This window comes from Polypterus senegalus, chromosome 5, assembly GCF_016835505.1.
Source record: "Polypterus senegalus isolate Bchr_013 chromosome 5, ASM1683550v1, whole genome shotgun sequence".
NCBI lineage: Eukaryota > Metazoa > Chordata > Cladistia > Polypteriformes > Polypteridae > Polypterus > Polypterus senegalus.
Genome location: NC_053158.1, coordinates 208,417,182 through 208,561,360, shown reverse-complemented (window position 1 = coordinate 208,561,360; position 144,179 = coordinate 208,417,182). Strand labels below are relative to the sequence as shown.

The 144,179-nt window shown below is 46.3% G+C and overlaps 2 protein-coding genes across 9 annotated transcripts; both read right to left on the bottom strand.

Annotated features, from left to right (window-relative positions):
- Nucleotides 1-5,426: 5,426 nt before the first annotated feature.
- Nucleotides 5,427-35,252, bottom strand: rheb (Ras homolog, mTORC1 binding). Its single transcript, XM_039754079.1, has 8 exons — nt 34,507-35,252; nt 24,455-24,526; nt 11,744-11,811; nt 10,201-10,283; nt 9,677-9,733; nt 9,552-9,599; nt 8,496-8,577; nt 5,427-5,659 (listed from the first exon to the last, which is right to left on the bottom strand). The coding sequence occupies exons 1-8, from the start codon at nt 34,556-34,558 to the stop codon at nt 5,576-5,578; spliced, it is 546 nt and encodes a 181-aa protein (XP_039610013.1). The 5' UTR covers nt 34,559-35,252; the 3' UTR covers nt 5,427-5,575.
- An 11,292-nt stretch (nt 35,253-46,544) lies between these two features.
- On the bottom strand, nt 46,545-136,797 carry prkag2a (protein kinase, AMP-activated, gamma 2 non-catalytic subunit a). 8 transcript variants are annotated; one of them, XM_039754072.1, is made up of 16 exons: nt 136,275-136,797; nt 109,486-109,557; nt 103,157-103,436; nt 96,562-96,785; nt 92,584-92,635; nt 72,443-72,552; nt 71,920-72,001; nt 59,502-59,560; nt 56,210-56,255; nt 56,016-56,070; nt 55,589-55,715; nt 51,481-51,646; nt 50,971-51,008; nt 49,941-50,087; nt 47,954-48,047; nt 46,545-47,626 (listed from the first exon to the last, which is right to left on the bottom strand). In XM_039754072.1, the coding sequence occupies exons 1-16, from the start codon at nt 136,365-136,367 to the stop codon at nt 47,595-47,597; spliced, it is 1,677 nt and encodes a 558-aa protein (XP_039610006.1). In that variant the 5' UTR covers nt 136,368-136,797; the 3' UTR covers nt 46,545-47,594. The 8 variants fall into 8 exon arrangements, with proteins under 8 accessions (XP_039610006.1, XP_039610004.1, XP_039610007.1 ...); XM_039754070.1 differs by lacking the exon at nt 136,275-136,797 and having other exon boundaries at nt 47,888-48,047; XM_039754073.1 differs by lacking the exons at nt 47,954-48,047; nt 136,275-136,797.
- Nucleotides 136,798-144,179: the final 7,382 nt, after the last annotated feature.

The window sequence follows — 144,179 nt, the reverse complement described above, 5'->3', positions numbered from 1 at the left end:
AGACAAACAGTTACAACTTAAACAATGTATTTTTGGTAATATTCATAAATAATAACAATATGCAAAGTACATTTGAATATTGACAACCATACAACCTAATAAATGGTGATGTGTAGTTTCAGGCGGCACATAGACTTGTTAGTTACTAAAAATGTCTCCAGTTAAGTCCTCATTTGTGGTCAGCTTTCTTCAGAACAGGCCGCATGCCTGTTTCAATATGGCTGTGCCCTCCATTGTGTTGTCCTTTTTAGTTCATGCATCAGTTTGGTAAAACAGAGAGAGTGAGGTTAAGGAAGCAAATTTATAGACCCTCTGTCCAACCCCTAGAGCCAATAGGACGTCAAGGTACTTAAAGGCTTCTGATACAAGCCAATCCCAAACAGCCATACTTCAGACCAATGGAGGAACAGAACATCTTCACACCTGCCAACCAAAACCATAGGTTAGGCAGTCTGGCTTTCCAGCGGAGGTTGACTGAGAGACTTTAGCAAAGAAACATTTGCAAACTGGTTTGAGGCACTTCCCCCCAACCCTATCATAAAATTTACTTTCCTGACTTTGTTCTGGGGGGTCGGCGGTTGTAAACATGAATGCTTCTCACTAAGTGTAACACTAATATTACTTTGCTTTGCCTAAGTTACAAATAAAGGCATACAAAATATTTATCAACTTGTATGCAAAATTTCACATCACAGCACCTCCACACCTCTCTGATTTCTCTTTTTCTTTGTTATTGTCTTTCATCTCTGGATGCATTTGTGTCATCTGTAGAATTATAACATTCAGCTCTTATCAAGTCGTCATATTAATGGGGTCGGTTTTAAGGTCCTTGCTGACTGATACCGTCTTGCTCCACATTTCCTCTAACCATAAAATAATAATAGAAAAATTGTGGGTTATGATGTTTTATAGTTATCATGTAATTTTAGATTAATTTTAGTTTTCAAAGTTGTATGTCATAACAAAGGACTGAAAGTGTTTTTCCCTTGGTGTATATATATATATATATATATATAAATATATATATATATATGTGTGTGTGTGTCTGTGTGTTTTATATATACTGTATACAGTATCTATATATTGTCACACACGTGTGCATGGGAGGCAGCTAAAGGGCATGAGTAAGGGAAATTCTGACTCCGACCAGGATGTGGCAGAGTGCAGGCATTAATGATTTACACTAATTTCAGTTAATCCCCAAGTTTAGCTAGCCAGGGACCTTATACTTCCTTTTAGGCCCAAAGGTGAAATTTATTTAGTATACACACATGTTCTGTACAGATCAGAAACAGTTAAACTAGGAGATAGACCTTACATTTTTTATGGGGGAAGGGAGAAAATATACAGAATGTTAATCAAATATTTTTAACCAATACATGGTAATTTTTAATGAAGTCATATCAATGGATTATTAAAAACATAAGAAAAAGGAATTATACTTCATGCTCAGAACGTGTACAGGCACACATCATGGCTACCAGGCGTTCCTAGCATTGATTTGATGTGTGCCCCCGAGGACGTCCTCAGAAATGAATGTGACGCGTGCACGAGTTGCAGTACCAGCTAAAAGTTGGGGGGCGGAGTGTGATAAAGTCGGATCATGACGTTAGAGTCTCTGTTTACTATCTACGTGTGACAAAAGCCACTTTGTGGATCCTATAGGATCGATGTGCTGCTTCGATGTTTGATGAATGGTTCAATATGTTGAAGTGGTGAATCAATATACCGACATACAAATGCATTCCGTTTTATATTCAAGCATCACATATTCCCCATCTTCTGTGCCATCCTTATTTTCATTTTTTTGCACCTTGACAGCAGCATCAGAATGTACAGCGGTGGAGCCATCGCCGAAAAAAAGTTAGGGACCCAGTGGAAAGGTGTATTTTGTGATTAAAGTGGAAATTTTGGCTTTAATCTCGAAATTTTCACTTTAATCTCATAGTTTATCATTGAAGCAGACCGTTGTAAACATCTTCTTAAAACTGACCCAGTTGTTAGCCCCAGAAGCACATATCGCTTTTCTACTGCATTGACAGCAGCAGCAAGCAGCAATTGCCACACAGAACTCATTAAATGTCTGATATTCCAGCTCTCTGCAAATTTAGAATCCTTAGATTTATACTTGATATCACTTTCATAATGAAATGCATTAAAGTATGTACAGTATATTACATTTTACAGATAAATAGTTTATTCAAATAATGAATGCAGTAAATAATTACACACATGGGGCAGCATGGTGGCAGAGCCATCACCATGATGATATCTCACACTGCTAACTCATGCAGTCTTCCAGAATTACGTAAATTATGTGCACAAGTATAAACATTTCAATCCTTTTTTAGTAGTAGTGTCCGCTGGAGCACAAGTCACGTGAAATATAAGCCTGGCCTAAAGGTAATTAAAAGGTTAACTAAATGTGGCTTAAATCTTGAGCATGTGAGGGTTGCCTCATCTTAAGAGGAACCATGAAGGTAAATAATAAGGTTAAAATCAAGCAAATGAGTAATAAACACCTCCTTAAAGTGAGAACAAACAGTGAGAAAGTTCAAACACCCCTATTATGAAGAAGTGACAAGATCAACGGATAAACCCGTAGGATACCCCTATTATCGAAGGAGTGTTTAGAGAGGGCCCACCACCTGGCAAACCATCCGGATTGGGGTCCAGGTACTTAGCTTGAGCACAGAATCAACACAAACGGTATACTAGGTTGCTGGTGGCTCTAGACGATTGGCTAAATTCTACATATTAAGAGCCTGATGTCATGATGTATTAGATAAGATATTAGTAATAAACAAGTATAAAAGGGAACAAATTGTTTGATTGATTTCTCACTCCATGGACTGAGACATTTGTGCATATCTGTGTGCTAATAAAGAATTATTCTGTATTTCCATCTGGTCTCCAGGCAGGCCCACCACCAGAAATATTTGGGCCCCTCTGCCTTCCCCCCAGGTCCCCAAATGCCAAAACCTTCAAATACGTATACAAATAAAATCAAGCGCGAAGGGGCCCACCGGAGTCCCATTTGTCCCCCCGGGCGGTGGGCCTGCTCCAGGAATGATTTATTTGAAAATAGAGGAAAGTTTTCTTCAACAACACAAGTACTTCACACATGCATATGGAGACATCAAATTGTATTACCTGGTGCTCTAATGGCTCCCCTGAAAGAAATGCAGAGAAAATTAAATCCAGTTTTATTCTAGCTGTAAAATGACACACGAGTCACCATATTCAATAAAGGAGCTGCTGAACATTTAGGTGTCTGGGCAGGCTATCAACTGATGAGCCGTTCTGACCGTGAACTGGACAGGTTCTGAACAGAAACACGCAATGGCTTCAGCACAATCTGCTGCACGTCCTGCGTGTGGCACATTCTGCCCTTCCGTCCAATTTGTGTATTGGAAAACTGCAGCTCACAATTAAAACGGCAAACTAAGCAACACAGAACTGTGAAGCGATAGGAAGACCACAACCTAAAAAACTTTGTCTCATGCCGGTGAATAAATTGACTGAAATGTCAAATGAAAAGAACAAGATGATGCGAGAGAGACCTCTGGCAATTCACGATGGACGTGGAGCTCAAATGAAGCATTGATGGATTAGAGAGAATCATTTTTCACAAAGACTTGATTTATTTGTGCTTTACTCTTCTGGTTACTCGTTATTTTGGCTTTGTTCTTCTCCATTTTGGTACCAGGCTAGCAAACCACAGCCTTTTTGTTGATATCCCAAACGGACTGACAGGCTCTGATGCAGTCTCCTTATCAGCCAGAGGGCCACAAAGACGACTCCATTGTGCAATTCTCTTCATCTCCATTTTCGCCTTTTTTGGTTATCATTGTCTTGCACGTGGCACCCAAATCATCCATGTCAGAATGTCTGTAGAACTTGGTCTAAGGAAGCACATTTCTGCTTTAGATGTCTCAAGTTATGTTGAGAGGCCTTAGGCAGGCTGCATTTAGAAAGGAAATGATTTGACCCTTCCAGTCACCATGTGTCCCTGTTTCCCAGTGCATTTACACCTTTATACATTAAGCCTTTACCCTCAACCTTCACCCCAGGCCTAGCAGGCTGTTCATAAATGATGGGCCCTGACTACACCAGTGCTGTTGTCCTTGATAACCTTGAATAACTCAAATATTCATTGTCCCCTTCATCTTAAAGTATGCCACCAAGTCTTTGCTCGTCCTCCCCGAGATGGCAGTAGCAGGAATTGAACTTGGGGCCTTTCAGATTTCAGCATGGCCCTTTCTGCCACTGATCTCCTTTAAAGGAGCTGGCAAGCAAAGCTGAGCTCATGTCCAGCTACTACTGTCTCAGGGAAGATGACCAAAGTAGAGGAAATTTCTCAGCACTGACAGTCTATCTGGTGACAGCTGTGACATTGCAAGTTAAAGTGGAACCGGCAGCAAGCACAGGTTGCAACCCCTCAGGCCCCAATACAGCCTTAAAAAAAATAAAATGAAAATATAATTGTAGCAAACGTATGCTTGAACCAAACAAGGAATAGAAGTTTAACAAAAAGAGAAACGTGTGCTCAAAAACAACAAGCTCAAGGGAAAAACACAGAAAGTAACCATCTCTACACAGCAAACAAAATATCATGAAGATGATCTGCAGCTAACCCGGGCCTCAAAGTAAAAAGAAAAACACCTCCTCGAAGTCTGCCAAGTCACTTACCCACTCATGCACGCGGCACACAGCCAGGCAAGGTGATGTCAAGGCATTTAAGAATCTCGAAAACCCAGCAGATGGCAGGAAACTGAAAAAATGTTGGCAAAAAGCAGCAAGTAAAAGGAATGGGATTTGATGCAAATGGACCGTCGGGGTCCTCTTCCATTCTGGTCAACATCTACCCGCTGCACTGGGATGCCAGAGCAAATGTTCTGTATTGTGGTAGAGAAGTTGGTCTCCAAGCCTCAAAGAAAGCAAAAGTTAAGTATGGGAATTAAGAAAAGATGGCAAAATGACTGCCCTAGAATGAGAAGAGCAAAGAATGGCTCAAGAGAACGTCTGCAGGAACGAGGAAAAGGAATGAAACAAGTGAAAGTCTGAAGCAGAAGTCAAAGACACAAATGTGGAGGCTTTGAGATATAAAGAATGGTTTAACAATTTGCTGCTTTAATGTATACAACCCAAAAGGAGTGAAACAACATTCCGCTACAGAAAAAATGAATGCTGGCAATTGTATTGTCCATAATTTATTGAATTTTATGTCTGTAATATATATGCATATATATATATATATAAATATATAATGTATATTATATATATATATATATATAAATTATATTTATATATTTATACTTATATTGAGAGAATTTTCAGAAAATACAATATACAAATTGGAAAAATAACCTGGGAAAAATAAATTAATAAAACCATAAAGCATTTCATCTTTAAAAAAAAAATAATAAAGTGATGCTCTTGCAAAAAGTAGGATGGGGAAGCTCTGATCATCTCTCCAAGTTAAAAAGGAAAGCAGGCGCTTATCTATCTGGGAAGAAAAGAGGCAATTAGGCTCTTCAAGTAGAGGGGTCGAGCAGTGGCAGGCAGCAGTGCTCTACATGAGGAAGCACGATGGCCTCCCTGGTGGTGCTCCTCCGTCCATCTCCAGAATGATCCTCTTGAACACCTCAACTGCTGTCTGAAAAACACAAGAGGTGAGAGTGTCGGAGTCATACTTACAGGAACCGAGTCCACAAACGGTCCACACAATTCTGCACTGCTGTGGGCTCAAAAACAAAAAGAGATTAGCCAACATATTCAGCTTGGGGAATCAGTCCACTGCCATACTCTCCTGGATGTAACAAATTCAAAAACTGACATCAAGCATTAGCAGGCTAGATAAACTAAAAAGCTACAGGCTTCAGATGCTCTCTTATTTTTAAAAAGTTTATTAGCATCATTTCTACCTTCTGTAGTCAAGTGACAGGTGAGAATGCCTGCATAAAGCACTTTGTGTGGAAAATATGGAAGCTTCCCACCTCAAAAAAACAACAAATCTTTAAAATGTGAACAATGTAAGCCAATTTCCCTTCTAAATGCTGATGTTAAACTTGAGAAAGTCACTATCCAGTTTACCACGTTCAAGTATACTGTATATATATACTGTATATAATACACAGTGTGGACTGCAGAGGGCACTCATGAGCCACCCCCAAACCCAATTAGGACCAGAAAGACCAAATTAATAAAACAAAAAAGGGATTTAATTCACAAAACACGGAAACAAAGTGAGCTTGCGCAGAATAATACAAGAAGGGGATGAAAATAGCAAAGCCAAAGCCTTCTGGCCTCCCTAAACGCACAGGACAATGGACTACCTGTGGTGTTCGCCACAGATTCACTCTTCTCTCTCCACACCGCTGGCCTACTGAGCTCTTGTCGTTGGCTTCATTCCAATTGTAAGCTCCCCGTGTACTGGAATGAAAGGTGCTTTCAAGCCAGGGGTTCAACAACATTTCCAGGCAACATTTGGAAAGTATTTCTGGGTTACCAGGTCACCTTTCAAAGGCCTATTGGTGTCTTTGTTGAACTCCCCACTGCAACACCAGGGACCTCATGTATAAACAGTGCGTATGCACAAAAATCCTGTGTATGCTTGTTGCTACTCTTACGTCAAGATGTACAAAAACTAAATTTGGTGTAATGCTACACACATTTTCATGGCAGCCTCAGACCATGCGTACACGTTTGTCCTTAGTTTTGTAAATGTCCGGCAACCAGCATCAAAGCAGTACTACCGTTGCTATGTGGCTTCCCTTTCTTTTTTAGATTTGCATCCATGATGTGGGCTTTACCCAATACACCAAAAATAATTGCATATTGTTTATAAATTTAAGGCACTTGATTGTAATCATTCTGTAACAATATAATGGTTCATGGAATGGCTAAACTATTCCAGCAAGCATGGCTGCTTCAGTGTTGTTAGAAGACATCGCAAATGGAAGAACTAGTAAGATTGGTAAACACGCACGCTCTTCTGATTTCTTGTCCCGTGATGACGACTGGCTTCTAAGTCGAATTTGATTTCCAAAAATTGACGCTGTGTGCTGAAGTGGCGCCAGCTTTACAAAGGCAATTTTGATGGAATTGTGTTCTACCTGTTCCTTTAAAAATTCTGTCCACCCTTGGGTTTTTAGCCACAGGAACTTTTCAACATGAACTGGCTGACCGACTGGATATTTTACAAACATCACTGAGTCACGCCATATCAGCTGCATGGCATGGTATTACCTGCTTGCTATCCTGATGGGAAGTCTTTCTTGTCTGACTTAAGTGCATAAAATTATCTCAGCTCTTTCAAACTTGCCTGGGACTTGGAGCAGAGACAGTAGAAGGTGCTAACAATGGATATGGGGTTTCAAGCCCACTGCTGTGTGAAACCCTGTTCTGGGTATAAATCATTTATCAGTAAAGTATTAAAATATCTTGTAGGTGTAGATTTGTCACGTGTAATATGAAAAAATGACGCTTAATTAGCACAATGTATCGGTAAACGTCTTCCTAGAAATGTTAGTTATGCATCAACTCTTTGCAAAGTCAATGGATCACTAAACAGTTTGCTCAAATAACTGATTGTAGTCAAAGTTAGTAGAAGACAGATAGTGATGAGTTCTCTATGACTCCCGATTCCTTCTCATTTTCAGATTTCCCAACTTTTTTTTTACCTCACTTACGCTAGTTTTAGATTCAAGTACAAGTACATTTTCCTGATGTTTCACCATAGACTCAGTTATCTTTAATCCTGTGTGGGTGAAAAAGAAAAAAAATCAACATTTTGTAAAGAGAAAAAAGCCTTAAAAATTCCCACATGGCTCCTTAGCAGCAACCAAAAAACAAAGTTTTAAGGAGCAAACCTCAAATTTGCTTTTCACAGCAGTAACACAAAACACTCTGCAATTCTTCTTCCAGTTCCACTCATAAGGTGACGTCTTGGTCTCCAACAGTCTCCTAAATGAAATGTCATCCTCAGTCAATGGGGAGTGCAGAATGGCTCTGAATCTCCCTCTATATCAGCTTACTGCGCCTACATGTACTTTTAAACGTATCTGCATTGCTTACAGGTTTGTACAGAGATGTAGTACGTAGCACTGCCATTTGACAGATTTAGTGCCCCAAGTTTGAATGCTGGGGACAGTCGTGTGTGTGTCGTCTGCACTTTTAACCCGTGTCTGCCTGGATATTCCTTTCGGTACAACAGCTGTCCTCCCACGTACCCCAAGCCCTGCTGGTTGTTAATAGGCAATTACAAGTATGCATTCAGGGCTGTTTTCTGCCTTGCACCCGGACCACCTCAGCAGCCTTGGACTGGATTAAGAGGGTTGAGGAATGTTATGTTCAAAGCCGGCTCTTCACATCTTTTCAGTTTCCCACATGACAAACCATCAATAAAGGGCCGAAGCAGCACTTCCATGCTTAGGATCACGCCGTCTTTGTATTTCTTTGAAGCACCCCGACATCGAGACACAGAAACATACCTGATTCTCCTTCGCTGAAGACTCCATGAATGCTGCATTCCAAGATTCTGCTAAAGCTTTGCCTTCTTCGCAGCTAATGACTCTGAAGAAAACAGAAAACCAAGAAGAGCATGAAGATGGCAAGTGACTGAGGCCTGACCTCCCTTCAAACACTATATGCACATACACTGAAATGCAGCACAGTGATGACTCTCTCCTCCAACAGTCTTCTCTTTTAACAGGGTCAGTCACCACAGCCTGCTGCTGTGAGGTCAGGCTGGCATGCAGGGTGTGCCAACTGGCCATGTAAAGAATGCGTGCTTTCAATTTTACCAGATCTGTGCATGCAGTCAGATGTCGTTTAAATTCTTTTTTGTATATGCAGACCATACATGATTTACTTTACTTTGATTTACTTTTTTATATACACAAAAAAGCACCACATGCTCATCCACAGGGAATCATAACCACACAGAAGAAAGACTGCGATTCGATGAATTACCAACTTCCCTTAAATGTGATGCAGTCCTTGGCTACATTTAATCTGGAGTAACACTGAGGACATCGCAGTCCCAGAGCACATTTGTGTGTCCAAGCAAGGGGAGCTCAATCCGCATGAACCAACACCAGCTACCAGCTTCATATGGCAAAGTTACTCCGAACTCTTCCTGAAGCATCTGGGTACTCAAATACATGTGTGGTTTGAATCACCCTTGCCCAATGTTCAAGGTGGGTCTATCAGGCAGAATAAGATGAATGTGAGTCTCCCAGGAAATGCACAGCCAAACAAAATTTAACTGCTCATCTCCTTGTCTGCTCCACAGGCTTTAATGAAAATGGTGTGGCAAGAGCAGTATAGATGGACAGCATCCATATAGAAGACTTGTCCATTGGCGTGTTACTGTCTGCACAACATGAGGGATGGGTGGCATTCAGGCTAAATCTCTTTGGATGAACACCATAGCTAGAATACGCAGCTACTCGGGTTTATGCATTCCACTGCAGTGAAAAGGTGTCGGCCCTATTGATCACCCCCAAAAGTCAGTAGGCATCCATTGTGTTTTGTTTTTGACTCACCTTTCCATATGCAGGTCCTTTTTGTTTCCTACCAGCATAATGGGCACCCTACAGATAGAGACAAATAGCCGCTAAGACTCCAGGGTCACATTCATGTGCCACACAGCAAATCAAAGCCAACTTACTGAACTTTCCCCACCATGTCCAGCAGCTTCTCATGGATGACTTTGACAACTTCAAAACTGCAGAGAGATAAAGAAGTAGGATTAGATGAAGATTCTTAGGAGCTTCCAGCGAAACAACACCCTGCCTGTTCTCTTTACTTTATAGGCACTCCTCTGCCTTTGCTATTTTATGCAGTTTGCCAAGTGGACACTCAAACAGCTAAACACGACACAAAATGAAGATGAGGTATACACACTTTGACCTGATGTGGTCCTGGACTTGCACGCTGCATATAAGTTGAGCACTTCTTAATTTAGGGGAGCTGGCACAGTCACTCCCGCTCTTTGCAACCAGGCAGGCCCAGCAGATTGTAATATTGCAACAGTATGCAGCAGAGTACATGGCAGTGAACACAACAAGCTTCAAGCCTTTTTGGATTTCTTAGCTTTGTCACAGGTGTCCCAGGAATTCTCTGTATGAAATTCCAGAAAGATCCTGAAAATACAGTGAGATCCTGCAGCTTGCCCAAGCCAAGGTTCATTACCTTTTGTTAGATGTGACAGAATAGACCAGGATGTAGCCATTGATGTCTATTGAGTATGTCTGAGGAAAAATGGAGTATTCATCCTGCAAAACAAAGCAGAGTTTTGTGCATGCTGAACAGGTTCTGAGGCCATCATGTAAGCCAAGCAATACCCCATGGTACCCTCTGCCCATCTTATGAAGCACCGAGAGAACCAGATGGACATTATGGCCAATTCTCATGGACCACAGCAACGGACCCAGACCTGCAATTTTCTGGGTATATTAAAATGAAAAATTGTAAACTGCATTTCTGTACTTGACATAATCTATGAAGGATCAGCATGCAGATTTGTAGCCACTGGCCACCAGCATGGAATTACTGTGCTCAACTAATCGACTTGCTTTCTATGCAGTGTGCACCCAAACACAAGAAGGAAAGCAAATGCTGTAGGAATCCTAATAGGCCATTATGTTCAGCTGGTACAAAGGAAAAGGAAGCCAACAAAATGAACCTCTTAAGAGAAGCGTCATTTGAGTACTCCGTCATGCGTTTATATTGTAAAGATTTTGAATTGGACAGTTTGCGTGCACAGCTGCGGCAATAATGTCATCAGAAGAAACACTAAATGTGACAATTCCAGGCCCAACAGCTATCGTAGAGCATGCGTTTTGGGACATCAAAATGCACCTTAGTTCAACGACAACTAGAGAACAATTTGATTTTTACCCATATATTATATTATGAGTATATAATACATTGTTATATTGTGTATGTGTATATAGAGTGAGATGAATTCCTTGAATAGGATTATTGCTGCCAAGAAATTTATTCAGTGAATTAATGGTCGGTTTTCAAAACATTTATGGTATACTAAGGAATGAGAGCACTGATCCCGATTTTCTCATTATTATTGTTCTGGTGCTCCTTTGTGATGCCATTATTGGGCTAACATGTGCCCCTCCACCTCTGCAAATATTTTCCACAGTACATGACAAGACAAACCAGTGCAGTGCTGGTTTTCAGAAGACGTAATTGAAAAATTAAGTTCTCACAGTGCCCTCTGTGACGGCAGGATGTAAATGCAGCAGAGTGTAAATGTAGGCTGCAGTATTTCTCTTATGCTTACAAACATCAATCATTACGCAGCCAGTCATTTCAGTCTCACTTGACGTGGTACCTTGTATGATGTTCTGATAAAATATCCTTATGCTACGCCTGCAATACGGATGCAATCATGTAATTGTGTATGCGGTTATTCCATCATGTGGACCTTTCTTTCATCAACAGATTTACCAGAATTAATGTTTGTGTTTTGATAATGATGACAATGGGCATGTCATTAAGACCTCAGCGGGCTTATCCCAACTGACAGCAACAGGAGATTCTAACCCACCTATTCTAATGCCACTTTCTTTCAGATGTGGAAAAAGCAGGACACAAGTGACACAGACCAGAGGATTTACGAAGGGGAAATGTGCATCTGGAGACTGACCAGTATCACAGAAGAAGTCCACTAAGTAGAGAGATTTAAAGAAACAGAGAAAAAAGTAAACAGGCTTACCTGACCAGCCGTATCAACAAGCTGAAGATGGTACTCCTGACCATTTACTGTGATCATTTTCGTAAATGCTGTGAGAGAAAGAGAAGGGGGCAGGTCAATATAATTAGAATCATTCATCACCCTCCACTTTATAAATTTTCATTGGAAAAAAAAAAGTGTTGCCGGATCTGTCCCAGGGTCAACTCCAAGCTTATCTTAACAAATATGTGCCATCAAACAGCCAGAAAGGCCACCAATTCAGATTTCCACTCTTTGAGATCCTGGAAAGTTGACAGCGCCACAAAATACAGTACCCACTGTGTCCATACTGCCTGTGCTCCTTTCTATTAGGACAGTAGAAAAACTTTAACAAGAGACAGTCAGCCCTACAAGCCTAAGAGGTCTATCCACCTAATTCCATCAAAGTAACATCAAGTCAAGTTTTAAGGTCCTTAAAGTTCTACTGTACAGTTTGCCACACTACTTGGTCACTTACTCCATGCGCCTGTAGTTCTCTGCTTGAACTCATTTTAAAATCACAGTTTCAATCCACTGGACTAATCCCCTTCATCACTTTAAATACTTCAATCATGTCACCTCTTAATCTCCTCTTCCTTAAACTGTTAAGGCTCAGCTCTTTTAATCTTTCCTCATAACTCATCCCCTGAAGTCCAGGAATCAGCCTCGTTGCTCTTCTCTGGACTTTTTCTAGTGCTGCTATGTCCTTTTTGTAGTCTGGAGACCAAAACTACACACATAACCTCCTTGGACTTGTACTCTACACATCAGGGCGCTATATAACCTCACATTCTGTTGTCCTTGTTAAAGGGTTCTGAACACTGTCTGGCAGTTGACTGTGTCAAGTCAACTATGACACCTACATTCTTCTCCTAAGGTGGACTTTTGATTGTCAGACCTTACATTGTGTACTCAAACCTCACATTTTTACTTCCTACATGTCACACTTTACATTTACTGACATTAAATTTCATCAGCCACAAATCTGCCCAAGCCAGTCTGCTGTCCAAGATTCTCAATTATCTGCCAATCCACCAATCTTGGTATCATCTGCAAACTCAAATCAGCTGGTTACTTATATCCATATCCAAATCATTTATCGTTGTTAAAAACAGCAGCAGCCCCAGCTCCAACACCTGCTGCACCCCAACATCAACCAGTTCTGATAAGGTACCACACGCCATCAGCCTCTGCTTCCTGAGTCTAAGCCAATTATCTACATGCTCCTCTTTCAAAAGGAGTCCCAATGCCCCTTAAAACTCTACCCTTCTACCCTAATCTATTTGAGCCATGAGTTAAGCTTTCTAATCTCCTCATTGTCACCTGGACTGGCACACGGCACAGGCAGAACTTTGGTGAAGACTACCCTGTCAGTTCTGCTCCTCAGCCTGGTGCCACAATCATCAACTGGGGCCCCAAATCACACCCCCCACTGAAAGATCGCATCTTCGTGTGACATTAGAAGACCATGTGTCTATACACTCCTGCAGGGTTTCTGGGCTTTCCCTTAAAGATAGGGTGAGAAGCTCAGAGCCGCTGCTCCTCCTCATTGAGAGGAGTCACATGAGGTGGCTCGGGCATCTGATCAGGATGCCTCCCTGGTGAGGTGTTCCGGGCACGTCCAACTGGGAGGAGGCCCCGGGGAAGACCCAGGACACGCTGGAGGGACTGTGTCTCCCGGCTGGCCTGGGAATGCCTTGGGATTCTCCCGGAAGAGCTGGAAGAAGTGGCCGGGGAGAGGGAAGTCTGGGCCTCTCTGCTTAAGCTGCTGCCCCCACGACCCGACCTCGGATAAGCGGAAGAGGATGGATGGATGGATGGATGGTGTCTGTACACTGAAGTGTTAACATTATGACCAACTTTCAGTTGAGGAGCTATATTCATATTGTCACCCAGGTGCCTGTGGAGTTCTTAATCTGGACTTGTGTGCACTCCACATGTGAAAACTTCAGTAGAAGGCAACTTTAGAGCAGTTGCCGTTTCCCTCCCTGTCTGTATATTTTAGTTCTCCTTAAGTCTTCCTAATACTCTCCTGCTCTGGCTTGACTGTTCTTTTACTACTAAAATGCTGACAGAATCTCTTTTGGTTTTCTTTTAACTTCTCTGTAATATTTCTCTCTAATTACCTTTTATCTTCCCTAATATCCCTCTTAACGGCTGCTCTCATACACCATGGACTTATTAGTCTTGTAAGCTTTACTTGTCTGTCTTATTCTTTGCAGCTTCTTTTTATCTTCTTATTTACCCACTGTGTGGTTTTTCAGTTTCCTACAAATTCCAAATTTTGGGATGAACTTGTCCCGAATTGTATGTAGAATGTTTTTAAACCTGTTCCAAAGCGCCTTGACTGTTTCTACACTTACAGCGTTCTGTCAGACACACAAATCATCAGCAAGCAGTGTCCTTGGATGTTGCGCCACACAGCACAGCTAAATCGATGCTCACTTCAAAACACCAGGGGCCTCATGCATAACGCCATGCGTAGAATTCACACTCTAACATGACATGCGGACAAAAGCGGAAATGTGCTTATGCACAAAAAAAATCCAGATGCATAAATCTAAGAAAACGCCAACTTTCTTCTGCTACATAAATCCCGGTCGCATAAAAAGAAAAGCACGTGCACACGCCTGCTGTCCCGCCCCATCTCCTCCCAGAATTACGCCTCTTTGAATATGAAAATCAATATAAATAGTCCTTAAGCTCAGCCTTCTGTGAAAAAACAATGGCAAAAGCACGAGGGGAAATAGAAGAATTTCAGCGAATACCAAGTGGAGGCAAAGAAAAACGTACTATTAGTTGGTTGAAACAGTGGGATAAACAACAAAAGGAAGCTGATTGAGTGACACAGCGTGTTGAAGAAACTCGAAAGCTCAAGTTCACAAAGTTGCACAGTGCCCGAAATAAAAAAATAAGTTGTCAGATATCAAAGTTGCCGTGAAAAGGGAGTCGTAGCCCACTGTCTGAGTGTCATATGAAAGCTTATTTGAGCACAGAGAAAAAAAAATAGGGACACTGTGGGGAAAAAGCACAAAATATCAACTTTAATCTCGAAATTCCCACTTTAATCACGTAGTTTATTTTGTCATTAAAGTAGAACATCATAAACTTCATCTTAAGATTGTTTAATTCACTAATTTCTCAAATCCCATCGTAACTAAAGTAGCACATTAAATGCTGTGTTTTGTATTTGATCTTCTATGTGCTCTGTGCGTGTGAATCACTACTTGCTTCTTAAACCGGCTCTCTTCCTCCGACTGGACACAGAATCCATGACATTCGTGATATTACAGCTCTCTGAATAACTAAAATACTGAGATGTATACATGATATCATTTTCATGATGAGAGGAGTTAAAGCACGTTATTAAACATGGGCACACGATGGTGCAGTGATTGTTCACGTCTCACACAAGATGCTGCTTCACCGTGCGTGGCCTTCAATGAAATACTTTATTGTAGCAGTCCTGTCTCTCTCAAATGTACTAACCTCCAATTCCTGTCCTTACTTTTCTTTCTCTAAATACCCAATCGCCACACAATCAGCTCTGTAATGGACGTTAAGCCTTCTGTAAGCTGAGAACGGCAATTCTTCAAAACCTTTAATGAACATTGAAATATCTTCGTAGTACGTGTTTAATTATTTTGTCCATCTATCCTTCCAGTGTCGTGCCAGTCACAGCAAGAATACAGTGTGAGGCAGGAACAATCCGTGAACAGAGTGCCAGATCCTCGCTAGCGCTGCGGCACCGTGTCCTCACATGTTTAATTATTAACAATACAGATTATTTAAATGTTAAAGTTAAAGTTTTATCTGTATAATATAATAAACATATTTTGCTGCATGTCATCTTAAAATGTCATCAAATGTAAATACGCGCTTTATAAAGTGGCTCAGGTTGTGTAATATTATAACTGTAGTGCCAGTTCACAGTGAGGTGATTGGACTTATAAGTCCTAACATTTCTACTTGATGGACTGACTGAGTGTGTTTAGAGTTCTTGGGATGAAACTGTTTGTGAACCGCGAGGTCCGTACAGGAAAGGCTCTGAAGTGTTTGCCGTATGACAGCAGTTCAATATACAGCACGGCTGATTCTGTATTCCAATAATTCTCTTTCCGATCAGCTGCTGTGCAGCTGTGATTCCCACTCAGATATAGCAGTTTTTGGAATTTGCATTTGGAATAGTTTGGCCATTCTGTGGACCATTATATTGTTACAGGTTAATTACAATCAGATGCATTAAACTAATAAACAATATGCGGTTAATTTCAGTGTATTTATAAATCCCGTCAGGCATGTGGATCTAAAAAAGAAAGGGTAACCACACAGGAACTGTAGCACTGCTTTGACGCTGGGTGCCGCCAGTCTGCAAAACCAAGCACAGAACTTGCATACAACAGGGTGGGAGCTACCGTGCAAATGTGTGCAGCTTTACGGCAAGTTTAGGTTTTATACATCGCGATTTGAACGTGGAAACGTTTGTACGTAACATTTTTGTGCGTACGCACCGTTTATACATGAGGCCCCTGGCATCAACTCTCTGAGGTCGAAACTCTTTTAAATAATAAATACATTCAATCTTTTGTTTAAACACTGAAAAAAACAAATGTCACTGAGGTAAGAGCAACGCCATCAGCATTTGTTGGAAGCAGAAGAACATGAACATCTCATACAGCATTTAGCTAGAGCAGAGGAGATTCCCTGCTAATTTACCAGGAGTAGAAAACTAAGCTAAGGCAAGAGAAAAACGTGCTGGACACTCGACTGGGCCAGAAACCAACAGCAGAGTTAGTCATCAAGTTGGTGACAGAAGTCTGAACTCAAGTGCCTCACAGCCAACAAGCACAAGTCCCCAGCTTTGAAGTTACCAGGACCACAAACAGATGACAATGAACTCACCGTTACTCTTTAAGTTCCATCGGTTCACTGCCTGCCGAGGGGACATTTGTATGTCACGTGTCATCCTTGATGAGTCAGCAGACTGCTTCACTTGCTGAAAATGTACAGTTTAACTTAAATATGGGTGGAAAAACTGCAAGCTTTGGAGTAAAACGTTAGGACCCTGATAGCATAACCCAAAAGCTGGATTGACAACATTAAGAGAATTCCGCCATTTCTGACAGGGTCTCAGCTCCAGCAGACCCCCCTGTGCTCACTGCATGGCCAAATGGTTTGGTGCTGATGCCTTGCAGCTATGATTTTAGTGCTTCAAGCCATAGCATTCAGGCGACTAGGAGATTATGAAGACTCCATTTCTGCATACAATTTTGACACCCTTGCGTTTTCTAACCATTTTAGCTCACAGGGAGTGTGGTGTTTGCATAAACAGCTACAGACGTGTGCTCAACTCCTCCAGCGCTTCCGACATGCACTTTCTTTACATTGACTGCTGTTCACATGGTACTTCCAACCAAGTAAGTTGCCTTCAATGCAGAAAACACAGCCTTCCCCCAGGAACAACCAAGCCAAATATCTGCGAATAACCGTCAACTTTTTTTTAACCCTAAATTGATCTCCAAAATGTAGACGGCCTGCTTTGTTAAATCTAACAGCATGTGCTTTAAAGTGGATATATTCAATACATTTCAGGGCTTTTCTTCAACGCTTCCTCTGATGCCACACTGATCTCCACTTTAAGCTACTGGGACAGACACCCTATTCATACCATGGATTCAGAAAATCTTCAGATGCCTTCAGTGTCTGCCATTTTTGCCCATCAACCTACACTCAATAACCCATAATGACAAAGTAAAACACGTTGTCAGAAAAGGCTTGCAAATGTAGTAAAAATCCAAAACTGAAGTCTCTCGTTCCTAGATGTGTCCATACCCTTTGCTGTGGCACTCCAAATTGTGCTCAGGTGCCTCCTGCAGGGTTTATTTCTCCTAAAACTTGACTGGAGTCCAGTACTCTTAACTGACTGGACATCTTTTAGAAAGACACACCTGTGTATAGAAGGTCCACAGTTCTCACTGCCTGTCAGGACAAAAATGATTAATGAAGTCCAAGCAGCTCTCTGTAGATGTGGAGATCATTGTGGAGATAAGAAGATCAGGGCAAGCAGATACAACAGTTTCTAAAGCTTTGCATGTTTCTAGAAGCACAGCAACTGCAATAATTGTAAAATGAAAGAAGGTGGAAATACCAGAACTCTTCCTACAGCTGGCCGTTCGTTTAAACTGAGTAATCGGGCAAGAAGGGCCATGGTCAGGGAGGTGACCAAGAACACAATGGTCACTCTAACAGAGCTTCAGAAGTCGTCTGCTTCTGTCATCTCAGCGGCACTCCATCAATCAGAGTTAAAGGCATAGGACAGCACACTTGGAGTCTGCCAACCTGCATTTAAAGGACTTCAACAGCACAAAGTAAAAGATCTTCTGGCCCAATGAGAAACACATTGAACTCTATGGACAGAACTCCAAGCAATATGTCTGGTGAAGGCGCCGGCCCATCACAAGGGAACATACGGGGGTGCTGGAGAAGCCTGGGCACAGCAGTACTACAAACTGCGAATTGGGTCCCATACCCACCAGGGTGGCAGGAGGCACAAGTTTGGAGTTTATTTTGTGTGGGGTATTAGACTAATGTGGTTTGCTGGGGGTTTCTTTTACGGTTGCACTTACTTTGTTTGCTTTTGTATTTTCGTTATCCACTAAGCATTTTGAATCTCTTAACCAACCTGTGCTTGTCCTGTGGTGGGCTGCCTGGATTGAGTAACCCTGGCTGTTGAGCCTCCTCAGCTGTTATTCAAATTTATAATCACCTTTAAAGATTATTAAGATTATTCATTTTCTTTTCCATGTCTGGTGCCATTTAAATCAAAGTACCTTCATTGAACTTGTTTATCTGAGAAGGACATATCTGGAGAAAGTGAAGTGGAGAGCCCACCGATAAAGTAGGGCTAGTGTAGTCTTGTTTAAATGGCACCGAGGCATTACTTGTCTGTTGGTCAGGTTTATACACAACTTCTCCTTGTCGCCTGCGTATAAGGTGGTGGGGTGGTGAAAGAGGGTTAGCTTCAGGGTGAGGACGCGATTTAGCAGCCCAGTGTGGTCTGCTTTAACACATTTTAGCAGCCTACTAAACACACATCATGCAGTGAGAAGAACGAGTTCATCAGCTTGCTCTGGCCTGGACACCTGACGCCCATGCATCCCCGACAACCCTAATTTTACTCTCGCTTTCTTTACTATCTCTGGGATATTCTGAATTTAATGTCTGTGATGAGGAATCCTATGGTCCACAGCAAATAGCTTGAAGGAACAAAGAAATCTTCTGCACCTATCATAGCCCCAGACAATGACACGTTAGAGAACCTGCCATGAGCAGAGGCTGAGACTGAGCAAGTGGATGAAGAACACAAGGTATGACAGAGCCCAGGAGTGAAGAAGGTCCCTCTGCTACGCCTACGGCTGGTTAGCTGGCCAGTCTGGTGACCACGGGGTTCGCCTTTGTTAATGAAAGCCATTCCTCCCTTCAAGTGGCCCCAGCTCACTTCCTTAGCAGTATGAATGTGGCAGAGTGGACGATGTCTTAGACTTGAAGGACCAGAGGGACACAATAAACAGACCAGGAGCAGAGAAGAGAGCCAAAGTCTACACGCTTAGTGCCGAATGACCAAAGCAAAGTGTAAAGTCGATTCTAAAATGACCACAAGAGAATCTAAACTCAAAACGCACCAACGCACAGCTTGACTTCTAATTCTGAACATCTGGTGACTGTTACAATTAAAAAGGTTGCTGCTCTAGAAAACCAAAGCTATGAAAATTCGAGACTAACTTAATGAAGCACAGCATCGGGCAAAGTGTAAAACTTTAGTGAGGGCCACAAGGAATGGATACAAGCAATCACAATAAATTCACACTAAAATAAATGTCAGATACCATAATGGAAAACCCCAAGAATGAAAGAGTTATCAGCTACCTGGTGAACACTTCGCTAGGGCCTTCATCTGTGCATCTGGAAAGGTTCAGGACCAAGAAAATATAAGACACATGAACAATCGTGTCTATCTCCCCTGCTGATTACGGTTCAGTAGACAGCCACAAACAGCATTTACCAATGGCTCTGCTCGCAGTCTGCTTCATCCGATTACTCGAGAACTCAAGCACGACACACCTGAAGAGGTGAGAACTCCATATAAACGCTGCTTTATATCACCTGAACATGACAGATGAGCAGAGGACAAGTAGATTAAAAAAAACACACAAAATGAGAGGCTAAGCACAAAAACGGAGAGGAATTGGGGGATGCAGAAGGAGATACGTCACAATTGCTGCTCAAATGCCGCAGGTTGTGAGCTTCGCCATCAACATTTACATGGCGTCAAGTCACAGGTGGCCTACGGCTTACTGTCACTCTCACTTTGCACAACGTCATTCTGCTTTCCTTCTCTTTCATTTATATGTCGCTTTTGTATTTGTTCTTTGTATTTCAATTGTTTATTCCTTGTTTAGTATCCTTATAAATCTCTTAATCATAATTTGAAGTTAAATGACTTGAATATTGTGGTATGCTTAGAGCTAATAATCTTAGAATGAAGATAGTCATTTATGGCACTAATGTATCATTTTTAAGTGAGATGAATAATCTTATTTTATTTGTGCCTTCATCAATTAAGAGTGTCAAACCAACTGCTAACTTCTAGTGGTAATTAGTACAGTATGATTAATATTTTTAATGATTTCGGTTATGTCAGGCTTCCTTATCCAATGGGAACATTTCATTGAATGATCCAAATATTGGCAACAGAAGATTACGGAGGAGGACTTGGGGGCTTCTGATGTGCCCTGCTTGATGGTGTGGCAGAGGTTGGTGATTTTGAAGGATTGCTGCTGCAAATTTGGGAAGCAAACGGGCTGAGGAAAGGGAAAAACATCGCAGTCCTCACTAATTTTATTTAATAGCCCGACATTTGCTTTAATGCGTCGGCTACAGGGATCAGCATCTGAGACGTCGCATTCCTTTAAACAACTTCAAAAAAGGCTTTACCAAGGAACAGGAGGTCTAAAATACAGAAGCCCAGCGGCATAAACACATCATTTCTTTTTCCGGTTTCTTTGTGGTGGCGGCCTGCGCCACCACCACCTACTCAAAGCATCATGATGCTTCAACAATGATGGACTGAAAGCCAGAAGTCTACGTGACCATCATCATCAGGTCCTTCCATGAAAATATGATGATTTATGTTAGGTAGATTGCCCAGAGGGGACTGGGCGGTCTCTTGGTCTGGAACCCCTACAGATTTTATTTTTTTCTCCAGCTTTTGGAGTTTTTTTTTGTTTTTTCTGTCCACCCTGGCCATCGGACCTTACTCTTATTCTATGTTAATTAATGTTGACTTATGTTTATTTTTTATTGTGTCTTCTATTTTTCTATTCATTTTGTAAAGCACTTTGAGCTACATTTTTTTGTATGAATATGTGCTATATAAATAAATGTTGATTGATTGATTGATTGATTGATCATTACATTTTGTAATGTTAAAGGAATCTTAATGAACTGAAAGGGACAAAAATGTGGCACCACACTGACCCGTTCAAGGGGAGCTCGAGGCTGAAACGAGATGGCATCTGCCAGATATGCAACTCTATAGCAAGAAGATGGAGAGGTCAGTGTGGGCCAACATGCCGTGTCCCACGGTTGCTTTCCACCGTGTGTGGTGGCGGCTTTGACGAATAATGCCTAAAACAATGAGGCATAATTCAGGCCACCTTTCCTAAAATACCAAAGCCCAATGGAGAATAAAAAGGAGTCCGAGTGACTTGATACTGCAACAATCCCACTTTCCAAGTGAATCCACGGGTGCCAACTGGCACTTTATTTTGCAAGCCTTAACATAGATGACACTCTGCCACTGTCCAATGGACACATCCACATTAAGAAAACAAGCTGCCCGTCTCCCAGCCTGTGGGGGTCTTACTGACTGCCCCGTATTCCTCTTCGCCCTCGTCAGGACGGTGGGCCATAAAGGCAGCCAGCCACACGTGCTGGCACAGAGCTTCTCTACACTATTACTGATATTTTTATATCTGGGTGCTCATGGCCAGGTGGTTGCGGGCGTTTCATTTGTTGCACTCGGCTGGTGCCCTGCCACTCCAAGGTCAGCCGTGAGGAATGGGAGGCAGGGCTGGGGTGGAGCCCAGGGGAGGTACGGGACAGTTGGATGAGGGGGTGACTGAGACAGACGGTGATCTCGTGCCCAGCAGGTGGGGCGGTTTAAGACTGGGTGATCCAGCCATGAGTAACAGACTGAAAACAAGATGGCGGTGCGGATGTCTCCCTTTTACAGGGTGCAGTTACTCAGGATTTTGACGGCTTTTATATTTAAAGATCAGTTGCCCGAGTACCGCAAGGATTTACTTTTTATTGCTATTGGCATTTGTGCTTGCTGCGGGCACCACTGCTGGCGTTACTATAACAATAAAGTTTAAAAAAGCACATACTGTACAAATGTTCATGTATCAGCTAGTATCGTTAACCTAAGATCAAATATATTCAAAGAGTTACTTACTGTATTCTTAATTTAATAGCTTGAACTTTATTTTTGGCTAATTTGACAGCCCTATTCAGATATCAGCCAGAATGCTTTGAGGAGACTTTCTGAAGGATGCTAATAATGCCGTATGCTTCACACAAAAATAAATTATAAGCCTGAAGGGCGTGCGAATGAATTGATAATGAATATGCAAAATCTCTTAGCACTGAGCTTTTAGAACACAATACAAGTGTCAAACAGAAGACAATAAACCCGAAGTCACACCACTTGTGCGTGAAGGGCACAAGGAGAAGGCCGATGAGGTTCTGGCACAAGAGCTACAGAGACGGCAATCACAGAAACGACAGGCAATGCAGAAGGAGGCTAGATGATGAAACTGGATAAATGCAGGAGCTTGCACGGTCGAAATGAATACCAACCAAAAGTTTTCAGGCTACTCCATCCAATTTGGTTTACTTCACTGAGTTCAGGCGCAGAGTGCGGGGACAACTAAACAGATCAGACACAATTGTAACAAGTTTGTGTCAGTTTGGGATGTAAGGAGGCATCCATCGCACTAAGATCTGAAGTTGAGGGCAGCCTGCTGCTCACTGACTTCCAGCTCTGCCACTAGGCTGCAAATGCACTTTCATTTACTGTGTCAGGGATGCCAGGGGCAACGACCCAGCCAGGACGCCTGGAGGGACCGGAAGTGGGCGTGCACCCATCTGGGATCACGTGGGGGCCGCCACCCTGGTTGCTTTGGGGGCCACGGGTAGAGGGCTTGGAAGCCCAACCCTGTAGGGGCCCGTGGTCACCGCCAGGGGGCGCCCCGATGCCTTGGGGACCCTGGACCTCAGCACTTCCGCCACACCAGGAAGTGCTGGGGGGAAGAGAAGCAGGGACACCCGGAGAGCTTCCGGGAGAACAGCCGGCACTTCCGCCACACTGGGGCGTGTCAGCGGGAGATTGCCGGGGAGCACCTGGAGCTCATCCGGGTACGGATAAAAGGGGCCGTCTCTCTTCATTCAGGGCGAGAGTCGGGAGCGGAGAGGACTGAGCTGGAGAAGGCAAGGAGGCGGCCTGAAGAAAGGAAGGCATTGTGTGGCCAGGACTTTGGGGGTTTGTGGTGCACTTATTATTGTAGATATTGTAAATAAACGTGTTCGTGGGGGACATGAACGTGTCTGCCTGTCTGTGTCCGGGTCAACTTCCACAACTGATTTATGTATTGATGGATTGTCCTTGGAGGGAAGCTCGGCTTTATGTTCTCTCACCATGAGTAACTACTGTCAGCTAAGCAGGAATTTAGTGAATCCACACTCTCTCACAAAATGTCTCCAACTAGATAAATCTTCAAAACCTTCAAATGCAAGAAGGTTCTTGGCTGTGGACCTCTTAAACAATTCTACATTGACTCAAACGTCTCACACTTGAGCTTTCTGGACCCCTTACTTCTATTATGTGCAAGTCAGACGCTTTTCTAAAAGACACTTGCAAGGCTTTCCTAATCTTCCTTTAATATCAATGGCTGTTATGATGGCTTGCTTGTCAACAAATGCTATTCAACTGTGAGAACTGCACAGTGGGCTACCGCTGGCTTGGCAGTGGTGAGAAGGCCGGGTTTGAATTTGATAATGGACGCTCAATCGCTCTTTATCAGGCTTACTGTAACATACTCATACAAGACTAACACAAAAGGCTCAAGTGCGTGATGTAAACAGACAGCTGGAATATCAAGGAAACATGTGTGCCTCAAATGTGCCATACACACAAAGGACATGCCTCAGACTGTCCTGTTCTGTGTCCCGAGGATGGGAACACAAGCAAACTGCAGGGCACTGGGCAGCAACGCTGATGTCCCTGCTGCGAGGTTTTCAGATGTACTCTGTAGCCGTGTTGGGTTTTCTTGTTCACTTTGATATCTGCTGTGTAAAATCTGCCCGGTGTACCTGCAGTGCTCTGCCCGTTTCGCTGGTTAGTTCTGCTCTGCTGATTTCACTGTCCTAGTGGCTCAGTGTATCAGATACCACACTACAGCCATGTCTGCTAAGTAAGGAACCTTCTGCTGGGGTCTGCTTTTAAGGACTGCCTGATTGAAAGAAGCAGTGAATTAGAAAGGCCCGCTGCGTCAGATGATGGGGACTTCCTTGGGTTTCAGTGTCTGAAGGCTGCAGGTGGCCAACACAAAAAGTGACCTCATCAGGCCAGTACAGAGCTGGGGTCATACTTACTGTTTTCAATGGTGGGGTCATAGGAGTCAACAAACTGGCCTTCAACAAACTGAATTGTCAGCGAAGACTTCCCTGCAAAAGAGACAGAAATGGCGTAAGCACACGATTCCTGAAAAGCAGCAGCAAAAAGAAAATTGTATGACTCCGCTTTTTCTGCAAAGCGATCACAGCAGCAGCAGACAGCAAGACTGCAAATCTCTAAAGACGCTGGAGCAGCCCCCTGAAATCAGACCCCAGGCAGGCCATCCGACCACACACTGCAGCCGATAACCAAGGAACTGCAGGCATCAGATACTTTGGCTCTACGTGTGAGGTGATTACGTTTGATTAATTCAGCTTTGGGATTTGGTTTTTAAAGCTGTGAAGGGAGACAGTTGCTTTTTACTTGTCTCATGTCACAGTCAGGCAGCTCAGCTACTTTAAATACCGCAAAGGAAAATGGGAATAAAAAATGAAATCAGCATCGACCACTAGATGGCTCCACTACACTCCTCTGTTGGAGCCTCTTACTGTAATAGAAATGAGCGCCCAGCGCCCAGCGCCCAGCGCCCAGAGCTGGCAGTCTGTTGGGAGAAACCGTCGGTGAGGCCTTTGGTATGTTCTCGATTCCATAATGGATGACCCTAAAATATTACGCAATTTTCTAGATTGTTTTTATTGACCTCTATATTGGTATCTACACTAGACACTCCGCCTCAAGGACAAGAAAACGGAGAGTTCATATCTGAAACCTGCTTTAGTGGCAAACACCTGGTTTGCTTTTGCAAATCGACTTGAATAAAACTGTTTGTGTAATGAAGAAGAAGAAAAATAACAAAAAACAACCACTTGAGCTGATGATCAGACACGTGCAGCACTGCAGGTTTGATGCACAAACTTAAGACGGAAGTTGTGTGTCTTGAGGTGCCCCTTACGACCTTGGTGCTGCTCAGGACACACGCAGTGCCACCTGACCCTGACACTGCGAGTTCAAGGATACCTGGGTCTGCTTGCTCGTCTTAATAGATATTTCGGATTATGTTCCACAATGGTACAAGATGGCCTCTGTAGTCCCAGTTTCAAAAACTTCCAGTCAGTGCTGCCTTGAGAACTACGCACCTTTCACTTTACTGTAAATCTGTCACAATGGAGGTGTTGGGACAGCTCAAAGCCACGTCCCTAAGCTCCGAGAGCTCACAGATCAGTGCAGGACATTCTTCACAATTTGCTAACAGTTTTAGCCTTTGCATCCACACTCTGCCAGAACACAGAGGAATCTCTTATGCTAAGGTTACTGGTCCTAATGGTTCAGCCATCTTAATCCGTTCAGTCCTATGCTGGTTACTACATGACACGGGCCGCCCTCTCATCGGTGTATTTAAAAACAGCCAAACATTGCGTCAAAAAACTTCTGTTCTTGTACTCCGCTATTTGTTGCAAGCTTAGTCCAGTGAATATTTTGCTAATATAAGCCCCATCAAGACTATAATAGCTCTCCCTACACATCCCTTTTTCATGGATTTAAAGATGCACACTGAAATTACCATTTGCATTGGAGAACAATTTCTAGTCGAATCCAGACGTCCTCACTAAGCTGTGGTAGAAGCCTTGCTCTTATATAACATAAACTGCGACTCCCTCACCTTTCGTACATCATGTGTACCCATCTCTGTCCTACTTCTGCTCACCATGAATATTCTGGAAGGGTTTCTGTTGTTCCTATCATAGCAAAGTCACATGCAACTACATATAAATCAAGAGTCCTTCATGATATCCTTAGTACTCCTGGTATTCAGTTTTAATGTCTGACTTACCTGACCTTCAAAGTCCTCTTGTTGGTTTGTATTTATACTACTGCTTGTCCCTTTATGTGAAACTTGCTGCCCACTCATATACCACCCATATACGCGGGTGCCCCTCCAGTTTAAACAAAACCCGTCACAGCAGAGCAGGTCTCATCTGTTGACCCATAAAGCTACATCGAGATATGAGCCACGCAACAGACCTTCTGAGCTCTTCGATCTTAGTGGGACTGGCATGTGGCACCAGTAGAACTACAGGGACAAGTATGTGGTCAGTACTGATCCTCAGCTTGACACCTAACCTTTAACATTTGGACCAGAGAAGTGATCATTCAGAAGTGAAATATTCATCTTTCCTGTGCTGAAGATGGATTTGGAAAATCACTTCCGAAAAAACAGTCCACCGCACGCCTGAGCTACGCAACTCCCGCTGAGAACACAGTAGGTCAGGAATGGCCTTCAATGTTGGTTTGTAAATCCCACGGCAGTCGAACAGAGTTTCTAGAAAGGTCCTCTCACGGCTGTAGGCCTGGTATGTTAACCCACAGATTGTGACGACACTACCCATCAGCCCCTCTGCTGCCCTACAAGCCCCGCTTCAAAAGGCAGCTGTGCGGTCAGTCACTCACCAACACAGACTTAACACTAAACAGGTCGTGTCGATATGCCATTGCCCAGGCCGACTGAATTTCACATGCAGACTACGTAAGAGCGACCAAGTCTGAGGTGTCAACACAAACCACGAGGAGTCAGGAAAGAGGAAACACGGATCTGGAATTAAATGAGAAAAAAAAGAGAACAAGCCAAAAAATGAGGCAAAAGATTGCTTTGTATTGACATACTGAAGAAATTGTGGTGCTCAAATAAATTAAATGATGAGGAAATGAAAAAGTTTTAGAAATAAGCATCTCAGTTACAAAACCCCAAAGAAAGAAACTCCTCCTCAATGGCACCCATTTTCACAATTAGAAAGGCAAGTGGAAAAAGAAGCCATGTGAAGGAGAGCGTCACCAAAGCCACATGTGATGGCCTCCCAGCTTCAACGAGCTGCACAGAATCCTGACAAGGCTGACACCGGAAATCACGCCAGTCCTTGGCATGGTGATAGCAAAGGACAGCAATAGGGAGACGTGGAAAGGCCAGGAGCGGGCAAATGCAAAAATATAAAAAGATCACAGAAACGGGCATGGAAGGACAATCGGAGAAGAAGGTGCAGGAGGAAGTGGCAGCCGTTTAGTTCTAAAACTCGTGGAGAAAAGTCCCAGAAAATACGCACAGCAGCAGGGGGCGAGCGCCAGAGTGTCAGCAGAGTACATGCCAAGTGCAACGTAGAAATATGTTTAAATTGGATCTGTGGGCGACATTCAGGACTTCATTAGCCTGGACTCACTTGTCTTCCTTGATTCTGGCTTGTGCCTCGGCTTCACTGCAGATGCTAATGCTATTAAGGGTCCTGAATCCCCCACCTTCCCTCATAACCCCCATTTCCCATCTACTCTGGCACATCCCTAAGGTTGTTGGCCAGCTGAAATCAGGTCCACCTCTGTGCAAGACCATCCCATGGGTCACTTGCAAAGTGATGTCACTCTGACTTCATGTGAGTCGTCTCGTCCCACCCTGAGATCATCAGTGTGGCTGCTTGAGCTTCTGGCCCTCCAGGGGACCTTCTGTTGGATGACAAGCCGTACTGTGAGCAGCTCCCGCTCGGGCTCTGACAACGGGGAACTTCTCGGCTTGTTAAGGCTCCAGTCTGACATTTGTCAACAGCATTCACAAGCCACCTGCCTCACTCCAGAAATCAACTGAAACAAACTAAGTGACAGAGCAGGAGCTAAACGGCCAAACCCCAGACACGTCAGACTTTTACACGGCTTCAAAGCACAAAGTGTTACAGAGAGCCTGGACATATTTAATATCGCAGACTGAGTTTCTAGTCCACCCATCGGGTGTCGGAGTTCGAGGAGAAACAAACTGTTTGGCTTCTGAATCCCAACTTTCTGCTCCTCACCACATATCCGTGGGCTAAGAGGCTGCTTGGCATGATGCCTCATTAACAAGCGTGGAACTGAAAGAAGCCGGAGCAGATATGACGTCTCGATGGGCTTCTGCCTGAATTCTGCTGGGCCTTCTGGGATCCTTCATTTGAGGCCTACCGGATGCTCCTTCTTCAAACGGCGACATAAAGAGAATAAACCCTTTACTTCTCAATTGCCTGAAAGGGCGATCAATGCATGGCATGTCCAAGTCGTGGGTTGTTGTCATGGATGGACACAGATGTTAACACAATTTACTAAAATGTTTGCTCGTCTTTCACAAACCATCCTTGCTAAGTTAGCTGGACACGGCCATAGCAGTTTTCTTAACTCTCACTCAATTCAATTCATTTTATTACTTCACTGAGAGCACTTGGGTCTCCAGTCACAAACTTAACATCATTGGTGCCCCCCACTCCATTGGCCCTTTCATTTTTCACACATTTTTGATCAGTGAACACCACCTTTCAATGAAAAGCCAGAGATTCACACCACTGTCCGGACTCAACAGCCCACAAGTATGGCACTTAGAGAGACTAGAGGTCATCACCCAGATCTGACCGAGGACCCAACACTCCTAGGGCCGGTCCTGCCACCCGACTCTTTCACTCCTGGACACTCTTGTCCAATCGCACACTCGTTCACATATCACATGATCAAACCGAGTCCTACTCAGTCTCTTACATTCTGATTTTTAACTCAGGACAGTCCGCAGTAGTTGTGACCAATGGGGTGTACCGCTTAGCCAGGAGGGAACACTCAAAATTCAAGTTGCCAGTCAGCAATCAACACAAAAACTTGTGGTGGTCCGGAGTAAAACACTCAAAAACAGCCAAGCCTCACCTGCTAGACTGGACCTAGCAATCCAGCTGCTGCCCCCAGTTCCATGGCTATTGCCGAGTGACCTCAAAGCTGCCACACAATCCAGCTTTCCCGGAGGAAGCCGGGGTCCAAAGGGTTGCAGAGCATTGTAGATTCAACATCAAACACCACATTCATGTCTCAAAGCTACAAAACTCTGTGAGAAATGTACAGCTTTGCTTTGATTCCGGACCCTCACAGGACAATCGTTTATCTCTTTGAAGTTCTGCAGGATGGAGGCCCCTTTGCTGAATGTTCAGTTTAACGTTTAGGGCAGCAGCACTTTTATTCTCTGGCTGCTCCAGTTCGGGGTCCTGTGGAGTTGCATGGGAACTGCAGCTATGGTGGGCACACCTATCAGAGACAGCTTTAGGGGCTGACCATTCCCAACTGTCATGGTCTCTGGCGGATCAGGAAGGGTTTCCAGGATATGCTGCAGGGAGCCCAAAATACTCCCAGGTTGCGCTTTAAAACAAAGCCCCCTTAACTCAGCCATGGGGTCTTTGGAGTCTGGAAGACAGTAGTGGCAAGAACACACCTGCCATGAGAAGAAGAAGAAGAACTCCCGCCTCTTTAACCTGGGATCTACTTAAAGTATCACACATGCCCGTCCGAGGGTCATCTTCTGGGCTCATCAGGGAGAAGCCCTACCTTGTTGGGATACAATAGCACTGATAGTATTGCCTCCTTTTTCCCAGCCACAGTTTTAAGAAGATGCCCAATGAGGGTAACAGACTGGTCCAAGGACGATAATACCAAGACACTCCCGAAAGGTGGCGTCTTCTTTGGGAAAGAGCAAACCGTGGGCTGGAGCTCCTACCTAAGCACTGACCCACCCTTCAGAGCTACCTCCGTCTCTGTTTGAGACCCTACAGCCTAATAACTGTTCTTTGTTCTTGTTTGTGTCATCATGCATTTGTTTGATTTGCCCTGCTGGCACCGTTATTAAAAGGGGTGGCCCAGTTGGCACTCCAATATTTCCTCTGGCCTTGTGTGTTCACTCACTTTACCACAAAAGTCATAATGGAATGACAAATCACCTGCCATTAAACGGGGGTCTCAAACACATGGGAGCAAAGTGAAAAAAGAGAACGCCCTGTAGGCATCACATCAAGGATCAAAGAATCAACGGAAAGTTTTAATAAGGCACAAGGTGATCCCACCTGGTTTACCTATGTCAACTGTCGCGTGTCACAGCACACTCACATTTATATGGGTTGTCACCTCCCTGTCGCTCACTGTGACGTGCAAATGACAGACAACACAGATGACGACTGTCCTCCTCCTGTGATGTGGGCTTTTGACCAGGAGGCACAAATGGTTGAGGTTCACAGACAGTGGCTTGGCTTGGAAGACAGAACGCCCAATCCAGTTCCACACGTGTTCCATGGAGGGGAGGTCCTGTGCCTGTGCCGACCGGGGCATTGGCACACAGGACATTGAGATGCACAGGCTGAAGAGAGTTGAATGTTGTCGTTCTAGAAGAACACATCTGCCATTTCATGTAGGAGGGTCCCAGCGTAGGTAGTTTTGGTCAGCGTTCCACCATCATCAGATGTGAGTGAGCAAAGCAGCTGAAGACACGCTAAACAAATGACTCCCAGCGTGGTCCCTTAGTCTCACAGGTTTATCGAGTAGATGATGAACACTGGCACCATCAATGGGGTGATGGGTCAACTGTACCCAAAAACCGAAAGTTGCCCCAATCCTGGAATGATGCAAAAAGAAAGTTGTGAAGGTAAACATTAAGCTGAAAAGACCCCACCACACCCGTCTGAGTCGATATCTTGCTACAGGCTACTAAGGCTACAATCGCACTGCCACTAAAAGCCTGACGTCTGACTTACCGAATATTGGAGTTGAATGGGCCTCTCGTGTGCACAATAAATAAAACAAACCGACAGAGGCAACCTAATAGACCACCAGGTACGCCAATAAGCTGCACCACTAAAATGGATGTCAGTGCGGACTTGATGGCAAAGAAGTAAACAGGAACAGAAAAATCACGGCCGTTACTTTGAGCTCAAATCTCACTGCTGTATCTTACGTACAGAAAGTCACAGACGGGACCCAGAAAGATATGGAGGGGCCTGGTGGAAAACAGCGTCGAGGGGATGTCCGATTACTGACGTCAACACCTCTCTGCACAACTCTTTCTGAACGACATAAACGTCTAGTGCGCCATTTTAATCAGAAGCCTTCAAAACAAAACCAAAAATATGAATGTGACCAAATAAAGCAGTCGCTAGTGGAGCGAGCATTCAAAGCCTGAAGTCGCACTCCTCTTACCGTGCTGATCATTTCATTCTGCTTTTCCACGTCTCCCATGCTTCTCCAGCAGGAATATTAATATTATTATTGCAGTTGTTATTGTGGTGATTCTCATGAAAAATGAAGGTCTACAAATAGAAGTTGTTTCAAGCAAAGAATTTCCAGTCATTATTCCAATTTTCAAAATCAACCTTTAAATTGGGAAAAAAACAAACCAAATCCCAACGATAAAACCCCAAGTAACCCCCACAGCCTTTCAGCAGAGCCTGGGTTGCGAATCGCAGAGCAGGCTCACCTCGGACGCCAGAGTCTCGGATTTTAACACGCGCTTCACTTAAACAAAGGACCCCGGCGTTCCTCTGTGGCCAATGAGAAATCTCTAAACTTGAACCACTAACTGCGGCCAAACTGAATTTCTATAAATGTGATCACCTATGACCCCCCTAGTAGTCACGCCAAGGCAGGACCTTATCAGACTCGTACACGACCTTCAGGCACTGCCAGGTGGAAACTGCCTTCATCCTTCAGGGCTCAAGCCATCTTACCGATAACCACAGCTCTGCTTCGAGAGGATCACTGCACGGGGTCCAAATGGCCACTTCTGGTGCAGCAAGTGGCTCTGATGTTCCCCCAAATGTCTGACTGTCCAGAACCGCATTTCTAGCTTTGGCTACCCAATGCCACCAAAACTGATGCACTGTGGACACCTCTCGTCCAATTCATGGCACAACTGGACAGAAGGACCACCCCGTTTTGGGAAGGCCCTCGACATAATCCAAATGAAACTCGTAACACATCTTCCACCAGGCATGAAGAACACCACACTGGCTACTGAGGAGCAGCACATGGAGAACCACCTAATAATGGGAGTGGTGTGACCTTCAGTATACTTGGAAAGCTAACCTTGGGATTTTGATGACACGATTGTTGCCTGCCTGCCTGCCTGCCTGCTGCACTGACCATACTGGGGTCCTTCTTGTTCTGTTTTTGCACACACACAGATCCCTACAAGGTATTTTGAATACGAAATGCTCCAATTTGATCTTGTGTATCGTCTGACAGCCTGATGCTTTGGTCATGCGCCGTACCCGAGGATCCCTCATCTTACAAACTGAAAATAAATGGTGGCAGATTTACCAAAAGGTTTTTTTCTAAATAGCATATCTTTGCTAAAAAGGAGCTGGCCAGTATTTAACACACTGCACGGAATAATGCGAACGTCTCACGGCTCCCTGGCCATCGCCACCACTACAACTGCCATTACTTCAGGTGATCCATTCTCCCTTCCAAAGACGTGTGCCCACACAGCGGCATCGAGCACACAAGACGGACCTGCCAGTCGCCTCACGCTTAGACACACCGACTGCAGCGTCACGTCACTCCCACTTATTTATTAACACACAAAGCCAGCAAAGTAAACGAATGCAACTGGCACAAAGGCCAAGAGAAGAACTTTCACGCAAATATGAATCCCTCTTAAATTAAGATCTGAGAACTTACAACGACGACAACAGAGGAGAGAAACCCACAATTTCAGTTAACAGCAGGCGGTTCATGGCGGCTCGTAGCTGACTGACCAAGTAAGAGTTTTGAGGACTTCAGACGGCTGGCCGCCCAACAAAGAGGAAGGCTGCAGCTTTGGAATCTTTAGGTAGCAATGAGACGGTAAGCCTCTGCTACGAGATTACAGCAATTCTGCGACGTGCCCTGACAACATCCCACCACACTTCAGACAAATGGTCCCCAGTATCACATTTGATTTGAGTACAGCCATGTGATCACCCACTAACAATGAAGCTGAGGGAAGGCATCATCATCATCATCCTCATCACTGGTTTACCAAGGTTAGCCACTGGACACCTTATAATCCCAGCAGCCTCACTCAGGAAGATCTTGCTAAGGTCCAAGAGAAAGTGAACAAAGCCTCCGAGCTCTCCGGCGAGCCAATCACAACCTCACCTGGGCTGCTGGTGGCCCAGTCACCATCCACACCTTGAACACTTCACATGTCACTTTTGCTTCGCTGCGTTTGGTTTGATGATCGACACACCACCATTCTAGAAAACAATGCCAAATGAAAACAGTCATGGCTGACTGGACGCTAAGTCTTCGCTCTATAAGGTGGCTGGCAGCGTCAATCAAAATGGCCTTCTCACATTTCTCCACTGAGATGATTTACAAATGCCTACTTATAGACAAAATACAAGCCTCACTCAGGGTCACACAATGAAGAACCAGAAAGACAAACTGGTTAAGAGTCGAAGAACAACTGATCAGCCTCACTGTGTCTATATTGTGTCTTTTATACTCAAGCACTGGACAAGTGCAACCAGATGAAACAATCTGTCAGGTGGCACTTAAAGCGAGGCACCTTTGCCAAGGAAGAATATTGTGGGCCACCTTGTTGGACAGATGCCATAAAGCACTGACATACAGCATGGCAGAAGATGACACTGGGGTGCCAGCTGAGCAGCATAGGTCTAGATTTTGGGGATCAGGATGGAAGGTGCTGGCACTCTGGCTAGGACAGATGACTTGGAGTACCCAGAACATGCAGGGCCGCTGCCAGACGAGGCTACGAGGTGTTCAGGACCAGGAGGAGTTTCCCACATCTAAGATGCTTCACACACACCATGCATTCATTGCCTAGATAGATAGATAGATAGATAGATAGATAGATAGATAGATAGATAGATAGATAGATAGATAGATAGATAGATACCGGCTTCCTGCGCACACTGCCTGCTTTCTTATTCATCAATGTTACTCAACCAGCGTGACTGAAGGCTGGCACAGGGGGCTGGAGCCGGTGGGCACATGGCCATCACTCAAAGCTGTGGCTGATGCCGGCCTTTCGTTTACTCAGCGGGGCAAGAATGTCAGCTCCAAGTCTGCGCCCCGTGGCAAAGGTCAAGAGTGGTGCACCGGGCAAGGCAGAGAGGCAACGGGCCGGCCACTGCTGATGCCATCATGCCATGTTCCATGCTGCCACAAAGGCCTGGCATCCAAACGCCGGCTTGGCTCTGAAGGGGAGACGCCGGGACCAGCGGGCTAGACAGGAAGGCTGCCGTTACCGTGGAAACGCACGCCGGCCAAGCCCACTTACCCACGGAGCGGTAACCCAAAATTGCGATCTTGCGGGATTTCGGCTGCGGCATCTTTTCAGCGGCGACACGGCATCCAGTCGACACGCCGACAGAAGAACACCATGCAGGCGGCAAAGCTGCTCCACGGCTGCGATCGGGGTCCTGAGGCCGGGAGCGGAGCGTCCCTAGTACCGGCAGGCGGGCGATAGGCGACAACGAAAGGCGACTCCGAGGATCCCACGAATTCCCCACAATTTCATGTGAGATGAAGAAGAAAACGCGAGCATCTGGAAGCTCCTGCGTCACTCCCCTCCACACTTCAGTTAATTATTCAGAAAGTCGAGCCGCCCATTGGCTCCGCTCGGCTGAGGAGGCAGGTCGACCTTTTTTCTACGCTGCCCTATTACTGGATAGCTCTGGACGCCAATCACGGCTTGAATAACAGTTATTGGCCCATTGCAGCCGCCAGTCAGAGGAGAAGGCGGGCTGGCGTCAGTGAGTCGTCAGAATGAGCGCAGTAAATTAACTTGTAAAAGAAACAAAAATCATCGCCCTGGGGGCGGCTAAGGAGGGCAGGTGGGCGCTCGGGAGCGGGGCATCGAACGCCGTCTGATGACCTTTTGGGTCGCGCAGCATTCGCGCTTAGGGGCTTCTCCGCAAACAGTGCTCTGGAAAACATGGGCCGGACAGAGCGGCGCGCCTGCCGCCTTTCGTTCCTGCTTTTTCGGCTCTTTGCGCACGCGGGACGCCCGCCGACTCTCCGTGCGACTCCAATGGGCTGGAGAAGGGTCTGCCTGCAGTCCGCGATGCCTATGACGTTAGACACGAAACGCCCTTTGATGTCAGTGTCGATACGCCAGTCATTGTTTTTGTCAGCGTTCCAAGGAATGGTGGACTTTAGGAAATCTTACTTTCATAAATCCAAAATAAATAAATACATTTTTTCATCATTTTTTTCATAAATCTTTATGAAAGCTTACAGGTAGGGTACGAATTATACCAGAGTGTATTAAAGATGTGAGTTGAATGGACTTTCAGTTAGCCGTGCGATACTAAGCGCTCTTGGAAAGAAAAACAGGCAGGTCCGTTTGTGTAGCGTATTGTTACCGGGCTGTTCGGAGTAGTAAATCGACAGATTCAGCTGTCGATTATTTTTTATAAGAACTATTATTATATGTAGTTGTCCGGTGTGGAGTATAATTGACCATAGCTAAGTGTAACGGATCGTAATCAAACAGCTGTAACCGCGATTAAGTACTTACATTTTCCCTGCCCGGTATTTGTCCCGTATATCACGTATGCTAGTTAATCAGCAGCAAAACCTAACAGTAACCTGGTACTTTAGATACCGAAATATATTTCAGAAAGACAGTGAAGAGAGGTTGAGTCAATATCAAGGGATCTCCCACTGAAAAGTGGAAAAAGAACACAAACACAGTTCATTGTGGATATGCTATTTTATCTGGTATAGTAAAGTTATTAGTCAAAGGTTTGAATACACTTGGGTCACTTTAGATCTTTTTTCATAGTTCTGTATTTATATTTACAGTACATAACGGAAGATTTTAACAAGCAGCTACAAACAAAGGTCAAGTGTTAAAGCAATATTCAATGACTTCCTGTTCAACAAAGTTCAAGTTAGAATCTAGACAATATAGGGGAAAAGAACAGCCAGTTATTTATTATTATTATTATTATTATTTTGTAAAATTCTTTCAATGAGAGTACAGTTTGTTTAGACTCCTAAAACAATATTCAACGTCTCATGCTGACCTCTCCTGCATCCTTCACAAATACTGCTTTAGGTCTTTGTTTTGTTTTAATTTCAATAAAGTGAGGCGTTTGTTCTCGTGTCAGTTTTAAGATCTTTATATCTACTTCATACTCACCAGAGACACTTCAGTACATTCAAGTCTACAGAGGAGCCTCCAGTTGTGTTTGGTGCTCAGGGGTTTGCTGGTCAGATTCTGCAGGCCACAGAAGGACACTGGTGGGCCGTGGAGGTGCAGGATGTGACGCTCACGTGACACTTTTAACACGATTAGTAGACGGTGTACCGTTCCACCTTTTGAAGAGCTTGCTTTGATTAATTTTAGATTCATGACTTCATGACTGTTTATTAACACCATTTTCTCTTTTAAAAGATTTAGTAGGATATGACAAAGATCACAGTACAAATACTTTCATTTTTAGGAACGTCAACGTGGAGTTACATGACCTACAAATGACTGGCAACATATAAATTCATAAATGTTTAAAAGCATCATTGGCTGTGTCTTTTATTATAATGTATGTTCTGATTAAAAGAAACAGCAGGCTACTTTTTATTCATAGAATTTATTGCAGTTTCCCGATTTACATTTCTTAGGCGTCTTCTCTTACTTTGGGATGCCAGCATTAAAGGTGTGTAACTTTTCAAGTTTTTTTTAAGGGACGACCAGTTCTGAGAATTGAATTTGTCAGCCTACAGTATTTCTGATTTTGTTTTCTTCAGTTTCCACACGAGATGAAGGCCATTCTGTGCGCCGCAGGTAGTGAGTCCGTTGAAATGTGTCCGTTGAAATGTTCTCCGACTCGCCTCTGATTTTATAAATCTGAACTTCACAAACAGTCCTTGACTAGCAGGTCACACAGCAGGTCTCCAGCGACTTCATCAGCCCTGCGTCATGCCAATGGCATTATGGGGGCAGAGAATGGTGGTCTTCAACATGGGGGGGGGTTTGTGTGCGTGAACTGATTCATTAAATGGCAATTATTTCTGCTTCCAGTCATTCCAGACAAGATGGGGAAGAGCAAAGACATTTCTCTCTCCGCTGCCTTTCTCTCCTTTTGTCACTCGTTTCTCAAGGGCTTGATATTCTGTGTCCTTACCAAGATGTCATCACGTAAAAGATATTTTGTAAAAGTATAAAGTGCTATGAGACTATTGAACTGGAATACAGCAGAAGGTCAAGTGTTGTCACCTACAAATACCCAAATCTATTTTTGAAAATGTTGACTGCCAGTACAATATAATAATATCAAATTGACTTTACTGTCCTTAACATGTTGGCAATGAATGGCTTCATAGGCTGCTTTGTGGAGTGTCACTTTATGACAGTTTTCAGGTTCATCTGTGGCATCAGGTAGCATGAAGTGAATGTGCAGGTCCGCATATTTAGGGTCACGTGAAGTTGATAGGAAGTTGTAACGTATTCAGATTATTGAAATGCTACATAAGCGATTTGCAGCAATGCATAATATTTAATAATCTGTACTGCTGTGCCTTGTGGCCTTGAAAGTGCGCTTGACACGCAGGATTCTTACGACTCAAATCTCTTAGAGGTGACGATTCTCTTTTCCTTCTCCAAATCATTCAGTCAGCAGTCCGTCTCGAGAGGCGCGATCGTGTGATTCAGGTGAGCACTTTAAATTCTGTGGAACTCTTTACTTGTAGCATTTCTCTTGCAATACGTTCGGGTGAGTGTTTTAGTAGTTTTTAAAGTATTCTTAACAATGAAATGGCCTCTGATTTGAGTGATGAATTTGGCCTTCACAAGAGCCAACGCTGTGCTGGTAATCGGACTCTCTCTGTCTGTCTCTCTGTCTGTCTCTCTGTCTACAATTCCTGTAGCCATTGTACACATTATTGTCTTACAGCAGTGCACTTACTGTGTTAGGAGATACAAATGGACGCTTCTCTCACTTGACAGCACTCGGTCCTTTTGAATTACTCGTGCCCTGTCTGAATGGTTTCCAACTGGACACGACGCTCCCCTGGTTGGACACTGGAGTTTCTTTTCTCTTTTTTACTCTTCCTCGTGAATACACAGGGAGTGCAGCAGAGGCACAAAGCCAGAGAAATCAATGGAGCTCAGCATTCCTAGGACAAGCTGGGGGTTTACTTCATAAGCCAATGTGATGTTCTTGGAGTTCATGTGCTGATATTCCTAATACAGTTCTTCACACTCTGCATTGTTGTCTTTTTCACCAAAAAGTCTTCACTGATCAGAAACCTCCTGACTGCTTGTGACCGACTTGTTGGGACAGAACTCAGGTCAGAAATTCTGGATATGGACGAGGATGAAGTAACAGACACGAGTGGAAAATCAGACGAAGGGGAGACGCTGACGATGCTGAAGAAGTCGTGTAAAAACCAAAAGTTCCCATCACTTGCTGCTCTTCTGCCAGTTAGGTTGGCACTTTTTAGTGTTTTCATGTTGTCAACCTTCACAAGGTCCACTGTAAAGACCGGTGCGGATGGACTGGCTCTCTGACCGGGCTCAGGACTACTCAAAAGACCCGTCCAGTGGATGGAGGACACGGGTGGATGTCCTGACTGGCATTGTGTGCTTTACTTCTTTAAAATATATTCACATTTAACCTGAAACTGGTAGTGTGGTTGTGTCCAGGGTTTGGGTGCTAAAACGCCCCCCACAGCTTACACTCCCCTATGTGGTGGTTATAACAGTCACCTTTGCGTTGTTTTGATGCATCACTTTAACTTTCAGGACTGAGACTGTTGGCTCGCAAGTTCAAGATGGCAGTCGAATTAAAAGCAAAAATTAGTTGGGACAAAAATCTGCAGCCCTGGGACTGAAGATGAGAGCCACTGTATGAAGCAATGCCATGTCACAAATCAGGGTTAGGCGTAGGGTTAGGGTTGGGGTCACCTACTGTATACACTATAGGGGTGTGTGTGTGTGTGTGTGGCTCATGACTGACATCTCTTGTAAAGTTTCATCTCTTTATTCCTCCTTTTCTTGTCCAGAACAGTCTGTGTGGCGTATGTGAGAACTCATTTTATTGCTAACTTCACTCACTCAGACTTCTTACTAACTTTGAACTCCGTGCTGAACTTTGCTCCCCTTCACCATCTCCATGATGCCTACTGGTACAGCAGTCAAGTCTTACACTCCACACCATCTTGGCACGTCTGGACATTGTAAAAGCTGCTCTTACAGACGAATCTTTATAGACAATAGCTTAGCATTCAACACTGCGGTGCCAACAGAACTAGAGTTTGGACTTCACAGCGAACAGACCTCAGCTTTACAGATTGCCAGCATTATATCCTCTACGCTCACCCTCTACCCTGGCACACTATGGGGGAGTGGGACTGTGCGTCCGGACACCACGCCAGCTCCATCATTAATGCCACTGACATCACCGTCATGGGCCTGGCCACCACCAATGATGAGATGGCTTGCAGACGAGAGGTCTACCTGCAGACTCGGCGGTCCGAGGACAATCTGACCTTTCATGCCCAAACTTCAGAGGGTGGATTGCGCTGTGGTTTGTTTTTATGGGGTGCTGTGGAAATGGGGAGCTTGTTTAAATTTAAGCCAGTAACAATCACTGATGAGGGGGCAGCACATTCTGATTATTGCCAGGTTCACCAATGCCCTCTTGAGATGTCTCACAGGTGCTGTCTGGAGTCCATCTTCACATCCTGGTAGGGCACACACGCTTGGGTCACTGCAGAGGGTGGTGAAAGCTACAAAATATTACTGGTGCCCGCTGCCTTCCGTCCAGGGTATCTAAAAGACGATCTGCTAAGAATATTCCAGACTCGGCCATCCTGCCTTCTGGCCCACAAGATGGCTTCAGAGAAAGTGTTTAGTTACCGACGAGCCTATCGTAATACCAAACATTGTGAGAAAAAGACGGTATAAATATGTGAAATATACCTGAATATCGTGACAGATTAGGGGCTTTCTCGCTCCCTTGTACCCTCAGACCACTCGTCAGGCAGCAGATAAAAGTCCAAATAATTATTTATTGTAATAATAACGTGCACAAAGCACGCTCCTCTCCACAATCCTCCAAACGCTTAGCCACCCTGCCTCCCAACTCAGCTCAACGCTCTGGTGTTTCGCTGTCCTGTTTGTATTCCTTGACCCGGAAGCGGACCTGGAGCACTTCCGGGTCAGATACAAATCCTTCTTTTTCTTCCTCGTTCCCTTTGTCCACGTGACTGTGACGTACTTCCTGGGCGGAAGGCAATTAGTCTCTGGGCCCCCCTGCAGCGACTCCTGGCGGCCCCCATGGCATCCAGCAGGGCTGTGCATTAAAAGTCCACTGTCCGTAATTCCCTGCTGGCATTCGGGGCACCTCTGTGCTGCAAGGAGGGCACCATCTGGCGGCCACATGCCACAATATACTGTAACTCTGTACTTCCATTGTATATTCTTTGTGTTTCTTTATATTCTCTGTGTTCTGGAGAGACCTGTAAGTGAGTAACAGTAGAAGACAATAAATACTGCGTGTTTAATGAGGAGATCACCTCGGGATGATTCCCTGCTGAGTGCCCACTATTTACTGCATTACTATCATTATATTATTATTACTGTAGTAGTGTTGATAGTATTGGATATTTATCAATAATAAAAAAAGACGACGACTCAAAGACGCCCATCTAAGTTGGGTCTTTGCGATCCACTTAAATGTTGCACACCAAAGGGTTAAGAACAATCACGATGGTCTCAAACGTTATTCAAAAATGTCACATTTCTTGGCTGTCACAAAGCGTTCAGCTGATGACATCCAGCGTTTCACACAAACGTCAAATCAATAAATAAATGGCTGACGCTTTCCTAAAATGTCAGTTTTAAAACCAATGTTACACGTAGCGCTGTTTATGCAAACCTTTGAAAAATTGATTAAGCTTCCTATTGTTTCACATGATTAGAATTTGCCAGGGAGAATATGAAATGCATTTCTAGCTTGAAAACCTCTAGCTATGAGTTTCATGAGGCATATTCTGTGTGAAACCCTGACTGGTAATAAGATTTGTTACTTTTATTATCATTTATTTATCGGTTCAGGAGAAAACGAAACGAACAAACGTTTAAAAAGTAAAAAAAAAACCCAAACTACTTTATATCAGCAAAGTGCTTAGAACGGCAGGTGAGCTGGAAGTCATTTATGTTTGTCCAAAGAGAAACTGCTGTCCTTTGTACAAGTGCTGCGTACCGCGCAACGAGCGCTCTCGCAGTGGGCATGATGCCAGGGAGGGCATGATGCCAGGGAGGGCGTCACGATAATCGCGTCATTACATGGCGTGCGCTGCGCTGTCAAGGGCGTCCCCTGCCTAACGTCCGAGGTATCGCACTCTGCTGACGGGCGGTGGTACAAACGTTACGTGGACGTCAAGTCAGACGCTCGTTTCTCGCACATTTGGCCGAGTTGATTCTGATCGAGTCTCATAACTGCAGTCGTCTTTTTTTGTTACTTGTTCCGATTTCTGTTATTTCTTATAAAATGTTGCCCTTTATTTTGAACAGACGCCAAGAAGCACCTGGTACGTCGGTGTGGCCCTCCTTTAATCTGATGGCTGGTTAGGTTTAGTTCTCGCTAAACGCTTCTCAGTGAGAAGGGAGCCTTTTAAATTCGGTGGCTATTGCTGGTGACATCGGTTCTGTCACAATCGTCTCGGATTTGGACAAACATTCCATTTTCTTGTCTTGTCCAGCTGAGAAATGTCACAAGGCTTCTCGTAAAGCCACCCGTGAATGTGGCCCGTTTTGGGAGCCTCTTGAAGACGATGAGCTGACAAATGTCCTCAAGGTGCCTCATCCAAGAAAGTAAAAGTGCTTTGGAGGTTACAAACCAAACGCTCCCTGATGCCATCCTTTAAAACTGACACCACTCTGGCTTATCCTGTTCGGATCTTACAACAGGTGCAGATGCCCATTTCATGCGGGACGTGTCCCTGCCACCAATCACCGAGCCCACCCGGCGCGGGCACCTCCAGAGCGCAATGGGCGCCCCTGAGCGATGGCCACGCACTCCTCCTGGGGGCTCCACTCCCATCCTTTCTCGGCCTCAGTCTCAGATGGACGCCAGCGTACCCAGGAGTAGGCGGGTTGGGGTGTTTAGGACAGCAGTACCACCACCAGGTAAGCCAAAGCCCAAATAAAAGGACTTGGGAAGGCATCTTGAGAAGAAAAAAAAAAGCAAAACTGCCTTTCGGGACTCCACTGGTGCCAGGATGGTCAAGAAGGTGGTGAGGTGTGCTGGGGCCAGGAAGAAGCCAATGCCCTCATTTCATGTTTGAACCTCTCAGAAGTCAGCAGCCTCCCCCCAGGACCATTAGGGACCCGATTAGGAAATCGTGGACAGTCCGAGGACTGCTGATGAAAGTCGGTGGCCGCAGACCGCGTGTGAAACCAGGAATGACTGGACGTCAGCAGATGCTGTCAAGTTCTGTGAGAAGAGGAGCACACGTACGACAGCCAAGTCCAGCTACGCTCTCTAAAATGACACCCAGGCCACTGTTGGTCACTCATTCTACACGCCTGTGGTTCTGTCTGAAGAGAGCTGCAGAACGTTAGCCCATCCCAAGTGCCCACCTGCGCCCCGCTGCTCTTCTTGTTGAAGTCAGGATTCTCCTCAGGCTTGCGGACGCTCCTATCGGGTAACCTCTTGATCTCCATTTGCGTTCAGCTGCTTCAGTCTCTCCTCATCGCTCGTTTTCTAGCACTTCTTTGTCCACATCTGCCCCAGTAGTTCAGGTGAGGCTTCACCAGTGTGTGATGGGCACCTCCGGGCCCTGCCTCACCTGGCATTCTGTCGTTTGCCAGGTTCAAACCTCACCCTGTGTGTTTACATCTAACATTTTTACGTGGAATTCTTCACATGTATTAATTCCTGCCATGCCCGTATTGTGCCCAGGTCCAGGTTAGCTGCCATTCCCCGTGGAGAGGGCCAGTAAGCTTACTGGAGCTCCATTAGAAATCGAGAAGATCGGCAGGCCAAGGTGGGTTTAGCGATGAAAGCAGACGACCAGAGCGTGCGGAGGAGATTATTGACCTGGACCTTCAGAAAGCTTCTGCTGAGGTCCCATCAAACCAGAAGAAGGCAGACGGCTGCAAAATGTGCTTAAAATGTGCAAAGCAAAAACAAAAAAAAAAAACTGGTGACCACGGTGTCCCGCAGGGTCTCAGCACTGGGACCCCTGCTCCTTTAAATCACATCAGTAGTCACAGCAGAAATGTAACTGGCCGGCCAGTTCAGTCTGCTGCTGGGGTGGACTGGTCCAAAGGCCTCGGGCTCATCGAGAGGCCTAACATGTGCCAACGCAGCTTTCTGTGCCAAAGTCAGACTTCATAACACGCGCATATCTACGGCAGCTCGGACGCGTGTGTGCCCAGCGTATCAGAGAAACGCCGACTGGCCCGTGTAACACTTCAGATCACCGAGCCGTTACTAGAATTTGACACCTCAAAAGTGACAAGTGTGACGCGTAGACTCGACTGCCGTTCTCTTTTAATGCTGTGTGTTTGCACCGAGGGTCTTTGTTGGTTCTTTGCCAGTTTTGAGCAACTCCACGTTGTCACTTCTCAGGTCACTGGCCGACATGTTAGGAATGTCTGTGCCACACTTCACTCTGTCATGCCAGTTGTGCTGAAAGCTATTCACCGATGGGCAGGGCGCTACATGCTGATTTCGGATGGCGTGAAACACAACGTCTAGTTACCAGCGTAAAAAGGCCATTTGCAGCCGTGCCCGGTCCTCGTCAAGTAATCCGAGACATTGGCTGCAGCCATACTGCATTAGGGTTAGGGTTTCGGCCACCAAGCGAGAATGACGGTGTGAGCAGTGACAGTCCATCCATGCACAAGTCGCCTATGATGCCAAAATGCGACTGACGGGCATCATGGCTCAGTGGCCTGTTTTAGCTTGCGATTCATTTTGACACATGGTAGCATGGGCAGACGTGACGGCCTGTTGGCGAGGTCACTGGGTGCCACTCACAGTAACAGCAGTCACGCCATTTAATGGGCCACCTGCTTATGTCCGTTCCGGACCTCCAGAGTGCAGAGAAGAGGCGCTATACGATGCCACATGTGACCCTGCCCGCTGGCACACGGCCGGGGTCTTGATGCATCAGGAGGGAGGCTGCTCTGCCAGCCAATGTGATTCAACAGCGTATACCTAGGAGGTTCACATAGGCCTGTTGGTTGCAAGGTGGCACAAGTGCAAGATGACTGAGATTTGTAAAAAAGTGTGCCTCGGCTACTTTGATAAATCGCATTTTTTAATTTGGCATTCACGTATTTTCACATTCGAAGAGTTTCATAAACAAGAGCCTTGGGTGGAATTCAGACTGAAGCAGAGATGTCTGGCAGAAGGAATCGAACCGGGAAACCCGCAGAATCACACGTAGGGGCATGCGAGGGGACGTCCCGCACGCCGTTCATTACGCAGATTCCTGGCATGGTGGCCAAGTGGACTGTGAGCTCAGAGCGGGTACAGGGGGTGTTAGTCAGACCGCCGTCGCCCACCGCTGAAGATGCTCATCGATTCTTTTGGGCGCATTGTCTTCTTCTGCCCCGTCACAAACCTCCCCCTAGAAGGTGACATTTTGATGGCTCCCCACCATCGACCTCAGATGTTTGTGCTTCAGTCCTCCAGGCCGGCGAGTTGTCATGAATTCATTGTGGTGAACGTCATTTTGGTAAGCACGGGGTTCAGTCGCCATGCTGCCATCCCCGATCAGACTGTGGGGCACCAGACGCTCATCAACATACGACTGTGGGGCACTCGCCAACTACTGGACTCCACATTTGCAGACTTCGCTTGTTCTTTAAAAAACGACAACTCCGAAGACGCACCCGTAAGTCGACACAGCGGACTGTGAAGCGGGCCGAGGGCACAAACGCCCATCCACCGATGCCCACTCACCGGAGAACAAGCTGGACGGCAGCAGAGGAAGGATGAAGCCAACCCAAAGATGGAAGTCTGCGTCCCATGGTCAGCAATAACTCGTGCGACACAATGGGCTTAATGCCACTGCGTGCCCGATGACTAAACGCAGACCAACTTCTCGTCACTGCCCAGTGTTAAACCATTCAATTTGCACTCAAATGTGATGGGCTGAGAAAGGCGTCACAGCCCAGTTAGTCTGCTTCTGTCGGAGACGTCAAGCGGAGACGTCAAGTGGCATCCAGCGGAAGGCCCAGCGTCCGACTTTTTAACGAACATCAGATTTGTCTCTCATGCCACAAGAAATAAGTTGGTCTTCATACACAAAGAGTGCACGGGGATCGTGTGGCAGACGTGACGTTTGTTTTAGGGAAATGTCGTCATCTTCACAAAAGGAAAACGTATGACGAGAAAGTTCTGGAACCGTTCCACAATGCTAGCGCCACGGAACACGAAGGAGGGGGTCCTGCTTAGTGGGCACTTTCACACTTCAAGAGTTCCCATCAGGATGCTGTCTGCCACATGTCCCTGTTACCTGCGCCCATCGATTGAATGTCACTGCATGGCACCGCTTCAGCTATTCAAACTCCCACCGAAGGGCCAGACGATGCCGTGTGATTTTTTTGAAGCCATTCCAGACCACACGGACCCCCCACTCTGATTCATTTCTAGTGCATCACCTCAACAGTGGCAGCGCCAGGGACTTGGTTCAAGCTGAAGCACCGTTTCAGAGGATGCCAGTTTTCCTTCCACAAAGCGCACATGCAGTTTAGGCTGCCAGCCCCTCTGCAAGCGCTTTAGGTCCGCGTTGTGCACCCTTCATGGCCTCAAGACCCAGTTGTGCCAATCAAGGTCCACTGGTGACGCACAAGCAGAAACGGGCACCTCCTGGAAGTGGAACGAGAAATGTCAGCGCCTCATACTGTGAACAAGTCGGTGACAAACTGCAGCCAGCCAGCCAGCCAAGGGCATTGTCACCATCAAGCTGGCACTGAATGTCTGGCGTCCTCAGTTTACTCCAGAAGTGAAGTGCAACAAAGAAAACCAGAAAAAGAACGAAAAACGAACTTCTGTAGCTTCAGCAAGTGCAACCGACGGCAGAGAAGATGGCCGACCCCAGTCGAGTGCCAAATGGAAATTGTGCCAAGGACTGGCATGAACGGTCATTTTCAAAGTAAAGGGCAGATGAGCACAGAATTACAGGTACACTTACAAGTTCTTCATAGCCCAGAAAAATTCTCTAAAAAATTAGTAGGCACACAGAAGCACAAACTGAGGATGCCAATGCCATGGAAAGGGGTCACCAAAATGGAGAGCCTTCAAAGTCCATGGCACTGGGCACAAAGCAGCAAGTGAGACAGCAGACACGCCATTTCCATCAATTCTTTATTGGCAAGATTGTATAAAAACATTAGGAGACTCTCCACTGGCCTTTCCACAAAAGGAAAAAACGATTTACCTGAAAAAGAAAAAACGGAAAACCTACACAGAAACACACCAGCTAAGCTCTCAAAAGCCACAAAAGCAACTCAGTAGCTTTGCTTCGGATTACGACGACAGAAAATGCATCAACTACAAGCACTGAGATTCTAGTGTCATTAGTGTCATTGTCATGCGTCAAAATGTCCTGAAAAGCGTGTGAAGAGCAGCGGCGGCAGCGGCGGCAGCAGCTCCACATCGAGATCCCTTCACCTAGAAATCATCGTTTCAGTCTGCGCACGGCTGCTCGACTCTCTCCATGGCTTGCTTCACGCGGGTAAAGTGGACTTTGGGGTGTCGGTGCCCATAGTAGAAAAATCACCTTTCATATAAAAGAATTAAAAACCGTTCAAGAGTGGCGCCGTGTCTCGAGCTTTGCACATTCACGGACTTACATTTACTGTACATCAACATTCACTTTGCTAGCAGCTACAAATGGCCACGTGTTAAGGCACTCATGACGCACGAACGCAACAAGCTCGCCACCCCGGGCACAACAAAGGCAGACGCACAAGAGGACTGACTGGTCAAATGAATGGAAAAGTGAGCACTGGCTCTCATATCCAGACTTATCTGAAGCACTTGAATATATTATCATTTTTTAATAAGATATATCATATAGATGATATATATATTTATATAAAAACACAAGGTGAGAGAGAAAAAGAAAAAAAAAGTGATTCTTTTAAAAAGGCAACGGCAGACGATAAAAACACAAAGATGATTGGCTACTAGCTTGTACTTCAAAATATAAACCCCCAGGTCCACGGCTCAACGCATCCACTGTTCTCCCAGCATTCCCTGCTAAAAAAAAAAAAAATCTTCAAACTCGGCAAGTTGGCCGCCGCCGCCGCCACCACAAGCCCAGCCTCAAAAGTCTTTTGTTCAGAGTCCAGCCCAGACAACTTTGCTCGCCCGTCACTTCCACATGCTGCCACCTTCATTCGGTCTCACTTTCCTTTCGTTTGGCACCTGAAGGAAAAGGAGAAGAAAGCAGTTGGGTTGAGGCAGCAGAGGATGGAGTGCCAGGCACTCCAGGGTGTTGCCCCTTATTAGACAGTATGCCCACACATCACACGTATCGTCCCCCCCCCACCATTTACAAAATGATCACACAAAGGCCTTTGAGCCGCCAACTGCATGCGGCTAAAGATGAGCCATGCAGAATAAACCCACTCACACAATGCAAATCTAACAAGCAGAGCGGGTACAACATGCCATGCTGTACCCTACCTGAGGACTTGAGGGAAGGGGTGAGAGGTCAGTTTCCGGACACTTAGGAATGTTGAGCATCTATACCTGCTGGCGTGAGCACCAGAGCCTGCAGAATGTCAGAGAGAGACACAATGCCAACGATACTCGCATTCTCATCATCCACAACCAAGCGATGGACCTGCAACACAACAACAGGTTAGCACAACGGCTCATTTTACCGACTTTCTACAAAACCTGCGCCGTCTGTCCTGGTTAAACACTGTATTGGCATCAAGTTCTCTTTTTTTCTGGTCTTAAAACACAACTTGACCGGGTTCTAATTGTGGCATAGCAGACCTCTGCTTAGGTGATACGGGCAGGTCACATCAAAACTGGCAGACACGGAGGAGGCAGCAGAAACAGTTTAAAACTTACAGTTTTCAAAACTCGGCAAACACTTGTCCACATGCAATGTCCTTTTCCATGGGCACAGGAATTACAAATGCATGATGAACAACAGCCCTGGAAAGGACTTGGAGGTCCATCTGGACACTCTTGTTCTTCATGCAATGCAGAGAAGCCAGAAAAAGAAATTGCAAAACAAGGGCGGATAAACTCGCCATTGGGACTTTTGTGACTAACGTGGCTCGTGCGCAGTTCTGGTCACAACCCATAGCAGTGGACGTCAAAGGGACGCATGTGCATACTTGGACTAAATAATGTATTGAATGTCTTGGATCCGACTAGAGAAGTTCACGTGGGGACCGCGGAGGTCTCTGAATGAATCCTCAAGCTGTGCCTGCGCTGCCCAAATTGCTGCGTTTATCACCACGTTTTACTCTTTTTGTTCAGAGCGCTGCTTGAACGTTTGTAAGCTCGCTGTACTGCGTTTCTTACGTGTTCCACTTTAACTACAACACCCTTTCCTCTTTCTAGACTGGGCCTTACTTGGCCCATAGGACAAGTTCATGACTGGGTGTTTGAAGTCTGCAGCCCGTCAGGAACACAATACCACATCTATGGCCTCCGCAAATCTTAGCAGCCAGCAGTCGTCTCGTTGGCCGACGGGAATCTTTCCAGTGCGGTCGCTTCGTTTCAGCTGCCTTTCCTCAACACCACCACCTTCAGAAAGATTTGTTTTCTTACTTGAAATCTTTAACCTGGGCATTATTGGGGTGGGCTGCGAACACATTCAGGGTTGGGGGTCACAATCAAGGAGTTCTTAGAACAAATCCCAAAAACTGTGACGAATCTGAAGCAAAGCTGCAATGCTCGCTTTCTAACATTCTAATAGCCTGGAAGCGTTTTGGTTTTTGATTTGTGTTCTGTAATCAATACATCCTTCTATACGTATCAGCTGAAGACTTTCTAATGCGCCAGTACTACTGGAATTCATACCTTCTCTCCAGTAGGACTCTGGTGTACTGAAGTGAATATTGGGCCGTTGTAAGCTTTTACCAAGCCGAGTGATCCCAAAACCCCTTTTAAAATCTTACGGAGTGCAGGAAGGGGAGCATCAAGAACTTTAATCCTTCCAAAAATACAACAGAATAAAAACATTCAAAAAAAAAAAAAAAACATAACTTTAATGGAGTTAAAAGTTGTAGGGCGAGACAGCTGAAGCTGGTCCTTGATCGGTGAAACAGGCACAGAATACAAATATCGTCATGCCCAACTCAAGGGCGGCAGAGTAAAGTGGATTTTTAACATCAGAAGCAGATATGTGGACAATAAAGTTTGTTCTTTTCTATTTCTTTAGCAAAGTAAAAATTTCAAAATTAGCAGCACTGCTGTACGCCATAAATGAACGAACGAACGAACGAACGAGTGAGTGGGTGAGTGAGTGGGTGGCACACCAAAATCCACCGAGGAGCGAAGGTCCTTTCCAAACCTCACAATGTTCTTGTAGCCACCTAATGACATGACAGGTCACAAGAGACTAAATCTTTACATCTTTCTTTAGCTTTGGTCCATACAGACTGCCAATGTACGGGACCTTTCTCTATGGGCGATAGCCAAGTGTCACGAGCAAATGTTGAATTTGGTATGACATTACTAAATGGCCACCAGTCCTTAGTTAAACACATTTTACCTCTGCTTTGACTATACGGTCAACAATGGTCTCCAGTGTCTCTAACCGATTGCATTTCATCACACCTTCAAAATACTGGGAACGATGTCGTAGTGCCTGCGTCACCGTGATGTCCAAATTGTTATACGTCTTCTCCGCAGCAAGGTTCTAAAGCAAGACCAGACAGTCTGGTTACAGAAAGCCACATCATCTCATAGTGCCAGGCAAACACGCCTGCACTACATGCGAGAACAATGTGGCCTGCACATAAAACAACGTAAAAGAAAAGTATTAGAAGTAACCACATCAATGGATACAAATGTCTTCAAATACAGCTTGCTCTTTTTTCACAAGTAATCAGCAGTGACATGTATGGCATAAAAGGGCACCACATAACATGAAACACAACATACCAATGGGGGCAGCTTGCAGTCATTGAGTGGCACAGGATAAGATCAAAGTGGCCATCTGCCAGCTGAAGCTCAGCAGAAGTTCTGGGACACAGCAGGACAATGACCCTAAATATTGAAGTAAACCTGCTACAAAATGGCTTCAAAAAAGAAAATCTGCCTCTTGAAGTGGCCTGGTCACAACCCAGATCTGCAGAGTGACCTTCACAGCAGGCATCCTAAGAGTATGGCGGAGCTGGAAAAGGAAGAATGGTCCCAAATCCCTCCTGAACGTCATTAAGGTCTGATCTACAGCTACAGGAAGTGCTAGCCTGAGGTTACGGCTGTCAAAGGAGAAGTGAGCAGTTATTAAATCCAAGGCTTTACTTTTTCATGGTACACTATGAATGTTTCATGGGTGTGTTCAATAAAGACCCGGACATTGTAATTGTGTGCCGTCGGCTGAAGCCCATTGTGGCCGGCTACACTTGTGACTCAGAAGATGAAGATCAGATCACACTTCGTGACCAATTATTGGGTCATTCCAAGGAGTTCACATACTTGTTTCTTTGCCTTGAATGTATATATGAAAAGAGCTTACAAGCCGCCCAATATAAAGCAACCTTCTGACAACATTGTAAAGATCTGAAATGAATACTTACAATTACATCAAATTTGGAATAAATATCTACAACTTTTCCTGAAAAAAGAAAGAAAAAAAAAATTGTAATAGACAGCAATACTCAGTGAGCACAAACAACAAGTTCTGCAGTTACAGGAAGACCCAATGAGCAACGTTAACAGCTACGCCTGCCCAAGCCCCCCAAAGCACCCAAGAGTCTGCATTCAGAGAACGAGCGGATGGACGATTTTTTTACTGCAAAGTAACAGAAGAAAAAATAAAACGAAAAACAGATCCCATCAGTTAAACATTTCAAACGTCGAGTGAAATGAGCAGCTGGTATGGCCGGAATCCGTGCACGCTGACCCTGACTGATGGCGCCCCAAGACTGAAGTCCTGCAATGTGATGCCCGCCATCTTAAAACATGTTGGCAGACTCCACAAGACAAACTAAAGCTGGGCATCAGTACTGTGGTGTGGTGTCCTCTTTACCAGCTGCTCAAACTTGCATTTAAAAGCATGACGGCCAACATTAGGACATGCAACATACCCAATTCATTGACCACGGGCAGTGCAGACACTCTCCGCTCCACAAATAAACTCAGTGCTTTAATGATCGGAGTGTCTGGATGAATAAAGGCGATATTGCTGTATGTTCCAATACCCAGCTCTTCCAAAGTTTGCTTCATGAAGGCAGGCTTTGGCATCTCGGACAACTATAAAAGAAAATTCAGACAATCAACAACTTCCTTGATATTGGGCACCAACAAGAAGTGGCAGACTCCCCTCCCCTGAGCCAAGTCAGACAGTAGCCCAAGAGGCTAGAATGGCGACCATAAGAGATACCTTTGTAAATGTATGGGGCGTGAAGGAAGGAGTACAGGAAGACTGTGTGTGGAGTCCACAATACGTTCAAGTAAAAGGTTTTCACTTCTCAATGTGGAACTTTCACCTCCACAACTCGCTAGTTTGCTGTCCTTTGTGTAAAGAAATCTTCCCTGATTTTGGTGTGAAGAATATGCCCTTCATCAGTTTCTCTCTTCACTACGGTGTTCCTACTGCAGGATTGATTTTAAAGTAACTGCCAGCTATACCGGTTCATACTGAAACCGTTTCTAATTTTTATGACGATATGGATGTTTCTTATACCGCAACACCGGTTTAAATTGCCTAAGCAACGTTCGGCACCTGGTGCAGCGGGAAACTGTTTAAGGGGGACCTTTTTCACTGCTACACCACATGCGGTAGTGGAGGTATTGCGCGGTGAAAATGGACGGAGAACATTCCAAAACTGAAGTTGTAGCAGACAATAAAGTTGAACAAGATGACACCGAAGAACTTTTGCTGAAAAAAAGGAGTCCTGTCGTACAGTTTACTAGTGTGACGACAAGTTGACTTTTCTTGACATTTCTACTTTATTCTCACCGAGATTAAAGTCGACATGTTGACTTTCTTGTAATTTGTCATTTTAGTAGAACACCGTAAACTAAACTTCTTCTTAAAATGAATATTTAATTTACTAGATTCTCAAACCCGTCCTAAGTTATGCAGCACGTTAAATGCGTTGTGTGAAGGGTTCCCTGACCCAGTTGTTAAGCGATACGAGCTTCTTAAAACGGACTTCCTCTGCACTAAGAGGAGGCGCAGGCAGCACACACAATCCATTCATTTCATGATATTCCTGCTCCCTGAACATTTACAATGCGAACATAAATGCTTGATATAATTTTCATGATGAAAACGTTAATGCCGCGTGCCACATAAGCAGCAGAAGAGGTCTGAAAAGGTCATTTGTAGCTGGTCATTTGCCGGTTTTCCTCCATTACGTCTTGCAATCGGACGACACCATCCGCATGAGGTTCTCTGCTGCAGCATTCTGAAGTTCACTTGGCTCTTGTGCGCGCCAACTCCTTTTTTTGCCTCGTGTCTGTCCTTCCATTTTTCTCTTTATGTAAGTGCTCATCTGTTTGAATGGCACCAATCCCATAATCGTACTCCAGGCTGCAACAATGACACGGCTGGAATAGGAAGCTCTCTTTCTGTGTGCTGTGAGGACTGCTGTAATTTGGGCCAACTATTTCTTTCTTAAACTCTTGTCAAACATAAAAAAGATTTTAAAAAACAGCAACTTTATCGACTGCCCCCCCAGCTGCATGGCACAGGGCACCAGTCAGACTAAAACACAATGTCATGCACTAGGAGATCTGTTAAGAACTTTGAGTCCCCTTTGCTAGCCTCTCCGAAACAGAAACTGGCATTTTTAATTCTGAGCATGATAAAGGAATCTGATTCCAATGATGAGGATGGAAGAAAAGCATTTCAGGAATTGTACAATAAACACAAGTCCTAAACTGTGTGCTTGTGGCCACTTACTGCAGACTGCACTGCCCCTGGGGAGTGACTGGATGTCAAACAGACTTTAATTACTCCACTTGTTGGTAAGCTAGGGGTTGTGGGGCACATCCTCTTTGGAATCCTCAAAGGAAGAAGACACACCCTGGATAAACACAGTCAACGGCTTTTCTGCCACACAGCAGGCCATTTCTATCCAGTGATACAACACAGCATCTTCTGAAATGCCATCTGCGACCTTTATTTTGTTTGCCGCACACTGAAGATGGCCTACGTTCAATACGTGTGTGTGTGTGTGTGTGTGTGTTTGCGTTTCAACACTTCTGTTGCTGCTGGAATACTAAACACAACTTCCTAGTCTGCTGCATTGCTTCTCAGTATCGTCCAATGGCTTTCACACATTAGATGACAACCACATTTAGGACATCAAGCACCCCAGAATTCTAAAGCAGGGCAGCCATGATTGCAGTGGAGCAAACCCTTTAGGAAGTTAAAACTTCGGCTGAAGCAGGTGACGGCGCCTTCCCAGCTGTTTGACCAAACAGGCAATTATGAGGGGATCTTTACTTCCTTCACTCAGGAGGTGCTAACAAAACATGTAAAATGTCAAACAGAAGTTGAAAAGACATTCTTCATCGTAAATATAAATCAGTGAATTCAACAGAGGCTTTCACAATTTAATGCAAATGGCACAAAACAACAGAAAAATACCCAAACCACCTCATGGGAGTTCTGTCACTCAATCACAATAAGCTTTCTGCTTTCTTCCCGGCAGGCACATGGAGCAGATTTTACTTTGGGTGCAGAGGTAGCACTCACGGCTCCAAGAGGCTGCGTTCGAACCTTGGGCCTGGTCACGGTTTGTGTGGAGTTGGCATGTTCTCAGTGTATCTGCATGGGTCTCTCGTGACATTCGGAGTTTCCTCCTACACCCCAAAGACAGACAGGACAGGCCGACTGACAACTTTAAATGGACACTGTTGAGATAAGCATGGGGTGTGAACGTGAGCTCTGCCAGGGCCAGATTAAGGCCAACTGAGGACCCAAGTGCAGCCCAACAATAATGGCACACCCTCGGACCTTCCACTGTTTAACTGACAAGCCATAAAGACTCAACAAGTGCAGTAGACGACATAAGAAATTAGAGTACAAAATAATAAAATAATGAGCTTAATCAGCTGAGGAGTTAAATGCTAGCGTTTACACTCGGTGGAAATGAAAATGTGGTGACAACAATTTCAAGTAAAGTTTAAACCTTTAGTCACTCACCATGCCAAAGAAACAGTTTTTCAAACAATAAAGATTAAACGTGAGAACACGACAGGTAAAGGCAAGTACAAAAAAAAAAAAAAAAAAAGAGAGAGTCTAGAGTGGCAGTGAAACAGTTAAAGTGGGGGACTCTTTGGTGCCCCCTTCTCTAATGCCCTAAATGGGCACCTTTTCTTTAATCTAGGGCTGACCCCTACAATGGACTTGGTTCCGGCCTTGTGCTCAATGCTAGTGGGACAGGCTCTGGGCCCCCACAATCCTGACTGTGAAGAAATGAATGCTCTGGGAAACGCGTGGATGTCAGTTTTTCGGTCAACGGTCATTTTAATACGTTCCACATTTCGACCTTTTGTAACTGACCATTAATTATTGTTCTAAGAGTCAATTTTTGCAAGTTAGGGTTAAATTCACCGAAGTAAGAAAGTTGGTTTTACATGGCCAACTGAAGGTTACGTTTTAACCCCTTCAAACCAACCTGTAAATGGAACATTTTGAATATTTCTGATGCAACAACACGATTATTATATGGAATGACAGAAAGATTAGATTGGTAAAGAGTCATCGGCGCGTGTGTCATATTGTAAGCACTTCACGTGCCCCAGCGTATACCGATGTAAATTGTGTCAATATAGAAACCTGCTGTACATATTGTAGAAAATTAAAGAACCATAACCAAGATTTAGGCCTGAAACATTACAAGCAAGAAGTTATTTTTCGGGTATTTTAGTAATGTTTCTCTTCATTCCCATGACTTGAATTTCACTACTTGGACGGTGGAAGTTTTCCTTTGTGTACGCGTCATACTCAAAGCTTGAACCTTTCCGGTAGCTTCAGATTTGTTCACCAAATTTAGAGATGTAAAAAAATAAATAAATAAAATAAAAATACTGTATATCAACTGACACCTCATCAAGAAAACACGTTACAGACTGGATAGTTTAGTCCTGGAAAGGACCCTGCAAAGAACTATAGTGCCATGACATTCCCCCTCCAAGCCCAACCCCAAAGCCGCCTCAGCCGAGCACATCGTTACTTACAAAGAGCTGCAGAAACTTGAGAATTCTCTTGTGGGTGAGGATATAAAGTGCATTCCCACTGATCGGGTCGATGACGGGGAGTCGGTGAATTTTGTTTTTGATGAGTGAATACACAGCATCAAACAGACTGGGGAGAGAAGGAGAGAACAGGTTGTAGCATTTAGGGATCGTTTGTCTTTGAATAAAGGACCCCACCAGCAGACACGATACACTTTGTTTGTAAAAGTTTCAGCAACACAAGGCCAGAGAAGCGCCCGACCGACAGCAAGCCTGCTCAGGGTTAGCCAGCCAAGGACACAGAAGGCCTTGTAGCAGGCAGGCCCCTGTGCTTTCATGGTGATTGATCATTCATCTCTCACACTCAACTTGAAGAACACACAAGCAGGGTAAAGGGTGTGAGCCGTTCAGATGGCAGACATGAGCTTACCTCGCATCAGGCGAGATGTTTACCAAAGGCTTAAATGTTTCCTGCAAGTACAGTTCTGTTGGAGAAAGCAGAGGAGTCGTCAAAACAGGGCACTTACTCAAACCACTCTGTTACATGGCAAGACCACATGATGCCAGTGGTAGCCTTCACAGCTACAACAATCCAGACCAGTGTGCAGCAACAAGTGTACCTACCCCTCCACGTCTCAATCTTGTGCTCTTCAAGTTCATAAATTTGTACCTGAAAGATACAGACCATCGTGCTTTAGTTTGTGCAACGGCAGTAGGAAGCAATTCCTTTCACACAAGCAGCAGGCATACACGTAGTTTTGCCTTTACAGTTTCCAGAAATGACCAAGCAAAGAGATCCTCAAATGGCCAATCTTCAGAAGTCACAGAAAGCAAACGGATGCCAGTCAAATATGAACACTGGGGGTCCAAGATGGTAGATTGAAAGAACAGCTTGTAATTGCCAAGCACCACACCACTTATTTTTCATAAATATCTACTGACTCTGTGAAAGTTCTCACTCTTCCTTCTCTTCTGTGGGCTACACTGACTGGAAGATTATTTGACAAAAGACTTTCTGAAATTCTGAAAAGTCCAACTCTTCTGAAGCTTATCTCAGAGAGCCGCCCGCAGTAGAATCAAGCATTCTTAGAATTCCTGGCCCTAAGCTGTATCAGGCAATCTGTTAATCACCGACAAGATTTCTAAAGTAATCGATGAAAAGCTCAGTCCATTTGAGCAAAACGTGTTGTACAGAGTAACTGGAACCAGTCATGAGAAACCAGTTTCAAAAGCGGAGCAAAAAAGTGTGTTGGTTGGAGCTGCTGAGAAAGTAAGTGCAAGAAACACAAACACACACACTGCTGAGCTCCTCAAAAAATGAACAACTGTCCAACCATTCAGATTCATCGAGACCTGCCTGCATTTCTGAATATTGAAATTAAATCAGCTCCCTCACCCATCTCTAAATTGGGCCTGGGCCAGTGATGGCACCCATTAATTATTTGGCTACTTAACTATATGGATGGAGAATTATGAAGGCTTCAAGACTCGGCATGTAACTAAAAGGACCGACAAATGCCTTTGATAGTTAAAAAGTCAGGCTGCCAGAGTTAAGGACCACAACATCTAACATCTGGGATTTCACACCAGGAGTAATGGATCTTGAAGGATCCGTTTGTGGGATCTGCCATTTAGGCAGATCACTGAGAGACACTGCATTCTCAACCAAGTGTTTTTTGCTATTTACAGATAAAGAGATTTGACAAAAGAGACACACACATACAAACTTGAAGTTTTCATTAATTGAGTCGTCTGTGATAAGGGAGGTACACCTATTGCTGGTGTTTACCACACATTGAACACTTGCTCAGATCGCAGTACTAAGGGGTGAAGGATGGTATGGGAGAAGCAGCTGCAGAAGTGCTAAGAAATGTCGGAGGAGATTTGAGAAAAACTGCAAAAACAAACAACTGTCTGTAATAGAACAAAACCTATTCGGCTGAATGTTATACATAAACACTCGCGTCTCCTCGTTTTCCAGGTCCATCTTCAGCAGGTTCTTTGCGATGTTTTGCTAAACTTTAACAGAACTGGCAAGATGCGAGCCAAGAAATTACAAATTACTGGCTGCTGAAGTTGAAATGGACCCGGCTAATCCCTTACTTGGCCTCAAAAGTCAGAATTTTATTTAAAGCAATGGAACAAATAAAAATCAAAATTGTATTTTATATACACACACAAAAATGACCCTCCTTACAGATCACCTGACAAAGGAAAAGCCACAATGGCTCAAGATCCTGGCAAACTAAACAAGGTAATAACATGAGCAGCTTCACCAAGATTAAACGGTTTGAGGAGATTACTTGGATTCCTTGGCACAGACTGCATTCCCAGGCCCTCTCGCACAAGGAGGTGTTGTTCCTGTGAAACTCCAAATACAGCAACAAATAAAAACCCTGAAGTAAAAATACATCTGCTGCTAAAGCAAGGAAGCAGCTGAGAAAAAGTCAAGGTGCTTGAGCAGGAGAGGACAAGCAAGTGTATTCGAGGCGGACTAAACACTCCCAGGCTTGTTCTGATGAAAGCTTGAAGCCTGATTCTTGTATCATTTGATTTGATTTCTTCTACAACCTCCGAGAATTATTCAAAAGGCCCGCATTCTAAAATTTGACGGTGGATGCACAAAGGGCTTTAGACATCTGAAAAACGAGTGTGAAACACTTGCAAGGCCTTTCACGCGGTATGTCTGCCAAAGCCCATGCCAGCAGATCATTTCAAGTTTCCATGGGAACTTCAATGGCCTCCACTCATCTGGTTTTTTTCAGGCTCGATGGGAACTCTCTCAACAACTCCTATCTTGACACTTATAAAGGTGTCTGTGATTTTCCTTCCTGTGATTCAGGACCTGGTCGAGCAGAAGCTTCTGCTATAGATTTTCAAAATTACGGACATCTATCGAACTGAGATTGTGGAGGAAACTGGTCAAGTCACACATAGCCACAGCAGGGAGGCTTCTGGGACCTACCGTTCACTCCATTAAAACCATACAATCCTGATGGCTCTGTCGCTACAATGCCAGTCTTAAGGGAACGAATGACACAGGTCTGCTGGCCAGAGGCCTACAACCACAGATGTCACAAGCAGTTCTATGCACCAGTACTACAACTGCACAGACTACTCAAGTCACCCAGTCAATGCATGCAACACAATTAGGCAGGTCCGTGCAGTAGAAATGTACCGAAGGAATTACTCGGAATATTCCAACGGATCACTAACATTCTGAAAGTATCTTGATTTTACAAATTTACCAATAGCTCCTTTCTCATGGATTGTCCCTTGAGCAGTTGCTGATGGGATTGTTCCCTTTCTATTAAGCCAAACACAATGACTTGTGCTGGCAAATCACAGGGTCTGGTTTGTTTGAGAAGAACCAACAGCCTAAAATTGTGTCGTGCAGACGTATTTGGTTGCCACAAAGATGGCTTATAGGACATCAGTCTCATTTCCAAGGGAATGAACATAATAAGAGAAGCCCAGAGGAGCCAGAAGCGGGCTGCAGGAATGAGCACTTTGACTGGGCTGCTTTTCCAATCTTAGACAGTGATGGTGGAGGACAGTGCAGGAATGTAACTTCAGACATTTAAAAGGTAACCACAATTTAAAGCTGAAGGTAACATTTTCATTGTCCAAACCCCACCCCTCCCCAAGTTTGTGCGTTGTGAAGAAGACTTCCCAGAGCTGGGAGCATCCGATCAGGAGAAGACAATACACCAGTTAATCCAATACACAGAATACAATTCTTGTGCTGTAGATTTTGAAAAAAACGTTTACCTCCATGCTTGACAATTTGAAAACATATATTTGACCAGGGGGTTCCTCCTTGCATTTGTTACCACGCACTTTTGCTCAGCGTGCTTCGTTACTGTGTGGTTTAGTTTTGCCCCAGGATTAGAACATTAAAACACAGCAGACATACCATTGGCGACTTGTAGTATCGATGCAGTATGTTGATGAAGTCCGTTATTGTTAGCATTCCTAGACAAAGAAGAAAAACAGACAACTGTAAGATCAGGCTGTATCACTCCGCTGCTTAGGGCATTACTGTGGCCGCATTGACAGGACGTACAGAAGTAGTGATATGCAGGCCTACAGCTCAAGCTCATGTGCCAGGAACAGAGGTGAATCACAAGTGGAGGATAGCAAACTGAAGCCAATAACTCTGAAAAGATTAAGAAAATCCTCTCTGATTCACTAGAAAACACTTGACGGTGTTACTGTCAGGAACCTCTTCCGACAATCCAATGTGACAAACATCTAAGCTGTGGTAAGAATGGGGTACACTTCAAATAAGTCGGTGCTTAGCCAAAACATCAGAGTACCGAAGCACAGAAAAGGGTCACAAGTCTTAGGTCCATAGATGCGGGCTGTAGAGATACGAGCACTGGGACAAGCTGGAGGATCTCTGCTCACATTTCAGAAAGGCGTATGGTGGCTCACATCTCGCACTACTTATTAGATCAGCATCTGAAAAATACAGTGGATAAAAAGAGTCTACACACCCCTGCCAAAATCAGATTGTGTGAGAATAAAAAAAAGAACTAAGATAAATCCTGTCAGAACGGAGTCCACCTTTATTGCAAAATTACAATCTATACAAAGATGAAAACAAATCAGAAATGATTTAGTGAAAAAAGGGAAAAATAAAAAAAAAATCATCATACAAAAAATCTGGTTGCATTAGTGTGCTGACCCCCTAAATGCATACTTAGTTGAAGCCCCTTTTGACTTTATTACAGCACTCAGTCTATCAGTTTGACACATCTGGACTTGGCGATTTTTACCCAATCCTCCTTGCAAAAAATTCTGAGGCCATCTCCTGTGCACTGCTCTCTTCAGGTCACCCCAGTAGTCTGGGCACAGGTTGGGCCATTCCAGAACATGGATCCTCCTTTGATGAAGCCACTGTTTTGATGTCTGCTTTGGGTCTTTGTCATGCTGAAAGGTGAAGTTCCTCTTCATCTTCCGCTTCCTAGTTGATGCCTGAAGGTTTTGTGCCAAATCGATACTTGGAGCTCTTCAAGATTCCATCAATCTCAACTAAAGCCCCAGTTTCAGCTGAAGCGAGGCCCAAATCATCAAAAGAACACCACGAGACCCACAGTGAATGAAGTGCTACATTTTTGCACCAACCATATCTTTTGGAATTCTGGCCAAATCTCAAACCATAATGCATTTTTCCATGTGGTTATAGGAGACTGGGGATACCTTATGGCAAAGTTTAGCCAGGCTTGGATGCTTTTGTCTTGCTAGCCTACAGCTGTGCTTAAAAGTTTGTGAAGCCTTTAGAATTTTCTATATTTTTGCATAAATACGACTGAAAACATCATCAGATTTTCACTCAAGTCCTAAAAGTAGATAAAGAGAAACCGGTTAAACAAATGAGACAAAAATATTATACTTGGTCATTTATTTATTGAGGAAAATGATTGAATATTACATATCAGTGAGTAGCAAAAGTATGTGAACCTCACAGATGATCAGTTAGTTTGAAGGTGAAATTCGAGTCGGGTGTTTTCAATCAGTGGGATGCCAACCAGGTGTGAGTGGGCACTGTCAAAGTCTGCTCTTCACAACACATGTCTGTGGAAGTGTATCATGGCATGAACAAAGGAGATTTCTGAGGACCTCACAAAAAAAGTTGTTGATGCTCATCAGGCTGGAAAAGGTTACAAGACCATCTCTGAAGAGTTTGGACTCCACCAATCCACAGTCAGACAGATTGTGTACAAATGGAGGAAATTCAAGACCATTGTTACCCTCCCCAGGAGTGGTCGACCAACAAAGATCACTCCAAGAGCAAGGCACACGTGTAATAGTCGGCGAGGTCACAAAGGACCCCAACTGAAGTCCCCTCTCACATTGGCTAATGTTCCTGTTCATGAGTGCACCATCAGGAGGACACTGAACAACAATGGTGTGCATGGCACGGTTGCAAGGAGAAAGCCACATTGCTGCTCGTCTGCAGTTTGCTAAAGATCACGTGGACAAACCAGAAGGCTATTGGAAGAATGTTTTGTGGACGGATGAGACCAAAATAGAACTTTTTGGTTTAAATGAAAAGTGTTCTGTTTGGAGAAAGGAAAACACTGCATTCCAGCATAAGAACCTTATCCCATCTGTGAGACATGGTGGTGGGAGTATTATGGGTTGGGCCTGTTGTGCTGCATCTGGGCCAGGACGGCTTGCCTTCACTGATGGAACAATGAATTCTGAATTATATCAGAGAATTCTAAAGGAAAATGTCAGGATTTGTCCATCAACTGAATCTCAAGAGAACGTGGGTCATACAGAAAGACAACGACCCTGAGCACACAAGTCGTTCTACCAAAGAATGGTTAAAGAAGAACAAAGTGAATGTTCTGGAATGGCCAAGTCAAAGTCCTGACCTTAATCCAATCGAAATGTTGTGAAAGGACCTGAAGCGAGCAGTTCATGTGAGGAAACCCACCAACATCCCAGAGTTGAAGATGTTCTGTACGGAGGAATGGGCGGAAATTCCTTCAAGCTGGTGTGCAGGAATGAGCAAAAGTTACCGGAAACGTTTAGTTGCAGTTATTGGGGGGTCACAGCAGATACTGAAGGCAAAGGTTCACATACTGTTGCCACTCACTAATATGTAATATTCAATCATTTTCCTTAATAAATAAAATGACCAAGTATAATATTTTTGTCTCATTTGTTAAACTGGTTTCTCTTTATCTACTTTTAGGACTTGAGTGAAAATCTGATGATGTTTTCGGTCATATTTATGCAGAAATATAGAAAATTCTAAAAGGTTCACAAACATTCAAGCACAACTGTACCCCACAACTCAGACATATGAACAACAACAGTGACGGTCGTCATATTTAGGGAACAACATGATTAATGTCGTCGTGAATGTATTTCGTAGCATTGTTCCGTTTACATGGTCTGTGTGTATGTAAATGTGCTCCCCTGGAAACAAAAGGGGATCCATGGTCCCTCATGATAAATGGTCCTGTCAATCTCATCAACTGCTATTTAAACGGAAGGACAGAAAGGGAAAAAAACAAAAAAACCCACCTCGTTCTACTAGACCGCCAATTGGCTAGAGAGACAGGAGAGCACACTGATCCAAATCATTGGCACCTTCGTCTACCTGCTACTTTCAATGCATGACAACAAGAGCTTTGCACCCCAAAACCCCAGGGTTCTGGATCACGCCATGTACCAAGGATTAGCACGATGAGAAGGGAGAGGAGCAAGCCATCATTTTCATCCGTGTAATTTCCATAGGACTAGTTTTCCAGCTGAACCAGGTTCACAAACATTATCCATTTTCTGTTAAATCTTCTGGACCTTTATGTGCATTTCGTGCTTTCCGTGTGTCTTAATGAGTTTGTGTTCAGTGTGGGGTCAAGGGAGGGCTTGTATCGTATATTAACTTTGTGCTGCACCCTTTCTGTTTATTATTACTTTTGGGGTTGAATGTTATGTTGGGTTGGTTGGGCTATGAGATACAGATATCTGTGTGTTGTTTGGAGTTTGTTGATTTCTCTTTTTAATTAATACATACTCACTTTATTATGTTACATACTATTTGTTTTTTGGCTTATTTCTGATCGTCATGGAAGAAGTACAGCTTGTTGGGTTAACTTTCCAGGTCATGGGTCTTAATGGTGTAGCTGCCGTTTTGAAGAGCGAGTCGGCCGTTACAACTTTAACGTTATTGCAGCCTCCCCGACCAGTTTTCTCCTCCTCTTCTCATCGATCTTGGTAGAGTCACTGTTGATCCATATTTTCTCCACTTGTTGACGACAGTCTTCACCATTCTCCATGAGATGTTCAATGCTTTGAATACTTTTCTGTGCCCTTTTCCGAATTGATGAGATCCCATTCATGTTTTAAAAGCTCACCGACGACCTATGGCTTTTGGAGTACGTTCCAGCCAAGAGCATGTCGGAACAACCCTACAGGAACTGCCAAACTTGATTTGAGTTCAATCAGAGACACTTTAATTAGTTGTTAGCATATACCTGACATTATTTGATATGAGACTTACTGTGATTGGTTCTTTCTGAACGCAGCCACATCCTTGACTATTAACCTCCTTGGCTTTAGACCCCAGTGACGATCAGGTTGTGAAAACAGCGTTAAAAGTCAGGTAACTGATCAGACAACGTCTCACGTAAGTGTTGGAGCCGAGGATTACTCGGGCTGTAAAAGTGCAAACAGCATCCGGCCCAAGCACTACACAGCCAATCTTGTCTTAGCCTCATAATGGCGTCTTGTAAAAAACATTCTTTAGCAGCCCGGCTGTTGCACGCTCTTGACGGTGATAAGAGCAGGGATGTCAAGGAGCCGAAAGCGACGCTTTCAAATAAACCAGTTTGTGAGGCCGTCAGGAATAAAAGTAAATGTCGACAGCCAAGATCCACTTACTTACTTCAAGTGATGATGTGATTGAAAGAACTGTTGTCGAGATGAACAGCGTCAGGTAAGCGACTGCACACCTAAGCAGTTTTTTGTTCCCATATTTTGACACTACATATCATCATCATTTTTCTATTTATTTTCATCATCATTATTATTACTTGTATCACCTATTTTACTTTTTACACTTCTGACTTTGTACTTTTTGTGCATTGCATTTTTTTTTCACAGTAGAAAGAGGAGATTTAATAAAAATATCATTTGTCAAGTCTAAAAATGAAATGTTTCTTCTTTTCTTTTTTTAGAGAAACAAAAATTACTAAGGCGTTTAAAAGGTCTTCACCCTCGTGCAAAGAGGTTTTTGTAGGATTTCCCCCCCTTTTACACTAGTAAAGCGTAGCTTTTGATTTGTTTTCACATTCTTTGTATAGATTACAATTTTCCAATAAAGGTGGAACACGTTCTGATAGAATTCATCTTGTTTTCATTATTTTATTACACAAAACCTGCGATTTTGGTAGACTTGTTATATCCCTGGTATCTAGAAATGATGGGGAAGTCTGCAGAGTAAAAGAAAGGAGCAAACAAGACTGTAAAGTGAATCTGTAAAATGTTCACATAGCAGGCTTACCAGGAACACACAATAAAGGAGTAGGCACAGAGGTGAGCGAAAAAAGTGGGATCACCCGATCCTGAAATAACACGGTTTGAGAAACGCGCCCGAGATATGCGGAGGATTTCAAAGCGAATTCCTGGGAGAGTGTTAAACAGGCAATAGACTCCGCTCGATCAATAATCTAATAATTGAGATAGGAATACAAACAAGCTGGTTAAGTTTGCAGATGGTCACAAAAGAGGTGGCAGTTTGTGGCATTGGGACCTGGACACATCTGTGGCAGATGAAACTTAAAGTAAGTCAATGTAAAGTAAATTACTACATGTAAGAAGGAGAAATGTGAAGACGTCAGGGCGTACATCTCATGAGAAGGACCTGGGAGTCACAGTGGACTGGTCACTATCTACAGCCAGACAGTGGCCAGAAGCCATCAAGAAAGGGTTACAAAAGGACCCCGATGTGTGCAGTACAAGTCAAAGGCAGTTATGCTTAAAGCTTTTTCGAGCTCCGTGTACAGTTTTGGTCTACATATTACTAAAAATGACACAGCAGCACTAGAGGAAGTCTAGAGATGATACAACTGGGCCGATTCAAGACTGAAGGTGGTGAACCTTTTCAATTTCAGCAAACAGAGATTAAGTGACACGACTGAAGTGTTTCAAATAATGAAGGGAATTAATCGAGTGAATCTTACTTCAACAAGAACTCCAATGGGGTCTCGTTAAGGCCAAATTATCACACAAGTCAGGAGATCTTATTCGCATAACAACGAACCACACACGCGTGACGAAGAGAATCAAATATTAGTGAACTTCAGATCTTGACCGGATGTCATTTTGGAGAATCAACTTAAATAGCAGTGGTGAGCTTGTTGAGCTCAATGGCCTGTTCTCACCACACCTGCTCTAATAAAGCCCATTAAGTAGTAATTATGTGATCAGGATAAAGAGAATTTCCATCATCAGCCACCCTATACAATCCTGCACTTTAAACAAGCAGCACCTCTAACAGAAGGCCCTCTACAAGGAGACGAAGGACACTTGGCTCGCTTTTCTGAGTCCCGCTACATCTTGGACATTAACCAAATGCTAGTTCCACCTGAGGTGTAATCAGGGCAAAGATCTAGAGATTAAATGGAGGTGAAATTCACGAATGCTAGTTGGTTGGGGGAGGGGGGGTGGGGGGTTTCTAGCTAAGCCAGGTGAAGGAGAAGGGAAGTGAACAGAAGATGGGACTGGACCACCAAAGGACGAAGCAGGACCATTAGGATTAGCAAAATCTCCAGGTTTGTGCTTATGCATCCCATTTCCTGCTAGCAACTAAACAGACAGGAATTGCAAAAGATGGGGGGTTTGGTCCCAGCTTGAGAGCTGCAGAGATGCCAAGCAGCGTGGAGCAAAGGTTTACAAGGAATGCACTCTTGTCCTTCACAGACCACGTAAGTGCAGTTCATGAAGATCAGAGCCACTCCACTCTCTCGCCCACAAAGGCATCCCTTTCAGTTCCTAAAGCTGGGAAAGCTTCTGTTTTCATTGGAGTGCAGCGACTTCCTGTGCGAGTCTGACAGCATAAAATGAAACACTACAACACTTTGCAACTTGATGAATTGAAGGCAACAGGGAACTTTGACCTTTCCACCAAACAAATACCACTTCAGTTATACAGGAATGACTTTTGGGGGTCTGTAGAATTTCTTTGGCAATCCACAATTGCACACATGACAGCTGAAAGGGGACTTCTCTGGAAAAACACATTCAGCAGACATAAAAAGATTCCGTGGATAAGGGGCAAGTCTTCTTCAGCATGTTAAAGCACCAACAAGGGGTGAAGCCTATCTGGATTTAGTATTCTGTAATAATCAGGATAGAATTGAGGGTGTAGAGGTGATTGAACCACTAGGGTCACGTGACCATAATGTCATACAATTCTCAGTATTTTGTAAGAGTACAGATGCAAAGACTAAAATTATTATGTTGAACTTTAGTAGGGCTAATTTTGAGCAGATGCGACAAAGTCTAAGTAGGATAGACTGGGATAAGCTTTTAAATGTGGAGACAGTCGAGGAGCAGTGGAACAGGTTTAAAAATGTTTTACATGTAATGCAGGACAGATACATACCTAAATTTGGAAGTAATAGGAAACTAAAAAAATCTCCACGATGGATTAATAAAGATTTAAAAAGAAGTTGCAAAGGAAAAAACTGCTGTATAAGGCATATAAGACTAATGACTGCAAAGAGAACCGTAGCGCGTATGAGAACATGAGGGCAACCATTAAGAAGGATATCAGAGAGGCTAAAAGACAGTTGGAGAGGAATAAGCAGATAAGGCGAAAGAAGACCCCAAGAGATTCTTTCAGTATTTTAGTAGTAAAAGAACAGTCAAGGAGGAGGTCAAGTTCATCAGGAATAGTAAAGGGGAATTAAAAGATACAGACAATGAAATAGCAGATGCCCTAAACTTACATTTTTCTGAGGTGTTTACAAGTGAGCAAGTGGATAACCTGCCAGAGGTAAACACAACTACTAAGGAGGTACTGAGGGATTTGGAAATTGTAGAGGAGAAGTGCTGCTCAGATTAAATAAGATGAAATCAAACAAATCACCAGGCCCAGATAATATTTATCCTCGTGTTCTTAAGGAGGCTAGTGAGTACATATATAAACCCTTGACACATATTTTTAGGAAGTCACTGTGCACTGGAGAGATTCCAAAGGACTGGAAAATGGCAAATATCATCCCATTATATAAAAAGGGTGACAGGGCAGATCCAAGCAACTATAGGCCAGTAAGCTTAACAAGCATCACAGGAAAATTAATGGAAGGAATTATTAAGGATAAGATTGAGCAACACATGACAAGGACAGGAGTTATTCTGAACAGTCAGCATGGGTTCAGAAGAGGGAGGTCGTGTTTTACTAACATGTTGGAATTCTATGAGGAGGCAACAAAAGGATACGATCAAAGTGGAGCTTATGATATTATTTATCTGGACTTTCAGAAAGCATTTGATAAGGTGCCACATGAGAGGTTGGGCATCAAGTTAAAAGAAGTGGGAGTTCAGGGTGATGTTTTTAGATGGGTGCAGAATTGGCTCAGACACAGGAAGCAGAGGGTGATGGTGCGAGGAACCTCATCAGAACTGGCCGATGTTAAGAGTGGTGTTCCACAGGGGTCAGTGCTAGGGCGCTGCTATTTTTATATATATATAAATGATTTAGATAGGAATATAAGTAACAAGCTGGTTAAGTTTGCAGATGATACCAAGATAGGTGGATTAGCAGATAATTTGGAATCCGTTATATCATTACAGAAGGACTTGGATAGCATACAGGCTTGGGCAGATTTGTGGCAGATGAAATTTAATGTCAGTAAATGTAAAGTATTACACATAGGAAGTAAAAATATTAGGTTTGAATACACAATGGGCGGTCGGAAAATCGAGAGTACACCTTATGAGAAGGATTTAGGAGTCATAGTGGACTCCAAGCTATCAACTTCCAAACAGTGTTCAGAAGCCATTAAGAAGGCTAACAGAATGTTAGGTTATATAGCCGATGTGGAGTACAAGTCCAAGGAGGTTATGCTCAACCTTTATAATGCACTGGTGAGGCCTCATCTTGAGTACTGTGTGCAGTTTTGGTCTCCAGGCTACAAAAAGGACATAGCAGCACTAGAAAAGGTCCAGAGAAGAGCGACTAGGCTGATTCCAGGTCTACAGGGGTTGAATTATGAGGAAAGATTAAAAGAGCTGAGCCTTTACAGTTTAAGCAAAAGAAGATTAAGAGGTGACATGATTGAAGTGTTTAAAATTATGAAGGGAATTAGTACAGTGGATGGAGACTTGTATTTTAAAATGAGCTCATCAAGAACACAGGGTCACAGTTGGAAACTTGTTAAGGGTAAATTTCACACAAACATTAGGAAGTTTTTCTTTACACAAAGAACGATAGACACTTGGAATAAGCTACCAAGTAGTGTGGTAGACAGTAAGACGTTAGGGACTTTCAAAACTCGACTTGATGTTTTCTTGGAGGAAGCAAGTGGATAGGACTGGCGAGCTTTGTTGGGCTGAATGGCCTGTTCTCGTCTAGATTGTTCTAATTCTAATTCTAATTCAAAAGAGGAGGTTCTCACAGGTCCTCGGGAGGCTTTATCTCTGCAGTTGAACACATGGCAGGGTGGGTCAGCAAACTCTACTAGTGGTGGTCAAGCAGCGCCCTCAAATTTACAATCCCCTTCCTTCATCTGGTTCATATCAGGGAGCTAGTAGACCCGCTGACCGCCAGTCCAATCCAGTCACTCTTGCCATGGACTTTTGTTTTGAGGCCTTCAGCTCTGCAGCTGCCTTAGCCAATATACTCGGTTTTCATCTTGTTTTGCTATGTGCTTTCAACATATTAAATATGAATGGACAAAAAAAAAAAAAATAGGCAACAGAGCTGCAATATGAAAATAAATGAAGAACTCTAAACTAAAATTAGCACAATTATCCAATGTTCTTTTTTATTAATCACACAGAATGAAGAGTCAGGAAAACAGAACTGAAGTGGAAAAGCAGGCCACACCACTAGAAAATGACAGCGAGGCTACACACCAGTGCAAGATGAAACAAGATGACAGAAGTCCCATGCCAACCTCTACCAGCAACGTGCCAATAGGAGTTTTTAGACTCCCGTGTGCAGTTTGCAGCTTGTGCCTGTGACTGCGCGGGTCTTACGCCAGTAGTGTGTGTGTGTGTGAGAGAGATGAGCAGGCACACTACTAAGGCCCAGCTCCAGTCCAATAGTGCAGGCTCAGGGGACAGACTTCAGCTTTAACGCAATTACCGCTCAGGTACCAGCGGGCTCTCCTCTGCTCATTTCGAGACATTTGCTTAAATCATGACATGTAGACTTGCCAGCCACACAAAGCTACATCCCAACCTAATGGAGCGTTTTTCCGCATATTTAACTATTGGGTCAGGTATAAAATGGCAGGCGTGTCTGCATTGCAAGGAAGCGGATAGTAAATCGCTGACTATATAAAGAGCTGGTGAAACAGCTGAATGGAAAGAAGAGTTGGGATTGGTGGAAAGACTTGTCAGTCACAGCAAAGTCGATAGTTTTTTGTAGGTTTCACAAACTAAGACTCAGTCTCACCTAACGGCGTACAGCAGCAGTGCCCAGTGTGTCAGCTGCCCTCTACATTTCCACAGTGCCAGGCCGATATATCCAAGTGGGGTTATCCGAGGAATTCCAGTTTCCTTCAGCCAAAGCCGACATGTGTAAAGTAGATTTAAGAAGATCGTCAAATGGTTTACAATTTGAAGTTTAAACTTGGCCTGGAAGGTTCAAATGTCTACATTTAGCTTCCTGCAGCTCAGCTTAAGGAATGTAATCATGTGAGAAGAGTTCACAGGTGGTGTGCTGTCACATGAAGGCTGCTTCAGTCCTGCCAAAGCATCATATGCCAGCTGCTAATCATTTAAGTATGGTGATTACGTGCGTTCATTTATGAACCATAAGACGACCAACAAAGAGCAACCTACAAGAGGCATTAGCACAGTTTTAGGCAAATGTTAACTGAAGGCTAAAAGACGTTAACTGGAGACTAAGAGACGTTAACCGGAGGCTAAGAGACGTTAACCGGAGACTGTGTGTGACTAACTGCATACAAAGTCTTGTGAGCTCCACTCTCACAAATCAGAAATGTCCCAAGACCCTCATTTTATATGCCAGGTTTTTATTTTCAAATATTACTAAGCTGCACGCCTGGAACGCCAAAGCAATGGGCATCATTTCAACAAGGGGGAGATTTGAAATTACGTCAATGAAGGAAGGACCATAAAGGCTGAGAAAGGCCAGTGTAAGGAAGGCAGTGTGGGCCCAATACACAGCAATTAGCCAAGCAGAACAGCGCCAATCAACACAAGCCATAAAAGAGTCTGAAAACATACAGGACCCTGTTAAACAATAATGGAAAATGGATTACCGTGGCTGCTTTTGGCAACTTCTAGAACATTAGCCCATTGGTTTTCTTATGGCCCTTGGCCACGAGGAAGAATCGCCATAAATTGGTGCAGGACTCAAATTTCAGTTCACGGTTTCGAGTGCCGAGCTTTTCAGTTCATACTCCAGCATTCTTTAACTTGGACTCTGAAATCATGGTTACTCTGAGAAGCCAAAAATTGAAATTTAAAGCGGCCATTTTATGCAAATGTTACACTGCAAGTTCAGAATGGAGTTTTTGTGCTTGCTTTGAGAATCAGCTGCTAAACTTTTAGCTCTTGTCAGAAAACAGACTTCACTCCTCTGGATGTGACGCGTGTACACCGGAGACAACTTTCCAGCCATCTGTTCATTGCTTATGGACTGCTGCATATGCCCGTTCATTCTTTCACAAGGGACTCAACTCCTCAAGCACAAGGTGGACCCGCATGCCGACACTTCTTAATGCAGTTAACAGGGAGAGCAGGCGTCACAGCACCACTTTCTGAAGGCTGCGCGGTGGGCACACTTGTGATTAAAGAAGCGAATGCACATACAGCATACGTCTGAAAGTCCTAGGAAACTAAGCGGAAGAAGATATTCTCGGGCTACCTTTGGGTGCCAGCGACTGCCAACTTCATTTCCAAGGTGAGATGCGCGGAGAGCAAAACAAAGTCAGCGCTCACAGGAATTCAGAGTTGAAATTTCCACTTACAAAAGTAGCATTAAAGAGCTGCTCTAAATGAAAGTATTCTGAATAACGGGGTTCACCACGTCATGTGGCACTGACACCAGGTTCAAATGGTCGTCATTTTCATCAAATTGATCAGGTATTATACTATTTGTCAGTTATAGGAAGGGATATTAATGAATGCATTTCGTATGTGTAGAAGTTGAGATCAATTCAGAATTCGAGGATGGCCTTTCATGCTTTCTAAATCCTTCAATGAAGTTACACGGCCAGTCTACACACGTCAATCCAACCCATCATAACACTGCATGTTAAGTCGCTGAACTGTTACCTAGAATAAATAATAATAATATTAGTTAACAAATGGTAACTCTGATATGAACTGAAAAGAAATTGCGGTCTCCTTTTCTTGCTTCAGCTGCAGGAAATCTACCATCACTCTGCCATTTTAATAAAACTCCGCACACTGGTGTCTGGTGCTGGTATTAGTGAACCTGCATTATAAATGCCTGTCCCACACACTTACACCTCTGTGGTGGTACAAATAAGATGTATGGGCGCCAGGCTTCAGGGGCTCTAGCAAGTCCTATTACTGGGTCCCCAAACTCATGTAAAACTTCCATTGGAACAAAATATCGTAATACGTAGCTAGCAAACCGCACTCACCTACAAAGCTCTGCTTTTTTGTTTCCCAGAGTGGAGCAGCCCGCACACCATTGGCCACCAAGGCAAAGAAAGCCTTCTTAACCTAATGGAAGCAAAGGATATCAGTGAGAGAGCAGGTACTGAAGCAAGAGTTAGACATGATGTGTGTGTGTGTGTGTGTGTGTGTGCGCGCGTGTGCTCAAAAACACAACAACTGTCCCCCAGGAGGTGGCCTACAGAACAGAGCCACACCACGGACTTTGCCCAGTGCTCGTCTGCCATCAATACTTGAAGATGCGCTGCGTCACAGTCATATCTGGCCTGCAAGCCTGTCGGCCTTCACAATATGCTCCCTCCAGATAGCTGCACAAAAATTGTTTAAAAGGAACAAACAAACATTTTGGGAAAAACTGAAGTTCATCTTTCAAATCAATTGATTTGAGTCTTCACAGAGTAAGGGCACCGAGCACTCCTGACCCCAATTTGCCAAAGTCAAAAACCCAGCAAAGCACACTATGAGCAACCACAAAGCAGCAATACTCACCTGAAGCGTAGTGTCAAAGACCACAAGCTTGGAGCTCGTGGGGACAATGTCATAACACTTGTGGGACTTCATGAAGCGCATATAAATGTCACTCTCCGATTCCTCGGCCACTGCATGAGAAGGAGAGAAAGGAAGCTCTTCAGAATTGGGGTTCCAGACAGACAGACAGACAGACAGACAAGACACTTCCCACTCCGTCAAGCAGGACCACCAACAGTTTGTCAAAGTCGAGAGTTCAAGGGGCTCTCTCACTTTCCCCTAAATGGAAGGTTGGGTCTCAGATGTGCCAAGTCTGCTGCGACCTCTGAAGCCTTTTATGGGAAGGTGAATACTGGCGACTTGTTCAAGTGCCTTGAAGTGCAAACGGCTGCGAGCAGCTGCCCTCCCTACACTTCGCCACGGACACTCCGGCTCACCAGGGACACATCAGACACGCTGCCAGTCTTGCGCCAGATAGAAAGCACGCAGCTATCAGTGTTCAAAGAATGAAACTGACAACTTTCAGCCTGTCATCTGATTCCCACATGGACTTGCCAAGTAAGTTGCGACTAACGAGGGCACAGAAACAGAGGGACCCATACAAAACGGAGTGTCTAACGGGCACAAGTGGTGTGCTATAGACAGAGGCGAGAATAAACGTGGCTCCAATCGGTAAGGCACCCCACCACGTCACAGGCGAGGGGCCGCTCACACAGAAATCATTTCCGATGTTGCTGTCCTTTAAAGCTCATAACACACTTGCTTACCTAGCAGCAGTGAAGAAACGTCCTACAGCGGTAAAGTGCTACCCACGCCATGCAAGTAGTAGGACTGACATGGCCACCCGTTCAATCCTCTTGGCATACTGCTCATGTGAGGTCCACTTCACCCGCACTTGGCCACAGGGCTACCCATCCAAGGCGACTTACAAATGGTTCCGTTGCTTTTCATTTCCAATTCAAGCACAGGCATCTGAAGCGACTTGCTCAGGGTCACACTGCGTCAGGGTCGGGATTTGAACCCACAACCTGAAGTAAAGCTTTGGCACCCTGCTTAGGCCACGTGGCATTGTGGTTAAGCAGGGACTGCGACTCCCGAATGAGAGATCAGTAAAAAGACCACCGGCTCAGTCCGCCCTAGTGACTCCCGGAGTGGGTTGCAGGAATGCCAGCAGAAAGCACACAGAGTATGAAGAGGAAGACCCCTTTGCCACCTTGGATAAAGCCTGTGCCAAAACCCAGAATAAGGACACCTTGTCAACGGGTAAGGAGCAGGGCTGGCAGACAGTCTTCCACGGGAGGGACTACTAAATTTTCATGAGGGATTTTGGAGTCGCCTCTTCAGAGAGGGTGGTGCACATATTGAAATCCCCACACGAGTGCCACATGCCCTTGGCAGAACTCTCTACAGAATGAGAGAACATGAACAAGGGCAGTACTACACGTCATGCCTCTTCTACGGTGCCAGCCAGCTCAACTGTGGTCGTCAGGAATCCCCTCCAAAGCCAGCTCTGCAGGTCATACGAGGAGACACCTACATGGAGGACTGCTGCTCATCCCGTTAGCCAGACGGACAAAATGACTGTTTAAAAGGTGGCCCCTCTTATGGATACCTCCAACTAAGGCCAGAGATTTCATTTTGTTTGATATTTACACGATGCAGAGGGGGCAACTGGCACAGCAAACACAAGCTCTAATCCCCTTTAAAGGGGAAAGGTGGTAGCGATGGTTCATCTACTTAATTGCACATCCAAAGCTCCATTCTGAGCCCTCCAATAGCAAAGGCTCACCAGGCTCAGTAAATGATGCTGCGGTTCGATCTCTAAGCCAGTAGGCTCTGTGGACCAGTGATGGCACAATCGCAGCACCACCTCCTTTATGAGTGGAGCCATCTGACAGCAAAGCCCAAAGTAGGTACAGATGCCGAAGTCGAACCCACTTTATTTGCAGTGTTTCACTAAGAGTGCTGAACAACAGAGAACAAGCAGAGGGGTCAGGGGGGCAGGGCATGAGCAGAAACGGACGACGACAGTCAAACGGCAGAAGCTGCAGCGCCCGAACATCTCGGTAGGTCGGATGCCCTCAAATGTGCCACTAGCGAAGTGAAGTAGATCTGCAGCCTGGCAAGAAGCACTTCACACATCAAAACGCAGCCTCTGCCTTTGTATGACTAATGGAAGTCGTGACTGTGAGGCCGCACAGCAAGAGCAGATGAGACAAAGCAGCAGCACGCAGGGAAAGGTGAAGACGTAAGAAAGATGCCAAAGAACAGCTTTTAACTTTACTCGCTTAACATTTAATGGCCGCTCCCGTCGCAGGAACCTTCAGGGCTGAAGTGGAGACATTTGCATTATTCATTTAAGGGCAAACTGCTGGTTGGCACCGGAGCAGGCTGGTAACGAGCAGGTGAGTGAACAGCAGGAATGAGGCTGGAGCACAAACAAAAACCCTCGTTCAACTGCCGTGAGCTGCTTTTAAGGCAAAAACAAAATGACACCCAACTGGTGCACACATACAGAGAATGGTAGCTGGACTAGAAAGGATCTGGGAAGGGAACGCAATCGAGACGGACACGAGATACCAAAAGGACAAGACGTTCTTGACCCCCAGATTCTCCTCGGTCTCAGCAGATCGTGCTATTTCAGCAGTGGCTGGACGGTCGAAGAGAACCACAGCAGAGTGAAGCCACTTGTGGGGAAGGAAAAAAAAAAAAAATCACATAAAACTCGCAGATCTAGAAAAGGAAACTAGAAGAACATCAGGCCTCAGTCCACCAACAGCACATGCTGGACAAGCGTCTGGCTGCAGACCCCGGGACATCACTCAGGAGGCTGTGGCTGCAGGTGCCAAGTGCAGAGTCTTGGCACAGAGCGGTCTTGAAAACACCCCGGGACTAAAACATTAGCTTAGTGGATAAGTAAATGTATGGAAGGGAAGACATGAGTGCTCAGCATAAATAACTAAGACAGCCGCCTATCACCAATTAGAGGGCCATGAATTCAACAGCAACAAGACATTTTACTGCTTCTATGATTGTAAGAAATACTTCCATTGCAAGTACTGTGGACCCTTGACTTACAAACTCAATTCGTTCGCGAGGGCTCGTCGTAACTCAAGTTGGTTAGAAGTCTATTTTTCCTCATAAGAAATAATGGAAATACCCACAATGCATTCCAAACCTCCCACAGCAGCACTTACTTAACCTTTTCATAATAAAGGCTTGTATAATTTACCAAAAACACAATCACCTTTGCTAATGTCCATCCATCCATTATCCAACCTGCTATATCCTAACTACAGGGTCATGGGGGTCTGCTGGAGCCAATCCCAGCCAACACAGACAGGGCACAAGGCAGGAACCAATCCCAGGCAGAGTGCCAACCCACCGCAGGACACACACACACGGGCCAATTTAGAATCGCCAAGGCACCTAACCTGCATGTCTTTGGACTGTGGGAGGAAACCACGCAGACATGGGGAGGACATGCAAACTCCACACTGGGAGGACCCAGGAAGTGAACCCAGATGGGCCTCCTAACTGCGAGGCAGCAGCGCTACCTACTGCGCCACCCTGCCGCCCCCTTTTCTAATGTACTAACCAAAAAGTTATAAAAAGTGCCCAGCCTACCAGAAACAACAACTTCATGCTGTACTCGCCACTTAAGTTGACATCTTTGGCTGGCAGGAATGGAGGAGGAGGAGGAGGAGGAGAATGAAATGGAAGGTGGTTATGGTTTGGAAGGAGAGCCCCCTTCCATTAGAACATCAGGAGATGGTGGATTTCAACATGCTGTACATATTAGCGAGATCGCTCACACGAACGCACAATTTCCTTCTTCGTTTCGATTGCGATCACTTTCTCTAGCTTCGTTACCTTCTCTTCCTTCCTTAGCATCTTTGGGGCCATTTTGACAGCAATTATCAAAATAAAGGATATAAATCACTGCACTGACCAAAATGACGTCCACAAACACACATATGAACGCTCTCGGCTGTTTGTTTACAATCGCACAAGCGGATACACGTGACCGCATTCGGGTCGTAACTCAAGATGTTGGTCGTAAAACCAAGTTGTTCGCGTGTTAGGCCAGTCGTATATCGAGGGTCGACTGTACGTTTAAACAATTAACATGTAAAAAGTGTTAACTCATGTTAAATACACCGTAATGAATTCCAAGATGTAAAGACTAAGGCCGGGTTTATACTTCACGTGACACGAATCGCCCATCTACGGACGCTTCTGCTACATGAGTGGCATACGGTTTATACTTGCGCACGTACTTTACGTAAATCTGGAAGATTCCACAGGTGGCAGTGAGAGATATTGCGGTCAGAAAACAATGCTCGGCTTTGCTGTGTTGCAAATTGTCCGAAACATCCATTAAATTCCCAGGACACCTTATCACAATATCTCTGAAAACGATGGACGTCCATCAATTATCAGGTGCACGGCAGAAACAGTCCCTGGACGGGGCATCAGCCCATCGCAAGGTGAATACAAGCGCACGCATACACTAGCGTCACGTTAGCGTCACCAAATCCCGGAGCACACTGCGGAAGCCCACCAGGAGAACAAGCAAACTCCAGGCAGGACTCCCTGAAAGGCAGCAGTGCTGCCACTCTGCCAACCCCACGTGTAATGTAATTAAGAGTATTATTTAAATGAAGTTAACAATTGATCTGTAAAATGTAACATACATGCATTAACATATTTCATCATGAAAGGGATATCAGGTAGAAATTGAAGGATTCTAAACGTCCAGAGAGCTGGAATATCATAAATGTAATGTGTTGTGCGTGGCAATCACTGCCGGCTGCTGTTCTGGGCTGCCAGAGGCACATAGCGATTAACAACAGGCTAAGTTTTAAGAGGACATTCTACTTGAACGTCGTAGTTGATTTTGTTATTAGAGTGGCCTTTAATCGTCACCCTGTCCCCAATTATTTTTACTCTACGGTTCAAATACGCTTCCTTACATTCGGATGCTGTTGTGAAAGTGCATCATTACCATGGAGCACATGCGAAGCTTGTATTGCCTATGTGACAAACAGATGAAGAAGAGTTCCAGGAATACGTCTGTATGTCAGCATTTAAGGTTTGACGAGTTGCTTCATCACATCAAACACTGAAGCACACGCATTGATCCATCTGCGCAGCGGCTTGCTGTCACAGGAGGAGAGCGACGTCACGTTCCAACTTGAACACAGCGCGCCCTCCTGATTTTTTGCTGGTTCTGCAGCTCAAGCACACGTTGTATTCACTTCTGAGGATGCGTCAAATTAACACTGGGAACGTGTGGCAGCCATGATGCATGTGCGTACGCATGGCGAGCGTAAAGTATAAACTGGCACTCAAACAAAGACCGACAACACTCCGGTTTATTAAAGAAGGACAACTCGCCCGTCTATGTGTTGTGAAGCCAAACATCCCTTGTCACTTTCCCCCACTGCCACAGGCCATGGGATGAGAACTCATTAAATAGCGAATGCAAACTACAGTTGTGCTGTTCCCCATCGTGTAGCATGGCTACAATCTCAGAGCGCACTTCCCATCGTCGCATTTCTTTCCTGCAGTTCACCAAAGAACATCCTCATCTCTTGCATGGGGCCGACAATTATTAGGCGGAATGGTGGCTCCGAGGCTAGGGATCTGCACTGGCAATCGGAAGGTTGCAGGTTCGAATCTTGTAAATGCCAACAGGACTCTGCTCTGCTGGGCCCTTAACCGGCAATTGCCGAGCGCTTTGAGTAGTGAGAAAAGTGCAATATATATACGCAAACAATTATTATTATTATTCACTTTGAAATTCAGTCTCCTTCTGCATAAAACTTCCCAGCCTTGTATTCTGTAGTGTGAACAATTCCCAAAACTTGATCAGGCATTCACCCCTGCACATCTTCAGTGCAATCCATGGGCTGCTACAGTGTTTAAATATTTTGGTTATTTTTTATATTTGTTTGCTTAGCAGATGCTTTTATCCAAAGTGACTCAAAGGATGTCAACATAATCAAGCCACAGAAGTATAGGACGATTCTGAACAAGCACAGGACGACTGGTGACACAAGAGAAGGAGGGATGCCGGTTCAAACCCTGTCACTGCCAGAAGGGATCCTACTCCACTGGGCCCTTGAGCAAGGAAGGCCCTTAACCTGAAAATTGCTCCAGAGGTGCTGTACATTGGCAGACTCTGAAGAGACAAAATTTCCCCACTGGGATTAACACACACACACACACACCTTGAAGGAGGGAGTCAGAGGTCTGACCGAAGTGGGCCGCTCAGTCCACCAACTAGGAGCTGCATACGAGAAGCGTCTGGACGGAGATTTGACACCACACAGCAATGGCATCACCAGATGTGAGTGGCTGAGAAGGAGCAGAGGACCAGCAGTATCTCCCACCGACTACTCTGTCGACTGGCACTAAGGATTTGAACTTAAAAAGTGTGCTGCCACAGCGAGCCAATGCAGCGACCTCAGGAGGGAAGCGACACTCCGGGCTAGCTGAATAAGACACGGGCTGCAGCATTTTGATTCATCTGCAGTGGCTTGATGGCACATACAGATCCTCCTGCTAGTAGCGAGTGGCAGTAATACAGACGTGGCAAGGCCAAAGCCTGGGCCAGAAGCTGTGCGGCATACTCGGCCAGATATTAACTTGAGGCGTTGTCTCACAGAGTTATCTACACATTTGAAAGAATACATTATCTCAGCGAGACGAAGCCAGGGTCCTGCTGCTGGATCAACCAGAGAGAGGTCGGTCTGCACGTGTATCACGTTAACAAAGTTTCAAATGGGAAGACTGCGCGACAGAAATGTATGACGTGTATCAACTCGTGCTAGTGTAATCGGGCTAGGAGGCGCGATGTTTAACTTGAGAGCACTTAAAGATTAGCTGGTTAAAACACACATGCAGTTCAAGTAGCTAATTTAAGGAGATTTCCTCTGTGATCTTTCATAATTGAAGTCGTACACTCGTGCATTTTAGTCTTTATTAGCAAAATTAAGCTCTCTCTTTCTTTCCATCCCTACCTACCTACCTACGCAGTTTAACCACTAAAGCAACGTTGAAGTCCAGGAGACTCTCTGAACAGCACATTTTCAAGACAGATCTGTGTGCAAACCCTAACCCTACTGCCACAGGAGGTCCACAGCTAAACAACTCTATTGACGTGTGGATTCAGCAGTTCTCATTCAGTTTAACTGGTACAACAGGATGATGTGCCCGAGCAGAGCATCCTGGGATGGAGAAATGACAATAAATATATAAACAAAAGCGGCCTAGCAGTTGACAATATATGAACAAAGCCAGAAACCAGAGGAACTAGGCACATAAAAATGCCACGCCGATACGTTAACGTCTAAGACTTGACCTTTACTTTAGAATGTCCAGTTTGCTGGTCACCAGCTTTTTAAAGGAAATTCTCTCACCGATTAGCACAACCAGTGAAGGAGGAGCAGCACGGCAGAGTGTGAAATGAGGGAAGACGAGTGTCTATCCAAGAGTTTGTTACAGTCACTATAATGCATGACCGGCTAACCTGGGTTTGTGAAAAGAAAGAAAGGTGAAGGTCTCGGCAACGTTGATCTGCTCAGGTCCACAAGACATTTTGATGGTGCTTTCTGCTGTGGCATAACGAGAGCTGCAACAAGCCATGGAATGATAGAGTGAGCTAAATTAACAAGACTGGAGTTTGAGGTCAAGTTTTTATTTGGCTGCCACTTAAGGGAAAAAAGGACTTTGAAATGAAATAACAAAGGCAGTGGACAGCAGAAACTGGTCACTGATGAGGGAGGCGACCGGAAGGAAATCCTGCAGCCACCGTCCGCGGCCCCCCAGCGTCAGAGTTGGCCACCCCTGCTGTAATGAATGCATTACATCTTTCCTTTTTCTAGAAGCACCAGCACGATGACGTAGCCATGTTTCTGCTGCCATCTTCATTTCTGAAGCCTCCGTATTTCTGACATGGAAGATGATATGTAGCCGTCTGCGCCTGCTGCATTCACGTTGATGAGCCCGTCTTGTTAAAGCCTTATGGGGTGTTATGGGGTGTTAGCAATCGTTATTAACTATGGCAAGCAGCACAATGTTGACCGCTTTCTGAAATACATTTTGAATCACAAATGTTCAAGGTAGTCATGCATGCCACAATCATAAATCAGTCCTCACCTGCATAGCGACGACATCCTAGTGGTGTTCAGCCCAGAATGGCAGCATCAAGGACACAAACAGCCAGGCTGTCTATCATCTGTGAGCCCCTTAAGAAACTTTCTAAATGACGGACCTGGTTTTGTACCGGAGGCACCGCAGATGAGGAGAGCTCAAGCTGTTCACCGCGTGCCATCCTGTCCACCCTCCGTGAACAGGCGAGTTGTTCCAGTGACCCTCCAGGTGTTCTGCGAAAGCTTCAGTATCAGGGTCTCTGGTTCAACTTCGCATCCCCCCCAGATCACCCACAATCCTTTGTGGCAGAACGTGCTCAACAAGATGTCCTGAGGTGCAGGGTTCACCACTCTTTACCTGAAGGAAGACTAGCAGATCAACGGAGATGTTGAACCAATTACTTCCAAAAACCCCAAATTAGTAAATACAGCAAGACGACGAGAACTCAATGATACGTCAAAAGAGGCGCGCGCACGCACGTATGTTCAAAAAGCAGAGCGACAGACCACTGACGACCCCTAAAAGCCAACAAACATTTATAAGACCACTCAAGACGGAACAGACGGCAAACACAAATCCCAATTAATCATTACGCACTAAACATATGGGAGGCAGGCCTCGTGTTTGTGGGCATCACGATGAGGGCACCAAATTAAGAACCCAGAGTAAGTGGCTCTGTGCTAAATGGTGACGGATTCAGAGGGATCGTCAGAGGAGAAGACTGAAAAAGGTGGACAAGTAAAGGCAGATATTGGCCAGTTTTAAGATTTTCATTTATTACCGGAGAGACGCCACAAAGGAGAAAAGCCTTAGCTCAGATAAGCAACACCCAGCAGATCAGGAGGATGGAGACGACAGGACAGAAACAAAGCAGACGTAACAAGGTCCTTCTGGGGGGACACTAGGATCAGTAAGCGCCGGGCAAGCCCAATGCCAAACAGCCTTCAGGAGATCACTGGGCAAACCAAACGCATTACAGTCATGAATGCCACTTTTATTGGTGGCCACAGTGCTGTGCAGACAGAAGTTACAACCCAGGATCCCACTGCCAGGCTCGCTTTCACATAAGCTTGGGTGATGAACGGCTTTATCTATACGGACAGAAGTACTAAAAGGCCACATTGCAAATCATGAGTGACATTTTATATATAAGGCCATTTATCCATCCATGCATGCATTTTAGCACTGCAGTATGTGAGGCAGGAATAGCAGTCTGCTACGCGACACATACTGGCACCCTAACAGAACTACAAGTAAAGAACAGCTAATAAAAGACCAAAAACAAGCTTAGGCCTAAATAAGCCCAACAAACCGTCTGTCTACCAGTTGACAGAGGAGTCACAAGAGGGGCGCAGGTTTAATAAGCACTTTACCTTCTAGGAGAGTTGTGTCAGTAAGCCCCCCCATACCTCCCCTGCCAAAAAAAGGGATGTACAGAAGCGGGCACCCTCCCTTGGCTAAGTAGCATTGCGCTTATGGGTACCAACATCCAAAACGTGAAAATGTTTTTGTCATTTGAAACTTTGTTCAAGTGAGGGCAGTGTAGTGAAGAAAGTGAGAAGAAGTGATTGTAAAAACGGCACAGACATGAACACATGTGCTCCCCATACTAGCAGACGTGCCACCGAGTCTCAATCATCTCTCATCTGACACAACAGCTGCTTGACAAAGAGTTACAATTTAAAAATGATTTAAGAATACAAAACTAAAAAAAAGACACACACTGGTGCAAATTATGAAAATAAAAATCAAGACTACTGCTGCCAATGTGAACGTCTACACAGCAGCTACCCACGACTGCCAGATACTGGGCACTGCCCCGTATAGAACTTCAACAGATCTACTGGAGAGCGAGCGGCAGGCCAGCTCTCCCTTCGACTTCCAGCAGGCAGAGCACAGAAAGAAGGCTGAAGAGCAGAGAAACCAACCGACAGACTGGGGTCAGCAGGACAGCGGGCGCACCTTAGCACACGGCCCAGGCGACGCTCTATTTTAGTCAAATATAGGAGTTTACAGAAGCACAAATGATTACACATTATAAACCAACAATCATTTTCTTCACATCAGCCTGAACTCTGCCACACTATTAATTATGCAGGCTCCCTCAAGCAGCTCGGTCTTCATTTAAACTGGCATTTGCAAATCAAAGCTTTTTAAATCTTAACACCCTGATGGTGTGCATGAATAATTCCTCATAGCAGTCATCGGAGTCACAGTAACAGACAAACACAATCTGCCTAAACTATTAACGCTGTTGGACTTCTTCTGCAAAATACCAAATTGGCTTGGGTGTTAAAAAGCAGGTGAACTTCGAGGCCAGGGGTTCCCAAGTCCAGCCCCAGAGGACCGCTATGGCTGCCCCTTTTGTTCCAGCGCAATTTGTCAATTAGAAGCTAATTACTAGTGCTGAAGCAGTTAGGCCTCAAGTGACGCTCTGTGCTTTGTTGCCGCTCACTCACTTGTGATCACCTCTTTTACTCTTAAGCTGCTGTATTCTCAATTTTTAATTGCTGTCTGCCAGTTAACAACAAAAGAACTCCAAGTTCGCCTGCTCACACCTGTGTGCGTTCACCAGTAGGCACCTGTTATAGTTGAGAAAATATCTGAAGCAAAAGAAGAGTGAAAGAGTGAATTCCTGACCGACTCTGGGCGTTTAAATGATATCCACAGAAAGGAAAAAACCGAACCCTGAATAAGAACGACCGGAAACACGATGATGAAAACACCGACCAGCCGAAGATTAGATGGCATTGTTGGCAATCGCTGCCGCCTTCTAATTAAGCAGTGGATCTGAAATCAAAACTTGCTGCCACTGTGGCCCTCCAGAACACACAAGCCTGGGCTACACACCAAAAGGCCAACTAGACTCGGGCATTCAAATCAAGGAGAGGAGGCAGCAGGTCTCCTGCCCTTTGAAAACGACACAAAGTCTGGCTCCAGTTAAGGTGAATGATGCCCTGAATTACAGAGAAGCAGAAAGTGGGCACAAAGGCCTTGGAGTACATCAATCCACAGGACGACCTTCAGTCTACACGGCGAGCCAAAGCAGTATTGGCGCTGCTGTTCATCATATTGGACTCCCTCAACACCACAACAAGAGCGCATGGCTAACAGCAAAGAACCTGCAGAAATCTCACATGTGCCAAAGTCTTTTAACGTGTTGACTAAACAGGAATGGGATTTGTGCGAGATGCAAAAGATGAAAGCCCCGCTCTCCCAAGCAAACACTACTACAAGTCTCAGGACTGTGAAAGACCACCTGGATGTTCAAGAGGCTGAACACTTGAATAGAAACACACAACACTAAGCAGAAAGAAAACAAAGACACTGCAACCTAAGGCTTCTTCCAACCTTGAAGCAGAGTGGATGGAGCATCACAGCGCCTGGACACTTCAGGAACCCAACAGAAGAATCTCAGGATTGGAGTCGGACGTCTAACAGAAAGGCCTGAAACACGGGTGGGCACCAACCGGTGAAACGGTGTTCTGGATTGAATACGTCAGAGTCTAGACCTCCGGAGCCCAAGTGAGATGCTGTGGCGAAGTCAGAAGACAAATTCCACAATTGTAGTTCAGAATTTCCCCTACCTGTTGTGCAAGCCTCCCATGCAGCTTCGGGAAACATTGGATGGAGGTGGTTGCCACTAAAGGTTGTGCCAGTTACTAAATGCATGGCCTTGCATGCTTTTCCCTGCCTGGATTGTGAAGGTGCAAACAAAGTGTTTGCTATGGACAAGAAGCAGTCCAGCAACCAGTCTGCCGGTCAACGACACCTGGAGGAAGATTGGACCACACTGTTAGGAGTCATTCAGGAATCTTAAAATGCTTTCCTGCAACTCCACAGTCTGGGGAAAACATTTCTTCATGAAGTAAAGCAATCAAACGTTATGTCCTGGACGAAAAAAGGCCATACGATTAGCAGCTGAAACATTCAACCAGAAAGTAAACTCAGCTGGGCAAAAATGTGAAAAGATCACAAAGTCCTAGGAACCTGCTGGATTCACACCAAAGCCGAGGCTTGACAACTTCACTCCCATCACTTATCAAGGAGCCGGCTTTTATTAGACGTTACAAGGTGCACCTTGGGCTACAAACCTGAGAAGGTGCATCTGATGTCGACTGTGAGGCAAACTGAAACTGTTCAATGACAAGGAGAAATGTGCAGGCCTCTGTCTCACATTTAAACTGCCCAGAATGCACTGGTGACAACAGGAGGTCGGATACATCTCTTCCCAGGACCCTGCAGTGATACCAGCAGACAGGAGGTGTGACAGTCAAAGGGGCCTCTCCAGCTTACTAAGCAAAGGGAGCCATTCAAATGATGTGGAGCTGGGCTTTGAGGGTCACAGTTGTGCCGAAATGGAAGCAACAGAAAATTAAAATGGGGGATACAAGCCGAGCAGAGCAGAGCACACGGGAAAGGGTGGTACAAATGTAAAAATGGAACGAGCCAGCCACTCTCCGTTGTACAAATGTAGCAGACAAGACGTTTTGGATGCACACCCGACACTATATTCTCAAATGTCTAACACACACACACATCCAGATCCTCATTATGGGACAAGTCCTGCCAATACACAAGAAGGGACTCGAAAGCAAGCAGTCAACACAGACAAGAGCTTTCTTCGGATTTGCTTCCTGCCTCAATGCTGTGGTTTCAACCATTCAAACCCAGGATTCTACACACTGAACTCCACCAACAAACAGTCAAGGCAGATGAATGCCCCACAAACCACAACATTGGTGTTCGACTTGTAAAACAAAAATGGCGCTGGCAGGGAGAAGTCCTCAGCTTCAGGTCAGATCTCGGAGGAATGCGTACATCAACATCTCATTGGCCAGTGGGGGGGCGATAGGACAACAGAAATAAATAAGAACAAATCTGATAAACACGCTTTTCTCACAAAAGTGGTGTGTGTGTGTCGACGGAGCACACCGAGCACAAATGTGCTTCATCAATTGTCCTCCAAACTGATGGCCATTATGAACAAAGCTACTGGGCCGCCTTCATAGCGCACCGCTGGGACTGCTCTCTTATTAACAGACAGGCGATCAGAAGTTGGGTCTTCTTTTTGGCGATTCTTGTGTGCATCTGAGAGGGGCTTTGTTGTTCTTTGTCATCCTTCATGAGCTTCTATGAAAGCTAAAATGTCCCCTTGGGAATGTCTAATTGCTCAAAGCAAAACTACTATTTTGTGACGTCATTTTGATTTCTCTCACATTCCTGTATTTCAAAATCAAATCAAAGGACACTGCTGCTATTTCTTCACACTGACACACACATGGAATAAGTGACCTGTCGTGCGGCAGACATTAGAACTTCAAAATGTGACTGGATGTTATTTTGAAAGAATGAAGTGGACAGACCTGGTGAGCCGGTTTGTTGGACTGCAGGGCCTCTTCTCAGCCTGACCGTTCAAATACGTCAAACTGTATCCACTGTCATGCTGCTCGGACATCTGCTGCCAGGTCACTTTTAACTGCGTATGATTTCTGCTCGAAGATCTCGGAGCAGCAGGTGTCGTTCTCCAACGGCTCGGTCAGATTACATCTACAACATTTGGTTTTGTCAAGCAAAGCAGCGTTCAGAGGTGCGACTTTATAAATGGCAGCTCTTAGGGCACACGGGGAACAAGCGCCAGAGTTGCTGTGTCAGCAAAGTCTCTCGGTCGGCCGAGTTGGTTTTAGTTCTAAACAAGTCTCATCAAAATGGACTGGTGAGGACCTGAATAAAATGGACTTCATTTAATGATCACAGAGCAGTATGGCATCCAGCAGGTCCTCTCAGCGCACGCGCACACACACACACACACATCAGACCTGGGAGAGAAAATGAAGCTCGCCTCCACTTTAACCATCCCATCCCAAAATTGTTCAAGCAACTTCCAGGCAGGAGACTTGTGCCGTCAGTACGGACAGATGTCAGAGCGTGTGGAGAACAGCTGCAGGAAGCCCCCACGTAACCAATGAGATGAAAGTCGGGATTTACATGAGCTATTGTCCCAGTTTGTCTGTAGGCTAGTCGAGGTGCTCCAAACAACTGAAACTTCCTGACTCGTGGGCCGCTCTCCTCCTGCCCTGTAAAGGAACGGAGGGAAAAAAACAGCCTAGAGGCAGAGCGAGGGTCCCTCAGGTTTACATTGTGGTGCTGCGTTTTCACCACATTCCTGAATTCATTTCATTCAGCCGTGCATCAAGAACTCAGCAGCCGCCTGGCACTTGAATCATACCGTATGGATCAGCGTCTCCCAAACTCAGGTTTTTGTTCCAATCTCATTCCTAATCAGGGACAACAGCTGATAGCACTCATCTTATTTAATTAGCTGCCTTTTTTTCTTCTTTTATTCAACATTCAGAAAAGCACAGCAGCACAATTTAACATTTAGAAGACATTTAGAAATATTTCTGCTTTTGCTGTTGATTTAAATGCTTCACTTAGTTTTGTTGATTTCATTCAACTTTGTCCTTTCTCTGTGCCGAATTCCCCTTCGTTGTATCTTACTGACGACAATTTAAAAACGCGCAGATCAGACACCCAGACAAACAACACGGAATAATCAAAGGCTGCAGCTGCTTTAGCGTCAGACCCACTAATTAGTAAATAATGGATTAGTTAAACAATCGGAACACCTGGAAAAGCAGAATGAAAATCAAGATGAAAATACTGTTAACAAGAAAAAAAAAAAAAAATAATAAACATTATTCCTATATAAGTGCTGGTACATTTTAATAATTATATATATATATTTAAACTGCTCAAAAAAATGAAAGGAACACTTTGAAAACACATCAGATCTCAATGGTAAAAAGAAATCCTCCTGGATATCTATACTGATATAGACTGGGTAATGTGTTAGGAACGAAAGGATGCCACATCGTTTGATGGAAATGAAAATGATCAACCTACAGAGCCCTGAATTCAAAGATGCCCCAAAAATCAGAGTGAAAAAATGATGTGGCAGGCTAGTCCATTTTGCCAAAATTGAATTGCAGCAACTCCAAATTGTACGCAGCACTTTGTATGGCCCCTGTGTTCTTGTATACATGCCTGACAACATCGGTGCATGCTTCTAATGAGATGACAGATGGTGTTGTGGGGGATCTCCTCCCAGATCTGGACCAGGGCATCACTGAGCTCCTGGACAGTCTGAGGTGCAACCTGGTGGCATTGGATGGACCAAAACATAATGTCCCAGAGGTGTTCTATTGGATTTAGGTCAGGAAAGTGTGGTGGCCAGTCAATGGTATCAATTCCTTCATCCTCCAGGAACTGCCTGCATACTCTCACCACATGAGGCCAGGAATTGTCGTGCACCAGGAGCCACTGTACCAGCATAGGGTCTGACAATGGGTCCAAGGATTTCATCCTGATACCTAATGGCAGCCAAGGTGCCTTTGTCAAGCCTGTAGCGGTCTGTGTGACCCTCCATGGATATGCCTCCCCAGACAATCATTAACCCACCACCAAACTGCTCATGCTGAATGATGTTACAGGCAGCATAATGTTCTCCATGGCTTCTCCAGACCCTTTCACTTCTGTCACGTGCTCAGGGTGAACCTGCTCTCATCTGTAAAAGCACAGGGCACCAGTGGTGCATCTGCCAATTCTGGTATTCTATGGCGAATGCCAATCGAGCTGCATGCTGCTGGGCAGTGAGCTCAGGGCCCATTAGAGGACATGGGGCCCTTGGGTCACCCTCATGAAGTCTTTCTGGTTGTTTGGTCAGAGACATTCACACCAGTGGCCTGCTGGAGGTCATTTTGTAGGGCTCTGGCAGTGCTCATCCTGTTCCTCCTTGCCCAAAGGAGCAGATACTGGTCCTGCTGATGGGTTATGGACCTTCTATGGCCCTCTCCAGCTCTCCTAGAGTAACTGCTTGTCTCCTAGAATCTCCTCCATGCCCTTGAGACTGTGCAGGGAGACACAGCAAACCTTCTGGCAATGACACGTATTGATGTGCCATCTTGGAGAAGTTGGACTACCTGTGCAACCTCTGTAGGGTCCAGGTATCGCCTCATGCTACCAGTAGTGACACCGACTGTAGCCAAATGCAAAACTAGTGAAGAAACAGTCAGAAAAGATGAGGAGGGAAAATGTCAGTGGCCTCCACCTGTTAAACCATTCCTGTTTTGGGGTCATCTCATTGTTGCCCCTCTAGTGCATCTGTTGTTAATTTCATTAACACCACAGCAGCTGAAACTGATTAACAACCCCCTCTGCTACTTAACTGACCAGATTAATATCCCATAAGTTTCATTGACTTTATGCTATACTCTAATTAAAAAGTGTTCCTTTCATTCTTTTGAGCAGTATATATACACACACTTTTTTTTTAGCAAACTTAGCTTTCTTATTTCTATATTGTTCCCTAAACACAGAACTTGGAAAATATCAGTTCACATAATTAGTCCAGGAGTTCAATTAAAAACAGAAGCTGCTGGGGACAAAAACCTGCTGCCAGGACCAAGTTTGGGAAACACTGGTATGGATGAGCAGAACTCAAATGCTACTTGAGGCTTTCTTCATCTCCATGGTTGCTAGTGATACCACCCAAAGGTGGAATTCTGGTCAACCTATGAGCCTTCAAAACAAATGCCTGGACTGATTATGTCAGATCCCAAATGAAAAGTAAATTGTGAGCTGCTGCCTTGGTGAAGCCTTACAAAATGGTCATGCACATATGCTTGGGAGACAGCTAAAGGGCTTTGCTGGTGGCAATTACCCACCGAACCAGGGCTTGGCACCATGTTCTCATGCCTTCTCTCTTCCTCAGAATGGAAGACTGATGTCACTTCTAATGTCCGCCCTCCTGGACCGGCCTCTTCCTGCCTGGAATCCATGTAACTGGAGATTCAGCCATCTTCAGCGAGTTCTTTGTTGGACTTGGATCTGAACAGATGTTCATTTTGTCTTTGCAAAAAAAAAAAAGACCAACTTATTTCAATTTGCATTACGTTATTTGGGGTCACAGATGTGCCCCAAACCTTTTTATGCGATGTTTCTCTTTTACAAAACCATTATGATTCTCAAGGTGTGCCAAGGAGAACATCCTTTGACCAGGCCTTTGTCAGAACCAAAAAAACGTGATTATTATGGAATCATGAGGGCAGGGCTGAGTGCATCGGGGCATTAGCTTCAGCATCAGAAACATTGAGAGTGAAAGCGTTCGGAGTTTGGGATCCTGAAGACAAGGACTGCATGGTTCATTGCACATTCCGTACATTTTCTGTGTGCGTCTCTTTGTTGGCATTGAACTACTGTCGCTGTTCTGAACAGTCAGATCCTATGGATTACGAGTACTTCCTGTACTACATACATACAGTATGCCTAATAAACTGGAACTCCAAAGCCAGACATGGAGCAGTGCTCAGTACCCAGGGGGCATGAGAACCAGCAGAATTACAAGATGGAGAGAAACAGGAGATCAGTCAAGCATACTGGAAAGCTGAATCACACTTAATGGAACAGGATCCAATCCACTTTAATAAAAGGAGAAGGGTCTGTGTGTGGCTCAGTTATTCCAACAGATGGCACATCAGACATTTTTAGTACTGAAACTCACTGCATTTGTCACCCTAACACAAGGCACATCACAAACATTAACTCTGCTTTTACAAATCACATACCAAATGGCACATAACAGCGACACACAGAGTGCACTGCACTTCATAGACAAAAGGCAAGCAAAGGTCAATCTGAGAACATTTACTGAAACTCCATTGAGTACAAACTTCAGTCCAGTTTTGGCTTTATTGAGGTGTGGGGGTGGACCTTTCATTCCCCCCAAAACCAAACTATAAAGAGAATGGAATGATTAAATAAATAAAACCAGTTTCAGGCCAACTTCTTCCTGAGGCAACACTAGAACCGTCACCACCAAACACTTCAATGCCATACCTGCATCATGGGCACTCAACTTGCATGGGTGGCACAGTCGACTGTGAGGTTCCCATCTGGGCTAAACTGTCCATAAACTGCAAGTTTCAGGTCGCGACAGCTTTCTCCACCACCAACAAAAGCAGCACTCCACTTCAGCTCACGTGACACGGCTGTGGACACTGGTCATCAAACTCAGGGAGAAAAACAGATTGCATTTTCATTTTTCAAGACAAATACCTCCCAAAAAAAGGGAGCACAGCACAATTAAAAGGAAAATGTGTGCTCCAGACGTTGAAATGCGGACTAAAGGAGGCCAATTTGGAGGCCAGGAAGATAAACGTCACATCACTCTGGCCGACTCAGCAACAGAAATGATTCACTCTGTACCAGCATCTTAATGATGAATCACTCTGAATATCGGCGACTTCAAAAGGAAACAAGTGCCCATTAGGCATGTTCTTTTCCACTCGTGGACACTACAAGCCATACCTGCTCTATCCAGATATGAATTACTTTAAATATAAACTGCTGAGCAGGTCCAACTGCCTCTTTCTGCCACCTATACATGCCCGTTATTGACAGCAGCAGCTTGTGTTTTCTTGTGGATATCCACTTGGCCGACTAAGAATTTGACAAGTCATACTCGGTGAACACTTCAGTAAATTGCCCCAAAGAATTCAGTAAAAGGTTAATACAGCCTCCGAGGACGAAAGGAGGTCCCAAGTGGAGTCCTTTGACATTAGCACTGGAGACCCCGCTGGACTGTGTCAACAGCTAAATGATGAGAATACATTTTAACGTAAGGTACAGTGGGGTCCGTTCCCAGCTTCACATTTCTCTGGGTCTTAACTGCCCCATCCCATCATATATCACCACCTCACACATGCTCTGGTTCCGTTCCCCCCTTGCTCATTCTTGGCTTTAATTTTCAGTTGCACTCCTGATGAAGGCCATGCAGTCGATACATTGTGTTTATAACCTTCATTCCTTCAGTCTTGGCCTTCATTCCAGGGTGGACATCATCTTTACACTCCCCCCCCACATGCTAATACAGCCCCTACATTAGTTCTCAATAATAATTAAAATGCCATCCAGCTTTATGACGGGCCTTGCCTCAGTCCACAATGCGCATGGTGTTTTGCAACATAAGTGAATTAAGTGGCGCAGTCGCAAGAATGGCATTTAGTCCACACAGATACAGTGTCAAGTGCCAGCCACTAGTTACTGAGGGACAGGCGATTAACGTGGCGTTTTGCTTGAAAGCACACCTTTTCTTAATAAGTAATCGGATGCCCTGTGCTTGTTAAACAGTAAGCCTTGAACACACTGCCTAAAAATGATCAAATGACCCCGTAACAAGATGCACACGGCTGTAACGTGAAGACAACTACAAGAAACAAAAAAATATGGGCGGGGGGGAACCCTGCGAGTCCAGCAGAGCCACCCACACTTGTACAAGTCAGCTGTGGCGCAAATGTCAAACGCCACACTCGGAGTACAAAGTTGCCAATCAAACCCAAAGCTGAGGGCAATGCGGCTGAGATCACCACCTTCTGCTTTAACGTCCTACGCCACTGCTATGCCACCACAATCCCCCCCTTGCCAGAGCAATGGGCAATCGTGGCGGCTTCCCAGACTCAAAATCAAACAGAAGGTGGACGGGTCAACGTCGGAGTAAACGGGGCGCGCGTCCTCGCGATTACAAACAATGTCGACGACCGACGCTCCAAAAAAGGGCAGGCGCCTCCTGCTGGTTTGTCACCCTTCCTATAAAGCGCAGCCTACGAAGAAGCGACTAAGATCCGTGATTTACTACAAAATGACACACAAGAGGAACTGGAGTCGGGGCAAGAAGAAGAGGAGACGGGGTGCAGGACCGACAGACCGTCGGCTAGGTGGGCACAAAAGGACGGAAGAATGCCATTTACCCCCCTCCCCCCTCCTGCAAACGTTGCCAACTGATACTCGGTGCGCCCCTTGCCCACTACATCGACTTGACTCCCTGGCCAAAACTGCACCGTTAACCGCTGATCACTGCAACACAAGGCTGTCCCAAAACGGGCCGTGAAGAAACGTCGTCGGCTCTTGGCAAAGCGCACACCCACAGCCCAGCTCTCACTCACCTTCATCCTCCAGCTCCAGTTTCTCCAGCATGCCTTCCGCGAAGCCGAGTACCTGTGAACGAGAGGCGGGACAGGCAGTCAGCGGAGCGCTTCGGTCTCAAGGGCGCCCTGTGCGCGTTACTACCCCGACCCGCAGGCCCTTCCCTCGCTCAGCTGGCAAGCGGCGAGCCCGTGGCAGCAGCGGTGCAAACCGTGCAAGTGACAGTCCGCATAGCCCGGCAGCCGGAGCGAACGACGTAGGGGGGCGTGGCGGCGTCGTGCCGAGCGCGCGGCCTTTTATCCGTCGCCAAGTCTCTTTGGTATTTTCCAGAGGGGCATTCCTCGGCTGCTTCCGCGGCCCTCCACTTCGAAACCCCGCCGCGCAAAGGTGCCAAACGGCGGTGCTCGCGACCCACCCCGCCACAATGGCACATTCCACTTCATGCTGCCCTGCCAGTTAAGACGAGGAACCAAAGACACAGAATTGCGCAGAGCTGCAGAGTGTGGCCGTCGCCCCACCCCCGAGGGAGGCACGACACTGTACGGCGCTCGACGCCCATGCGCGTCTGCCTCCCCCGCCCGTAAACAAAGCAGTGGTACAGGCCACCGCCGCGCGTTGCTGAAGGCTGAGAACAGTGAGAGAGCGCAGGTGGCGGGGACCCCTGGGGGCTGTCTGCGGACGAAGACGTGACAGAACCTCCCTGAAGAGCGAAGCAAATGCCGCTGTAATAAACACGGACCGAGCCTCGGAGTCCCTCATCAGTACGAAGCGCCGATTCCTGTCTACCAGCCTTCTAAACAAATGTGACCCATTGCGAAGGAACGGGGTGTCTCTGCTCCGCCTTTCTTAACGCTGGCCGGCATTAAAGCGACTTTGAATCCAATCGGACAGTCCGCGCCGCTCTTGGCTCGTGAGTGTTGTACAAAGGTATGGCTGGATCGGGTCCGGTAGGGAGCAGCTTAAGATACGCGACATCGTGTGTGTGTGTGTGTGTGGCAAACATTCGCACGATCGGAATGTGTCACCTGGCAGGTGCTGTCCGAACACCCCCATCCTTCTAGTTTGAACTTTAAAAACAATAAAAAGACGTTTGAGTATCCTATTAGTTGTGCCGTTTTCATAAATGGTTCTGCGGGTCGCATATGCCTCAGCCCCACAAACTCTCACTTTATGAATCGACTTAACAAAGCAAAATAAAAAGCCGCGCGTGGATTTGACTCTTGAACAGACCACGACTGGCTCTCCAGAACTCGCCTGAAGCGCGACGAATTAGCGCAGAACAGGGACACAGCCGCACTTTTCTCCCAGGTGCTTCTCCTACTTATCACTTAACAGAAATCTGGATAACCGATAATTAACGATGATAAAAATAGTCGTTCAACTCCAGCCAATCTGCTCTAAACTGCAGCATTATAAAATTCCTAATAGCACAATAGTTCACTTTTTATAATGGATGAAATGAGGAGTTCTTTAGCCGGGAGCTCTAACGAATTTGGCCTGCAGTTTTGTGAAGCAGACTGGTCTCTTCAAACATTCAAATGAAGGATTTTCTGGTTTTGGTTTAGGCTGTCAGGGCTAGAGGAAGCCTTTAAGGGTGACTGGTTGAAGGCGAATGACCGTCCTCTGATGTTACAGGAACAGCAGAAACTTCCATGAAGAGGAGGTGGTGCACTCTTGCCATGCCACCAAGCTCTGGTCTACCTTGGCAGGGAAGGAGGTTTTCAGCCCATTGCAGTCTCAGGAAGGCTAACAAGTAAGTGACTGGGATCTCTTATCCCTGTCACTCTACTATTTTCCTCAGACACTCATTCTGTGGGGACAGTAACAGTTCTTCAACATGCCTTCTCACTGGAAACCAGCTTCCCTTGGCAAACAATATCCCCAAAGCGCTGATCACTTCTTGTGTATGTTTTTGAGAAATGACGTATCATTTACTGATACTTTGCAAAAATGGAGCTAGAAGAGCATGTTGTGTTAAATTTGAGACAAAACATCAGACATTTGCACTGTTAATCACAAGCCCACTAACGTATGCGCCCATTTCTTGGGGTCTTGTTCCCAATCTCTGGCTGTTGCTCATTGCTGTTGACACTTGTGCTCACACTGAAAGAGTTTGTGCCGGCAATTACAAATATACTCGGATATTTCTGCAAAGACTCAAAGCCCGAGTCCAGAGGCGTCTCTGATTTGCTCAAACATGCCGAGCATCAGTGAAGGGAGTGACCACCTCTTTGGAAAATCAAAGCCAGAAACGTGTAGTGTGAACCTGCCCAGCAGTCCATTTTCTGTGCTTGTCGAGGCAGCTCGTATGTAAACCTGACAATTTGTGTATCTTAGGAAATGTCGCATGCTGGCACAGAAGACCACTGCCATTTCCCAGGGTAAGAACTGTGGTGCACGCGTGGGTAGGGTGTCTCCAAGTGGAAACACTGCAGCTCTGACCCCATTATCTACAGGCCACTACCCAGCCAGGTAGTGCCAGCTGCTGTTCCATCCGTTTTCAGGTTTCCCCCAGGTTGGCCTAGCAATACTATTGTCTATGGCCAACTTGAGTGTCTGAAGAGACGGTAATCTGGGGTGACTTTGTTAAGTTACTGCCTTGGAGCCACACTCTGCCACATCTAATGCACTTGTTCTGTTTGTATATTCCATACAGCCAGAGATGTGCATAGCGTGTTGATGAACTGGCTGGACAATCCATGCCAGTCTCCACTGTGCCATCATATACGTCCTCTGCTGCATGGTGCTATATATTCTATGACCTGTTCTTCATAAGTACCTTGTTATCGACAGTAAATGCAACCCATGTACAAGTACGGCAGTCCGTGTAAAATGACATGGCAGAAAACGATCGTACAATTAGTGTGTCACTGACTGCGGGCCAAGTCCTGGCCCTTTTCTGTCTTGGTGCTCTTTTCTCAGTGAAAAGTCGTCTTGAAGTGCATTTTCCTGTTATTCCAGGTGGATCGCTAGGCTTATCCTCTGCGCACCTTGATGGTCAAGATGCGTATGTCACTTCCTCCTTCTGCCCTAATCTAGACTCTCATGAAATGAGGAGAAAGTGTAAGGACTCGCCTGTCCAAGTACGCTCATTCCATAGGCCGAGCAGCCCACACGTCTTTTTAGGGTCGCCCCTGTCTGCTGGGCTTATGCCCCGGGACTTGAGCAGAGGCAGGACCGGGGTTCTGCACAAGTTACACAAGTGTCCACTCCAAAGGGTAAACCATTCACAGATACGTCCCACTGCCGTGGTCACATTTAGTGGCCTAAGAGCTGCCAAGATGGCACAAAAGCTGCAGACCTCTGAATGCCCTCTCGGTGACTGCCACATCAGTCATTGTGTTTGTATGGGGACATGTTGTCCTGCCTTCAAGCTCCTCGTTCACAGGAGGTGCTGAGAGAATGGCGTGGTGGGGAGTCTTCACTGTTTTACAAGGCTTTTACCTCGCAGGGTGCGCCGTTCCTTCACACGGTGTACACAGCTTGACCACACTTCTCGGCCGCCTTGAGGACAGCTCAGTAATTGCCATTACCAATCGTATTAGATGGAAGAAAACAAAACGTCGCTCAACAGGCGTGTGAAATGTCCATAAGCACAAAAGTGGAACGATCCAGAGCCTTCTGCAGCAGACCCGAACAGACTGGGAATTCCTTATTTCAGGGAAGTTGAAGGTTAAATTCGGCCGGCTGCCTGCTGGCGCTTACTTTATGGAGGTAATTGAAGTGCCTGCTTCACTAGTCACGTTTCAGCTGCCTTACCAGTCACATACTCCAGACCTGCTGCCCTCTACTTAAGGCTGAACGCAGCATGGAGCCCGACACCGACTACCCTCTCATTTTAAGACCTCTGGCTTCTAGAGTGGCACTCTGGCGCCCTGCACGCAGGGTGCCACCAGTCTTGGCCTGTCTGAGAAAGTGCACCGACCCAAGTACCTGCATGCTCTTCTCCCGAGTGTCTATAAACGGACAAACGCCCTCGTCGGCATTCTCATACTCACGGTCCTGGAGGGTGCCACTGGCATATGCAGGGGCGTGGGCAGCTTGGCAGACATCCCCGCCCGAACAGCAGGGATGGAAAAGTGCTGGCCAGTGTCTGCAGGAGAGGAGTTGGAGCGTAAGCGGGACTCCAGACGCTCTGGTTCATTCTTGTATGCCTCGAGAGGAAAGGAGAGCTGTTTGGTCACTTGAGTCGGAGTCGAAGATGGAGAGGAGACCCCCAAAGCTACAAGGAGAAGAAAGAAAAACAAGAGGATGCTGGTCAGATTGGCTAGAACGCGATTCCTGCACCTTAAGAAGTTTCTGGCCAAGTAGGTGGCATTGCAGTTGGAGTGTCCCCCGCCTTGGGCTTGCCTTTGAATGACAAGGGTCAACGTGATGTCAGGTGCCGTACAGGGAGTGCTGCAAATTGAAGTGGACAGATGAACACCAGTAGGTGTGTGGAGCGTCACACAGTCACATTGACGTTAACGGCACCAGTCTTTGGACAGACCGTGAAGTGTCCACATCAAATTCTGGTGTACGTATGACCACCCAGCAACCAGCTGTCTGTTACTCACTCACTCACCTGAAATGAAGGCCGAGTCAATGGATAACCATGAGCGTCAGCTTGGCTGAAACTGCCTGCACCAACACCAGGACCAGAAGTCCATGCCCCGAGCAGATGTAAAGGGTAGGGTGTCTATACCACTGCACCAGGGCACATCCAGGGCACATCCAGGTCTCGCGGTGCACTTTCTGCATGTCAGTTACCCAGGTTGTAACACTGGAGGTCTTATAGCTTTACTAACACATGGTGCTGATCGAGTCCTCGTCACTGCTCACGGGGGCCACATCCAAGTTGTCATTGTCACAATGCGGCCTGTCCTTAAGTGCAGGAGTCCACCTATTCAACTCCGTGCTAACCCACCTGACGGAGGCTTTACCTCTGGAAGTCGGGTCACTTTATTCTCGTTTGGTATTCCACATTCCAAAAGCAAAAATTAGGGTGAAAGTGTGTTTGGTGACCCGGAATAGATGGGCAACGTATCATTTCCTGGCACGGTTGTACATTGAGCACCTGGCAGTCATTGAAGGGTTAAACCCAGCAGAACCACGTCCTTTGACACGGGCAGAGGAAATTCCAGATGCTGCCATGGCAGCACAACAGAGAGCATGCGGTAGGTCTAAAAACAGCACAAGTCAAGACTTAAGCGCTTCTTACAAGTAAGAGCTGATAAAACACCAGCGAGTGCAGCCTTATTAGGTGCCCGGTTTAGTGCCCGCTGCAGCACCACGTGAAGCAGCCTGTGCAGGCAGACGTCCTGCTCTGCTGGCCACTCTCGCATCCTCCCAGTCCTCCATGGGCTGCTCTTCACACTTGAAGTCTTTATGTATTCTCGTGTGTTCAGCCATCACTTTGTAAAGGCCCGTTTGCTCAGGAGAGGATATTATATGGAAGAACGAGTGACCGATGGATACTTGGGTGGGACACGGTTAGCTGGCAAGTCCTTGACCGAAGCTTATATGTTGTCCTTGTGCCAAAGGGGGTCCTCCTCCCACCTCCCAAGGACATGCAGCTGCAGGTTAGGCTCTGCAAAGGGTGAGTGTGCCCTACAATCGATTGGCACTCGGATAGGCACTGATCTGGAGAGATGAGCTGATGACCGACCTCTGTGGCTTGAGCCCGAGTCTCAGGAAATCCCATAAAAGTACTTGATACTCCCACAACAAAAGAAGCCTCTGCTGATGGCTGACTCGAGTGGCCTGTCCTACTGAGACGGGTGAAGGTTGTTTGTACCCTCAGAAGATGTTGCATCCCACTTCTGCACTTTCCATGTGACCTGGCCAGCATCTGCTCCATGGTACACAAGGCCTGGGGAAGGTCACAAACCTCCTGTGGCGCCCCCACGACCGTGGACTTAGGGTTAGGGTTAGTGGAGGCCTTCAGACATGGTGGCCTTGCCAGGAGGCAGCGCTGCTCAGCATGCTACCCCACGGGCCTGTCTCCTACAGACAGCAGAGATGTGAATGAACGCGAGGGCTCCTAATAAGCCCCCCAACAACAGAGGCGACTCGTGTTTCACTCTTTACAGGATTTATTTCATTTCTGCAGCAAATGTCGTACTTCCTGTTAACAGCAAACATCAATTCCAGATTCTTAGGGGTGAAGGACGCATAAAGAGCTTGCTGACATGACAAGAACCACCTTAGTGAGCGTCCGCTTTACTCCTTGCCCTGCTCAAAGACCCTCCTGGGTGCTAAAGACGGGGCCCCCACGTCCCTCTCTCCGAGCTGGACACCCAGTATAAAGCCAGAAGGCTCCAGAGCGTCCAAAGTGCCACCAGACTGGTCCCAGCGTGACAGCATTAAGTTACCCGGGCCCACGCCGTCCTACCTGTCAGGGGTTCTGACTGGCGCCTCTCGCTGCTCCGTTTCTTACTCCCTCTGAGGCTGCCGAAACGCTTCATGAGCTGCAGCCAGCAAGGCCGAGCATACCCAGCGCAGAAAGCCTGGCGTCCTCCTCAGCTCTGTTGCCTAATTTAGAGGCTGGCCCATGCGGAGCAGCAGGCGTGCAGCTGTGACTCGAGGCTCTTTAAAATAGCCACACCACGAGAGGCTGTAAAAGGAAAGCAAGTGTGTGCTGCCCGTCCCTGCCAGGGCATTGGCTGCTCTCGGCAGCGCTCAACGTCACATGCCTGCTGTAAGCAACTTGCGCCTTCATCTAGAGGCTGCCTGGAGAGCAGGGGGGGATTTGGAGGGGTTGCTGCCAATCATTCTCCACCTCGCTGCCCACTGCCTCTGCCAGCTGCGTGTCTGCTGAACCAGCTCTCCACAGCAGCTGGTGAATACACAGACGCGGTCCCTCTGACACACACACACACACTGAGACAGCGGGCCACAGTGCATAGGTAGCTCGCCTTACGCTCGTCCTTTGGCGCCGTTGGCCTACAAGGTCAACACGCTCCTCGCCGATCTCAGCAGTTAGCATAAAGCAGCCTAAGCAGAAAGACAATAGAAAATATGTGTGAGGCCATGGTGTGGCTGTGAGAAATGTCCTTCAAGGAAAGAGTCTGTCCTCCAAACTCTCTGCCAGCCTCAGGCCCGAGCCTATTTGGCAAGGAGCAGAACAGGATGGTGCTGGGAGGCCATGACAGACAGCCGAGGCCCAAGCACAATGGAACTGGGTAGGCCAATGGCCACTAATGAGCCCCGGCCAAATAGCAAATGTGAACACGGACATCGGCCTACCATCGTGGTCATAACCACCTGTGAAACAGACAGTAGTCTCTGTGCTCATCTAATTCTGGACTAACTGGACGTCACTCAGGGGCTCCTTCTCTGGAGGGCAACGACTCCTGAGCCATTGAGCATACAGGCGGAGACCGCAAACTCAAGTTCCAGTCACTGCAGCCATGGTCCCTGCCACAAAGTTCATCCGAGCGAAGCAGCAGGTTTTCTACACTTCCTCAGACAAACAAGGGGCAGCGATGCACAGGAAAATGTCAAAACTTATTATTTCCTCAGGGATCAGCATTGCATGAGAAATAGTTAGGAGAACATGAAGGTCTACAGCAGCGCCTGCCCAAACACAAAGGGACCTTTGCTCCGATTGCTGCAACCCACAGAGCCTCAGTCAGATTAGTCAGCAGATGGCAGCACTGGGGTTTCCTCCAGCGTGTGACAACACTGCAAATGAAAACAGTGCAGCTGCCGACCAATCACGCGCAAGAGTAACACTTACACACCCACTGCCTTGTACAGTTTCTTCACAATGAGTGTCCAGCAGATGGCAGCAGTATGTAGGAAACTGTAAAGGTGGCCTCACTGCATATCCAGCAGATGGCAGTACTAGGCCACAAAATGTGGAAGTCGTCCATAGCCGCGGGCCTAGCCTGTGGAAGTGACGCACAGAAAACAACACCTGGTGATCCCCTCTAATCCATCATGACGGACACAGCTGACAGACAGCCGAGTCCCAGAGGGAACAAACGTAGTCACAGTGACTCGCCACGTTGTTGATCACCATAAGAGCACTGCGATCCTCCACACAGAGGCCAACGTGGCAGAGGCTAAGCAGCACAGTGAAGGCCCAACTCACACACCCCAGGTAACAATCGGGCACAGGCCGCCCACAGACAGCTTTAACGTTGCCAGTGAAGAAGATGCCCTCAAACACATCTGCAATCTTCACGTGGATTGGCTTACTGACTGGGCTTTTCATACTTCATGTTACTGGAGAACAGACTCTGGGAGAACATGTAAGCTTGACACTGACAGTGCCCAGGATAGTCTCCTGCAGGTGCCACCCAGCCATGTTTAGGGGGAATGGTACACTGGGCTGTAAGGGAGGTGGCGAGCCCACCTCTGTGTGGAGTTCCACGATTGTCCAAATGATTGTCCAATTACACTGAGTTTTTCATTTCATTTAGTTTGATGTCAGTAAAAATCGCTACGTGACAAGAACTTGAATTGAGTCGCAAACGGGCCCTGTGCAGGCGTGTCGTGGGGTGCCTGGCCAGTACCCTCAAGACCCCTCGTCATGCCGTGTTTGTAATTAGGACCGCTGAACAATCCATAGCCAAAACTCTAAGTGGAGTTTGCTGGTTAGCGGCAAACCGGAAATGGAAAGTTTATCAAGGAGACAGCAGCAGAAAGTGAACACCGCGCACCACATCTGCCCACTGAATTTTCTTTCAAAATTTCAATTGTTCTCATTTGCTCCATCATTCCACAGTAGAGACAACACAGGAGTTTACATTTTCTACAATTATTTTAGTTGAACCTCCTGCAGCTCCGACAACTAGTTAGCTGGTCGCGGTGGTACTTCCTGAAGCCGGCAGAGGCCCGACCAGCAGGAACGAGGCATGGAGGACGACTGGCGTGCAACTCTTTTCGTCATTTGAGGCAATGCAGGCCGCTTATCAGAGCCACCTGGAGTGACACCAGCATGAAGTCCTCAAACTCTGCTAAGTCATGGGAGACGTGGGAAAGACACACGTGAGCCTGAGCCACGGCCATGCCAGCGCGGCTGACCTGAGAGTGCCAGACGTGATGTCATCTGCAAACCTCAAGCCCATTAGCTTACCTAATTATGGTCTGCATGGAGGAAAGGCTCACCTCGATGGTTAAGAGGAAAGAGCGAGTACGACGCAGCACATACAGTACTGTACAAACGCCTTGGGCACTCGGGGAAACATGCGGCCAAGTTGGAATGCTGTGAAAAACAAGGGCATGAGTCATTTTTATTACGTTCCCTAGAATGTGCCGTGCACAGATGAGCAACATCCATGAAGTTAGTCAGGATCTGGTGTGACCAGCCTTTGCCTTGGCCTTCTCTCAGATCCGGTCTTGTAGTTTCTGGAGGTCCTCGCTTGCCTCTTGTCCACTCAGACTTGTAATCCCAGACTGGCTGTTGAGACCAGGGCTCCGAGTGGCCACAGCACCTCCTTTGATGACGTCTGGGGTCAAGTGACACAATGAATTTGGGACCAGTCAGCGGCCAAAGAATTCAAATCACCAATGCCACTTGTGGAAACACGGCCTCAAACCTGCCGAGAACGCCCAGCATGCTTCACTGTGATGTCCAGCTCTCTAGCCTGCCTGCTGGCACAGCCGAACTTTACGCACTCGAATTCATCAGTCCAGAGGCGCTGCACTCGGTCCTTGCGTTTCTTGCCATTTTCTGCACCTTGGTCACAACTCTTCCATGCAGACCACTTCTGATAAGCCATCTCCAGACTGTAGCCAGTGCTTTCTGCCAGTTGTGCACCGATACCACCAGTGATGCCACTGCTGGACGTCTTCAGATTTCAAATGGAAGCCAGCCTGATGTACTTGTTTGCTGCACTCCGTTTCCAAGGCCTAGAGCTGCGTTTGTGGGCCTCAGTCTTGTCCGTTTGTTTGTGTTTCTGCAGAAGAGCTTGGACACCACATCTGGACATCAACACATTAGGATGACCACCTTGTGTCTGGTCAAACGGGCATATCTACCATCACCTGATGTTTTTGGCCTGGCTGTCCCTGCCCAGCTTTGTTCCCACTACACAGCTGTTTCTGTCGGCCTAGGAGGATCTCAAGTACTCCATTACGGGGAATAGGAAGTTTGTCGTCGTCGTTTGAGGACATTCAGATTCCTTACTGCTTCTAATTCACAACACATGAAATGCCCGTCTGAGACAAATCATTCTGTGAACTAACTACCGAACTGCACGTGGACCCTGGTGGCAGAAAGGAAGACTGCAAAGAGCGGCGCCCTCGTCGAACTGCTGAGGGCATGGAAGTCGCGGCCAGCATTTACCACTTGAGGAAAGAGAAAATGAAATGGGAAAATGAGAAATGGGTAAGACTGACCAGCAGGTGAGAGGGCAGAGAGACAGAAGAGCCAGGAGGGAGGCGGACAGACAGACAGACAGACAGACAGACAGACAAGCAGCTGAGCCAGTCGAAGCATCGGACACACACACGGCTCCGAGTCCTGCCGCCGCCATCTCAGAGGTGTCCCTGTGTTGGCTCGGGTCTCAAGGGACACAAGACAGCTGGCTCTGCCCGGCCTTGAGCACTACCACCTTGACACAACTGGATCCTAGAGCCTAACGCCCACCAATTGAGGCTTACCTTTCTTGGAGCGGGAGAACAGCTTCATGCTGACCGGTGACGTTGAAGGGGTGAAGCCAAACGAGGAATCCCTGGAAGAGGAACGGAAGAGGCCAGTGAAGCTCATGCGGCGAGGAGACTTGGGTGGCGATTCTTGATAGGAATATGGAAACAGAGTTTTGGGGGAGCCCGGGCTGTGTTTGGCACGTACAGGGGCAGACATGGGGCTGGAAGGCCGGCTTGAGTGGCTTCGAAAGAAGAAGCTTCTGGTTGGGCTTGCTGAGAGACTGCTGCTTTCTTCCTGGAGAGAAAAGACCAAAAACAAGAGATGGTGAGATGGCCTAGCGTTATCAGGACCCCAAGGCAGGAGTCACACCAAGTCTGACCAGGTTAGGGTTAGGATTAGGATTAGCTGTGCACAGATCTCTTCACATCGGTGGGACAAAGCCACCTGTCTGCAGCATCCCTGCACAAGGATGTCCCCCGTCAAAGAGCAGCTGATGTGCTGTTGGGGAATTGTGACTGCACAACCCAAATGTCTGGTCGCTGTTCACGACCTGAAGATCAGAGAAGAAACAAATGGAGGAGGTCGCAGCAGCTTCACTCTGCGGTCATGATGTGGCATGGTGTGGCAGAAGGACAGGGCCAGAAGGGGCGAGTCGAACGACTTGGGGACAGGGCACGGCAGGAAGAATTCGCATCTCCAACTCCATCATCCTACATTGGCCGGGTCAGAGCCCAGACTACAGACTGGAAGGTTCACAGGGCCGCTCAAAGGGCTTCATTTTCTTCACTCGGGACGTCAGACAGGCAAGTCACAACTACATCTCCGCTTCCTCATTTTTTCAGGCACAAGACTCATGAAATCTGAGCTCTTCTAACAAAACAGCAGGGCAGTCGGAGGCGGCCGCATGTGCTCATTTCTCACTTTCACTGCTGACGACGTAGGAAGTGATAAAGAAGAAATCAAATCCAGCTTCACCGCCAGCCAGAAAAGAAGATGCAGAGATAAAAAGGCCCATCAAGGAGCATTCCCATCCCAGTGACTGCAAGAACTCAGACTGGCACCATACAACCAGGGGCAAAAGTGGGGCATTTTATGCCAGCACACTGTAGCCCACAGACCACGTGGTAAAACAGAAAAAGTGTAATTAAAGCAACGGGGTTCACAGCGGCTCATCCTACAGTATAGAGAAGAAACCAAACCGTCCCAACAATCCTTTATTTCACGCGAATGTCTGCGGTGCCAGCACTCCAAAAAAACCAGCATTCAGGTAGCCCGGTCACTGGTGGACCATCCCAACAGATACAAGGCAGCATTTATGCACGGCAAGGAAAGGCAGGCACCAGGACCACTAGTAGTATGTGTCACTGTCCCCTTCTCATACAGGTAAGGTGTCCCAGACCTCTCCAGTAAACGTGACCGCCACTTGTGTGGCGCTAGCGTATGGCAGCAATTCTGCAGCGTGTTTAAGGCTGGGCAGACAGCCGAGACGGACCCGCTGATCCAACTGCTGGACAGCAGACAGAAATGACGCCCAGGTTGACACCCGTGTAGGGCACTTCGTCATATCCTTGTAATGACACATCTGGAATGTACAGGGCTCTTCCGTGTCACTGTGAGGACAGAAGGGGCTGCAAAGGGGACAAGCAGCGGTGAAGTAGACGGCAGCTACGGGCTGAGAACTGGCTCTTCGTGGCAGAGGCAGTGGAGCCCACTGTCGGTTTAGGGCACGTGGTGCGGACAGAAGAGAACAGAAGAAGGTACTGTTGGTTTGTGTATCGCGTTCTTCGCTCTGATCCAGCGGCAGCCACACTTCAGTTGATGCTAAATTTCAAACTGTGGAATGGTGGGGTGTCCTGCGGTGGGTTGGCACCCTGCCCGGGATTGGTTCCTGCCTTGTGCCCTTTGTTGGCTGGGATTGGCTCCAGCGGACCCCTGTGACCCTGTGTTCGGATTCAGTGGGTTGGAAAATGGATGGGTGGAATGGTGGGAAAAAGAAATGCCCTTTGGTTTGCTGTCTAAAAAGCCAGCCAGCCAGCCAGCCAGCGGAGACTCAGGCCAGGCACCTTTATAAAAACGCACTTCTTGACATGGCGCAATTATGCCACTGGGACACGTCAACAATTCCCAGATTAAGCTGAATGGGTCCGAACACCTCGTCATTATTGACTGAGCAAGAAAGTGATCGAGACAGTATGGCGGCTCAAGAACATGAACATGACTTTTGATGTTACGTTAACAGCAGCTAACTTTATGTATTTTCATATTACTTTACTGTAGCGTCATACGGGTCAAGTCACCCTAACACAACTTCATCGAGAATTGTGCTGCCCCTCAAAATCAAATCGGAATCTCACCTTTCAATCCTCCGAATTGCCTCTCATTTTTGCACCCTGAATAATAGAGGAAAAAACGAGAGGCACACCACAGCAAAAGAAAAAGATGAACTTGTAAGTAAAGCCTGGTAGGTCTGAGAAGGCCAGCACACGTGTCCACATGCACATTGACGCAAGAAAATCAGGGAGGAGACGGGAACTTGACAGGTCTATGGATTGGTAAGTTCTAGAAAGCAGCTGGATGGGAAAAGCACGTGACACGACATGGGTGAAAAAGTCTGGGAGGATATCTGCGTCAGGCAAATGGCGACAAGTTGCGAAGGAATCAGAGAGGCCAGCAAACGCGTTGATGATGCAAAAAGAGTGGCGTACTTAAAACAGACCGGGCGCGAGGGGGCATCGCTTTAGAGGGATTCGTGCTTCCTTTATGTGACACTGCGATGGCCTGGCCCTTTCTGATGCCAGCCTCCTCCAGTTGCCTTTGGCCACATCTCAGGGGGACAGCGACCTTATTCTAAGCCCAGGACAGAGAGGGGCAGAACGCGATTAAACGTCCACTTGTTTCAGAGAGGTGCTGTGTATTTATGGTGGGACTCGAGCGATTCCAGGACCGCAGGGGTTGAGTTATGAGGAATGCTTCAAGGAGCCGAGTCTGTACAGTTTAAGGAGAAGAACCAGTCCAGTGGGTCGGGGTGGCGAGTTCATTCACAGCCCCTGTTAAGGGTACATTTCACACAAACAGGAAGAGAACCACAGACACATGGAATGAGCGACCAAGTAGTGTGGTAGACAGTAGGACGTTAGGGGACTTGATGTTATTTAGGACTGGAGGGCTTCCATTCCATTGGCCGGTTTTCTAACGTGTGAACAGTTCACATAAAGCGCTGCCCACACTTGAGTCATGGGACTTGACAAGCCGCTGGCACAGAGGCAGATGGGCGCTACATTTTCACAGCCTTACCATCCTACATGCAGGCTAACGGCGAGCGACTGTTGCTGCACAACTTTAAATGTGAGGCTTACGAGAATTTGAGATCTGATTTAAGTCAAGTCCCTCCTTCTCCACGACCATGTCCAGGTCCAAGTCAGGTTGTGATTCTTAAAGCAGAGGGTCAGATCCAGTTGTGGAGTAGCCAACATTTACTTGCAGGCCGTGGCTCAGGTGCAGATGTTACAGCGGTGGTCTCTGAAAAGAGACGTGGGAGGGATTCTGGGAGGCAGGAGTGGCCACACATATTGCCTTTTCAGTAATCAAGGCATTGCATTAGGATGGGCCAAGCCTCCTTCTTGTTGGTAAGCTGTGGTGATGTTTCACATGGCTGCCATCTTGACATCACCAATGACAGAGCCACCATGTCACTTTTGTGCTTGACTGCGTGTCGCTTGTGTTTTCTGTTTTACCAATGTCACTTCTCTGTGATGGACTCCTCTCAACACCTGCTGCTGCGATATGCCCGAGACCCGATGGGTCCATCTAAACTTTTTCTTACGCCGTTATTCTTAAAAGCAGCGGGCTTTGATTGTCACATGGCATGGCAGAGAACATCAGACACGAGGGCAGCGCAATCTGCCCAGCTCAAGCAGGTATCGTGCGTCAGCTGACTTGGCGCATCTCCACACTTACTACTGCAGACCACCTCGCTGGCAGCAGTTCCACAGAGCATCAGGCTACTTCTACTGTAAATCACTGCCGCCATGACCTCTGGTGCCAACAGTTCAAGCAATTTCTGCCCCACCGTGCACTGTGGGCTGCTCAGTGCATTCACACTGAACCGAAAGGCCAAAGTCGCTTCTGGTCTCGCACCCCTCCAAAGAGCGCTGCCGTGAAGGTGGACGTCGTCGTACAGGTCTTGCTCTGTTCACACGCTTTACTCACGACTAGGCCATGCAGCTCTGAGATGTCATCTCCCCGGCTCACCCACTGCTCGCTCAGCCAGTGGCGATACCCACAGCCGTCTTAAATACCTTGGGCAGCGCTGGCTGCACCGTTTCGGGTCGGTTGCCCTCCCATCATCGTTCTCGTTCCCCTGGCGGGCACTTTGACTCTACAGTGCTGATCCTTCACGGGGCCAGCGACCGTGCTGCCTCTTGGAGGTGGGCTGGCTGGCTGGCCCTTTGGCTCCGTTTCCGCTGTCTCGGTCCTTGTTCTGTTTGTCCCTTCTGTCCCATGCAGGCTCGCCTAATGCTGGCTCTCCTAATGGGGCACAGGTGTAAGATGAGGCTTTCTTTGTGGCAATACTGAGGCTGACACTCGCACTTGCCCGTGCGTACTCAATCGTCCTGGAGTGGAGCAGAGCAAGATCGAGATCGCACACACACACACACACCTCGAATGGAGCGGGCATGACGCGGCCACAATTATCTATTTACAATCCACCCAAAGCCCACCTATCACATACCTGCCTCCACAAGGCCCCAGTGGCATGGGAAGGTCCATGGCATACCCTGCACTGCACTAAAACCAAATCCTTCCATAAAACAAAACCCAAGCCATAAAAATTGTAAGAACTTTAAAATGACATTTAAATTCAGCAATAAAGTCTATTAAAACTAATGAAGATGACCTCCTCTGGCTTGGGTTCTTTAAAAGGCTGGCACCATGCCCACTTGCTGTTTGTCCTTCTGTTCTTCGTTCCTCACTGCCTCGGCTCATCCCACCGCTGCCACCAAATGTGACGGTGCACATCACAACTTTGGCTAGTCAGTGGGTGACAGACAGTGTTTGGTCAATGTCACACGGCTAACAATGTCACAGCAGAGGATGTGAAAAGAGAAGGAAAGGCGAGTGGAATATTCTTGCGAGTGTGGGGCCGACGTAATGAGCAGATGCATTTCAGATGTTCTCGCAGGTCTTCCTTGGGTTTTGATGACCTGTTGTTCTGCCATCCATGTAACTAGCCTCTGGAAACATTTCTGTGACTAATGCCAGCGCGGTGTTCGCCACGCAGGTCTCCAAGGGTGACGCCATTTTCACCATATAAGGCAACCTTTAGACACACGCTGATTTCAAACGCTCGCCTTCCTACCCTCACCTCACCTCACCTGACCTGACCTGACCCCGGCACCCCACAGCCCTTGGCAGGTCGACCCAGAACTGGTCGCTTTACCTTTGCCACGTGTGACCCGTAAGGTGCCTCAGTCAGGAGGAGTCTCGATTGTGCCTGGCAGGACTACAGACTTCATTGTGCTCTAATGACAGCCCCGGATGTTTGATACAAAATGTCACAGCACATCAACTAATGGCTGACCTACTGGCCGAGCTAGGTGGTGTAACCGTGGCCGTAACATGTGGGGCAGTCGGACATGCGCTCTTGCCTGACAACACTCGGCTGGTTGCACAAGGGGTCTGACCGTAGCTGGACGACTCGGGGCGACAGGACCCCACTGGAATAGTAAAGAGCGGGGCCAGTGGTCACAGATGGCAGCAGGAGTGTTGGTTTCAGCCCACTGGCTTAGGCAAGACAAGCCGGGTGACCATCACAGCCCATACTGCAGCAGCCACAATGACCTACTCTGGAGATGGCAGAACTGCCAGTCAAGAAAGTGTGTGTGCCACAAGAGATGACAGGGCGAAGGTGCTAATGATGTACCCTGCTGGCACCAGTCCACCTCGCTCTGCTCCATTCTAGGGCACACCCCCCACCCCAGGTTGCCCACTGATGGTCAGATTTCAACAATAACACTCCTGAGATCCTTTCACGTCCTTCAGTTTTACGCCCGTTTTGTGTCTCCACTTCACGTAGTCAGTGAAGTAGGAATGTTGTATTTCACCTGCGATTTTATTGCTGCACTCGGTAGGAGGCGCTATATAAAATTAAAAGGAAGTGAACTTGACAAACCAGTAAGACTCTCCTGGCCACTCACATCCAAGTGACCCAAACTTAGCCAAGAACAATGCCAGGGGCACAGGGGTCCCACAAGCAGCGCATGGGTGACGGGTTCTGTGTGCTGCTCCCGCTGCTTCTGCTCAAGACCACCTAGAGTAATGAAAACAGGGAACGGGTTTTTACCTTCCTGGCGCCATCTTTGTCCGAGCTCTCAAGATCCCCATCCAGGAACGGCATTGCGAATGAGCTGAGGTCCTGCAGAACGAGAAAACACACAATCAGAAGAACAGAGGACACCAGGCAGCCGTATGTTCAGTCCTGCCATCCCTCTGAAGAGACGTACGTACCGCCATGCCACCTTTGGACCTGACGAGGACGAATGAGAAGCATAAAGCTACAGATCTCCACTGAGATTTAATGAGTAAAGACTTTGCTCTTGCCTTATCACCCTGCTTGCTGATGCCAGCTGGTTTCCCGCGGGCACTGCCAGTGCTGGACAGAGATCCAAGACAGAAAAGGAGATTTTATGACGCACATTTCTAAGTGAACACAAACACGTGAGACATACGGGAGGCCTGCTGGAAATCTGGAAGACTGCTCCGCTTCTGCAGGTCAACGGGACAAAGACCGCGGCTCTGAAATAAACGCACCCAAGCAGTAAAGAAAGCGGCAATTTGGCATCGCAAAGTGGAATGCTGAGCACAGTGCCACTCAGTGTTACTCCTGCACAAAGTTTGGATGGTTCAGCCACACGGCCCGATATGTGACCCCCAGCTTGAGAACCGCGCCCATATGGGCACAGCATGACTCAATGCAGCGCCGTTAAGTTACATGCGCTAAATAAACGAGCATCAGATGAACTCAGTGGTCTCCTCTCGCTTGTCAAATGTCGTTATGTTCTTTCTCTGCCGGCATCACCAGAAAATGGCTGCATAGCTGCTCACCCTTAACGTGCATTTCACTGCGAGTGCCATCAAGGTGTTTTAAAGAGCAGCCAGTCTTTACGATACGCAAGGTACAAAGCGGGTACAATGCCCGGCTCAGGTGCCACTCCCATTAGTCAGCTTGAGATATGATCTTTTGCTGTGGGAGGAAACTATGCCACTATGGGGATAACAGTATGAAGAAGTTACCCCAGCCATGGTGCCAGGCTGTATGTTGGACAGTGAGCTTCCTATTTCGGCTTCTGCCCATGTACACGGTTTCCATGGAAACAAGGCAAACGGCACCAAACAAGACCCCATAATGGTCGGTCACCACACACAGCGTCTCCCGTCTGTGGCAGTGGAAGATAGGCATCTCTTGCACGCTGCTTGCCAACCAGCCAGCCTTTACCGATGTCGATCAGGAGACAGACACTGGTAAGCTCATCTTCGAGCAGTGTGCGGGTCTGTTCCGCCTCGTGGTGCCTTTCTGCCAATCTTTACTTCTTACATTCTTCACTTAATTAGACAGGCAGAGAAAGCCTCAAGTGCCCAGCCTGCCTGTTCGGTGGACTCCTACCAGCTCAGAATACAAACAGAAAGTAGGCCTTGGCTACCCGCTGGGCAGGCCATTCACAGCACACGGGGATGCCCAAGACTCTCCATACTGCCACCGGCTCAACTTGAACTCCGACCACAGCCAACTGGGGAGATGCAGTCAGACCAGAGACTTTGCAGGTAAGGAGGAAAAGTATTGATGCCAGTTCAGCTGTACCCACTAATCCTGGCACCACAGAGTACTGATGTGTGGCATGTTGATTAGCTTATGAAAGCAAGAACTTCAATGGCTTTTGTACAAGTGATGACATTACAGAAGTGACCTCTGTGACCCCACATGTGCCTCCACTGTTGGCATTTGTAGAGCGGCGCCAGCACTCAATGGAGCATGAAAGTGCCAGCTGAACCAGAAAAACAAGAACGCTAAGGAGCAGCTCGTCAAGCAGCCTCTCGCTCACCATGGTGGATGCCAGTGGGCCACTACATCACATCCTGGAGCGACCCCAAGTGACACTCGTGTTCCTTTTTGGGCTCACTTCTGTACTCCGAAAAGAAGGAACGGCACGTTTGCGAGCAGCGCTGCAGTCAACCCGATCGGCTGCACTCCAGTGGTTCCCTCGCGTCAGTTCAGTCAGAACACAAAAAACGAGACACACGCACGTCAATCGGAAGTGACAGGCAGAGGGTGAAGAGGCACATGTGTCACACCAGCCACAGAATCAGCCAGACCAGCAGTGACACAAGGACCTGCAGCAGGTGCTCATGGGAGACCACTGGCAGGACAAGCAAGGCACAGGCGCGCAGACGCACACCGGAGATCCACGGCACATGACGCTCACACCTTCGTTACCCGTCGGCTCAGTCATGCAGCCATCAAGACAGAGACGTGAGCTCCAGGTGCTGCTGCTGCTGCCGTCCTCTCATACGAGAGTGATACTGAAAAGCCTGCAAGGAACAGCCGCCTGTCCAGGATCCCCGCCATCACCGCTGGGAGATTCTCACCTTGGTGCTCCGGGAGTGCCTTTACCCCCCTTACTGGATCCCATCAAGCAGTGCCATAGCTGGCAAGGGTTAAATGGTCTGCAGCTGATTTATGGGCCTTACTGGGTGGTCAAGGCCACTGTGGCACTGCCATCTTGAATCAGTGCCACCCTCTAAGCCCACAAATCTATACTGGGCAGTGTGGCCCCCTAACAAAGTTATACGTGAGCGTAGTGTGGCGCAGAAAGGCGCTGGCAGCATCCGTCTGGCACTTTCTTTATCAATTGCTTCATATTATTTCATTCCTAACCCTACGCCTAACCTTATTATTTTACTGCTAGCTTCTGCTTTTGCGGTTTTGTCCCTGCAGTGGTGGCTGAGATTGCGCCTTCTGGGTGAAGATCGGAGGGCAGCGAGATGTCTGCATTCTCCTGATCTAGGCTTTGAACCGTCAGCCTTTGATAACTTTGATAATGTTTGCTAACCTGCCTTTTCAAGTTCAATTGTAGAAAACCGACTTTTCAGCAGTTAAACGAATACTTGGACAAACATGTTACGCTTGGTTAGTTCAGTCAGCTTTTAGGACAAATCATAGCGCAGAAACTGCACTGGAAGACGGCCACCGATGTCTTCTTGATCTCGCAGACCTGAGCACGGCATTCGATGCAGCAACGTCTCCTCTTCCCTCAGCGGCAAACCCACCTCTCCACATTGGGAACGTTCTGACCAGCTGCATCGCTGTCTGCTTTGGGAACTCTAATGTCCCACCGCAGACTCCATTAAAGACATCTTTAGAAAGCCTACAGCATTGAGAAGGACCGCTCCCAGCCCTCGGACGTGCTCTTCGTCCCACTCCCATCTAGCAGCGGGTGCGTATTTGTCTGGCACAAATCTCCCTCATGTTGCTTTTATCTGCACGAACCCGGCGGTCAGCCACAAATCTTTTAACAGTACGATAATCACACTTAAGTTTTTGTGAAATATCTAAGCTTTTCATACCCTTGTCCAAGGCATTCAACTATTTCACGCTTTTCGGCAGCAGAGAGATCCTTTTTCTTTCCCATATTGCTTGAAAATGGTGGTCTGCTTAATAATGTGGAACATCCATCCATTGTCCTTTAATTGGGTTCCCCTGGCAAACTAATTATCACAGGTGTCCGAGATTGAGGTCAGTGATCAAAAGAACGCGGAGACACAATACCATCCAAGAGTTACATTGGAAACAAAACATTGAATCTTTATGACACTTACATTTAATTTGCATAATAATTTGGACGCGGTGTATAAAACAATGAGGAAGAGCAGAAGAGCATTTACGTTCGGTAACGTGGTCACGTGGGGTTTTCAAGCTGCAGCTTAACTTTTCTTTTACTTTTTCTGACCTTCTCTTCGGACTCCTCTTCACAGACTTCAAGTACGATATTACATATAAAGACTCTACTTCTGTGCTAACGATTAATGTTACATATACTAGGGGCCTTCGCGATGGCCTGTGCTACGTGCCAGCCTCTTCGCGTCTCTGCCGCTCACGTGTGTGGATTTCACGTTCACCAAACAACAAATCTTTTACTTCTCGCGGATACGTCTCTTCATTGGCAGGCAACACTACTTCTCCCTGATGGCAGCACAAATTAGACGATCTACAAGTCTCCCACTTAAAGTTTAAATCTGAACAATAGATTCGATCTCTTTTTGCTGTTCCGTTATTTCACGGAGTAATAATGTCCGTTTGTTTGCACGAACGCGAGCTTTACTATCACTTTGAATTTTCGTACATCCGTTATTCCTAACCTGCGCTGCACGCGTATAGCACCAACGTTTTTGAATTCTTTACGACACGTCATCTACTCTTTGTCTTTTACTTCCCTGGTTAAATCACTTGGCACAAAGTCTCGTCTCGCAGGACGTCAAAGTGAAAAAGTCGTCCCAGGATTTTTTTAATATAACAGAGAGATGTTGTTATGTAGGCGTACACCGATTGAGTTGTATTACTTATTCGCTATTCTTCTTACCTCATTTCATTTGCTTTGCATGGTATCTTGAGCTCCATCCGGTGCATGAAATGGCGTTTTTGTTGCTGTTGGTGCATCTCCAGATGTTCCTCACCGAGATTCCTGCAGGTTGTCCTGCTTGTCTTTTTAATACTCTTATCATTTGTCTGTTAGTTTGTATGAATATTTATTTATTATCTTCTTCATTACTGTAATTCCTTAACTTGTTGTAAAGCACTTTGATCGACCTGCTTGGTATAAAACGTGTTATACAAAGAAACTTTGCTGTCGTCTTTTGCTTACCATCTCCTTTTCATTTTCATTTTCTTTCACTTTTCTTCCTTCCGTTTTTCCTGATTTTTCGTACATGGCGTTTGCGGTTTCAACTAAGTCAACTTGAAGTCGGAGGGGTGAAGGAGGCCCTCTCAGGTGGCTTTGTGGAGCACTTCAGGAGGACGCGGCCTGCCACCAAGTAGCACTGCCGACATGTGACCAGCTCAGTGCTGACCATAAACACCTTCGCTCTTCCAGGACGCTGCGAGTTATCTGACTTGCCTGAACATGGTGATCACCGCAGAATGACAGTCAAAAAAAAACCACAAGATGCCCAAATGTCCCCCCACACCATCTTTAAGACAGAAATGACATTGTGACCTAAAATAAAAAACAACAGTCGCTCACAACCGCGGGGGTCAGAGCCTATCCGGGCAGGAACCAACCATGGAGCGGGCACCAGGCTATCACACGGTGCCAAATGGGACCAACTTAGAATCGTCAATTAACAGCCGTGGCATTAAAACTCACACGTGTACTGAGAGAAAGGGGCACACGGAGACGGCAAGGACATGCAAACTCCACACAGACAAAGGCTGGCTATGGGATTCAAATGCTATGCCAGGCACCAGCACATCACCGGGATATGCAAATCTACAGAAATAAAAGCATCTGGTAAATTACAAAAAAAAGAAAAGAAAAAATTGTTAACTAAACATTTAAATGGAAACGAAGGCAAAATGATAAAGTGAAGGAAGCGCTCAGTGAACAAACATGTATGTTACTGGTCCTGTTGACCTTCGAGTCCGTCAAGGTCCTTCACTTTACTGCTGCGAGGCTGACCTTCTGAGGAGTCTGCTAATGCAAACTTCAATCTCTTAGTTTATTTGTGGAAAATCTCGCTTTGTTGCTCTCCCTGTTATGCCACCCTGAGCAGCGGGTACATGCGGCAGATGTTTGCGATTGTTACTGACCTGTAATCCTGGCATGATGAATTCATTTCATTTCTAACCTCACAGGTTTGTGACAGTGACCTGCTCGTTTCAGATTCTGCCATGGCGCCACCATGGGGTTTGGGTGAGGACTTTGACTTTCTTATTCTTGGGCCATCCTGGTGTCAGCTGCTCCTGTGCACTTCATCACAGACAGTCAGACGGATAGGATGCCACTTGTCACACTCAAGGAGCGCCACCTCCTGATAAGAAAGGGTCCAGCGTGTCAGTGATGTGGACACCCCCAAGTACTTGAACCCTGAATAGTAACAAGGCATATGGGGCGATTGATGCCCCCCGTCTCATGTTGTTTATCAGTGTACCCCACAAGTGCTGAATCTCCTGCTGTCATAGTCAGAGGTGCTCACACAGTCCTTGAGCCTCCCTGACAGAAGGTCCTTCATCCATAACAGAGATGGCTGGCTGCTCCCTGTGACACACACACACACACACACACACACACACACGGAGGACTTGCAGCCAGCAGAAGTGTGTCACAAAATGCTAGTGTTGCCCATTCTTCGTGCCCTGCTGGGCCTGCTCGTTTGTTTACCTTTACCCAAGTCAGAAGTTTGCTTTGTTCTTTTTGGTAATTCCGTGTGTGTTTAAGATGTCGCTGTTACTCTTTGTCATAATATTTTTATTTCCTCTTGGGTCAGACTAAGCACCATCTATCAAAGTATTCCAGATCTTCTGAGTTTCTCCAGTAAAGCCACACTCTTACCTCTCCATTAACAAATCCTACATGTTATCTCATGGAAACACCACCGTCAACCTACTGGGGGTGAAAAACACGAGTAGCAGTCGGTCTCTGTGGTAGAAGAAATTACGGAGCCCCCAGGATAGCCGGATCTCCTCCATGGTGAGGCACTCACTGAAACAAATTGGCTTCTGCGTTAAGCGACTGGAAAGAAACACCAGGCTGTGATGTAGTCAAAGGCCAGCGGGGACCTTTGAACATTCAGGCTGGTCGTGCACAGTTCACTCACTCTGGAGGGTCTTTTAGCAGAACACTAAGACATACGCGTCCCCCTCTGCCCTGTTGGCTATGAAGCAAGCAGTCATGCAGACACAAACACAAGTGACATGCCACCTGCCAGAACCAGCGCTTACTCACAAGCACGTTCTCAGGCTCGCCTCTCCACGTGCAGCTTCCAGTGGAGGTGTCTTTGCAGGCCTTTTCCTTGACTTGTTCTCCATGCTCTTCAGTCGGGTCCTCCTGCATTTCCTATGGAGTGCCCAATACAAACAGACCTTACCAAGCAGCAGGTAACTCGAGTCCAAAATGAACCTACGACCAAAGGGAGCCAAACATTCCAAAAAGGACTTTGCAGACCACGGAGGTGGGGATTTGTGGATGGACGCTTTACATCACTTTGTGCCTCTGTGTTCTCAGCCTGCAGGGCGATGTGCTACGGCGTCCCTCTCGCTGGAAATAAATCTGCCAATCCCTTGGCACACTACGGCGACTTCCCAGAGCACTGCTGCCTACTGGGCCTGTCAGTTATTCAATACAGAGAGACGGCCCCTGGGAATGTGAGCAGATACTTGAGAGTAGAACAGAAAAGCAGGCTGCTGGCGTCCCTCTGGCCCCAGATGTCAGCTCCATGTCCGTATGCTATTTCTGCCCCCAAATCCAGGAGTTGCTTCCCTGCGCTAGTATGAAAATGATGAGTTGTACCAAACAGATGGGCACTCGAGCCACTGCCAGGGTCTAGCAACACGATCCACCAGTTCAGTGAAAGGGGAACTCTAATGGGAAAAGCAGACAAACACAGGATCCTTCAAAAGCGCTGGCCCTTAGAGAACGAGGCCGTAAGACGTTTAATTTGGCTATTCTTCCAGGAATGATTTGTGCCTTCGAGTGAAATTCAGGCAGGGTGGCCCTACTAGTGGGTGAGATGATCAACTGCTCCCCATACCACTGGCACGCTGCGTGACCACAAGCATGTGCTCCGAGTGTAGAAATTCAGAAGGATTTGTGCTGTACACAAGTGACAACAATGGCCGATAAATTCAATTTAAGTGCAGACGTGATTTCCAGGCCCAGGCACAATGACTGGCATTCTGTACGTTCTGTCAGTATGGCTTCCTTTCATGATAACCCTTAGGGTATATTCAATGATGGCTTCTGCGCAGACAGGCTTTAGCCGTGTAGTAGGTGTAATTAATAAGACGCTCAGACGGATCATCACTTCAACCAACCTGCTCCAATATGTCCATCCATTCTTCAACCCGCTATATCCTAACTACAGGGACACGGGGGGTCTGCTGGAGCCAATCCCAGCTAACACAGACAGGGCGCAAGGCAGGAAACAAACCCCGGGCAGGGCGCCAGCCCACCGCAGTCATTTCAACCAACCTGCTCCAACATGTCCATCCATTTTCCAACAGGGGGTTGTGTAAAGACACGGCAGCTAACCCCACAACAAAAACACGCAAAGCAAAAATCAAACCTGAATAAGATGTCAGCCTATCATGGGACATGCTCCCAGACTGAAGCACACCATGGACAATTTACAGTTGGCACTTAGCTTACGATGTACCATTGTGGAGGAAAGCCCAAGCAGACAAACGTCGTACGGAGGACACCAGGCAGACCTCAAAAGACTCAGCCCTTCATGAATCAGATCTGGACGCCATCGTGATTACGTCCATATTGGACAGCAAAGACGGGGGACTAATGTGGCTAATGGGAATATTTAACAAAGGCTTCTGACTTCAGAGGCGGACAGCCAGAAGATGAAGGATGGCTGGGACTGAAACGCTTATTTGACATGGCTACTGTAGACAGTAAAAATGTGTCGAGAGGCATTTCTGTCGTTGCTCCTTCAAATGCCCCTCCAGGCGAGTGTCCACCTAGCTGCCTACGCAGACCGGTCTTTAACGCTTGTTTAAAAGTTGGAAAGAGTGACGAGGAAGTGTGCACTGGGCAGCATGGTGCGATGTGACGTGACGTGACGTGACGTGACGCGACGTGTATACGCAATGTTAGTCCAGACTTGTGACCATTTAGGGTTGTATTGGGAGGCTGACACAAATCAGGTGCATTCGGTTATTTGAAATGATCCCCAAATGTTGATGTCTCGCCGTTATAAAAAACGTAGACGTCAGTCAGACACCAAACAAGCAGTTGAATAAAATAAAAACAGCAATTAGGCCCTCACCATTCTGCGACTGTCCTGTGTTCTGACCGGCACACTGCCATGAGCATCCCGAGTCAAGTCGCTTTCCTTCTCCATACGAGAGCGTGCTAGCAAGAGCAATTATATCTGTGATGTCAAGACACTTTCATCAACAGGTTCTGGACTGCATTCATTAGGAAGTAATTCATCCATCTCTGCTATGTGCTTTGTCCAATTTGCCCGCAGAGGCCTGGATATGGGACTGGGACGTTCACAGAGTTCTGAATTTGGTGACACTGAGTGGCAAGCAAGATCTGCACGTCACTGTGGAGCACTTGGTCACACACATTCACACTCAGGCGGCACAAATCTGAAACAGCTGACTGATCTACAGAGGAACGTTACGCACGACAACACCTGAGACAGAAGAGACACGACTCCATTGAATAGTCCATCACAAGAGGCCTTCTCTCCCCGAGCACCTCTAGATAGCCGGTATGTTATGTTGGGAGCCATCTTCTGAAGCAAACCTGGAAACTGCCTTGTAGATGTGCTGCATGACTTGGCTGCAACCTTCGCAGCATCAGAGAATAAGAGCAGCAAGAACAAGGAGTTTGGAGTTCCTCGCTTTATCACAAACAAATGATCCGCACAGACCGTTCTGTAATGGATGGATAAATCACAATATCTGTAAATACCCTTCAGGCTGGCAACTCCAGTCCTTGATGAGAAAACTACAGTCGCAATTTGATGCCCGCGCTGGTCATGTGGCGACGGCTCTCTGCCCCATTGCAGTGTTTTCACCGCTGTGACAACTGAATTATTTACAAGCATCTTTCTGACACTCCTGGTCACAGGCTTCAGGGGCTCGGAGCACTCCTGCCATTAGCACACAGTTGTGTTTCCTCTCGATGCCCCCATAGTGGTTGCCTTGTGTGAGGCCTTCCTTTGTTTGTTTTAATGGCTTTAAGACCATCTACACAATTCACTCGAGTCAGCTCTGGCGACACTCACTTTCGTGGTGAGCCATCGGTACAGCTCCACCATGTTCAGCTGGGCCCGACTATTCAGTTGTAAAACATTCATTTGTTGAAGCACTAAACACAGTCAACCCTAGTGAAAGTCGTCATCAAAAAGCAGAGCTCAGGGTCTCAGACCACCATATGAGAGAGTTAGGTAGGTAGGTAGATACTTTATTAACCCCCAATTGTAAATTCACACACTCCAGCAGCAGCAGCATACTGGTGATAACAATGCAGGTAGCACAGACAAGAACTCTGAATAATGTTAGCGTTTACCCCCCGAGTCGCATGATGTGGGGTCTCCTCAGTCTGTCAGCGGAGCAGGAGGGTGACAGCAGTCTGTCTGTCGCTGAAGCTGCTCCTCTGTCTGCAGATGATCCTGTTCAGTGGATTCTCCATGATGGACAGCAGCCTGCTTAGTGCCCATCGCTCTGCCACGGATGTCAGACTGCCCAGCTCCGTGCCTACAATAGAGCCTGCCTTCCTCACCAGTTTGTCCAGGCGTGAGACATCCTTCTTCTTTATGCTGCCTCCCCAGCACACCACCGCGTAGAAGAGGACGCGTGCCACCACCGTCTGGTAGAACATCTGCAGCATCTTATTGCAGATGTTGAAGGACGCTAGCCTTCTAATGAGGTATAGTCAGCTCTGTCCTCTCTTGCACAGGGCATCAGTGTTGGCAGTCCAGTCCAGTTTGTCATCCAGCTGCACTCCCAGGTATTTACAGGTCTGCACACGGAGTGAGCCCATTGAGATGGGAAAAGGCAGCCTGTTGAGGACATGACAAATGTGACCGCGATCTGAGAGTGACAACTGGGACACATGAAAGTTACTTGCCATGCTGCTCTTCAACTGCTGAATTTACAGAGCATTTCTAATGGCAGTGCATCAACGGACATTTGACGCCTTACTAGAACCCGGGTTATCGTTCAGTCGATTGCAGTGGCTTACCTTAATGATCTTAGGCGACATTAGCCTTTACCATTTCTGATTCGGCACTTCAACTACTGCCAGCAGCCTACTGTGAACAACGTAGGACAAAACCAAAAGAATGTCAATCGAGTGCAGCCTCTCTGGGAAATAATCTTTCTGGTGGCAAGAGCCACCATCTGCCCGAAGCAGACACGAAATAATGCAAAATCTTTCACACAGCAAGCAGCAAAAAATAGACGGTGATCACTTACTGCAGGTCAGGGTCACAGCTGGAAGAAGCCAACTCAGCAGTTTAGAGCTCACCCAGGCCAGGCCATCGCAAGGGGCACTCACACAAATTCTAAAAATACAGCAGCCAGCAGATGGACCGGCGAGTAACCAGGATCTCCTCTGCCGGCCGGCCCTTGGACCACACAGTGACAATGGGACGTCACTCATTTATGCTCAGCCTGGGCGTTTTGAGCTGAGCTGCCTGCCGAGGTGTTTGTCAGTTCATGCAGAAGGTCGATACGAGTTAGCCGACTTGGAGACACCGAGACATCCATCCGTGAGCAGATGGCCGAGAGGAGGCAAACCTGGGAGCTGAAAGAGGAAAACCAAACAGGAGATCTGGCCGTTGTGTGCACGGCACGCATTAAGGGGCATTCTGCTGTAACTTTATCAATAAATGCCTGCCGGGCACTCGACTTGTAGGTGGACGGTTATGACGTCATTCCTCGACAAGCTCTGCCATCCGCACATTTCACAAAGAGCTCAGCCCCCAGAGTGGCCCTGGCACTGACTCGGGTGCAAATCACCATCAGGAGTCGCTCAGAGGTCACAAACTAGAAGCGGGCATGGACGGACAGTCACCACAACGCGAGGCCCAGCAGAGCTGCTGAATGATGAGCGTCATCACAGTCCCCAATGCGGAGTGGAGTGCACACCTCGCTTCAGTCTGAAGTACCGACAAGAGCGTTCAAAAATCTGGGGCTTTTACCCGGTGAATACGCCGTTGTGCAGCACTCCCGCGGTAACGTGGGTAATCACCATGGAGAGCGTCACAATCCTTGGATTCCTTCACAGGCTTACGTGGGTGCATTTGAGGTAAATGATGAGCACACTAAAACATGCATGACGAGGTCGGCACAAACCAACGGCGCGCCTAAAAGCCACAAGTGGCGGTGATGTCACTTATGAGCTCCGCATGAATCAGTGCATTGGATTTGCTGGCTATGACAATGGATGGCCATAAGGGTGCCCTGAATTTTTGGGCCATGAAAATATTTCACTAAAATAGCAAAAAGAGGCAAATATGGCACTTGGCTGAATGCGTGTGGCGCTGATTTTTGGCCAAGTGTGCAACTCCGTTTCCATCGTACTGGTTCATTGATAACGTGTTTCAAACACCAAACCTGACACTGTATCGCATTGTGGGGCACAGACTGTAACCTTAGAGGGCTGGCTATACTGGGGAATGAGCAACAGTGACATACGGCAAGAAACCGGAAAACATTTGTGATAGGAAAGGACAGAAACGGCAAGAAAAGCCACTGAAATGCTGCAGATCTGTGCAGCCTGCCAACCGAGGAACGGGCAAAGCACCCGGACAAGCTAAGTCGGCGCACATTATGTTACTATTTTATCTTATTTCCATGTCAGTTTTTTAAAATGTGCCTCCTTTGAAAATGTGTCAAAGATTTTTAATGAATCGGCAGTTTTAGAATTCAACTTCAATGAAAGGCATACATCAATACGGTGCATTTGGTTTTCAGCCCAGGCTTTTATTCAATTTCAGTGAAGAAGTTTCATTTCGATGCACCACCTGATGGACCTCTTCATTATTGAGAAGCTCCTTATTGAGGGTCATCAGGGCACAGAACCCATTTGAACATAACTGGACACAAATAAGAGTGGCAAAGCACAACTGCAGGACACACTCACACGCACTGAAGGGACAACCAAGAGACGCGTAAATGCGAGGAGGGCCTTTACATCAACTTGAAGACCAGCAGTCACCACGTGTGTCACCAACTGTCCTCTTAACACGAATGTTTGTACAAACGTCCCTCTATGAGAACCTCAATGCTGAAGGCCTCTGTCGTGCTCTGTCCTCTCCCAGCCAAGCACATATAAACACTTTAAAGAGACTACGAGCTCCGATCCCAAAACTGTAAACCAACAGACCAGTTCAAGTGTTACATAATGCTGGCCAAAGGCATAGCTAATACGCCAGTGCCAACAGAAGCCCACAGTGAGAGCGCCCACCAGTACTGCTTGGGCTCTGGACTGTCGCTGACCTCTCTGGCGTGCGTCTGTCCACAGCCTGTAAACTTGTTGACTCGTAACTAAAGATGCTGAGTAAAAACTCATCTGAGTTAAACAGGAATCAACAAAAAGAAGGCCGTAATGTCAATCAATGCCAGTAAGTCACTCTGTGTCACGCAGAGGTGAGCCATAGCAAGGCACAGGAAAGTGACCATGTCTTTGTAGAGAAAGTCCATTCCAACAGTTTCATGTCCATAACTGCTTGCTGTGAACGGTCCGTGGCCCAAACTGACTCGTGTCAAGCAGAGCTGCAGGCGAGCAGCCATCAAAGGTAGGGGAGATGAATTAGGCCTAATAAGCTACAATGGACGTTACTTCTAAAAGCAACACCCCACCCTGGAATTAAGATTTATCAGTGTTAACTCCATCCTTCTGATGGGACACCAAACCAAGGTCCTGACTGTCTGTGCTCAGAAAAGATCCCTGGACATCTTTCATAAATAGTAGGATTTTTCCAGATGTCCTAGCTAAATTACCCATCACAGCCTGGTCATCCATATAGCAAAACAGGAAGCACCAGGACTCTAAAGACTTGGACCTTCGTCCTTTTGTAGAGATATCGGGAGCGCCACACACCCCTTTCCAGCGACCTCATGACCCCCCATGCTCTCCCAATACGTCTACTGACTTCATAGAAAGAGTCACAAGAGCCATGAATGTCACTGCTGTGGTAAGTAAACCTCTCGAGGAGGTCCACACTCTCTCTGCAAACAGACACACCGCTGATGGCTGTTCCCAAGAGGTCATTAAAGGCCTGAATCCTGGTTTTTATCCAGGCACTCAGACCCCCTCACTCGGTCTCTCGAGAGTTCCGATCAGAACCTCCACTGAAGATCACAGCATCATCAACAGTCAAGATCAGTCAAGATCAGTCACAGCCGCTGGACCGCACGACCCTGCCCAACACCTCATCCATACAAGCACTGAACAGAGTAGGAGCAGAACAGACCACTGATGAACCCCATTATCAACTGGGAAAAACACAGAGGGTCTGCCTCCACTCTGCACAGCACTCACAGTACCAGTGGACAGGCCGGCCAAGATATCCAGCAACCTCAAGGGGATCCCGCGAATCCTCAGGATGTCCCACAGGGCAGCTCGATCGACTGAGTCAAACGCTTTGTGAAAATTGACAAAGGCTGCCGATATTCGCGTTTCCGCTCCATGTGGGATGATGCCAATCTCCCAAATGGAAACAAAGACTGCTTGCTATGCCAGGAGGACAGCCTTACCACCAGCATGGAGAAGTTCACCCCGGATACCACAGACCCCTGCAGCCTTCCCTAACCTCAGCTGGTTCACCACCTGTGGAATCTCAGCGAGACTGGGAGGTTCACAGCTAATTGGAGGATCGGCCTCAAGAGCTGTGGGCCAGACATATCCAACATCCTAGCCGGAGGATCAGCTTTAAACAGCTGCTCAAAGTAGCCAGCCCAGCGGGTCACCACTGCAGTGTCATCCGTAAGGACCGTTCCAACAGCTGCCCTGACTGCAACTCTCCGAGGAACGGATTTGGATGTGCGTAATGATTCAATTCCTCTGTAAGCAGGACATGGGTCATGGACCACAGATGGCGTGTCACCTGCTCACAGATTCCTCTAACAAACGCCTCCTTATCTGCCCCGAGAGCCCTCGCAGCTGTCCTTCTCAATTCCCGGTACAGACCAGAGTTGCCATTGAGCCGTGCGCTGCGACTCCTCTCGATGATATCCAGGGTATCCTGCGAGATGAAACAACACCAACACAACCCTCAGCAACCTGGGTCTTGTAAAGGAAGGTCTCTAACATCACAGTAGGATCGGCAGTCGTACCCAAATCTGTGAGTTCGTCAGAAACAGCCTGATCTTGAAGTCTGGTCAGGTCCAGCCTCATTCTTCTAGTAGGTGGTGACCTACTGGACCTAAGCTGGCTCTTCAGAGTAGCAACAAGCAGCCTGTGGTCAGAATTCAGAAAATGGACACTTCTGTAGACCCTCCAGTTCTGCACATTGGTGGAGGTTACAGTGGCTTCCCTTCCCTATGTAAAGCACTATATAAATGCAATGTCGTCTTCTTCTTCTTGAATTGCCATATTTGATCATTTTGCTTGGAAAGATATTCTCATTCTTTGAAAGTAATGCAATTTACATTTCTCCAAAAAAGATGCTGCACACCTTTCATTCTTCCAAATGGCCCCGAGATAGAAACCAGACTGCTTGCACTTTGAACCTTAGCGCCTAACCAGCCGTCTGTGTTTTTCAGACACGCAGAGACGGAGCAGCAGGGCATTAATAACGGGAGGCAGTGCACACAAAATGGCATCCTGAAGGGCCCGGACACCAGTGACCAGCCAGGACTAGCAACATGGCCTCAAGTACTCCAGGTGGCCAGTGTCCATTCTTTACATATGATTCATGATCATGGATGGTCATCGGAGATCAGTTCTGGGTTTGGACTAAACAAACACATTCAGCCAAGATTCCAAGTATGTTCAGCTTTGACCAAAAACCAGATACTTTAGAAATGTTGTCAGCTGCAGGATTCAGAAGGCTGTTGCCAATTGCTTTGACGCTTTGAGAGGAGCCTGAAATGCTTCCAGACTTCAGCCCTAAATACACCTCCCACAGTCCACCATTCAATGGACGTCTTCCTCCAGGGTCATAGTCTTCAACACCTTTTCAAACTTCCGAAGTCCTGGACTGCAGCTTACTGTGTGCTCAGAACTGAAGACTAAGACGCCTCTCAGAGGAGGGCATGCTTTTACTCCCATGATGCACTTGGCCGCTCTCCTCTGCACAGCTTCTAGTGCTGCGGTGACCAGAGCTGAAGTCTCACTCGTGCATAAGTAGTGTGGCCCTATTCAACGGTTTTCACTTCATAGGTTCCCCCGCTCTTAAGAACTGCTTCGGAAGTTGAATTTTCATTCATGAACACGTAACGAGCGGTCATTTCATTAGAATGAAACTTTAGGTGTTCCTGGGCCACGAGACAACACTAAAATCTATCTATCTATCTATCTATCTAAAACACACGCAGTTAGCGCAAGGACATCATCAGTTATTAAAAGCCAACGCGAGTTTCACGGGCTGTTTACCTTCACTTTATCGTTTCAAATTTAGAGGACCGTCTTTTTATTTCAAATGACGAGCTTCAGCCAGGTGGACGTGGAAACGCTGCAAAGACGACCTGCAGTGAGTGCTGGCAATGACCCCTTCCCTGTGATTCAGAAGATGACAAGGGACATTAGGTGACTTTCTTCATATTCATACAGGCTGGTAAAGCCAGTTTTTTGGTTTATTTGATTTGCCTTTTAATTGGCTCTGCACATTCCACTTCCGATGGTTGTTTCCCTTCTCGTATCATTAACTCGTAATCACGGCGTCTGTGCACTTTTCTACATGAAAGTACAATTCTGAAGATTGCCTTCTTAAGTTCTTTGTGCTGCCACCTTAGTATCTGCTATGCCCTTCACTTTTATTTTTATCGGCTTTACTGTCCATTATGGAATGTTGGACACTCTGCATGTCCTTGTCCACTACAGAGCAGCATGGCTGCGGTTTGCCCACCCTCACTCCAATGTTGCTGTAGTGCCGATGAACAGCATGGGTTGCGTCGGTGTATTACTTGGCATAACACATTGTGGAGGACTGCCGGCTTCCCATGCCGGTCAGCACCCCCAGGCCGCCAGGAGGAGCTCTCCCGACAGCAGGATGGTGCCCCGAGGTCCAGCAGGATACCTTGGGGACCACCAGGAGTCGCTGTGGGGGGGGGGCTTATGGGCCCTGTGAGGCCGTATGACCCGGGAGTACGTCATGGTCACGTGACGGGAAGAAATGTCGTGCTCCCGGGTTGAGTAAAAGGACTGATTGCCCTGACCCAGAAGGAATTAGGAACTATGGATTGATGGGACAGGGACACCTCCGGGTCAGGGGCTATAAAAGGACGGTGCCTCAGTCCAGACACTGAGCTGTGCTGGGAGGTAGAGGAGCAAAGTGTCTGGGCGAGGAAGAGTGTGGTTATTGTATTAGTTTATTGATTTATTGAATGAGAAGTGTGGAGGGTGCTTGGTGCACTGTGTTAACAGAAAATAAAAAGGTGTCTGGAGTTGTACCTGAGGGTTCAAGGGTGCACTACTGCCCCCTACTGCCACAACATACTGGTAGCTGATATCTGATAGTGGCAGTGAAAGGTGGCACACTCAGCCAGGCTACAGGGAATTGCTGCCCTGGAGAAGCAGCGGCAGAGCTACGATGGGCAGATCTGTAACTGGCGAACGGAGATCTCCTTCAGTTAAGCGACAGAACCGCCTCTGACTCACCTCCGAGGGAGGGTGGCACAACACCCTGAGTGACTCCTCACTGGGGCGCAGCACACACGTTCAGTTTGTATTGAAAAGTTTCGTCAGTGCGATCTGAACAACTTCAGAACTGTGCTTTCCGTCCCCTCACTGATGATTTTCTGCCCAATATTACTCAACATTACACCATGTGTGATTTACAAAACCTGCCATCTGCCAAGTGCATAAAGCCTGCAGAACAAGCAGCTCTCTGCTCTGTGTGGCGCCGACACGTCCTGCCACGTTTATTCTGGGCTTACATCGTATTTACTGACAGGACACCGAGTGTAAAACTCAACGTATTTCTAATTTACAAGTGATGCACATGTGGGCACTGAACTACTAGGATGGCCTTTGGTGAATCTGGTGTAGTGGGTTTGACAACAACAGACACCTTATTTTGTATAGTGCGGTCCACAGAGTGCGGGCACCGAGCGCGGTGACCAAGTCTCAGCTGAAACATAAGGAGAGATTCTACTCACACACATAAGTGCAGATTTGTTAAAACACACAGACTCCTAAGTGTGAATGACGCAGGTTCAGATTACCGTGTGGCACTGAACAAGGCCCTTAACCTGCCTGGGCTCAAATTCTAAACGTCTACCTGCGTAATCCACGCCGAAGAACTGAAGGAGGAGGAACAAAGGCGGGCAGAATGCAAGGCCCAAAGGCCTGTCACTGGTCTGAGTGCCCGGAGTGGATGTGCTATGGGGTGCAGCCACGCTTCTGAGCGGCGAACTCTAACAAGTAACACGAGCTAACTATGCGAGCCCTGGACTAGAGCTGATACTGTGGCCCAGGGACTGCATGACAAACACATTTTAATGTCACTATCTGAGGGGCATGGTAACACACGATACATTCAAGTGTAATGACGCAATTCTTAGCTAGTTGGCGTAACGCATGTCATGAATCATGACGTATGAGAAGCCGCCATCATTTAATATCTTCTGAAAATACGGCCTCACCCGGCACAACGCACCACACACTTGACGGCTCTGGAGCTCAGCGCAGAACACAAACCAGCAGAATCATCTCAGCTGCTTTTCCACTTCTGTGTTTCCTGAAGCTCTAAACTAAAATAAGAACAAGGGCCACCGAGCTCATAGAAATAACTAACTGGGAAAAATTCCCAACTTTTTAAAAGTGCGGTCAGATTCACAACCTAAGATTCTGTCGCCAAAATCCCGGGTGATTAAGGTCACGTGCGCAGTGCCCAGTGAAATTCTTACCTGCCCGTGCTAGTCGACCCGGAGAGTGTCGTTACTCTCTAGCAGCGTGAACTCAACACTTTGGTCTAAAAAGTCCCCAAATGGGTCTGTCACTGTCACATTGTGCCCTCATGTACATTAAACCGCATTTTCCAAGCATTTGCTCAGTTCTGCAATTCCTGAACTCTTTTCTTCATCCTCAACGTGCTCCTTTTCTGCAAATTTTACGTCCTGAACGTGAATCGTTGTCAATAGAGGAGGCTCTGCAACTCATGGATAATAATCTTCAAAGGCGACATCCCCAAAAATGTGATCACACACACACACACTCGGGAAAGCCACGTGTGTGACATGAGCATCCAGCGCTAGTCCTGGATACAACACAGCAAACTGCCACCAGAGTCACCAGCTTGTCACCGTGTGCTCTTTTGCAGCTGGGCTATGAAAGGAATGAAGTACACAAGAAAATGCTGAACCGACGACAACACCCAGTGCTCTGCTCTGCTCTGCTCTCCTCTAGTCTTCATTCGAACGTCTGCCGTGGTGGCGCTTTGACTTTTCACAATCTTGAGGAACTCTAACTCTTTGCTATTTGGTACAGCAGGGGAAACTCTGGCTCGGCCATTGTACAGCAGCCATTTTCAAGTTAAAGGCCCAGCGGAGTAGGATCTCTTCTGGCAGTAATGGGATTTGAACCAGCAACCTTCCAGATGCCAATGCAGATCCTTAGCCACACAGCCACTACTCCACCCTAAAGTCTCCATTCCCTCTGCCACCGACTCTACACCCTGTAGGCCCACGTGGGATCGGATCTCGCTTTGCCAACTCCGGGTGCCCCTGCATCTCTAACCTCTCCTGCCTCTTAGTCAGTCTCCATTGTGTCCCATTGGGCCGGGCACAAGAGGCCTGACGACATGCCAGCACTCAGTGGCCACAAGTTTTCTCAGACTATTACCGGCTGCCAGGAAGTCTTGTGGCTACTTCCCAGGTGGTCAGCAATACTCAGCCCCCACTAACATTTTGGGGCACTTGTCCTCATCCAAATTTCACTTGTGGGGCACCACACATGAAGGGAGGGATATCCCACTATCTGGTGGTCTCTTCCTTCTCACACTGGCATGCAGTGGCACTCTCTCCACTACCACTGGGAATCTCTCGCTCTCGTCGGCTTGACAGTTTTCTATGGGATTCTGTGCCGTCCTGTACTGCCATCCTGGGGCTGCCCTTTTGCCTCTGCCAATTCGAGACCAGCCTGGCACCACAACATATGCATGCATACTACAAAAACCCACTTGCCCACCACTAATTTTGCTGATCTAATTTCAAGTCTCCTTCTCCTGGTTGATGTGTCCGGTGGAATTTGGGACAATCCACTGAGGTTAGGGAAGAAAAAAAAAAAACCCAAAACAACAAAACACAATCGCGTCTCGCAAGTTATTAACCTGTTGAGCAACAAGCATGTGCGCATTGGCTTTTGTCCATAACTCTTTGTGGGTACATATGGCATGTGACAGAAAATGACAATTAACTCTAAACCTGCTCACTGCTCCTCTCTCAGACTCGGCATTCCACAGTCAGCTGGCACGACTGTTTGTCACAACTGCAAGAACAGGGAAGCCAACTAAATTCAAGAGAATGTCGATGACTTGCATTCTGGCACATGCCGCACATGAAGAAGCAATGCCAGCCTCTGACCTTCAAAATGACAGCATTATGACAAACCAAATCACACAACTAAAGGTGGCAAACAGAAGCAAAGTTCTCTGCAGTGAATGTCCGACGGCAACCAACCTGGCAGACGCAACTCTCACTACGCGTCTACCCGGGCAGCTTTTCTTGTTCATTCATCTGCAAGACATGTGGCAAGGGTGGAAAAATTCACCGGCAGTCGGAAAAGTCAAGCATGAAAAACGATGTGTCAGATGTGCAGGCGGTTCACTCTCATATCATTCAAGTCCGTGACTGAACCCAGTTGGCAAGTGGCAGGGGCGTGCGATACTCACAAAAAATGCTATCTTCTGGGCAGACGAGACTTGTGAAATGTGTCTGTAAAAGTCTGCATTGTTGTAGCTCTGGATGGCTCTTGTTAATGGAAATTCATTGTTGCTTACTACAACCCACTCAAGGAAAACAAGGGTGGCATGTGGCACCTGGCAGTATGGAGACCAGGCTTCACATCGTGGCGCCTCCCTGCGTGCAGGTTGCATGTTCTCCCCATGTCACTGTGGACTTTGTCTTGGTCTCCTCTGACCACCCAAACACTACACTGGCCCCCGACTTGCGCCCTATGCCAACAGGGACAGGTGCCAACATCTCACCCCATTCCAAACAAAGAGGTGTGCGTGAGCTTGTTAAGGCTATAAAGAATGACATGGTAGGCCTTATGGATTGAGGCAGTCAAGTATAGAAATGGCCAGCGCAGATCAAACCATTCAAGCAATGCCAACAATAGCAGCTCTTTACTCGTATTTAGCACTTGCAGTGAACCAGCACTACTGGGTGATGCAGCGGCAGCCATTGTGCGACAGAACGCTCACCGCCTCTCAAGTGCATGTGCTGTGGCCGATGGTACGAGCAGAACGTTTCAAAGCGGCCTGCAACATTTACTTGGTGAACTTCTGCTCAAAGAGCCACAAAAGCCCCTACAAGGAGATCGAGTCTCCCCCGTAACTGTCAAGACTGAACTACAGGGTACAGGCAACATTCAGCCACTCGGCCTTAAGGCCAACTGTGCAGCATACAAGCTGAACAAGAACAAAAATGGAACCTACTGTACTTTAAATCAGTAAGTGCTGCCTAAGAACGACGAACAAGAGCAACACTAAATTACGCCAATCACTCCCTTCAAGTTCCATCATTTCTTGCGGGAAGAAAAATAAATCCACTGTAGAATTTGCAAAAAAAAACCCGATGCACTTCACGTCTGAGTCGGTCAAATATTGTAAAAATGTGGCGCCTGTTAACAAATGAGAACAACAGAAGACAAAGTCCCCAACTTACGGACTTAAAAGGACAACAGCCGTTAAAATGCAGAGCACTCACTAGGATGGACAGAACAAACCGGTTTTTGCCGTGAAAGGGGTCCCCGGTGGATTCCCGTTTACCTCGCGTCTTGTGATAAGAACCCCAGCCTACCCGCGGCGTTTGTTGTCTGGCCATCCGTCGCCTTTCTTGTCATAAGCCTCTTTTATTGCCGAGTGTGTTTTTGTGCTGGTACCTTGGCTGGCATCGGCCTGTTGTGGACGGCTGACCCCAGGAAGCTTCTTATATTCTGGAATATTCTGTGTGGGGCTTCGTTGGCAGTTGGGTAAACAAGTCGATTAGCGAGTTCTCTTTAATGACAGCCACTTTCCAACATGCTCGTTATCCATCTTTTCAATGTCAATCCGAGGATGATCCACGCCTGGCACTTAAATGTAATGGCGTAGACTGCGAGGATGGTGGGGGTCTTTATTTTGTCTCCTGGCACTGCCAGTTCACTCCTTTTGAAAGAGCTATGCCAGCTTCACTTGTGGAGCGGTGACACCATGTGCCTACACTAGCACACTGCGTGCACTCTTAATGTCTGTCCCGCTAGGCTGCGTGATAATAATTCTTTGCTCCTCCACCACTCAAAGCGCTCAGCAATTTCAGGGTAAGGGCCCAACAGAGCGGAGTCCCTTTTTGGCATTTACGGGATTCGAACCGGCAGATCTCTAGCCTCAGAGCCACCACTCCGGTGATGCACCGGATGCACGGACTCTCAAGGCGCGTGGTGGATTGTTTGTGCAGGCGAGTGACATCTTCGATAATTCAGATGTCATCGTAGACGATCCACCTCGCACAACCCTAGCGGGCGGACACCTCCTGTGGTAGAGGGACTGCAGGTGTAATTAAATTATTCTGATGCCACTGGACAGCAAGAGGTGCTGTTAATCACTGACAAGGACTTGGATTCTGGTTAGCTTTGATTTGTTACGCCTAACAAACTATAAAGGTCTTCTACAGCAGAAGCGGGCATACAGACTGCAGAGCGGTAGTGTGGTAAAGACACACATTAGATTGCGAGGTCAAAGCTCCACTTCTCTTTCCTCTTCCTTCCTTCCTTCTTCCCTCCACAGAGTCAGACACAAGTTAGTACTGACCTTGTAAATCAAAATCTGCTACTCAATATGGAAACTCCTCGCCAGCCTCGGCTGAACACAACGACCTCACCTTGACACTTCTGGCCTTCATATCTGACAAATCTCCGGTGCAGGAGGATTAACACGCTACACAGACGATTATGTAGGATAAACGCAGACTGGTATTGCGTATCCACACTTTGAGGTGGCAGTCAGGCGCTGAACCCTGGCATCCTCTGCAGGTCTCTTTTTAAATCACCTTCCTCTTTTAATTGTTTGCTGAATTCAGAATGGCCTGCTTAGTAAAGCACTGCACCAAGGTGCCAGATGATACAGTAGCTTTTACACACTCACCTGCCATCTTATACCATAACAACTGTTGGCATTGCTACAAAACTGGACCATTTTATTACTATCTGTAATTAGTGGCGGCCATTAACATCAAGTCATTTTCACTTCCTTAATTGGTCACATGGCTCGTGTACATCTCTGTCTTTAGGGTGCCAAGCAGACGCTGAAATAAATCATTACAAAATAAGAGACAAGTCAAGCCGTGCACTAGGAATGTCACCGAGCCATCTGACGTGTCTCCTCATCGAACAAAAATCACCAACCTGCTTCTTTGCTGCAATAAAAAAGCCTGAACATGCTGACAGGAAACATGTGACAACAAAAAACCAAACCAAACCACAAAGTCCCTCGAACTGAGAGTCGCGCGCAGCAGACGCACCAGCAGGGCTGAATCAGTGCTTCAGACACGAAGCACACCAAGACTTTCATGAAGACTCGGAGGAGCTTTAGTAAAAGGGCCGGACGAGACACCGGTGGTCAAGACTCGGGCCGCCTCACGTGTCATGCCACGGGCCTTGAGCATCAGCAAGAATTACCACAGAGCAGAATTAGGGGAGAAATGCAGGTAGCAATTAGCACATCAAAACACTACGGCACAAAATTACCAGCAGCTAACCTGCTGCCTTAGCAGAAGAAGGCGTCAAATCATCAGACTTCCTTGGTTACTGAACACCCGCACGCTGCTGACTGGCGCCCGCTGCAGATCAGGTCAATCACATATAAGGAAGGAAATGATGGCGGAGTATCCACAAAACATATGTTGGCCAATCTCTGTGTCAGCAAAAGACCAAAAAAGCCAAACAATCCAAGATCGAAATATGAATCCAGGCAGCAAGACATGTAAACGACAGCATCAGTGAGCTTATCATGCCACGCGAAAGCCGGATTTGGAGTCTACACGGCCAGCAAGACTACCTGGACCGGGACCTACACTCTCAGACACCCAGTGTGCCAAACACCCAGTGTGCCAAACACCCAGCAGAACAAAACAACACCCCCATCCCGAAGAGGGGGCTGCCCAGGCGTCTCGGCACATACTTGTCGATACAACTGACACCCTAACACCGAGTACGTTCAGTCAACAAACCCGAAGCTCCTTTACACCAACAGCGATACGCCAGTATAGCACCTCGCCGAGATTCTGCCGTGTCCTCGGACCAGTCGGGGTGTGTTTGCATATTGAATTCTTAATGGCGCTCCTGTAAAAAGCCACATTTCCAACTGGGGACAAATAAAGTTCAACCTGTCCACAAACCCAGACAACAACCTCTACTAGCAGCTTCGGCTCTGCCTTACACACAACTAAGCGCTGCCGTCAACACTCATTTTAAGGACGCTGAAATGAAACCGAGGACAGTCAGAGAAGAATAATCAACCAAAGCCTGGCCATCGGCTCTGCGCCACACCAGGAAATGTGCGAGTGTTTAAGTTCTAGTAAATGTCTGCCTATATATTAATTAGTGCATAGCCTACGGGAGGTTCTTACAACCCCAACAAGTTCAATTCAACTGCTGTATCCTAACCATTTCTTGCCTGACTACAGATTAGTCTCAGCTAGTGAGCTGCCATTTAAACCGGGCCTTAATGCGTATGAAATGCAACGTGCAGTGCCGTACGTTAGAGCGCACTGAGGAGCGCACTGAAGGCTCCGTAAAGCATCACTAAGCGGACACACAACTGAGGTTTGACAAGAAGAGCTAAGTTTACAGAAGAGACATCTGTTCCCATTGTGTGCCTTTTAATCTACGTGTATAAAAACCTTTTCTTTATTCTTGTGTGGATTATTGGCTTTGAATGTTCACTAAACCTTTTAAAGCAAACGTTTGGACTGAGAGATTTCTTTCGGCACACGCCTGACCCGCACTTGATCCTGGCCTTACACACCAGCAGCTACAGAAGGAGATGAACAGTCATGGAGAGTCACGCATGCACTTCCCGATAGTCTCCCCAAGACATCATATTTTCAAAATTCAGATGAAACAGCAGAGATGACACTGTTTACTACTTAGGTGACACCACCATATCTCAAGTCACACCTAATGGATTTGAAAATAAATCAATAAATAAATCAATCAAACCCCAAGGACCTCTGCTTCGGCTACATCACAGTGGTCATCTCGCCAAGGTCTCAATCCATTCAGCTGCAGTATCTCCAGGGACACACGTCACCTCACCACCCACACCTACAACCACTTAGGCCAAATCTGTGCCAACCCACCATAACACTCGTGTAGGAAACTGGAAAAGTCAGAATACCTGGAGAAAGTGAATGGGAAGTCAAAAGCTGGACTGGGATTTGAACCCCAACCCTGGAGGCTGGGAAACTGAAGCACTAATCACCATGACTGTGTTTTTTATTTGACAGTATACACAGTCTAAGAATCCGGTCACAGTTATGGGTGACACTGTACTATAAAGCATAATTAAGACTAATTGACTTTTATTACCAATAAACTATATTTTTGCTTGCAATGTTTTCCCAATATGTCTGAACCCTGGTACGGCTCTGCCGAGTATAGCAAGGGCTTGTGTCTAGGGAGGCTGCCTTCCGATGCCCAAATTAAAACTGGAGCTTTGAACGTCTCTCAGTGTGCGTATGATTAGCATACAAGGACATGTAGAAAATGGGGAGAAAGACAACTGGAACAGAAAAAGAAAAAAGTGCACAAAATCAGTGGTCAGCTCGGTATATGCGGTCACACCTCAGGCTGGCTCAAAGCGGCCGTTTCATGTGAATTTGTCTTTTTCTCAGTATTCGGGTCCTCCATTGCATTTTCATTAGAAAATCTTAACAAGCTGGAAAAACATCTGAAGCATATCTTTGTAGGTGACCGGGGAAGTGGTGGCACTGTATTGTCACACAGTAAACACTGCAATTTAGTTGTGCTTAGAGCCCCCCCAAATCTCATTTCACGCTGATGGTTTTGAAGAGGACAGCTCAATTAAAGCGCCTGAATATCGTGAGCAGCAGGAGTCTTTAGTCAAGTAACCACTCCGACTGCTAACGTGAAACCATCCACCCATCATAATCCACACGTCTAACAAACAAGCACTCCGATAGGCACAGCCACGGCATTAGTTAGATAAAGTGTGTGTTTGTTTATTGTGGCAAAATGCCCAAACATAAAAATGGGCAACTGTGAACCTTAGACACAACAGCACGTGATCAGGCACTAAGATAACACGTTAATCGGAGAGCCTGTTGTGTACTGTTGGGGTCTTCACAGGGCCAAACTCTCCAGAGTCATTTTGTGGACGACCCATTCCCCCAATCCGACTACATCGTTGTATCCTCGGTTTACAGATCCAAAGTGCATACTGTGTACCGTATTTCTGTTCTTTAGCAAACCGAGAAACGGCATCATCCCGGGAAGGGACACTTCTTGTTTTACGCAGTGCTGGTAGCATTTTCAAGCATCAAAGCAAATCTACCTTTGTCATCGATAAGCCTCTTACTTCCTTCTGGATTGCCTAACGTATTTCTTGGGAGTCTTTCGGTAAACGTTCACGGCGAAAACGGGTTGGGGCTCCAGAGTGGCCCCGTGCATCACCTTCACAAAGATCCGATCGCTCTCTGCCACCTCTGATGCCAATAACTACTGCCCACGGGTGACGCGAAGACCTCTGGTCACAGACCTCGTGTTACGCGACAGTCCTGATGAAAAACAACCATCGCAGCCCTGCAGCAAGCACCCTGACCTTCAGCGGGAGATGAGCAGTCGCCTCACGTACGGAAATGACAAAAGTTTGCAAAGAAAGAGCCAGCGTCTGTCGCGAACCAAAAGAAAAAAGAAGTCACGTCAAGGAAGGCGCTCCCAAGTGGGTCCACGGAGTCGGACCCGAGCCCCACCACCCGAACCGCCCGCCTCGACGAGCCACGCAACTTACGGGCATGTTCAAGCGCAGCGTCCGGCGCTTCGGCTTCGAGCTCTTCTTCGCCGCGTCCTTTTTCTTCTTCGTGTCCATGGCAGTGCTGCCCATTGCCTCCAGTAGTCCCGCGAAAAGCACTGGCACGCGTGGCAGCCTCCTGCGGGCGATCAGCTCTTCTCGGGCGTCAGCTGCTTCATTCTAGCGCGCGAGAGTTGCTTTGCAAGTCCGGCGAATGCGTGGCGTCGCGATACGCGCACACACACAGCACGCCCGCGCTCGCTTCCCGCGGACCTGCGTGTCCAAAGTCTGCGGAGACAAGTGCGCAAAACTCGGCCCAGGGTCACGTGGCTTTGTTTACAGGCGTGCAGCGCGGCGGGGAAGTGGACTGGCGCTGCACGCGGGGAAGGGGCGGGGGGAAGCGATTGGCAGCCGCCACGCCCACATTCCGACGGCTGCTCGAGTGCTCGGCGTTCTAAGGACTGAGCTGAGAGCGGCGCGGCTCGACTCGGCTCGGCGGTGTGTGGGCGAGACTTGTACGGAGAACGGGAGCGAGCACGGCGCGAGGACACGGAAGGGGGAGACGTCGGCGCGGGTGGGCGGTTCAGGTCAGCACAAAATCCGGCCGCACGGGGACGGTGAGGTGAGGTGAGGTGAGGTAAGGTAAGGTAAGGCCAGGCAAGGCGTCACTGTCTACAAAACGAGCGGATGGGAGCGCAGAGATTGTCCGGACCAGATTGGACTGCAGCACGTCTCCAAGAGAAGCAAGAAAGAATCCAAATACAGAACTTGGTTTCCAAGTAAAGACGCCACAAATTCGCCTCCGTGAAGTACTCCTTGTCCTCCAGGCTCCTGGCTATCTGTTGTGTAATTACATGAAAGGAGATGCTGCGACTTCGTGGCCTCATGCAGTATAATCCGCACACGCCGTGTAACGCAGGCTACCGAAGAAAGTGACCATTCTTTGGCATACACGTCCAGTATATTCACGTGGAACGGTGAAACCAGTCAGGCTCCCTGTGATTCTGTCCTGCTGGTCAGTCACTGGCCGCACTTTCCCCACACCAGACGCTACTGTGTGTAGAATCATCCTTATTACAGAAGCAGGCATGCATACTCATACAAAAGATGGCCTCTTTGTTATTTGCAGCACAGTTCTGCGTAAGAGAGTAAAATCCTACTCTACAACAAAAGAGGAAGGCCGCTGAATTGCCATAACCGCTGCTCAAACGTCGCACGTGTGTGTGCTGGTGGGATTGTTTAATGAGGACAATAATGGCTATGGGTTTATGGAAACAGACGGCAGCCCTGTAGGTTTGGTTATGCTGCTGGGAGTGGGGCACTTCTGTGTCGGCCCCACACACGCCTGTCACTTGGCTGGCGTCACTTCCGACTGCAGGGTCCACAGATCTGCACCAGTTCGCTTCTTCAGGAATTGTCGGGCCCCTGGCCATCAGGTACTGGCTGGCTAGCTAGCACCTTTCCTGGGTTCGCCTTCCATTCTAAAAGGCATCATAGATTTGGATTGCCATTTGCTTGGCATCTCTCCCAGGGCCACAAAGAGTGAACATTAAAAAACTCTGGATGAGGACAGGCCATTCAGCACAACAAAGCTCGCCAGTCCTGTCCACTTATTTCTTCTAAGAAAACATCAAGTCGAGTTTTGAAAGTCCCTAACGTCTTACTGTTCACCACACTACTTGGTCGCTTATTCCAAGTGTCTCTCGTTCTTTGTGTAAAGAAAAACTTCCTAATGTTTGTGTGAAATTTACCCTTCACAAGTTTCCAACTGTGTCCCCGTGTTCTTGATAAACTCCTTTTAAAGTTACAGTCTCGATCCACTGCACTAATTCCCTTCATAATTTTAAACACTTCAGTCAGGTCTCCTCTGAATCTTCTTTTGTTTAAACTGTAAAGGCTCAGCTCTTTAAATCTTTTAATAAACTCAACCCCTGTAGCTCTGAATCAGTCTAGTCGCTCTTCTCTGGACCTTCTCCAGTGCTGCTATGTCTTAATGGAGACCCAAACTGCACACAGGACTCCAGATGAGGCCTCACCAGTGAGTTATAAAGACTGAGCAGAACCTCCTGTGACTTGTACTCCACACGTCAAGGCGCTATATAACCTGACAGTCTGTGAGCCTTCTTAATGGCTTCTGAACACTGTCTGGAAGTCGATAACTTAGAGTCCACTATGACTCCTAAATCCTTCTCATAAGGTGGACTCTCAATGTTCAGACCGCCCATTGTGTATTCAAAACTCACATTTTTACTTCCTATGTGTCATTCTTTACATTTACTAACATTAAATTTCATCATCCACCAATCTGCCCAAGTCTGTCTGCTGTCCAAGTCCTTCTGTGATGATATAACAGATTCCAAATTATCTGCTAATCCACCTATCTTGGTATCATCTGCCAACTTCACCAGCTTGTTACTTATATTCCTATCTAAATCATTTATATATATATATATTAAAAATAGCAGCGGCCCTAAGACTGACCCCTGCTGGTCACCACTCTTAACATCGGCCAGTTCTGATGAGGCTCCTCACACCATCACCCTCTGCTTCCTGTGTCTGAGCCAATTCTGCACCCATCTAAAAACATCACCCTGAACCAAGGTTATTATAGTTTTGCCTTTTTATATTAGTTTTTATTTCTATATTTTTTCTGACCTTACTTAGAAATTCAGTTTAGTTTTAGTTTTCCTTCATCATGTATTTTTAGTTTTAGTTTAGTTTTTATTTCACAAAGACATTTCTATTTTATTTTTATATATATTAGTTTCAGTTTTAGTTTTAGTAATTATGGCATGGAGCACCCAAGGGTTAGTTATATGTTACAGTCAGACAGAACTGTACACTTAACAGATTTGATATACGTTTAATGTTGATGAAAGCTTACTATACTTCCTGGTTTATTATCTGGTTTTGTTTTTGTCTGATAAAAACAAGCATAATCAAAACTAGACACTGAATATGAACAATTTTATAATTTTTTAAATATTTTCTCATGAAAATCACAGGGGCCTAGGAAGAACAGGGCTCTTAGACTTGAATCAGTGTGTAGACCCCAACTGGCTGTATTGAGGGAAACAAAGAACAGCAAGCATGTGGTGTGAAGGTTAGGGGTGGTGAGTCTTGAATAGCCCACCATAAGAACAGTAAACCCATAATGAGCAGGGCAAGAGCAGATAATAAGAGTATGGACAGGCACAAAACAACAGAGACAGTGTCTGAGTTTAAAAACAACATATACATTATCTAAACCAGTTTATCCAGAGTAGGATTGCAGGAAACCTGGAGCCTACCGCAGCAGGTTTGAAAGCAGGAAAAATCCCTGGTATGCAATATGTATGATAAGGCTCATGTTAAGAACAAAAAGAATATGATATTTCAACCATCTATTTTGAGAGAGAGAGAAAAACATTGAAAAAAAGGAGACAAATATTTTAAAATATAATTCTGCTAATGGATTACTTTCACACTATCAGGTATTTTGAGTTGTGAATATGAACTAAAAAAGATAAATTAATAAATATGGAATAAATACAAAAACCCATTAGTAGTTTTTCATCACTTGTCAGACTCTCTACCTTTGTTTGTATCGCTTCGTTGTTAAACGATTTTTTAAAGCAAAAGTGATTGGTCAGCAACAATACGCTGATCTTGTATGATGACCTAGTCAGTCTCTTGATCGGCGCTTTTATTTTCAAAAACCGGAGTGGTCTCCCCTGGGGATGGATATTTAAGGATTAAACCGCAAGACAATGATTATATTTTTATATCATGGACTTTAAGGAACCATCAACAACAAATCAAATTAATAATATATTGAACAATTATTATAAAAGTAAAGTTGAATAAATCGGACTCTGCAGCTGTATAAATAAAAAAAAAATCGAGTATGTGTTCAGGTAAAGTACCACTTCCGGGTGATGGATATGGCCCAAAAGTTAATACAAATCTACAATTGCGGTGTTACTGTGTTTACACATACATACGCATGCACACGCGCGTACACACACAATTCCAAAAAACAGTATTGTTGGACTCTGGGAGGTCTATAACGTCAATATTCATCAAAATATCGAGGTCAAATTTTTTCATGATTACTATACTTTCTCTATACTTGGGACAGGAGAAATCGTTTTTACTTTCTCATATACAAAGTGGCAGGTGAATTGCTGTCAACAAAAAGCAGACACCTGAGAAATAAACTGAAATGTTACTCACTCGTGATTTTTCAGTCCATATGATAAACGTTCTATTGTCCTGCACATTCTGATTTCTGCCGTTTTAATTACATCTTGATATACAACAAGCACAAATCACTTTCTATTTCTTACGCTTTACGCACCCGCACTCAGCTTGCTCTGTCGCCGCAAATGCTGTGTGAACGGCCACCCTACGTCACCAGCCACTGTTCACTAGATGAATATGTGCGGGCGGCTCGTGGTGGATGATTTTCTGATTTTGAGTTAAAACTTACAAGGGTTAAAGAGTAACGGCAAGAATATTCATTCAAAAACGAAAACTAAAAATATTTTAGTAAATTGTTATTTTATTTCAGTTAGTCTATCCAGGTAATTTAACAGTTTTATTTAGTTTTAGTTTTTCATTTCGGTTTTGTTAATTATTTTATTTCAGTTTACGAAAATATTTTTTTAATAATAGTTTCAGTTTTGATTTTAGTTTTCGTTAACTATAATAACCTTGCCCTGAACTGCCACTTCTTTTAGTTTGATGCCAACCTCTCATGTGGCACCTCATCAAATGCTTTCTGAAAGTCCAGATCAATAATCTCATCTGCTCCACGCTGATCAGATCCTTTTGTTCTTCCTCATAGAAGTCCGGCCTGTTAGTCAAACACGACCTCCCTCTTCTGACCCCACGCTGACTGTCCTGTCCTTGCCATGTGTTGCTCAATCTTCTCCTTAATAATTCCTTCCATTAATTTTCCTCTGATGTTTCATGTTAATCTTACTGGCCTGTAGTTGCTCTGATCTGCCCTGTCACTTTATATAACGAGATGATATTTGACATTTTCCAGTCCTTGTGAATCTCTCGAGTGCTCAGTGACTTCCTATAAATATGTGTCAGTGGTTTATATCTGAACTCCCTGACCTCCTTAAGAACACGAGGATACATCTGATCTGGTCCTGGTGACTTGTTTGATTTCATCTTGTTTAATCTCAGCAGCTCTTCTCTCTCTTCAATTTCCAAATCTCTCAGCACCTCCTTAGTAGTCCCTGTTACTGCTCTGAGGTTATCCACTGGCTCACACCTCAGAATGATGTAAGTTTAGGGCGTCTGCTATTTCACTGTCTGTGTCTTTTAATTCTCTTCACTATTCCTGATGAACTTCACCTCCTCCTTGACTGTTCTCTTACTATTTAATGAGTCTCTTATGGTCGTCTGTCGCCTTATCTGCTATTCCTCTCCAACTGTCTTTTAGCTTCCCTGATACCCTTCTTAATGGTTGCCCTCCTGTTCTCATGCGCCAGTGGTTCTCAACCTGTGGGACGGGCCCCCTAGAGGGGTGTGAAGATGTGAAAAAAAGAAAACAAGAATCAAAAATATGAAAAAAAATCTGTTGAAACCAAAACAAATTAATTGAAACTACATTCTGATACTAGAACAATAAATATAGAGTCAGATAAATGTTGATAAAAGTTAAGGAGGTAGAATAAAATATGCATCTACATTTCAAAAAAATGTTAGGGGGGTGCGATTAAAACTGTTAGGAAAACTCGGGTCACAAATACTTAAAGGTTAAGAAATGCTGCCCTACGCTCTAGGATTCACTTTGCAGTCATTAGTCTTATATGCCTTATTTGTCTGTTTTTTCATTGCAACTTTTTGTTTTTAAATCCACCATGGGGTTATTTTCAGTTTCCTATTAATTCCACATTTAGGTCTGTGTCTGTCCTGCATTCCATTTCTAAACCTGCTCCACTGCTCCTCGACTGTCTTATCCCAGTCTATCCTACTTAGACTTTGTCACATCTCCTCAACATTAGCCCTACTAAAGTTCAACTTCACAATTTTAGTCTTTGCATCTGCACTCTTACAAAATACTGAGAATTGTATGACATTCTGGTCACGTGACCCTAGTGGTCCAATCACCTCGAGACCCTAAATTCTATCCTGATTATTACAGAATCCTAAATCCAGACAGGCGTCACCCCGTGTTGGTTCTTTAACATGCTGTCTTATAAAACAGTCGCTGATTACTTCTAAACACTCCTCTCTTGTGCTCCTCCATCTGTAAGGTTATCCCAGTTAATATTTGGATCATTAAAGTCCCCCATGACTATAATATCCCCCTGTAAACTTGACTTTTTGATATTACTAAACAGATGTGTGTTGAAGTTACTGTCTGAATTGGGTGGTCTCTAACACACTCCTACAATAAGACCTCTTGCCCTAATATAAGCCAGACGTCCTCACTAAGATGGGGCTCATCATCCAACTGAAGATGACTTACATTTAAATCCTGTTTGGCATAAACAGCAACCTCACCTCCTGTTCTGTTCTGTCTGTCCTACCTAATAATGTGTATCCCTCTATGTTACACTCATCCCCATCTTTGTTATTTAGCCAGGTTTCCGTTATTGCTATAATATCATAATTCTGCTCTGCTACATAAAACTCCAACTCACTTACCTTATTTTTGATCCTTCTAGCATTAAGACAAGCTATTTTTAATGTGTTACTCCTTCTACATTTAAATGTTTGCTTAGAATTCACATTATTATGCATTTTTATTTCTACCCCATTGTTTGTTCTTCCATGTTCAGATCTAAACCTGGCCTGTCCTAAACTCCCTGCCCTCTACTCAGAGTACAAGGCTTCTGAGAGTGGCAGTGGTGGTGCAAACGAGTGGTTAAATCATGTCCCCCGAGAACACGTTTATGAATATAAGCAGTCAAAATGAGTCACTCTCTGTGATCGGGTACTCTAAGTACTCAGCTGTCCACAAAGTCTGGAGTTTAGAGCCATGAATCAAAAAGATCAGGCCGAGGTTGTGTGGGCACCAAGGGAAGTGACTACGAGTGACTCTCTCAGGACGTTTACCAGGCAGAGCATAGCCCGATTGGGACACAGGGCCTACGGCAGAGGTTTCAGAGTCAGCTACCCTTGATTTTAGTTAGCACCCAAAACAAGGCACTTTATAAAGAAACATGAAAGTTTGTCACAGTAACGGGATAAAAGAGGAGGCCGCTCAATGCACACTGAAGCTGTTCTGTTGGCCTTCAGTGGTCCAGATCTCAATTAGGACAACTTGTGTGTTCTCTTGTGTTGTCAGTTCCATACAGTTTCAGGTACAGAGCGCTGAAATGTTAAGCGAGAAGTCATACGTTGAAGTTCTGCACAGGTAGAACCTGGAAGACAGGCTGATAAAAGTCAGCAAAACAAAGCCACACAAGTGTCGGCGGAGAGTCTCAGAAACTGTGATCTGGTAGGGCAACTGCAGGAGTAAGTCGTGGACATCAAGGCACACTGAACAGCAGGCCAGAGGAGGTAGACGTGTCGGGCAGCGGCCACAGTCCGAGTCTGCTGAGCGTGAAGGTGTGAAGGGGAGGACAGGAACGGTTTGACTTAATCCACGCTCTGCAGATGATGTCTGGTTTGCTGCTTTTTACAGTTGAGAGTACTTTCAGGTCAAGATCTGTCAAGAGTTGTGTTGGGCCGCAGAGCCCGCAGGAAGCACTTCATGTTTGCAGCACACTTGCGTAGGTTGTCAGCTTGGCTAGGAGTGACCTCAGTACAGTAGATACTGCTGGCTGTCATCCACGGAAAGGATCTCAGAGGCAGCTGGAACTAAAGTGGACCAAACACTGATGCTTGAGGAAAGAAACGCAGTGTCATTATTATTATTTTTTAACAATGTTGAAGAGATCTGAGCATGTTATCTTTTCA

Bases quoted from the DNA above. Each gene is read 5' to 3' on its own strand.
- rheb (XM_039754079.1), bottom strand. From the start codon at position 34,558: ATGCCGCAGCCGAAATCCCGCAAGATCGCAATTTTGGGTTACCGCTCC. The intron at 24,527-34,506 runs GTAAGTGGGCTT...TCTCTTTTGCAG, and splicing joins TTTGGGTTACCGCTCCGTGG to GGAAGTCTTCGCTGACAATT. The intron at 9,600-9,676 runs GTAAGTTGGCTT...CTCTATCTGTAG, and splicing joins GACATGGTGGGGAAAGTTCA to GGTGCCCATTATGCTGGTAG.
- prkag2a (XM_039754072.1), bottom strand. From the start codon at position 136,367: ATGGGCAGCACTGCCATGGACACGAAGAAGAAAAAGGACGCGGCGAAG. The intron at 72,002-72,442 runs GTGAGTATTGCT...TGCTTCCATTAG, and splicing joins TCTTTGACACTACGCTTCAG to GTTAAGAAGGCTTTCTTTGC. The intron at 48,048-49,940 runs GTAAAATGTGTT...GTTGTGTTGCAG, and splicing joins ACCGTATAGTCAAAGCAGAG to GTCCATCGCTTGGTTGTGGA.